Source organism: Apus apus, chromosome 24, assembly GCF_020740795.1.
Source record: "Apus apus isolate bApuApu2 chromosome 24, bApuApu2.pri.cur, whole genome shotgun sequence".
NCBI classification, from domain to species: domain Eukaryota; kingdom Metazoa; phylum Chordata; class Aves; order Apodiformes; family Apodidae; genus Apus; species Apus apus.
The window spans coordinates 4,145,645-4,271,058 of NC_067305.1; the positions used below are offsets into that span (position 1 = coordinate 4,145,645).

At 45.9% G+C, this 125,414-nt stretch overlaps 6 protein-coding genes and 1 long non-coding RNA gene across 12 annotated transcripts; 3 read left to right on the forward strand and 4 right to left on the reverse strand.

Moving 5' to 3' along the window:
• Positions 1-293: 293 nt before the first annotated feature.
• MED26 (mediator complex subunit 26) lies at positions 294-22,414 on the reverse strand. Of its 5 annotated transcripts, none has more exons than XM_051639671.1 (3): positions 22,086-22,414; positions 4,496-4,570; positions 294-3,199 (listed from the first exon to the last, which is right to left on the reverse strand). In XM_051639671.1, exons 1-3 carry the CDS (start codon positions 22,158-22,160, stop codon positions 1,505-1,507), a joined length of 1,845 nt encoding a protein of 614 aa, XP_051495631.1. In that variant the 5' UTR covers positions 22,161-22,414; the 3' UTR covers positions 294-1,504. The 5 variants fall into 5 exon arrangements, with proteins under 5 accessions (XP_051495631.1, XP_051495635.1, XP_051495632.1 ...); XM_051639675.1 differs by lacking the exon at positions 22,086-22,414 and adding an exon at positions 15,387-15,528; XM_051639672.1 differs by lacking the exon at positions 4,496-4,570.
• A 2,093-nt stretch (positions 22,415-24,507) lies between these two features.
• SMIM7 (small integral membrane protein 7) lies at positions 24,508-27,249 on the reverse strand. The gene is made up of 6 exons (XM_051640052.1): positions 27,097-27,249; positions 26,902-27,062; positions 26,774-26,815; positions 26,383-26,435; positions 25,777-25,867; positions 24,508-25,278 (listed from the first exon to the last, which is right to left on the reverse strand). Exons 2-6 carry the CDS (start codon positions 26,925-26,927, stop codon positions 25,263-25,265), a joined length of 228 nt encoding a protein of 75 aa, XP_051496012.1. The 5' UTR covers positions 26,928-27,062; positions 27,097-27,249; the 3' UTR covers positions 24,508-25,262.
• A 23-nt stretch (positions 27,250-27,272) lies between these two features.
• Positions 27,273-33,683, forward strand: TMEM38A (transmembrane protein 38A). Its single transcript, XM_051640051.1, has 6 exons — positions 27,273-27,455; positions 29,541-29,697; positions 30,218-30,402; positions 31,020-31,107; positions 31,221-31,338; positions 31,626-33,683. The coding sequence occupies exons 1-6, from the start codon at positions 27,332-27,334 to the stop codon at positions 31,845-31,847; spliced, it is 894 nt and encodes a 297-aa protein (XP_051496011.1). The 5' UTR covers positions 27,273-27,331; the 3' UTR covers positions 31,848-33,683.
• Positions 29,204-31,744, reverse strand: LOC127394208 (uncharacterized). The gene is made up of 2 exons (XR_007891607.1): positions 31,660-31,744; positions 29,204-30,541 (listed from the first exon to the last, which is right to left on the reverse strand). It is a non-coding gene; the product is annotated as an uncharacterized LOC127394208 (long non-coding RNA).
• Positions 33,684-42,986: 9,303 nt separating the features above from the next.
• SIN3B (SIN3 transcription regulator family member B) lies at positions 42,987-58,005 on the forward strand. 2 transcript variants are annotated; one of them, XM_051640049.1, is made up of 19 exons: positions 42,987-43,093; positions 43,701-43,807; positions 44,363-44,516; positions 45,754-46,017; positions 46,351-46,494; positions 46,733-46,855; positions 47,541-47,630; positions 48,067-48,185; positions 49,004-49,211; positions 49,929-50,045; positions 50,426-50,664; positions 50,915-51,098; positions 51,314-51,908; positions 52,620-52,789; positions 53,332-53,505; positions 53,777-53,869; positions 54,166-54,260; positions 54,692-54,896; positions 55,287-58,005. In XM_051640049.1, exons 1-19 carry the CDS (start codon positions 43,007-43,009, stop codon positions 55,515-55,517), a joined length of 3,399 nt encoding a protein of 1,132 aa, XP_051496009.1. In that variant the 5' UTR covers positions 42,987-43,006; the 3' UTR covers positions 55,518-58,005. The 2 variants fall into 2 exon arrangements, with proteins under 2 accessions (XP_051496009.1, XP_051496010.1); XM_051640050.1 differs by lacking the exon at positions 45,754-46,017.
• A 4,412-nt stretch (positions 58,006-62,417) lies between these two features.
• Positions 62,418-65,325, forward strand: F2RL3 (F2R like thrombin or trypsin receptor 3). The gene is made up of 2 exons (XM_051639834.1): positions 62,418-62,508; positions 63,114-65,325. Exons 1-2 carry the CDS (start codon positions 62,418-62,420, stop codon positions 64,187-64,189), a joined length of 1,167 nt encoding a protein of 388 aa, XP_051495794.1. The 3' UTR covers positions 64,190-65,325.
• Positions 65,326-66,141: 816 nt separating this feature from the next.
• CPAMD8 (C3 and PZP like alpha-2-macroglobulin domain containing 8) lies at positions 66,142-116,925 on the reverse strand. Its single transcript, XM_051639978.1, has 44 exons — positions 116,917-116,925; positions 116,524-116,831; positions 114,124-114,275; positions 112,847-112,869; positions 112,049-112,214; positions 111,855-111,907; positions 111,403-111,420; positions 110,375-110,429; positions 110,137-110,250; positions 109,438-109,522; positions 109,039-109,147; positions 108,342-108,569; positions 108,001-108,171; positions 107,502-107,630; positions 105,089-105,278; positions 103,624-103,796; positions 103,365-103,514; positions 102,836-102,997; positions 101,400-101,542; positions 100,774-100,839; positions 97,388-97,619; positions 96,195-96,348; positions 95,453-95,595; positions 94,469-94,520; positions 93,504-93,802; positions 92,815-93,040; positions 92,086-92,262; positions 90,785-90,866; positions 89,034-89,190; positions 88,513-88,587; positions 87,362-87,527; positions 86,751-86,837; positions 86,044-86,180; positions 84,724-84,879; positions 84,276-84,338; positions 83,406-83,644; positions 80,223-80,310; positions 75,818-75,892; positions 75,029-75,134; positions 74,828-74,938; positions 73,810-74,022; positions 73,338-73,412; positions 68,991-69,159; positions 66,142-68,569 (listed from the first exon to the last, which is right to left on the reverse strand). Coding segments are annotated over exons 1-44 (5,787 nt in total). The 3' UTR covers positions 66,142-68,568.
• Between the last annotated feature and the right edge of the window lie 8,489 nt (positions 116,926-125,414).

Below are 125,414 nucleotides of genomic sequence, written 5' to 3' on the forward strand. Positions count from 1 at the left end.
AAATGAACTGTGATCTTTTCAAACGTCGAGGTACGTTAACAGCAACTGGGTTCTCAGTTCTCCAGACCCTGGATGCAACCAGAGTTTTAAAAAAAAAAACAATCCAACCTGTCCAACTGAATCCCACCGAGGTGCTTGGAAGACATCTTGTGTATCCCTACCAGCTGCTTCCCACAGGGCTGGCTGGGATTCTGCTCCAAAGGGTTTCCCAGGGTCCACGAGCTGGGCTGGACTGAGCCAACTTGTTTCGAAAAAAACAAACAGGAGTTAAGTAGAAATCATTCACAAACTGGTTTGTGCAAATTTTTTTTATTTCCACATTTATATCACAATGTGTCCACTTAAAGGACCAAATAGCAAAGTTGCTCCCTTCTGCATCCCAGGAACACAGAAGTCTAGTCTGTACATTCACTAAGGCTCTTTGTTTTTGCAAATTGCGTTTATGATGGATATCCATAAGGCAAACAATATCTAAAGGAATGGTAACAAGTATATTTCCAGCATACAAACAGGCTTCCTTTTTCCCTCTCACAGTACAGTTACAAACTTGTAGCACCCTCATTACATTTAGATTCTAGAAAAGGTGGTTTTTTCATCATTTTTTTCATTATTTTTTATTATTTTTTTGTTTCCTAGAAGTTTGCAGGAAGGGAAAAGGAGGGAAAAAAAAATATTTGGCTGGTGGTGGTGGGATCAAAAATATTGTTAAACATCTAGGTTTTGTTTTTTTGTGTGTGTTTTTTGTTTTTGTTTTTGTTTTTTTTTTGCAGCATTTCTCAGAGACTGGATTTAAACTGAAACCAGACTAAAATATGTGGATGCCTATGGAATGTTGAGCTGAAGCTGGTGGCCCAGCCTGCAGTGCAACACCTGCTGTTTAAAACCCAATCTCAGTACCACATGACTTAAAAAAAAAACAAACAACCAACAAACCCCAAAAAACTTAAATCATGTTCAGAGATGTGATACAAAGAAAACTACAGGGTTGTTTTGTTTTTGTTTGTTGGTTTGGTTTTTTGTTTTCTTGCACCTCGTCTCTCGAATATCTCACTGCCAAATAAAAACCCAAATCAAGTCAAATAAATAGATGCATATTTTAAGGTAACTTCCACAATTTCTCTGTACCTGCCTGTCGTGAGATTCCGGCATTCAGAAAGTGCTGGAAATCCTCTTCACTTCTTGGGGACTAACACTTAGTTTTTATAGCTGGCTCGCTAGAGAGTTTTGAACTCCATTTTCTCAACCTTCGTGTGCCTTCCTTTGCAATTGTTAGTAAACTGGTAGCAGCATTTCACAAAAGGAGAACTGAAAGGGAAGAGCTGTTGGGAACCAGCTCCCTCAACCCCCTCTCTCTGCTCGTGTGCCCAGGACAGGAGCTCTCTCCCTCTGTAAGTGGCATAGAGTGTCTGCCCGTTTTGCTAACTGCAGATGGAAAAATAAAAACAACAAACCAACAACAGAAAAAAAAAAGAAAAAAAAAAAAGCATTTTTAGCAAAACTGTACTCAGTCTAGGCAGACGTAAGGCAGGATGTTCAATCTACCATCATCCCCGTGTGGATCTAGAGATATGCACTGTGTCCAATCATACCAGTTACCCTGTGTGTCATAACAACCGTTCACGCCCGGCCAGTTGTGTTCACATATCCTGTCCAGGTCATCACTTGTGACCTCTCTTGTGACCCCAGGCAAGTCTGTAGGTTTGCTGTTAGGAGCTAGAACATGAGTCTTTCTAGCCTCTTTTCTAGTGCTTTCCTCCTGCTTTAAATATTCAGACATGAAGTAGTGAGCTCCTGGAGTCTGTACTCCTGACGAGGACAGCAAGCTACTCTGTCTGTTTAAATAGGACTGAATGATTTCATTTCTGGACAACTCTTTCCAGTTCGTTTGTTCAAAAGGGCTTTGCAGGTTGGGTTTTTGCTCCTGCTTTTCTGTTTCTGTCCTGTGCTGTTCAGTCAGTGCAGGGATTTCTACCTGCAAAGGATCTTTCTGTGTTAAAGGTTTTATCTGTCCTGTCATGGGATCAAAAGTGAGTTTTCTCTCTTTTAACCTCACAGGTTTCACACCCCCTTCTGTCACGTGCCCATCCAAGTTGACTGTATAGTCTCTGGGTCGGTACCTTTTCTTCTTTTTACTATCTGAACCTGAAGCAGCATCATCACTGTCCATTTTTGAAGTGTCCTGTGAAAAGCCCACGTGTGGCATGAGAGATTCCCCAGGGTGGGAGCTGGTTTTGCAGCTGGGAGCCGTGTGCTGTTGCAGTGTCCCTGCTGTGTGCCTGTGCTGGCTTTCAGAAGGTACCTGCTGCTCCTGCCAGTGCTGAGACACCTCAGGGACTGGTTGCTGAGAGAACTCCAGTCTTTTTGCTGGCATGGGAGGTGTTGATGGTTGCATCAAGGATGGTGGTGGTGATGGCACCTGTGCAGTGTCTAAGAACTGAGACCTTTGAGATGGACTAGGCATGGAATCCTTTGGTGAGTACGTAGTATGCTGCCGAGCAAAAGTCTCATGCCTGACATTCCTGGGGCTAAAGGAGGAACAGCGAGGACTCTTGGGTTGGTGCTGCCCTGGGGTGTCTTCTGATTTATCATGCTGCTGAAGCACTGCAGTCTTTAGTAGCGAGGAAGTGCTTGAAGGTTTTACAAGTCCTGGAGAACTGGTGTGAGGTTTTACAGCATTTACTGGGATCTTACTGTGTTTATCATTTTCACTGAGTTCTGTCCTGCTGCTTTCAGGCCCCACATGTAGATTTATGTCTACAGGACTAGGAAAATTTTCAGGACTACCTCCAATTCCATTTGTTGGAGGGGGTGAAGAGTTTTGTAATACTTCATGACTAGCTTTGGAGATGTTTGGGGGAGGAGGACCCTGATGCCCATCCCTGTGTTCACTTTTCCTTTTCCGATTTCCCAATTTCTCTGGTTTTGGAGAATTTATTTTCTGGATGTCATTCCTGCTTTTCAATTCACTGATTGGCTTGGACCCAGCCACAGCAGGAAGCTGAGCTTCTGGTTTGCAGTTGTGAGCCCCTCCGTTGGCTGATCCGGGTGGATTGGGCAGCCCTCTTGGCACTGGTTCATTCTGGGTTACAGGTTCTATCAACTTTTGCCAATTCCGCAACAATTTCTTGGCACGTTTGGCAAGTTCCTCATTGGATGTTTTCTTCCTCACCTCATTGATGAGCCTCCCAAGTCTTGTCTCCTGTAAAGAAAGAAGAGTTGTTTTACAAACAGGTATCATTCTGAGCAGATTTCTTACACTTCTGCTTTGCAGGGCTTGCCCTGAGAAACACTAGTTAAAAAGCTCTAAGATTTAAGTGTTGAATCCATCTTTTTTGAAAGGATTAGTCCAGTTGGACCAGTGCTCTGCTGTGCAACATGAAACCCACTGTAGGTTTCGAGCCACCCTGTCTTCATTCCCTGGCTGAAGCACCAGAGCCACTGGCTGTGAAGAACCTCAGAAGGGAATTCTTTAATCAGCAGGAATCCTGAGAACAAAGGTGCAAGCTCAGATCAGAGGGGAGATGCAGCACTCAAGGCAGAAACTGTGTGTTCACCACAAAGAAAGTGTAAGATCAGCAGAGAAAAAATTCCAGAACCTTTGCCTGTTGCAGTGATGGGTTGATAATAAAAATCTCAGTGTCACAAAATTGACTAGCCAGGGTGCAACTTCTGTCCTACCTTCTCTTCCTCCATCTCTCCCTTCACTCCTCAATATCTTGAAAACGTGTGACAGATTTAAACAAGCATTCCTATGGTGTCCCAGAGTGATTCCATAACTGGAAGGAAGTGTCTGATTGTTCCCAAAGCACGTTTGAAAACCCAGAACTGTTCCAGAAGCCAGATTACTTAAGAAAAGCACTTCAAAGGAAAAGACAGACCAGACTGTGAGAGAAATATGGAGCAGGTTGTGATACAAACGTTGAAACACAGCTGGAGTGATGGTTAAGCAATAGTTATAAGTAACACAAATATTCTCAAGATGATATACAGACACATAAATATAAAAATAAAATTAGCCATAAAAACTTCTTTGGGCTCAATTTCCAAAGTGGCCAGTGAGACTGCAGCTGCTGCCCCATCCACCTCATTTCACCAGGCACTGAAACCTGCCTGACTGAATTTAAGATGGATTTTGTGGACACAGTAACTACATTCCTATTTCAGATTCCTTGGTGCTTGGTCACCGAACTTCCAAAAGGCAACGGGCACTTCAGCAAGCAGGGGGATGTTGCTGAAAGCACCAGAATTAATCAGTAGCAAGTGATGATTAATTTAGTGCCTGCACAGAGCTGTGCTGCACAGAATGCTGATCTGAACCCAGAGAGAATCACTGTGTGTGCGTCGGGAGCAGCACGAGAGGGGCAAAAGAACATCTTAATTGTGAATGCTTTGCAATCAACCTATTGTTTCAAGAAAAGCTCTTATGGAAATTAGACAGGGAGAGAAAGTCCTTTTACACACCTAAAAACTAAGTCATGTTCAGAGGGTGACATACCTCAAGTGCCTCTTTGGTAATGGGATATTTCTCCAAGCTGGAGATGACTTCCAGCACTGCCACCATGTTATGGATCTGCAACAAGGAAGACAAAGTCACTTCATATTTCATGTTCAGGTCTTAAGTTCTCAAATGTAATTTAAGACTTTCCACTTTATAATTGCTGGAAGCATTAATCACAAAATTGCTATCACACTGTCTGGCTTTAGGGAGCTGATTGTTCAAAGAACAGGGACAAGGACACTTTGCTGACCTAGTTGGGAACTGCAGAAGCTGTAACAAACACACTCTTATGTAAAACTAAAGGAAACATGAGCAATAAAACCAGTGTGACTTATTAGCAAAGTCCTGAGATCCCCAGCCAGGGGGCTGGTTAATCGTCCTACAGCCTCACTGGAAATACAAGTGCCAGGGGACCAAGAAAAGCCAGGAGCCAGCTCAGAAATCTCGACAAATTTATTCAAAACGCCGATGCTTCCTGTAGCCACATGCCAAGAGTCTAAGAGCCCAGGTCCCGACTCCTCTTGCTGCAGAGCAGCCGGGCCGGGCGCTGTGCCCGGTAGGTGTCCCCAAACCATCGCCAGCCCCAGCGGCCCAGCCCGGGAACAGCCCGGGAACAGCCCCGGCTCCATCGCTCGCCAATCGTGGCTCCCGGTGCGTGAGAAGGGAGAGGAGGAGCTGCGGAAAGACACGCTCTGTGCCCCACGGAAGCAGCTGCCACAATCCGCAGAGGTTAAGAACCAGCGTGGGGTTAATCATCTCCAGGAGAAACCCCAGACTACACAGACACCCGTGTTGCCACTACCTGATGTTAAGAGCATCAAAACCGGAATTTGTAATTCACCTTCGTAGTGAGATTTAAAGGCTGAGCAAAGGAAAACCGGAACCACAGTCTTTTATTGCTTCATTTCATTTGTGACTCAACTGGACCTGAACTGCAGCTGAGAAAAATCTCGCAGCAAAAACCTCTGCAGGGATCCCAGGTTATCCTAAGTTCTTACCAGGAGCTCAGTCAGGTGGCCCTGCCCTCCCAGCCCCACACTGCTGCAAGATTCCTCATTTTAAAGACTGTGACTTTGAGAATTAGCTTCTTTTCAAGTCAATTCTACCCTTCTATTAAGGTACAACAGCAGAAACAGGACCTGAAGTCTCTCCCTTTCAGAATATCTTGTGCACAGACAATATTTTTCCATCCTAGCAGAACTGCTTAATGTTGGAGATACCTGGATAAAGCTGTTATTAAATGCTTTGCCTGATTTTTAGATTTACCAGCTTATTGCTGAAGTCTCTATAGGCTTTGAATGATTCTAACTCTTACAGGTTGTGAAAGAAACTTTAGATGAATTAATTTGTCATTTGTCATCACTGAACTACAATTCCTCTGCAGATGTTTGAAGCCCAACCATCTGGTCAGGTCTGGTAAAACTCTGCTAGAGCTTTGAAGCAGCAATAACATGAGTCCTGACATATTTTACTTCTTACTATGTCACTGCAGTGACTTTCTCCCATGTTCTGATCCTTGCACCACCCTCAGCGCCTGGGAAGGATGATTTAGCACCACAGTTTAAGCAATAACTAACACCAGGGTTGGTTGTTGGGTTGTGTTTGGTTTTTTTTTTTTCAGTTTCTAGAACCAGAGCACTTAGATTAGCTAATGCTCCATTGTGGGAGTTTCCAGACAAGCATTTTTAGACCTGCAAAACCTAACACCCTCCTTCCCAACACATATTTTAGGCTATGAATTACCCAGGTGCAGAAAGACTCCACGTGTCACACACACCGGTAATTGGTACCATTATTTTTGCAGTTACTGGTAATCCCCAAATATTCATTATCTAAATGACACAGTGAAGGCAAAAAAGGATCATTAGTCTATCAGAAGGTCAAGATGGGGAAAGCGACACCCTCCCCTACACACACAGAACAAGTCAGGGAATTTCCTATGGATGCCCCCAAATGCTCAACCACCTCCTGGAGACCAGGTCTACATGGAGACTGAGAGACTGGTCCTTCCTTCCCTCCTTGGAGAGACCAGGGGTGCCAACAAAGAGGGAAAGCAGCCCTAGAGCTGAGCCTCTGCTGATGGCTCAGCTTCTGGTAAACACACAACACCCCGTTCAGATTCTTCACACATTTGTAACCAATTGAAAACAGAGTCACACCGAAGCAATCGCTGTGAGGGGCATGAAGCTCACGCTCCACATCAGCTGCAAGCAGCTCCTCTCATTTTCCCTTCTCCTAGACCTGCAGGGAAGCATGGTTCTTAAAAAAATCCCAAACCCAAAACAAAACCAAAAAAACTTCCAGGCAGGTTCAACAACTTCTCCACCCTTCCCCAGTAGTTTTGTGTAGTTTTCTTGGAATGCTTCACCTAAACTGCCACAAAGAGAAGCTTATAATAAAAAACATTCTCCTATTTCAAAATAACAGACTGTGAAATTTCTTGTGGTGTAGCCAAACACTATGATGAAAACAAGATGATCTTCCCAAGATGACTCAAATAGAATTTATTCCCTGTAAAGACACTGTTTTCAATAGCAGCAGCACATCAGTGCTGCACACCAGTGTCTCTACCTTAAACCAACTGTCACTGGCTTAATAAAATTAACATATCACATAACTGACATCAGACTGAACTTACAAAACCTGCCAGGACATCATCCACCAGAAATGATAGTTAATTAACACAAGCTGCTATTAAAAATGCTTATTGGCTCCACAGAAGATAGGCAAAGTAACATCAAGCTGAGAGGGACAAGGGAGCTTGGCAGCCTCGCTCTGCTCACTGGTTAAGGCTGCAATTGCATAATTCAGCATCTCAGGAACTTGCACATCAGTTTACTTTCTTTCTGCCTTTGTCTACTGACACTGCAACCCACTCCTACCACCCCAAAACAAGAACTGCTGTGAAGCAACCCCAGGACCTCGCGGAAAAGGGCTCAGAATAATTTACACACCCCTTCAAATCCTGGCATGTGATTCCCGTGCTGGGGAACCCGACTGGCACACGGGCTAATTCACTCCAAGTTTACTGAAGAACATCTGCTTCCAGTCATCTACAGTAATCCCTTCCAGTCAACCCTAATGACAGTCACAGAAAACAAATCTTATTTATTCCATGCAAGTCTCCTTAAGTCATTCAGCCACACTCTGGAGCTCACTACTGGCATCTGAGATCTTTCCCAAGTTAAGCACTCAATGTTTTTACTACAGCACAGACAAAAGCACAGGTTTCTGAGCTCCCCGGAAAAGATCAAGCAGCTTAATGTCCTTTCTTTAACTGCCATCTTAATCCTATTTTGGCTTTTACAAATCAAGAACTCAGTAACTAACTTCAGGGCAAGTGTTACAGAGCAGTTGAGAAGAATAAAAAGTGTGTTGGGGTTTGGGAAGCTGGATGTGCAGCTGCTCTTGCCACCCCGGATCTCACTGCCTCCTTCCCAGGCAGCTTTGAACACAGCAGCAACCTCAGCATCCCCAGGTGAGCTGGTACCACAGCTCCCACTGTTAGGCCTCGATTCTCTTTCTTCATCTACAGACCAGTCCAGATACAAAACACAAACTGAGCACCAGTGCAACACCTTTCCTCCCCTCAGGACTGCCTGGAGACACAGGACAACCTGCACCTTGCTCCACTGCTCTCCAGCACCTTCCAGAAACATCCCATTGCAATCACTTGAATTCAGCAATTTATTAAAAAAAATATAAATGTTTCACAGGGATGTTTCTGAAGATCTCTGCATGACTAGACCATGATAGATGACAAACCAGATCTGAGTTGGCAGGGATGGTGTTGCTGAGACAGCTACACAGGCCTGGAATAGGAGAAGGTGGAGCTCTTGGAAAGCCTGAGAGCTACACACACCACTACCAACACACGTGCAGTGAATACAGGCTCCTGTCCCACTGTATCCTGGCTAGAAAGGCTTTCTTAAAGTCATTTGCACAAACCTCACTTAATAGCACTAAAAGGCATCTTTTGATACAGTGTCATCATCCAGATGGGTCAAAGGAGCCTCTCAAAGTTTCTAAAAAGTGCTATAACTTGGCCTAGTAGGTCTAGAGTTCCTCATCACTGAGTCTTTTCTAAACACCAAGTATAACTTTATTATCCTCCTGAAACCACAGGTTATAGACACCAATAATCTGCCTCCATTGTAAGCATTTGGAAACAGACTATACAGATGTAGCGGAAGCCCTGGCTTTGAGGGAAGGTGTTTGTCCTCATACCTCAGCTCCCTCCCTCAAAATATGCTACAAATATTCAATATTTTGCTAGTTTCAAATAAAATAGTTTTGTAACATTTTCCCACCTGTAGTTAACAAAGCAGATTTACAAAAGCAGAGAAGTGGACCCACTGTGGAAGACTAAACAGATCTCTGTCTTTCCTACAGACACAAATCCAGATCTCTACTGCCAAGTTGGTGTTTTCCTGCTGGCAACTCAGGTCAGAAATGCTGTGCAGTCAATAGAGAAGCTCACAGGAGCACCTGTACCATTTTTATTGTCTTCCCCCTGCCCCTAAGGACAGCAGCATTTTATTGGGTAGCTATAAAACCTGTCATGTATCTCCAGGCCATGTATATCCATAGGTAGAGTAGGATAATGTTCAAGAAAATCCCAGGTTCAAGGTCAATACTGCTGAAATAAGCAGGAAGGCAGAACTGATCCTAAGAGTTCCAGCAACTGCAGCATGAGCAACGTCACCCACTCGTGTTTGTTCCCTCCAGAGCAGTGGAACCATCACCTGCATCTCAGCACCAGCTCCTACCCTGGGTTGGGGTCTGAGCAGGATCAGATCTTACCCCCAAGCACTGCATTTGTGTAAGAGCTACTTCACTGCATAATCACAGAATCATTAATTAGAATAAATAAAAGAATAATTAATAAAAACCAACAACCTGAAACATGGAATAAGAAGGAAGAAGAGAAAAGCTGCTATTCAGAGGAGCCTTTATTTAAATGTGGCAATGGAAATACAGCAGAATAGTGTTTATTTAGCACTTCATGTAGGACCCATTGGACACCAGACACTAACAACACATCATGAACAACAAACTAGAATGTCATTTTTTTTTTTCCAAAGGTACAAACCAAACACAAAGTTAGAATTCAGGTTACAACCTGCTGGTATTTAGTTCAGTTCCCTTGCAACCGATCTATTAACAGTTTCCCCCACCCCCAGTGTGACATGATGTTGTCTAAAGATAGGGTACAGGAGATACTATTCACAGGACTGACACACCAAAAAGATGACCATGCACTACTTTGTTCATAATGACTGAAAATGTCTGAAAGTCACATTTTTTTAAGTGGAGTTCAAACTATTCACACAGATGCTCCAGGTATTCTGAAAGGTAGAGGCAAAGTTTCTAATGGCATTTAGGAAAGCAGGTCTTGAAACATGAAGAAATCAAGGATTTGGGTTGGAAGTCATCCACTGGGAGCATCTTCTGTGGCAGAGACAGTCATTTGGAGCCCAGGCTGTGCAAACTGACCAGAAATTTGTGCTGCAAAACAACAGGTAGAAGAAATGCTTCTTGGCTACCAGGAACAGTCCAAGAAGTGACTGGGCACAGCAAGCACTTCTGGCCTCTGGATTTAAAATGTCCAGGTCTAATTTAAAAAGTCAAAGCAATCTGCATGTATTTTATTTGTACTTAGGCTTTATTTGATGGTAAAGTAACATCATCCTTATACCTTCCTATATATACTTTACAAAGCCAGGAGCACACAAGAGGTTGGATTCCAACAAAAGTCCACATTGTGAAGGAATGAGGAGACCTGAAACGTTTCACTGGAGTGAGACACCAGTTCAGCCCCTGCTGCCTCCTGGCAGGGTGCACACACAGCCTAAGGTGGAGAGAAACTACAACAGCCAAGAGATCAAGGGGAGTTTGCCAGCAGAAAACAGTTTGCCCTGGCAGTTACCAACAGCCTCAAGAGAGGTTTAGGAGGCAAGATGTAGGAGGTGGTAAAATCAGATGATGGAGACCTAGAACACAACCAGTTTGCAGGACAGTGGTGGCACATCCAGGGACGTTCTCCTGCTCTACAGGAAGAGGTCTTTGAGGCAAACAGTCACCAGTGTAACACTTTTCTCCATTCATATTTATTAGCCACTGATTGAAGGCATTACTACAGCGAGGAATAACTGTCTGTCAACTTCAACATCCCCTGAACTTTTAGTGTAATACTGTAGGAACTGCACCCACCACACCTATCCTGCAGCTTCATATGGAGCAGAGAAGACCCCCCCTGCAATACAACCCCCCCACACTCTTCTCTTTCCACCCCCACAAAAAAACCAAGCCATCACACCACAAAGTTGGGCAAAACCTTTTTGGGGAATAAATTTCAGAGCCCCATTTAAACAGTCCAGCAGCTGAAGTGTGGGACAGTTCTACAAAACTGGGACAGGGATCTACTTGAGAGTCCAACAAAGGGCTACGAGGATGATGCAGGGCCTGGAACACCTGCCTTAAGAGGAAAAGCTGAGAGTGCTGGGGCTTTTCAGTCTAGAGAGAAGAAGACTGAGGGGGGATCTAATTCATGTCTATAAATACATGAGGACATCAAGAAGGCAGGGACAAGCTCTTATCACATGTCCCCTGTGATAGGACAAGGGGCAATGGATTCAAACTCAAGCACAGGAAGTTCCACCTCAACATGAGGAAGAACCTCCTTCCTGTGAGGGTGACAGAGCCCTGGGACAGGCTGCCCAGAGAGGTTGTGGAGTCTCCTTCTCTAGAGACTTTCAAGACCTGTCTGGATGCCTTTCTGAGTGATCTGCCCTAGTTTTGGTCCTGCTCTGGCAGGGGGGTTGGACTCAGTCTCTGGAGGTCCCTTCCAACCCCTAATATTCTATGATTCTGTGAAATACCATGAAACAGGGAAGATGTGTGGCAGAAGTTCCAGAGAAGGGAGGGGAAGGCGTGGGCAGTGCAGAGCAGGAAGGCTGGCAGGCACTGCCACAGCAGGGCAGCACAGCCTCAATGGCAGCAAGCACTGCAAGCCAGAGCATTTTAGTCTTGTTTTCAGTCACTGCACACTGATAAGGAATGGTATAGGAATCAAATTCAGCTGGAATTACATGTTCATCTCAAGACACCACAGTTCAAGAAAAAAGGATACAAAGAGGAGCTCAGAGGAGAGCAGTGATAAGAGGTTTTGGAAACATGGTTAGTAAGAAAAAGTTTAAGTACCCAGTTTCCACAGTGGTGAAAATATAGGGAGGAGACACAGAAAGCCTGAAATAAGTCTTCCTATGCTCATAATAAAGAAAATGGTGATCAAATGTTTTCATGCTCACTGGCCTAATTTGCAACAGGACAAATACTGATTATGTATTAGGAATAACCAGAGAGCTGGCAATGGTGTCAAAGCAGCTCTCCAAGAGCTTCCATATCCACTACAGAGGTTTAAGAACAGCAAGGAGCAGAAACACACTGAAACTCTCATTTCTGTCTAGTCCCAACTAGACTCAAAACTCTGTTCCCTCAAAGAGAAGCACATAGGTAATTCTACAAAGCAATTTGTATGAGAAAGGACTTACAAAACTCACCACTTCAAGGCTGGCTGCTCCTCTGGCCCATGCTGCCCCAGCACCCAGGCTCTGATCCCAAGCACAGTGTCCTGAAGGATTGTGACCCCAGAAGAAACGCCTGTGGCTGCTGCTCATCACCCTTCCGGTGCAGTCACTCCATATCACCATTTCACAGAACCATTAAGGTTGGAAGAGACCTCTAAGCCATCAAGTCCAGCCATCAACCCAACACCACCATGCCTCCTAAACCATGTCCTGACATTTTTTGAACACCCCCAGAGATGGTGACTTCACCACCTCCCCGGGCAGCCTCAGCTTTATTTACCCCTCTGCATCAACCCGAGCACAGCTCTACAACAGCACAGTTCTGCCAAAACACAGCATAATTAAACAAGAATAACCATGGAAATTACTCAGCTTGAGCCAGCCCTAGACATCTGTTGCCTTCTGGTATAAATACCACAGATCTTAGGAGCAGCTACTGAGGTGCTGAACACCTAGTGGAACAACGTAGCATGTTTTATCAGAACAAGACTTGTCAAGTGTTGGGCTGCACAAAACAATGCAACGTGTCCCCCCCAGGTGCAGCAATTGCTACAGATTCTTTCAGCACAACAAATAACACCCCTAGAACACATCACTAACACACAAGCCCTAACAACCCAGTCACTGCACCGGACTAAGGACACCTAACCAGTTTGTTCTACACATGATGCCCATTTCTCCTCCTCTTCCACCTGTACAGAAATGTTAACCAGATGAATCCTGGCAGTTACTCTTCATTAGAAGCCATGAACCGAAGTCCAGAATTACTGCTTAAAAATTTAGAGAGCCATAAAAGGAGACTGCTGTGCAATCAGTCACAGGAACAACTGCTCCTACTTTAGCAAGAGAGAAAAGCAGAATTTATTGATTATTCAGGCAGAATAACAGAATATACAAAAAATTCAGCCTTAAAATAAACCCCTTTTGGTTTATGGAGATGTAGAGGATGGAAAGAGCCACTGGTTCAGCCAGGAGTCTGCACCTGGAGTGTGGGTATTCAGGGAAGTGAAAAGGCAATGTTCCCAGCAGGGCAGCTCCACCTCACCCCAACCCCCTGCCTCACACCAAGAGCAAAGGCAGACACAGAACTAACCATGAGAATGACCCTCAGAGGCAGCCCCTGGACACAATCATTCTGCAATCACCTTGCTTAATCTTAATGCACTGCACAGAACGAGTGGAGATTTAAAATTATGCAACATGCATTTAAGGACTTGATGAGAATGGCTTCAAAGGGTCAAGAGCTTTCTGGAGTTCTTAAATATTCTGTTACCCATCACATGGAACATCTCCCCAGAGCTGTTAACTCTGAGCAGCTCCTATCTGAGTGCAATACAGAGAAGCCCTACCAGAATGTCAACTTTTGGCTCTCTCCTTAGAAAATAAAACCATCTGTATTGCTGCACTGTGACATGAGGCAGGACAACTTGTTTCAAAATGCAAGGGAAGCTTCTCTGCTGATTCCCTAAATGATAAAGGAGGCTAAAGTAAGAGCCTGTTGAATTCATTGCACTGTGGAATATATGAATTCATTCCACAGAGGCACAACATGCTTGTAGGGCTGCTCATGAGAACCTGAGCAGGGTGTATTTGCTCACAACACCTGAGCAAAGCTAATTTGGAACACAAATTGGGAAGGTTTTAAATACTAAGTTTGGAGAGAAGTTGCTTTACTCTTTCAACAGCAATTACTAACAGAGAATTCCCATCAGCACACAAGGGAAGTTTTATGGATATACAAAAAAAACCCTGAAATCAATTTACCCATCTCCTAGAATTACTGCTCACCACATTCTAGATAAAAGCTGCTGCCAGTCACCAGTTTCCCAATACCTCCAACCTCTGAAGACTCTGCAGGTCCTCAGGAGACCTGATCTGATAATCAGTCAAGAATGCTGGGCCATTCCAGCCGGTGGCACAATCATTAGCAGCTACTTAGAAACAAAATGAGTTTTCTGCCTTTGACTGGACAAAAACCTCCTCCCCCAGAGGATGTGAGCACACTGCCTTTCATCTCGGAGCTTCCAAGTTGGAGGGCTGCTCTACTTGAAGAGCAGCTCCACTCTAGAGCCAACTGTCCGGTGAGATCATGACAGGACTAGAGAACCCAGGAACCCATCAGCATTTTATTTAGATTTAAACACAGAAGATGCAGGAAGCTGCAACCTGGCGCTCCTTATTTCTAACCTAGTAGCAAAAACCTTGATGCTTTCCACTGAAGAAAGCCTCGCTGGTGCTCAAGCCCCGTGGCAGCCTGTCTTAAAAATTCCAGTGAACAAAGTACTACAAAGTCAAAACCCAACAGCTCCTAGTTGAGAGACTGAAACTCTTACACACATGAGAGCAGAGACTGAGTTTTCACAACGCAGTCAGATTCTCACCTGGTGCTCACAAGCTGCAGACACCACCCCTGCAAATCCCTTCTCACTGTGCTCAACTCAAGAATCAACTGTAGTTTCTCCAAGGATAAGCTGTAATATTGAGGCACCCATTTTTCTGGAACTTTCAGGATGATAACTTGTACACAAACATAAAAGTCCACATTAATTCACACAGCACGAGGAGTGCTTCACACTGGCCAGGGTACCAAGATCAGGGAGCTCTGCTGAAGTGACAGAACCTCAGAGCTGCTGGCAGATGCACTGGAAGTTTGTTGAAGAAAAGTCATGAATGTACATCAACACCTTGGGAACAACCCAGGCTCCTCCACCTTCAGAGGTTCTACACTCCTTAAAAAAATCAATTTAGACCTGCAGTGCAATCATGATACTCAGCAAGCTGATTCTGCACAAAAACTGTGAGAAAGCAGCTCCAAAGTGCTGGCTGTCACTCTCAGACAAGACTTCCACCTCTGCACAACCATCTTCACAGCACAAAGCTTCCAAATACACCCAGTTGAGTGTGTTGCTGAACACTACAGGCAGACTTGGATGTAGGATTCCCCTCCTCCCCAAATGCTTTGTTAAAAAAACACCTTGTTCAGTAAAACAGAACTAATTGTGTTTTACTTCCAGTGATTCCTCAATGGAAATTCTTACCACCGACTGTTTGGACATGCTGAAAATTGTATACTTTGACATTAACAACCACTCTTCAGCATGCACTGCTGACCCAGGAAAGCCATGCCCCAGAGAACACTGCCATGCTGTGAAGTTTAGCAGGTTGCACCTCGAATTAAAGCAATTTGCTACCACTTAAATACTGTTCCTAACACTGAAAACATGAATTACCTGCAGAAAGAATAATTTAGCTGACAGAATACTGAACAAACAAACCTACATTTATTGTGATGGACTTACCTTTAACTTAAATATTTCTTTAAAGACCAAGTGTCTAAGAGGGGCCACAGCATTCCAGGTTACACAGACTGAAGAAAGTTTATTGGAAGTTATCACCAGGCACAAAATGTGTGAGAGGAGATAGCAGCCAAGCGTTATCAGCCAAAGCAGACATGTTTTTTATTTATAAAACCTACACTGGCATCAATTTTAACTCCAAATCCAACATATTGGAGTAACTATGCCTTGAAAGAAGAGCTTCTTGATGAACATCACATTTCCACAGTAGGCAGAATTGATTCCTTCTTTCCCTATCCTGAAAGTTTTTCTGGTTCCTGAAAAAAAACCCCAAACAATGCTCTACTTGCCAGCTGCAGCAGTTCCCTGAAGAAGCTGGAAAAGGCTCTTCCCTCACTGGATACTGGGAGAAAATGCTTCAGCTGCTCTGGAACTGCTTTGATCAGGAGCCAAAGGTGCCAGGATGACAGTGCTGTTGTGTCATCTGGCCTTACCAAAAACCCTGAGAGAGGCAACAATTCACACCTTACACACTCTTGCTCCAGGCTCACCCTCCTCTCCCAAACAAATGACAAACTTGAGTTTCTGTCCTAAGGTCCAGGGCTAAGCCAAAGGTCTTAATATTTTCTAAGACACGACTGGGTCTCTCCCCACTTCTCTTTCCCATGCTGGGGTTCATGGTGACTGTCACTATTCCTGATTCTATCTACAAAAAGTTGGTTCTTCCACTCAATGAACTGCTTTATGGTGACATCATGAAAAATGTGTCAGATTAGTTATTTCCCTCCTAATGCTCCTGCCTTCCAGCCTCCCAGCCCTCCGAGACTTCATTTCTCACCAAGGGTCTGTGCACAGGCAGCTCCTTCCTGCCAAGTTTTATCATTTGGGTTTGAAAAGCCTGATAACTTTAAATGACCCAACCTGAGGGGTCCTGGCCAGAGGAGCTGCCACCAACACCCAGCACCTCTCCTCACAGAGCCCCACCAAACCCACCACCTCATGGAGCCAGGAGGAACCAGGGCAGGGCCAGAGGCCCCCCAGGAGCCTCTTCCTAGGCAGGGTTTGGCCAGGTGAGCTCCTGAGCTGGGTGCAGGGCCAGCCAGTGCCAGGGAGGGAACAGGAATGTGCAGCTGGAGGTGGGAAGAGGATGAGGATCACAGCAGCCCTCCCAGCAGCTGCAGCTCCATCAGCAGTTTCAGCTGGTGCAAGCACAGGAGCTCATCCCAAGTCAATCTTTGACTATTTGGAGCATGACTCACAGAGTCCTCCCAGTTTACTCTTGAGCTGCAAAGTTCACTAACTCAGGAGCATCCTCTGGGATATCCATGAAGAAGTTTTCCATTATTTGCCCCAGGAACACGTGCTGAGCCCTTGTGTTTCTGCACTGCAAGGGACACAGGATGATTCCAGAATCCTCAACCACACACACACACAAGCTGCAGCGACTACAATGGAGCCTCTGCAGGTGAAACTTGACCAAGAGACACCCACTCACTGCAGAAAGCACAAGCAGGCCTGAGGAACTTTTCCAGCCAACACATCCCTCTTTCCTACCCGGTCCCAAGCCAGCCTGCTAAGGCAGCAGGGAAGCAAACAGCACTTTTCAGCTTCTGCAACTATTTAGACACTTCAACACTCAATTCTGCTGCCACACCTGCACCAGTACCACTTGTGATACACCAGAGGCTTGATCAGGTCATTGAGCTACATCAAAAACCACCTGGGAAAAAAATTAAAATATACTGTCTTTTCTTTTTTAAACCCTGATCAATTCCCCAGCTCAGTTCACCACGTGAACTGCAAAGAGCTGCCCCAGCACACACAGACTGGGTGTGTGTAGAAGGAATAAGAAGTGGGTGTTATTTAAATTGTCACTGCTGCTGAAACAAACACTCAAACTACAGCTTAAGAGCAAATGACTACTGCCACCAGCCCTGCAACCCGCGGAGTTCCAAGGAATTAACAATAGAAAGGCAATCTGGAATTCCTCTCGCTTTGACCCCTCAGCCCAAAGTCCCTGCTACTTCTGCTGGCTCAGATTTTGCCTTCGCAGCCTCAAACCTTATCAGGGTCCCACCTCTGCAAGGGCTTCTGTGCAAAGGAAAAGTTCTTAACCTCCCCAAAAAAGGCATCTCAAAAAGTAATCAGCTCTTTTAGCAACAGTAACAGATTGACCAGGACTACTCAAGCAACTAACCAGGCAAGTCCTGACCCAGACTAGTTAAACTCCCTGAATCTGTGTAAGCATCACAGGCACTGCTGGAATGTACCTCCAGCAGGCACAAGAAGCTATTTTGGAAAGAGCTGGATAGGAAAGTTGCAAAGCAAGGCCAAGAAACCAACTATACCAATCACCCTCTAACAGGTGGGTTCAAGTGAATCCAGCTGTTTGCAATACAGAGCACCAAACAAAGCAGTCACCCTCAGGTAAGGTTATTTAAAATGAGCGAGAACACAATGAGACCTACTACATCAGGCCCAAATCTGTACCTGGAAACCACAACTGCTAACTCCAGACCCCACATGTTGGGGAATGCCCCCAACAGCAGCACCTTTCACCACATACCTGAAACACAAGCCCTGCCTCCGTGTACAAAATGCAGGGCTGTTTGAAACATGATGAGCAACAAAGAGCAACAAAACCTGTGAGAGGTTCCACAAGTTCCAGCCTCCCTGCACACTGCAGCTTCCTCAAAACTGCAAAGCTTATTAAGGCCTGACAGAAAAGGATAAAGCAAAAGCCATTCCCAGGCTCCTCCACCCACACGTAACACTTCCCTGCATCCAAGGAAATCACCAAGACCTCCCCAAGTCAACCCCAATCTTCCTCCACTCTACATTTATATTATTACAGCAGCATCTAACACCTTCTCCCCCTGCTTTTTAAAGTCAATTCTAGAAGGCTTTTTTATCACTGGTGAGAGAGGGTTTTGTTTCTAGGGCTTGGGTGAAGCAATCAATAGAGACAAGAGCCACAGAAGCATCTTTAACCATGCAGCTCCTGTGTCAACTGGAAGATGACCCCAGGCCAAGGCACTGCTTAACATATTACAACACACAGACCAATTTATAGTTAATAATTCAGATCATGGACCTCTCCTGAAGGTCTGAGCAGCAAGGCCAACTGAGACACCACATGGATGGCAGCCTGATTTACAATCAACCACACAGCCAATGTGTGATACTCAAACCAAAGCTGCATCACAGGGAGGTATTAATGGCAAATGATTAAATTCCTGTCTAATATTTAAAATCAGGAAAGGCTTGCTACCTGTTCAGGATGAGGAACCATTTAATTGCAAGCACAATTCTAACAGGCAGCTGGAAACGACAGGCTTTCCCACAGAGCTAAAACTAAGAGATCTCATTATGCCTCACATCAGGTAATAAGTTCCCTGAGGAGGACAGAGCACCGTTTAAGAAGGCAAAGGTGTTCTGCTGGGTGGGAGAGGTGGTTTCTCCACACACTGAGCCTGAAGGGAAAAGCATTTCTTCTACCAGAACCTGGAACACCTCCCCTGTAAGACCTCAACCAACTGCTACAATGAGGTTTGGGATGCTCTTCTCCAGTTACTGTTTCTACAGTTTTCTTCCATGAAAAGGACTTTTCCTGCAAGCAAATCATCTCACATCCCATTGAGGGCAATACCAAACAACTCCTGCTTTCCTCCAACACGAGTCCTGGTGCATTCCCACTAAGGCACAAGCTTTAGAACGAAACGGATGTTATGTAGCAGGAGTAGTTTGTCCATATGTTGGTGGTTGTGTTTTTTTTTTCCAGGGGAAAAGGCTGCAGAAATGAAGACATAACACCAGACATCCCGGGTGGCTTCTAAGATGATGTAATTTTTTAAAAATAGCTTATTTCTTATAGCTCTCCTTTGAAATAAAGGTTACCCGTGTAAATTCTGAACAAAGTGTGTGAAACTAAGTTATAAATACATTCTGCAGCCATTACTAGAAGGGGTCTCAAGTGCTACATGCATCTGTACAACTAAAACACTGCTTCCCAGTCAGCACAGCTTCACGTGGCAGTTAAAAGATGAGCAGAGGGCACAGGAGGTGATTTCTCAAAGGAGGCAGGTTCTGAAAGCTTGGGTAAAGATTATTTTGACCAGTTCAGCTCAACACAGGTAGGGAAACTTGTCTCCTATTTTTTTTTAATTTAAGGCAGGATCTCAGAGCTAACCAGGCTCTGTATGTACCACAAAGACCTTCCCAGCCACACTGGAAGTAATGTCCACAGTGGAGGAACCACTTGTGTTAGAGAACGTGTTGGTGAAGGTTAAATGTCCAGTGCCCCACAGCAAAGCCCTATGAGGAACAATCCTCCTCCCCAGCCTCACAACCCTAGCCTGGTTTTTGCCCACCTGACAAGATCAGTGCAGTTTTCACCCTCTCCAGAAACACACACACACACATTGACAATCATACTGAGAAGTCTGAATGAAGCCCAGGCCTCCAAGCTTGACTTCTTGCTAAACAAGGAAATCAGTGACAATGATGAATACTCTAAGTTTGAACACAACCACTTCTTTTAGGAGAAGATTCTAAAAGCCAGAAGAAAGGCAGAGTTTTCTGTGAGTACCAGCAGGCGCTGCTGCTCACAGCTGCACATTCACTCCTTCCTGCAGGAAAACATTACAACACTTTTCTTACACTTTCACCCTGGTGCCCAAGTGCAAAGAAACTCAGAATCTGTTTTTAAGCACGTTCAAACGTTAAGCTTTTCTCCCCTTCATGAAAGTGTCATGACAGGCAGTTTCATGGGCTCTTCACCACCTATTCTACATGCCTGGGAGAATAAAAAAAAGTCTGAGCTCTCAGCCTGCACAACAAACCTCAGCTCCAGCACCTCTGCTCTCCTTCGAAGAAAAGGTTAACATGGAAGACAGCCCCCGGCCTACAAGCATTTCTAAACAATGGGCTGATTTTTCTGCCACCAATTATTGCCCTGGATAAGTATCAAGTATGTAGAATTACAATTTAACATACATCACTCCCAAGCTTAGGGAGCTACTGACCTGCTGGAAGCTCAGCAGAGCTGTTGGCTGATGCTCAAACTTCCCCTTCCCAGCTGCCTGCTCAGAGCTGGTCCCTCTCATCACAAGCAAAGCGCCAGCAGAATGTAACATTCGGGCACAGAGAAAGGGAAAAGTATCCACCTCAAAAATGTATTTCCTTGGCTGCTCCATTCTGCACGGCCACAGTGTTTTAGAAAGTAACACCAGGAGCAGGGTAACCATTGCTGCTGACAGTTCTGGAGTTACAAGAAACCCTGGATCTGTTAGAATTTCATTCACCCAGGCTGGCACTCGGTCTGACAGGAAGCGAGAGATGAGCAGCCACAAAGAGAGAACTGGGAGCAAACAAGATCCATGCAGTTACTGACACTTCAGCAAGATCCACGGTAAAGTACTGCAAACTCAAACAGCTTTTGACACTTAGATGTCCACAACTGCCATGACAATTCATTACTGTTACTGGAACATGTAATATTGCAGCCTGTGACCAACGCACCTCACAGGGGATTACTAAGAAAGCCACGAGGTCGGGGGTGGGGGGGGTTTTCTTCACCCCAGGCTTCTAAATGGCAACACCTTTACTTGAAGGCTTCAATACAGGCCTATTAACAAAGAAACTCATTCAGACAAAAGCAGGTATGAGTTTAGGGGAACCAAAACAGCACTGCACATACCCAGCCTCCTGGAATCACACAGGCATGCAGCCCCCACCAGCTGGCCAAGACAAACCCACCTTTGCATCCTGCTGTGCTGACTGTTGATCTACGAGTCAAAAATCTGGCAGATTGCAGGCTCTGCAGTCCTCTCACAGCAATAAACACCTATGCGGAGAGCTGCTTCAATGTGCCAAAAAACCCTTACTGTAAATGATACTTTAGATAACCATGACTGGAACCTGAAGGCCACTTATAGGTAAAATATACACCGACTTCTGTGCTTACAGTACATGCAGAAGGAGGAGATAAGCTCATTAGCACGCTGCAGGAAAGGATAACAGGGGAGACTGAGGCTGCTCGATGCTGGAGCAGCTCCAGAGCCCCGAAGCCTCCACCCCACCATTCCCGGGGTCCCCACAGTCCGGGACACCCCACGGCCAGGGCTGCGGGCGGCGGCAGGGGCCGAGGAACAGGTGGGCGCCCCGGAAGGTCCCTGCGAGCCGCGGCGGAGCCCGGCCCAGAGCCCCCTGCAGGCCGCGCCCGAGCCGCGGCCTGGCGTGGAGAAGCCGCCGGGCCGCACGCCGCATGGCCGGGCAGCGCCGGCCGGGCCCGGGGGGTGCCGAGAGGCGGCAGGAGGCCGCGCGGCGGGGGGCGGACACGGCCCCCTGCGGGGACGGGAGAGGCCTCCGGTGCCGCTGCCGGGGCGGCCCCGCGGTGCCGGCCGGGGGGAGCGGGCGGCGAGGCGCCGGTGGCAGCGGGACCCCCGGGAGGGCAGGACGCCGGGGAGCTGCCCGCTACCGCCCGCAGCGGGGGCTTCCGGTGCCCGGGGAGGAGGCCCCCGCAGCCGCCGGACCGGCGGGGAGGCGAGACGGGGGCGGACGCGCGGCCCCGGCGCCTCTCGGGCAGCGGCTGCCCCGGGCGGGCGGCGGCGGGGCCGGGGCGCGGGGCCGGGGCGCGGGGCCGGGGCGGCGGGCGGCGCTCCCCGGGCACGGGAGCCGCGGGGCCCGGCGGGCCGTACTCACGTTGCTCTGCGGGTCGATGGCCTGCAGCAGCCGGTCCCTGATCTGCTGCGGGGAGGGGGCCGGAGCCGCTGTCATTGCCTGGGCGAAGCGGGGCGGCTGCGGCCGGGGCGGGCGGGCGGCGGGGCCAGGCCGGGCCGGGGCGGCGGCTCCTCACTCGCCGGCGGCGGCCTCCTCGGGGAGCCGGAGTCGCATGTTCGCTCCCCGCGGAGGCGGGGGCGGCGGCGCTGGGAGCGGGACGCGGGGGGGAACCGCGGCGGCGCGACCGGGCCCGGGCCCGAGCCCGACTGTTCCGCTCGGGGCCCAACTCAACTGTGGCAGGAGCGGCCCCGCGCAGGGCACCCTGGGACACGCCCGCGGCCGGGGCTGGCGCGCCCCTGACGCCCCTGACGCCGCACGCACCGGCGGGCACGGACTGCGCAGGCGCGGGGGGGGCGGGGCGGGGGCGCCTGCGCGGGGGGCGGGAACGGCGCGCGCCTGCGGGGGGGGGGGGGGCGAGTGGGGAGGGGGGAACCCCGGGAATGGGGGGTTGGGGGGGACACTGGGAATGGGGGGCTCGGGGGGACCCCGGGAGTGAGGCTGGGGGGAAGCCCCGGGAATGGGGCTGGGGGGGACACTGGGAATGGGGGGCTGGGGGGGACCCCGGGAGTGAGGGGCTGGGGGGGACACTGGGAATGAGGGGCTGGGGGGGGGGGGGGGGGACCGGGAATGAGGGGCTGGGGGAAGGCACTGGGAATGGGGGGCTGGGGGGTACCCCGGGAATGAGGGGCTGGGGGATTGGGGAGCCCCGGGAATGAGGGGCTGGGGGGGAGCCCCGGGAGTGAGGGGCTGGGGGGAACCCCGGGAATGAGGGGCTGGGGGGGTCCCCGGGAGTGAGGGGCTCGGGGGGGGGGGGGTGGAACCGGGAATGAGGGGCTGGGGGAAGGCACTGGGAATGGGGGGGCTGGGGGGTACCCCGGGAATGAGGGGCTGGGGGGGAGCCCCGGGAGTGAGGGGCTGGGGGGGGACTGGGAGTGAGGGGCTGGGGGGGTCCCCGGGAGTGAGGGGCTCGGGGGGGGGGGGGGAACCGGGAATGAGGGGCTGGGGGGGGACACTGGGAATGAGGGGCCGGGGGAACCCCGGGAGTGAGGGGAGGATGGGGGGGCCTGGGGGGAACACCTGCCCTGGGGAGCTCGGCGGCCCCGCCAAGCGCTGGATCCTTCCCGGGCCTTACTCAACAGAATCGGGCCCAGACGCCTGATGGGACCATGAGGTGCTGGGAGAGGGTTTGTGTGAATAAATACTGGAAATAAACCGTCGTGTCTCGGGTGTTTCCCCATCCCTGGCAGTGTTGAAGGGCAGGTTGGATGGGGCTTGGAGCAGCCTGGGCTGGTGGGAGGTGTCCCTGCCCATGCAGGGGGGGTGGGACTGGATGGTCTTTGAGGTCCCTTCCAACCCAAACCAGTCTGGGATTCCATGTCACAGACCTAATGCCACTGGAGGTGCCCTGTTCCAGGCTCATAGGAAGGTAATAAGGTCCTTTTATTTGTGACAAGGCCAACATGTTCTGGAAAAATATGACTACAAGTTTTTCCCAAGCAGCAGAACTCTTATTTCCAGAAGGGGTGAGGCAGCAATTGCAAACTGCCAACCCTACAAAAGCTGAAGAGAGTTCTTCATAAAGCCGTATTTACCTTCTCATTTCTCTCCTTGATTTGGAAGAAATCACAACCAAAAAGCAAGCCAGGGTTTCAGCAGCTCATAATACAAAAACATGGTACCAGAGCAGCTGTACAACAACACAACACAGCAAGAGGCACCCTGCCCCGTGCTGGGTGAGCCACCAACCCAGCTCTGAGACCTGCCAGTGCATTTAAGAGCAGCTTAAAGTTGACTAAGGTTTCTAAAGAACCTGCTTAGGAGCCAAATGATAACTTCTGTTCTTTTGAACAACTGAAATCTTGAGGTGACAGCACCCTCTTTAGTCACCAAATCTATTTAGCAACAAAAGCATTCACGTTCCTTTACCAGCAGAGCTTGATCATCTTTGATTTCTTGAATTCACCTCATTCAAAGTGTTGCTCAGAAAGCAGGATGCCAGGGAAATTGCTTTAAGTGCCCAACAGTCTGAATCCAGAGAAAATTCCAGGTACTGGGTAAAACCTGAGCCTGGGAATCCCTGAAATGAGGCCTCTCTCTCCTCAACAGTCAGACAGCTGCAGAAACTCAAGCAGAGGAAGCTTTGCTAATCATGTACATTTGATTTAAACGATACCCAGCACTGCCTACTCGTAAATGATCTTGGTGATGCTGGGGAAAAGAGACAGAAGGTAACAGAAATAAAACCAACACAAGGCAGACACAGTTACAAGACCAGTTACCATTTCCCAAAACACACCAGTGCTGATCTCTCCTGCAACACAACGAACACAGCATCAAATACATATTTACCCTTAAATAGAACAACTTTATTCAATCAAATCCAAGACGATTCCAAAACCATTCCTTAGGACTGGCTTGTAGAATTGTTTTTGCTATTTTCCCCTACTCAAAATCCCTTTATGTTGGCTTAGGAGAAAAACAAAAAAAAGTCTGACATTTTATTTTAAAAAGCGTTTTGTTGGGAAAACAGTGAGAAGGTGAGAATAGCTTTTTTTTTTTTTTTTTAAACATCCTTTTCTACTTCCCCAACAAAACTCAACAGAAGGGTGAGAAGTTACACCAATACTTTGCTCTACTTTATAAAACTGGGAATCAAGTGTGACTTCCAAGTAACCTTGACAGCAAACATGCCACGAGCTGGGAGTGACTAAAAATACAGAGTTTTAAGACCAGTTGCCAGTCACACTCCAGTCCTACCCAGCACGCTGGGCACAGCACCCGAGGCCTCACAAAACAATTTACAGTTCTTTTTATTTCAGTAAAGGTGAAATATTTTACTCTGAAGATTTCTGGCTCAGGGGCCTAAGGGCTGAATCCCCCCCTGGCTGTGAGGGAACCAGCAGGAACCAGATTATGACAAAACTGGCTGAAAAGGATGGAAATGTCTTGTCCCCTGAGCACGTCAGGAGCTTGTACTGAAGAACAGGCCACAATCCCAGGGCTGTATTTTGGAAGTATGATCATCTTTTGCTTTTTAGAAAAGTTATGCTTCCAGCCAAAAGTCTCTTCTGAGTTAACAGACAAGTTTGTGGGCAACTTTCAAGATCCAAATAACCTAGTGGATGCAAGAGAAAAGAAGATGAGAGGCAGGTACAGCTGTGAACAGTCACACCAGGGCCCTTCCTCACCACCACCACACTCATCAGACCAGAGCTAGAGAAGGAAAAGGAAAGCAGCCCTCTGGCCTGATGCCACAGCTAAAACCTCTTGTTTCCACAGAGTATTCTAAAAGCTGATCACATTCTATTACTTGGTGGGGTTTCCCCCTCCACCTCTAAAATTAAAAACAGCCCAAAAGTTAAACTGACCCAAATGGTGATTTATCTGAGCAACACAGAACGAGGAGCGTTCTCTCTCAGGCTAAATGAGAACATTTTCATGCAGTACATGAGCAAAAATCTGTGAGGTCAACCAATGTCTTTGGAAGATTAAAATAAACAACTGAAAGGAACAGGAATTATGGAGCAACAGGAGAGAAAGGAGCCCAAAAAGATGCATGTGCAAGAAACCCCCCAACAGAAATGGCTACAAGATGCTGCCCAGGGTTACTTACACGATCATGCAGAACATCATGAAGACATTCCACAAGGCAATGAAGATTCGGAAATACCTCAGACTCAGCAAGAACTCTCTGATATTGTCACCTAAAAACCAAAAGATTAAACCCTCGAAGTAAAAAACTACCTAACAGACTGACGTTTTCAACACTGCCTGAAAAACTGAATCAACTCCGACACAGGAAAATAACCCGAAACAGTCAGAGAACAAAAACAGCTTCAAGTTGAAGCTTTAGGTCAATGATCCGTAAGTGCATCCCTACTAAGGGCACGTAGGAAAACAAACAAGAAGGGATAAAAAGGGGTCACACTATGAAAAAAAGAAAGGACAACCCTCTGCTGTAAATTCCTGCCACCTCCTTGTATTTTTTCTCATACGACCCATTTGGGTAAACGTGTGTAAACACGGAGGAAGATTTTAGGTTGCGATTTAGCAAATAAGTTATTCCAGGCAGGGAGTAATTCCCGTCCAAACCAAAGGGGGTTTCAACTCGTCCTCGAGCGCCCTGAAAACGCGTTGAGCAAGAATTTTCCCCTCAGAAAAGGCCGGTCCCTGTGGGTCTTCCCGGGGCGCGGGGCGGGCTCGCGGCTCCCGCCCTTACCGGTGCTGGGCTCCCTCGTCTCCTCGCCGAAGCCCTCCGTGCCCTTCCTCCTCCTGCGGGAAGCGAAGGGGGTGCGGGTCAGGGGGGTGCGGGGCAGGGGAGGGGTGCGGGGCAGGGGAGGGGTGCGGGGCAGGGGAGGGGTGCGGGGCCGGGGAGGGGTGCGGGGCCGGGGAGGGGTGCGGGGCAGGGGAGGGGTGCGGGGCAGGGGAGGGGTGCGGGGCAGGGGGGGGTGCGGGGCCAGGGAGGGGTGCGGGGCCGGGGGAGGGGTGCGGGGCCGGGGGGGGGTGCGGGGCCGGGGGGGGGGGTGCAGGTCGGGGGAGGGGTGCGGGGCAGGGCGGGTGAAGACCCCCCTAAACCCGCCGCCTCCCGCCCCCCCCGCCCGCCCGCTCACAGCCTGAAGTTGAGCACAGCACCGGCGTTCACCAGCAGCGTCCTGCGGGAGAGACAGAGAGAGCGGGTCAGGTCAGGCCCGGCCTGCCGGGACCCCCGGGAGCCCCCGAGACCCCCCGGCCCCGCTACCCGCAGAGCAGCAGGTCCCCGATCATGGCGGCGGCTCCGGCGGCGGAAGCGGAAAGGGCGGGAGCTGCGGGAGGAGCTGCGGGAGCTGCGGGAGGAGCTGCGGGAGCTGCGCGCACCGGGGCCGCGCCTGCGCTCCCGGGGGCGGCACCGGAGCGGGGGGCTCGGCGGCCGGATCCCGGCACCGGAGCGGGGGGTTCGGCGGCCCGATCCCGGCACCGGAGCGGAGGCCGGGAAAGAAACCGCCCCGCGGGTCTGGGCTGCGCCGGTCCCTCCTCCTACCGCCGCCGCAGCCCCGTTAGAGGCGAGGCCGCGGCCCGGGACGTCCCTCCGGAGGCGGGTCCGGGGGCGGGCGGCGGGGGGAGGGCAGGAGGGAGGGAGGAAGGAGGGAGGAAGGAAGGAGGGCGGGCGGCGCTGCCGCTGCCGCGGCGCCATGGAGCTGGCGGGGGCCCTGCAGCTTGGGGAGCTGGCGGCCGCCTTCGCCGCCCTGCCCGTCTTCCCGCTCTTCGACACGGCCTATTTCATCGTCTCCGTCCTCTACCTCAAGTACGAGCCGGGTGAGTCTGGCCCCGCGCCCTCGGCCGCCCGGCCCGAGGGGGCCGCGGTGGCTCCGTCCGGCAGGGCCGGGGCGGGAACCGCGCGCCGGGGGCGGTGAGTGACACGGGGCCCGGGGGGAAGAGCAGCAGCGCTGCTGTCATGTTTTCTCAGCTATAAACGTGACATTTTTGGCGCACGAAGAGGCCATCCTGCCCGCGGTGCTGCCCGGGCGGGGGATGCGGGGCCCGAGCCCCGCCGCGCTGCTGCGGCGGCTCCGACACGTGCCCAAAGGGAAAGCAGGAAAGACAAGAACTAGTCACTCTGCCATTGGAAACAAACCTTGCATTTTATTTAAGATTGGATTCCAATCACACTGAAGTATTTAAGTTCAGTCACTTCTTTGCTGCTATCCCAGGAGTTCGTGTTACTCACTTGGCTTTTCTATTCCCGCGGCAACACTCACCTCCTGTTTCTGTACCAAACGGCTGCGAGTCAAACCTTGCTTCTTCTCCACCTTCCAGACCATGCTGTAATCTGTTCTCAGGCACCCGAACTGACCTTGCTTTGTTGTCCTGGGCTTATCTTGCAAAGATCGATAGATCTGCATCTTAGCTTTCGCTTTCTGTGCTGTTGCAGGCTGACTGTGCCTTGGGCTCCTCTCAAAGCTGTCTTCACTGTGCATTTTTTATGCTGTCTGCACTTTTTTTGCTCTGTTTTGAACGGTTTTAGTGTAACGGCCTGATGACTGAGGAGAAAAAAAACCCCACACTTTGGTCTGGTTTTGAAATCCTCCAGGTGTGAGATCTCTGTGCTGTACAACCTACATACTGTTCTAATTAAACTCCCTATAAACAGAAGTGCTGACATTTCCAGGCCTGACCACTTACAGCTGTCTTCCAGCATTAAGACCTGAACAGAACAGTTAACAGGCAACCCTTATGAAAAGAGCTTTTTAAAAATATTTAAGCCCAGTCACCCACTTGGTCTGGGTGAGGCCGGGGTGTATGTTTCTCTAGATTCCTACATTGCTTCATCCCACAACTCCTAGCCTGAAGATCAGTGTCAGGACAGTAATGTCCTGTTTCCTCCTTGGAGACAGCATGGCTTCGTGGAGCCAAAGAAAAACAAGTGTTACTAAATTTAATCCTCAAGCTAAACTTCAGACTCCTATAGAACCAGCTCGGTATCACGGCTGTTGCAGCTGTCTTGCTTCCACTGTGTTTTCAGCTGGTTCAAATGTCTCTGAGGATAGAAGACTATGAGCAGTCGTGGTTTTAGCACATGCTGATTCACATCACACTTACTGCTGTTCAAGGTTGGCCACTCTTGGAAATGCTGACATTATATGTTAGCATTCTCTTTTTTGACTCCCCATTACTTGCTGACTGAACTGGGTTTGGCCTCTGAAACGCTGCACAAAAGACTCTGGAGCAGTTGAAGGTGATGGAACAATCTTACAGAATTGATGTTCTAGGGAGGGTTCCTTGAAGAAGTGCAGAGATGGATGAAAATTGCTAGAGGAATAAATAAAAGGCAATATGAGGCTGTGGGAGGAGACCATAATGTATGACCAAACGCTTTTCATATCTAGTTGTATTTTAAAAAGGCATTTCCAAACTAATACAGGAGCAGGGAAGAATCCTCAAATCCTCCTCTTTCAAATAAAGATTAAGCATTACTGTTCTATTTTTACAGGTTATCTTATGAATGAAAGAGCTGAACAGATTGTTCTTGAATTCTAGAGGGCACCTAGGTTGAAGCAATGGGATGAATGGTACTAGTATGCATTTTATTTTTAGACTGAAAAGACATTGATTTCAAGGGAAAAAAATGTTCTTTGTGGTTGCAGTAAGTAGCAGCAAATACAGGATATAAACTCTTAGCCAATTAATAAACTTCTAATGACTCAGTTAATCTGAAACCTTCCGGGGGGCACATACTGTTTCTTGGCAGTAGCTGGTACTTGTTCATGGTTTGTGTTTTGTTTTACAAGCACGTTTCTTTAACTTACTTTATTGAAGAACATGCACCACAAGCCCCTTTCTCTTAGGGGGTCTTGAAGTTTCTGCTTATTTCCCTTGTCTTATCTAGAATTTGCTTCACAGGAGCCGTGGAGATGTCTCGGAAGAGCCCTTTTGCCTCCTGGCTTTGTGCCATGCTCCACTGCTTTGGAAGTTACATACTTGCTGATCTGTTACTTGGAGAATCACCTATTGATTACTTCAGTAACAACTCCAGTGTCATCCTGGCCACAGCAGTCTGGTGAGTCTGGTCCTTCACCCCAGTTAGGAAGCAGAAGGGAGGTGTTGGTGTGACACACGCGTCTTGTCTTGCTTGGATTAACTGGGGGAGGAAGAGGTGGGGTGAGCGAGTCTTTGAGTCTTTTGTGTTCCCAATTCCCAGTTTCCTAGAGCAGTTTGTCTGGTGTTTTGATTATAAAGGTTGGGTCCAGTCCAATGGTTGGCATTTCTATTCATAGCTGCCACAGCTGGACTGTGGCCAACCCGCAGGAGCAGCTTGCCCTGCCCTGCCACCACACACAGCAGGGGAGGGGCTCACACCAGAGATTTGGGAGCATTTTATTCCTCATGTTGGTGAAATGTGCACAAATAAACCTCAGTTACTCCTAGTTTAATTTCCTCAGGTTGTAGGTGCTTTTGCATGACAGAACCAGCATCTCTGTCTCCCAGCTGTAGCTCGGGCTAACACCACCATACTCCTCAGTACATCCTGGATCAGGCCAAACAAATGGGTCCCTAAACTCTTCGTGGTTTTATTCCAGGTATTTGATATTCTTCTGTCCCATGAACCTCTTCTACAAGTGTGTTAGCTTTCTGCCCATGAAGCTCATCTTTGTGGCCATGAAGGAGGTGGTCAGAGTTCGCAAAATCGCCGCTGGGGTCCACCATGCTCACCACCACTACCACCACGGGTGGTTCATCATGATGGCTACTGGATGGGTCAAAGGTGAAGCAAGAGCTACTCTTCATGCAGGAGGGAGGCACCCAGCCCTGTGGGGAGGGATGGGAGAAGCTGGGAGTGCAGCTTGAGGTGACCACAGGCTGGTTGGTGGCTGTGGTCAGCTGGCTTCCATCTGTCAAGCTCCCTAGAACACAGGTATTTATCAGTCCTGGCAGAATGGCTGTCAGCTGAGTCATTATCTAACTTCAGTGGAGGCTTGAAGAACTGGAATCACTATCAAATATGGGGGCAGAACTGAGGAATTCTTTCTTTCTCATGTGTTCTACTGTCTCTGCCTTCACCTGTATCTTTTCAGTGGGTTCTAGCAGTGTTGAAACAGCCCAGTCGATTTCCCTTTAAGCTTTTGTTTGGAGCAAACATCTGAGCATCAGTAAATGGAACAGAGGCAAATGCCCTTTCCCTGCATCAGGAAACACTTTCTAGAAAGTCAGAAAAGCATTTGCCCTGCTCTGCTGTTTCAGGCTAACTTCTTTTAAATTTGAGAAGAATTGTTAGGAACTTTTTGTTTCCCCTCAGGTTATCCTTATTCCTTGGGAATCTAGAAAAGACAGCAGAGCTCTCTGGTGTGGCAGTTCTAGCTGACCAGTGTCACTGTTTCACAGGTTCTGGTGTTGCCTTGATGTCCAACTTTGAGCAGCTGCTGCGTGGGGTCTGGAAGCCAGAAAAGAACGAAATTCTTCATATGTCCTTGTAAGTAGGAAGCCTGTAAATTCTGTCAGACCAAAACTGGAATGTAAAGAACCATTCAGGACTGGATGCAAAGGGCACAAACCTCTTAGAAAACTTCTTTATTTCTCTTCTAGCCCTACAAAGGCCAGTTTGTATGGCACAATCCTCTTCACTCTGCAACAAACCCACTGGCTCCCTATCTCTGAAGCCAACCTCATTTTCTTTTTCACCATGTTCATGATAGTTTGCAAGGTAAGTTTACAGCAGGTTTGCTGCTAACCATTCTACTGAACCAGAGCAAGGGAACAGACCTAAACTGGGGGTGTTCACCTTCCTGAGCCACCAATGAAGGCACTGGCTGGACATACTAGGGAATTAAAGTCTAAATTCTCCATCCCACAGGCAGGATGGTAGGAGATCCATGAGTCATGTAGCAATAGAGACTTTTTACCTGGGATAAGAGGAATGCTCCTTACCAGTTAGTATTTCACAGCTGGTGGATGTGATCTCTAACTGTCAGTATTCACTTTGTGTGGCAGGTTTTCATGACAGCAACTCACTCTCATGCCTCACCTTTCACTCCACTGGAAAACCTCATCTGCCCAGTTTTCTTTGGCTCCGTTTCCAGTGGACACACAAGTCACCATCACGATCAGCACGGGGCCTCCCATGAGGTTTCCCATCCCCCGCCTCCTCCTGCCAAGTCAAAAGAGGAGCTGAATGAAGGCTCAAGGAAAAGGAAAGCAAAAAAAGCTGAATAAAAAAGCAACCACACAGCAAATAGGCCAAGAAAATTCTTCCAGAGCAGTCTCAAAGCCACCTGTGACCTCCTTGACCCTCCAGTCCTTCTCTCAGGCTCCAGAGGAGAAGCCAAGACGCTGCCAGGCGGGTCCCTGAATTTCACTTGTGCTCTCTGTGCTGCTGCTTGCTTTTTGGTCTCTGTCTCTTCTGATCATATTTTCAGGGATTTGTAGGTTTGTGCCAGGATGACAAGTGGGTGCCAGTTCCCAAGCTGTCAGCAATTACGAAGCAGCATTTTCAATTGGTGTAAAATCTTTCACTGTGTTTATGAATGGAGGTCATGGCTTGTGCTCCTGCAGCTCCTAAGCTCCTTTGAGTTTTCATTGCCCTTTTTGACGTCTGCCTAAACAGCAAACTGTTTAGACACAATCAATGTGGAAATTGGATTCCAGACTCAAGGAATTAAATGGTCTCATATGAGCCTGATCTAATTTCCCCTAGCTCTCACATCTGCCATATCTCCAATTATTGTGACATTTTATATGCAATCAGGACATAGACTCTGTTGTCCTGGCCAAACTCCATTCTTCTCACCTGACTTCCCTCTGATTCTTAATGGATAGGACATTGTCACTTAATTAAGCTTGTGTTTGCAAGAGCTTTGAAGCTGTGAAGTGCTCTGAGTGCAATGTACTGGTACTGTTTTTATTTTGAACTGTTATGTTGCACGTTGTTTAATAATGTGTCCCACCTCAAACCTGATCCTGTTTAACTAGGAAAGAAGCATGGTTCTGGTTTGTGGGGTACAAGAAGGGTGTGTGAGTGTAAATAAGTATTTATTACTATTTATTTATAATTGCCAGGGCACCTAATTAATGGACCTGAAACTGGCTTTTTAAAAACTCTGCATCTTTGTGGAGAGAAATGGATGCTGCTAAGTCTAGTCCTAAGCCCACAGCTCCATGCTGGCTGGTGCTGGGAGCAGTGGTTTTGGAGTGCTGAAGGACAGCCTGAACACTCCCTGGATGCAGGAAGGAAGTTTCCTTAATCCAGATCTAAAGGCTGAAGAAGCAGGTTTCACACCAGCTGATTAAAGCTACTTCAAAGGACTGACAAAAGCACCCCAGCTGAAGAGGTGGTTCTCCCTTGTAGGTCCCTTTCAGCCCAACTACTGTTCTGTGAAAGCAGCTTGTGCCAACAAGTCAAGAATATGAAATACCTTGCATGGCTCAGGGAGGAGTATCAGCTCCTTCATGTTCTGCTTGGTGAATACTGCCTTTTAGACTACTTTGAAGCTGTTCTTATAACTGATTTTGTTCTATAAAATGTCACCTGAAAGGCCAGAACTCATTCTGAGGGTTTTTTTAATCACCAAGGGCTGGGGTCACTGTGGTGAAAAGGGCACATGTGGCACTGGGCTTCCAGTCAGGCACCACGTTGCCCTCCCCAGCAGTGAGTTTGCTGCTGTCATCTTGCGACTCCTGTAGAAATAGGAAGACTGAAAAAAAAGCATTTTTATTTTTTTGTGTGTCCCTGTTCAGAATTGAAACTGATGGTTAATTAAAAAAATAAATCTTGTCTACAAGCAGGTGAAAGCCATTACAAAAGGTCAAATGATTTGTGGTTTTGACAGTGCCTTAATTTTGTGAGTTTCCCTTCCCCTTCAGTAGAAAACAGGAATTCTACCTGACAATTTCACTGGCTGGTTTTGCAGATCCTGGTCTACTGAAACCTGATGTATCACTAGCATGCACAAGACTAAATGTTTTCTGAGGTGTCTAATTCAAGAGTAATTTTGTTTTATAAAAACCATCGACAAATAAAAATGGTGAAGTGACTCTGATTGTCCACTGGCACCTGAGGAAACACCTGTGTTTCTTTTATTCTCAGCAGTCTCTGAAGCCACGCACACCCTGAGCTACTTAAAGTCATCTTGCCCTTATGACAAAATGATTCTAACTGAAGAGAGATCAAACTCTGACATGTCCTGCAGGGATCCCAGAGCATGTTATAAATGGAAATAACATGGTAAAAGATCCTTTGCTTTGGTTGTATTTATAATGTTGTTACCCAAACAGACTTTTGAGATTTCAGGGAAGTAAATCTGTAAACCAACTTCCTTTGGTGTTTATACCAGTTGACTCTGTCTTTCCTTTTGTCACTATAAGAGAAAGGAAGAGATTCACCTGGGACAGGTAAATACACACATCACCACACACACAGTTCTAGCATATTTATAAGAAGTTTCAGTATTTCTATTTAAAACTGAAAAAACCTAAAAAGCTTTGCAGGAGTGTGACTATTTACTTAGCAGGGTACCATGAGCTGCTGCTTTCTGAGGGCCAGAGCCCTTGCTCTTTGGGATTCAGTCAAATCACAGCTGCTGAGCAGAGAGCAGAAGTTTGGTTCTACAGGGCTGCTTCTACACTTCTGGGAAGTCTAATTCACCCATACATATATATATAAAAATGTATATACTTCTTCCTTAACACTCTGCTCCAACCAGAATGAAAACATCTGCTGGGCCTTTCCTAGAGGAATGGAGCAACTTGATTCCATGGCACAGAGATGGGAGTGATGTGGAAAATGTGACACAGTCCATCTACCTGGCTCACAAAATGAAGACCTGCAAAGGGCTGTTTATTTTCCATGGGTTTCAATTGTCTCTTTCCAGACCTAACTCTTTCAAAATGTTTATTAGTGCTCCTTAATTTATCAGAGCAATCAAGAATACAAGTTGCACTGGAGTGCAAGAAACAAGAACAATATACAAGAGCAGGCTGATGAAAGGAGGTATTTCAAGTGCTTTGACAAACTCCCTGATGCCTCAGGAGTCCCAGGCTGTGCAGAATGTTCCCAGCTCCAAACCCTGCTGCAGCCCAGGGCAGGGGAGGAACATGCCAGGGCTTAGACTTCCATGGGACAGACGTCATTGCCTCCAAAGATGTTCTGATCTGATAACTCCTGATACTAACTCCAGTGAGATGTACCTAAATTTAGCCATAGGTTTAATCCTCAAAGAGGCCCTTGTTGCCTGATGGAAAAAGCAAAGTGCTTCAGTTGCTGCTCTCAGCATTTCTTGCTGATTGACAGGTTTCCCTTCTCTGTTACACAGAGCCAGCCAAACCCACTGTCTGCAGCTTTCCCATCATTGCAGATCAGCTTCACAGATAGGGAAAGCTCTACAGCCCTTACTGAGTAGTAAAAAAACCACCCCGATCCATAGGATAATTTTACATAAAACAGTAAAAAATCTTCACAGCAAATTAACTGAAGTAAAAAAAATGAGAGGCCAAAGGAAAAGAATTTCTATACTGAAGAGCTCATGTGAGAAAGGGCAAAGCCAGTACAATAAAGTGCCAAGACAGAGCAACCAGTGTTCTTGTTTTCCCCTTTTCCTTTTATTATTAATGACAGTTTGTACATTTTTCCACATTTTGTCCAAAGAGCAACCCAATTATATCGTCCAGCTAAGCAGAAAGACCCAGAAGATAAAGGTGGTTGTTACCTTGGCCATCTCCAGAGCAATACAGAAGTTGTCCCTTTTAACTCTTGCCAGGTGATCAGCTGCCAAATACCTGCTTCTTCCTGCAGCCTGTTTCATGGCTGGTGCTTCAAAGATGTGAAGCACTAGATCAGTGCTGACAGTGTCAGTCATGTCTCCTTTCAAGATATTTTAGTTCTTTGCCAAGATAATGAAAAATCAGAACATACATCTGCAAAAGATTTTCTAGAAAGCTCACAAAGATAGTTTGGGTTTTGCAGGAGCTTCTTCCAGCTCTACTAGGAAGGCAGGACACTGAGAAGGCAAATTAGTAGCAATGGAGAAAATCCACTGTTGATACCAAAGCTGAGACAGTCTGCACAGAGGGCTGGTATTTGCCTCTTTAGGATGCTCCTGCTGCTCTTGCTGTTGGCCTCAAGGAGATCTGGTTTGTCCTGAGTGCTCATCTACAGTAAGGAAACGCCAATTAAAGGGGCTTGGATTTCATCAGACACCAACAGTGTGGTTCCTGCGTGATAAACACCCACAAAATTCCCTCCCAGCTAAGAATTTAATCCTGCACTCATGTGGTGTGTGAAGGCAGCAGTCTGTGAGCAAGCTGTGGGGGCTGATGGCTCATGGAACAGGCTCCCTGTCACACCACAGCCCACGTTGCTGCCACTCTGACTCACAGTTGCTACTCACTTCACCTCTGTGATCACATTCCTGACAAAAAGTTGTTGATAGTGCTAAGATCAACGTTCACTAGTATCTTCTGAGTCTGGTCCTTCTTGTGCATTTCCATCTTTCACAGACCATCCCTAGAAAAAGCACCATTTATAATACTTCTCTCATGACCCTTATATGTTTCCTTTACATTCCAAAAGAGAATTTGGGAAGGAATGGCATTTTTTTAAGAAGATCAGTGTGAGACAGTGATTCCATCTTAGCTTTAGGGCACAGGCAGGCTATAGACCTGGAATGTAGGGAAACAGGTCTGATATGTTTAGAGGCTTGAACGTTTTTATAGCCTGAAGAAATCCAGAATGGCCCTGGAAAAGATTTGGTTGGTTGATTTGGTTTGGTTTTTGATCTGCAAATTACAGAAAGCTCACCAGAAACCCTAACACATATGCTGCATTCCCACAGGAAGCAAGCTGCTGCTTTCCCAGCCCCAGCCCCTGATGCCTCTCAATTCAGCTGGCAGATCCTGACTTTCCAAAAAAAGATCTGCTAGGTGGGGACTTCTGGTCCCACTGCAACCAACAGCTTGAATCAGCAAGTGAGCCCATTTTTTTTGATTTGTTAGTGACAAGAATCAGTGTAATCAGTAATAATTCCAGGCAGAGGCAGGGTGAGATGCATACAGCACATCACAGACTGCAGAGCCTTGAGGAACAGCCTAAAAGTCCATGACTTGGGAGTCCTAATGTTGTCTCACATTAGATTTTGACAAATGTAGGTTAAACCCTAATGTTTGCTCTCTGTGATGTTTATCTCTGAAGTTAAGACACTTAATTTCTCTGCCTTTTTGATTTATTATTAGGATGTCAGTTAATCTCTTTTTATTCGGTATCCTGGTTTGAGCCAGGATAGAACCAATTTTCTTGCTCAAACTGTGACATTTGGCTGGATGACTGTGAAGATTAATCAAGTATTATCTGCAATAAATACAGATTACTATTTTTTTTTTAATTATTCCTCTGTATGTCAGAGAGGAAAAGAGGGAGTACAGACAAGGATAGACACCAGCCTATTCAATCTCAATGTTACGAGATAAACAGAACAACAGCAGCCGCTGCTCTGGTAGATACTGGTTTTCTCTGTCAAGCTTAGTTCAGTTTCCTGGAAAAGGCAAAAAGCCAGAGAAATAACAGATTATGGTCTTCTGTGAGAAAGTGGGGAAGCAGAAAGTGGTCCTGAGTGAGTGAATCTGCTGGTAGAGCACCATCTATTTCCACAGAGCATGGGGAAAGCAGCATTTCTTTTGGGAAAAGCTACAGAACAAACAGAACTGCATACCAAATTGAACTGAAATAGCAACGTGCTGTGAATCACAGACTGGTTTGGGTTGGAAGGACCTTCAAGATCATCTAGATCCAACCCCACTGCAGGGGCAGGGACACCTCCCACTAGACGCTGGCACAGGCTGCCCAGGGAAGCTTGTGGCTGCCCCATCCCTGGCAGTGTTGAAGGGCAGGTTGGATGGGGCTTGGAGCAGCCTGGGCTGGTGGGAGGTGTCCCTGCCCATGCAGGGGGGTTGGAACTAGATGATCTGTAAAGCCCCTTCCAACCCAAACCATTCCATGATGATTCTACGAGTGCAGCACAGGGCCCATCTGCACACAGGACAGCAAAGCTCACAGGCTTTCTCAAAGCCCTGAGCATCATCTAGCTGATTCCCATCAACCACTCTAACAAAGCAAGAAATATTTGTGAAGTACTTCTTTTCTTGGACAATATCCAAGTTATTTCCCACTTCCTCTGCCTACTGGGACACAGTTGCCAGACTGAGCTCCTGAAGCAGGAGCTGGCAGCGTGCAGCAATGACTCAGATTTTCAGGAATTACAAAACTCAGTTTCTCCTTCCGAAAAACCATTCACTCTCTCTCCATTTTAAAACAAGAACACCCAGGCTTAGAAAGGCTCTCAATTTCACAAAAAGCATCTTCTAAAGAAAGAAAGTACTGCAGCATCTCCTCCAGCAGGATGTAATATGCTGCTCAGGCAGTGAGATGTTCCCAGCCTTAGGAGACAGATCAGCATTTACAGAAACAGAGCTGCAGTTTCTGGAAGAAACGTATGAGAACTGCAGAATATCTGGAATTAGTGAGCAAATAAGGACACTGCTGGTGTTAAGATTTTTACCTACAACGCCTGTCCAAGTCGTGGTAGGCCTCACAGAATGGTTTGAGTTGGAAGGGACATTAAAGATCACCCAGTCCCAACCCCCCTGCATGGGCAGGGACACCTCCCACCAGCCCAGGCTGCTCCAAGCCCCATCCAACCTGCCCTTCAACACTGCCAGGGATGGAAGTGTTTAATGTATTTTCAGGAACAGTCTTGGGACAAAGGATGTGACACGTGATTGGATTCTCATCAAAAGGCAGGGCTGTAAGTTAAACCTGCCCAAAGTTTGGAATTGACAAGGGCTGGAGTGTAAAGCAGTACAAGGATTTTCCACAACTACCATGACCTTGGTGAGAGCAAATGAGTTTTATCAGGGATGTTACAGTGAGAGTGCTTGCTCCCTGTTGGACAGCAGTGCAGACATGATAATTCCTAACCCAAAGGAACTCTTTCCTCATCTGAAACTGGCACAGACTTCATTAGGGATCACTTTTCACTTAGAACAGTCCCAAGGAAAGCTGCAGATACAGCCATTCCCCATCCTAATTTTAGCAGTCACTCTTGCACTGCCTTAGCACATGATTGTGTAGTGCCATGAATTAAAGTAGCAAATAGGAGGCAGATGGGGAGACACATAAGGCAAGAAGCTCTTGGTCTGAGCTTGCTTCCTGCCCAATACCTCAATATTGAGAAAGTTTTCTCAATAACTAAGGAATAAATACAATTTCCCCATGCAAAGAGCCAGAAATGAAAATGCCATAGCAACCACCAGGGTGTCTCCCTGCAAGCTGATACCTGTTCCATGCTTCTGCCCTGCTCAAGGGTTGGACTAGATGATCTTCAGAGGTCTCATCCAACCCTGACCAGTCTGACTGTGACTATGAATGTCTCTGATCACTCCTTCTAACCACTGTAGGTCCCCCACAGTAGCAGCCCATCTCAGCTTCCTTGAAGCACTTGGGTGACAGCCCCAAAGAGAAAGCCACACCCAGAACTTTAAGCCTTGCAGAAGGGGAGAGGAGGCTGAGACACCTGCAGAACTGCCAGGTTGTTTCCTCAGGCTGTTTTCATTTTAGAAAGGGAGAAGAAAAGTTTTGCTAAACAAAGAGAATAAATATGCAGTCCTCAGGGGGCATAATTGAAGCCCCAAGTAAATAAATAAGCAATTAAATATTTGTGCAAGTTGTACCTGATTTCCTCTGAGCCACTTCCACCAGAGGCCAGCAATGGAGAGGCAGAGACCATGAGATCAGCTCCCTGCAGCTCACAGCTCTGTTGGCAGCACTGTACCCTGTGTGCTGGTGGCACTGTTGGGGACTCAGGCAGTGTCTGCCTCAGACTGTCTCCCATGTGTCCCTAGAAACCTCAGGAGAGCCAGCCACAATTTTGACTACTCTCCTCTCTCCCTTACACACCAAAAGGGCACTGTTCCAGATTTACACTGTGGGCTTGTGCTCTGAGCTCAGTTTGGCTGTTTCCAGACTGCATGGGCACTGGATGCTGCCCCCTTCCAGGTTCTACCTCTTCCTTCAGTCCTAATCAGACTGAGCCCCAGGCTCAGCCCTGTTCCCTTCGTTCTTCACCACCCCAAAGCCAATCCTGGGGCCTTTTTGTCTCCTTAGGTGCGAGTATAACAGAAATGTTGGCCAGGATTCTGTTATTTGTGCCTTCTTGCCCAGAGGTGACTGGCAAGCTGTGCCAGCAGTGCCCAAGCTGCTGCAGTGTCTGTCCCTCCCCTCTTCTCATTCCGCTCTCTGGATTTCTCTAGCCAGTTGGTGGGCAGCCCCACACAATCCTCACTGGATTCCTCAAAGGTAGGATTAGTTCTGGGGACAGACACATTCCAAAATACAGCTAATCATCCATCTGTTATCAACGAGATCCATGAAACATGATAGCGAGAAAGAGAACAGGATAAAGGTCCATTTGCCTTCGTTCTCAGTCATGCACCAGCCCCTTTGCAACTGCTTCAACAAATGAGGATAAAGTGGGTCATTTTGTTGTCAGGACAACAAAAGCACACACTGACCTAGATATGTCTGAGGGAACCTAATCTTGCTTTTGACACTCTGTGGGGTTCAGACAATACAGGGGGGGTCCAGTTGGGGAAACACAGCCTCAAAACGTCTCTCTCAGGGGGCTGTCTGGATGCCCAGCAACCTGTCTGGGGGTTGGATTTGCAGTTCTGAAGATTTTCCTAACACTGACACACTTCTCAAAAGAAAATTACAATTGACCCTTCTCTTCATTGCTTCAAGCCTTTCTGTTCTCCTTTTCTACACTGAATGGAGAACACTTGATCAACCCAGAGGGCCAGCCTCAAGCTAGCCTGCACCTGAAGCCTGACATACAATTTCATTTCTGCAATGTTTTAAATTTGAACTCCTAAAAGCTGCCTCGTTACCCATCTGTAAGCAGGAGCCAGATGGAACACACATCTGAAGCACCAGCTCTTGCCAAAGAAAGAGGTAAACAGCCAGCACAGCCCAGGATGTGCAGGAGTGTTTACAGATATTCCAGAGCAGAGGAAGCAAGGGGAAGGAATGGCTCCAAGTGCTTCAAACTGTTGTTTCAGAGTAAGAAGGCAATGTTTTGCCTTCCAGTATCCTTTGACCTTACGCATGTTCCTGCACGAGTTAGTTAAGGTGTGTTGTTTTACCTCTTAAATAGGACTCAGGAAAAGGAAGCTCAGGTACTATCTTCTCCCCTCCCCAGCTGTTTCCAGGTCTGGAGTTTATCAGAGCAGGGGTTGCTGACTGACACACTGGATGACATGGGAGCACCAGCAGCACTCTTAGTCCTGCACCACTGCACTTTGGTTTCTGCTTCCCCCAGAGCTCAGTACCTGAGGGTGTGTGCCCAAGTGTTTCCTCTGGAAGGTCACAGAAGCCAGATCTGCTTGGAAAGCAGCCATGGAGAGCAGGGAGTACTCAGTGGATCTGCAGATTCCCTGCAGTGCCTCTGGGACTTGGAGTGCTGTCAGCAGGAGCACGAGCTGTGCTATTATGAGGTGCTACAGGGCTGAGAGAGTCCATAGTCGATTGCTGCCCTGAGCTGTTAGGCAAGATCTCACTGACAGGATTCCCAGCTCTCCAAGAGTGATCAAAAGATGATCACTACTTGTACACTGGATCAGTCCATGACAGTCTGGGGTGTTGCAAGTGGTGAGTAACTGTGAAATGCCAACAACTGTGAGAAAAAGTCTGCACTCCTTCCTCTATTAAATACCCTTGTAGCATCCTTCATGTTGTAAGAAAGGAAACCATGCAGAAACAGTTTGTGCAACTGCCAGAGCAAAGGCTAGAATACCAAGTCCAGAGGAGTGTATCAATACTGTGACTAGAAACTGCAATTTAAAGGCAATAGCTGAAGTAGTCCAGCACATAGCAGAGAAAAATATTCTGGCTTCAAAAGAGAATATTCAAAGAGCAGCAGTGAGCTTAAGGGCAAAGCAAGAAAGGTTTCTGTACGTTTCTATTAAGCAAATCACCTATCATGCTCTAAGGAGAAACAAGCAGCATGGTTTCTTCCCCCCCCACTCCTCCTTGCTCTTCACCTGACCCAGTTCTACTGAGTTCAAACTGTCTGGTAACAAGGGACCATTGGAGGGAAGTGGGATATTTTAAATCAAATCCTGCTACACACTAAGTGCTTTATTCTGAGCTTGGTTCCCACAGGTGCCTTGCTGGTTGTGCAGTGTGTGTACACAACTGCTACCAGAACTGTGCCAACTGCAGACAGGTTTGTTGCAATAACAAGAGTTGGTTATACAGCTCGTGACAAGTTTCTCTGTCCTAAGTCCACCCCTCTTCAGTATAACCTACTCCAAAACATCCTGGCAGTGTGTGTGGTAAAATCCAGAAAGAAAAACGGGGACAACTCAAGCAAGCAACAGTACAACCAAGGAAACTCTTCTGGAAGCCTGATTCATACCAGCAAGTGCTCTCAGATCTGCTCAGTGGTGTAAGAAGCAAAGAGGAATGGGATAAACCAACACAGACACCGAGGGTGGAGCTCGCAGGTTTCTCTTTCTCTCCTTTGCTTCAGTGTCTCAGAATTACAACATTAAACATTACTGAAAACTCCCTCCCTCCCTCGCCAGTTATTTGGAGGCTGTTGATACCTCGGCACAGCACCCCTGCTGTCATGTACCAAAGTCATAACCACCCAAGAGAGCTTAATGAGAATCACAGAATCGCCCAGGTTGGAAAAGACCTTGAAGAGCATCAGGCCCACCCACCCTCCAACCCCTAAACCAGCTTCACAAACACCACGTCCACCCTTTTTTTTTTTTTTTTTTTTTAACAGGGACGTTGCCTCCGGGAAAGAAGACCACGAAAAAAAACCAAAACACCTCTAAGCCCACATTCTATCCAACCACACCAGAAGAGGCGCCAGAGCCGGGCGGGACTCGGAGCTCAGAGGCCGCTGCTCTGCCCTCGGCCCCGCGGCCTGCCCGCCCCTCTGCCCGCGGCCTGCCCGCCCTGCCCCGGCCCCGCGGCCTGCCCGCCCCTCTGCCCGCGGCCTGCCCGCCCTGCCCCGGCCCCGCGCCCGCGCTCCCTCCCCCTGCGGGACGCCGGCCCCGCCGCCCCCCACCCCTCACCTGCGGGGCCGGGGCTGCGCTGCTCCCCAGGGCCCTGCTCCCCTCAGGAGCCCCGGGGGTCCCTCTCCCGCCGCCTCGGCCGCGCCTCCCGCCGCGGGGCTCGAACGGCCGGAAGCGGCGCGCGGGGCCGCGCGGCTGGATCCGCGGGGCCGCGCGGCGCTTCCGGCGGGGCGCGCTGACGCAGGCGGCCCGGGCGCGCGCTCGGCGGCGCGGGGGGCGCGCGCTGCCGCCCGACTCCCAACATGGCGGCGGGGGGCGGCGGCCGGGGGGGCAGCGCCCCGCGCTGGGGCAGCGCCCGGGCCGCGCCGCAGGAGAAGCTGCCGGTGCATGTGAGTGCGGAGACCGCCCCGGCGGACACCGGGGCCCCGGGGCGCGGCCGCCGATTCCCCCCGCGCCCCTTCCCCCCCCGCCGAGGGCCGCTCCCTCCCGCCCGCCCCGCCGGGACCTCCTCCCGGCGCTTGTCCTCCCCGCTGGTAGCGCGGAGTGCCCTGCGGGACCCCCGCCCCTCTTCCCCGGTGCCGTGAGGTCCCCTGGGACCCGCGCCCTCCCCCTCCGGTACCGGGAGCCCCACCCCCGGCCCCTTTCCCTCCTCCCCGGTACCGTGCCCGGCCCCCCCAGCCCCCATCTTCTCCGGTCATCCTCCCCGGGGGCCTCGCGGTACCGCGCTCGGCCCCGTGCCCTGCCGTCCTCCCTGACGCCCCCTGCCCCGCTCGGTGCTGCCCACCGGGGCCTGCCCTCCTCAGGGCCTCCCCCTCCGCTGCCCTTTCCCCCTCCCCGGGCTGCTCCCCCTTCCCCGGAGCTGTGGGGCTCCTCCCAGGGCCTGTGCCCGCCTCCCTCGGGGCCGTGAGGTGCCCCAGCTCCCCTTCCAGGGCCGTGGGGTGACCCGGAGCCTTTTCCCCCCTTTCCTGGGCCTCACCCCACGTTCTCACCCCACAGGTGGAGGATGCGCTTTCCTACCTGGACCAGGTGAAGATCCGCTTTGGCAGCGACCCTGCCACCTACAACGGCTTCCTGGAGATCATGAAAGAGTTCAAGAGCCAGAGGTAAAGCCCAGGCCCTGCACCCCAGGGCTGTTCTGGGCAGCTCCTCCGCCTTTCAGGGGGTCTCTTGGTCTTGGCAGGGTCCCCCAGCCTTCACTCCACAGCCACACGGGCCACCCTGCTGGCCTGTTCCCCCCTAGTGCAGCCACTGGGCACTGGAGGTTCTCTGCCCAGCCCATCATACTCCAGAGATGAAATTCACAGGAAATGGCAAATCTATTTTTTACTTTCTGCTCTGGAAAGCAGATCTGGAAAATATGTGAAGAAGCTGGAGTGCAGAGCCTCTCTGTGACCTCTCAGCCCCAGGGGTGACTCTCTTGCCCATTTTGGGTAACCCCCACCCTCATATCTCCTCTCTGAGGACACCACTCCCAGTGGGAAGCTGCAGTGGATGCTGGTCATTAACTTGGGCTAATTTCCAGGTCTGAGGTTCCCAAACTTCTGTGTTGAAAAACTTGAGTCTCTGGGAAGCCAGATGCTTCACATACCTCAGTAATTTGCTGGGCTTGACTTGTATTTCTGATCTGCACACAAGTAACAAACTCTTCTCAATTTCAGCATTGACACACCTGGCGTAATCCGACGTGTTTCACAGCTTTTCCATGAGCATCCTGACCTCATTGTGGGATTCAATGCTTTCCTCCCTCTGGGCTACAGGATAGAAATTCCAAAGAATGGGAAGTTAAGTATACAGTCACCTTTGAACAGTCAGGTAGGTTCTAGAGCTCATATTCTCAAATTATGTTCCATGTGTCACTATCAACATCTCTTGCACAGTTCAGGCTACGTAGATGTACATTTATTGCATATTGCTCAAGTTTCTACATGGTTTTCAAAGTCTGTGGTAATGGGTGTAATATAAATTGAAATATTTATCCTCAAAGCAGTGGTTGGTTTAGCTTACACTAGAATTACATTCCTGCATGAAGTGCCACTGCAAATGTTTCAGTCAGAGTTGAAAGCAGAAGTTGTAATTGGCTCAAACAGTGTGTACTTAGTTTCTCAGGGTGTGATGGTGACAAATTTCAGGAAGAGATCCTGGAAGAATCCCATTTCCAGTCTTCCACTGAAAAACTAGGAAATGTGTTGGGGCAAAACCTGCAGGCTGGGTGTTGCCCTGTGATTGCTGACATCCTGCAAGGACAGGCATCTGTCATGCAGATGGATTCATATTACTCATTTGTTGTTGCTGTGTGGTTGTGGGGGCTGAAGCAGAGCTATTCCCTGAATCCCACTGATAAACCTGTGGTTTAACTCTAATTAGTAGCAGTAAATACCTTTTAGATCTTGGCTCCATTAGATCTCTCTGCTGCTTAGAAAAACAAAATAGGGAAATTAATTGGCTAATAAAATATTTTAATTTTTCTTTCATCTTCACAGGGTAGGCTTTTTTTAACTAATGAAGCTGAATTTGCTCCTTACATACAATTTTTCACAATCCTGGAGTATCTTCTAATATAAAAAGTATCTTTGTCCTTAAATTCAGTTACATGAAACCAGCACCTCATCATTTATAACTTGTGCCCAGCCTTGTAGCTGCTGGTGTCACTAGTCAAGTGTGGGGCCTGAGGAAAGGTGGGGAGGGACTTTTTATAAGGGCATGTAGTGATAGGATGGGAGGTGGCAGTTTCAGACTGGAAGAGGGGAGATTTAGATGAGATATGAGGAAGCAATTCATACCTGTGAGGGTGGTGAGACCCTGGAACAGGTTGCCCAGGGAAGCTGTGGCTGCCCCATCCCTGGCAGTGTTGAAGGGCAGGTTGGATGGGGCTTGGAGCAGCCTGGGCTGGTGGGAGGTGTCCCTGCCCATGCAGGATGTTGGATCTAGATGATCTTTAAGGTCCCTTCCAACCCAAGCCAGTCTGTGATCTTGAAAGCCCTGGTGCTGGGTTGTTGTTGATCCTGCCCTGATGTTTCTGTCCCAGTCACTCTGTGTCTCGTGCCACCAGGTGCCCTCGGAGCCTGTCCCCAGTGCTCTCCCTGGCAGCGGGCTGTTGTTGCATTATTCCCAGGAGAATTCCCACAATCACAGTGACTGCTCTGAGGAGTTTAGGCAGCAACTTCCATACAAAGAAGACAAATCCCAGATTCCTTTGGAGTCTGATTCTGTGGAGTTCAATAATGCCATCAGTTACGTGAATAAGATCAAGACGCGTTTCCTTGACCACCCAGAAATTTACAGATCCTTTTTAGAAATCCTTCATACTTACCAGGTAAATAGTGTTGCCTGTAAACAGTTGTGGGTTTGCACTGGAGCTGTTTTGAGTAGTTGTTGTCAAAGGAAATGTCTGTCTATGGAACAAACGTAGACAGTTCCCAAGCACCAGTCTTTGTCCAACAATTGCCTCAGAGATATTCACATGAAATGACAAAAATGTGAACATTGTAGAACTTCCCAAGGTCTGAGGCACAAAGGGGTCATATCCAGATCTGACTTTGCCAACCTTTGGTTGATTCAGTGATACTCGGTGTGAAAAGGATGTGATTGATGGGTTTTCTTGCTAGTGAGGTCTGGTTTTGACTCTCTAACATCTGTATCTTTTCAGAAAGAGCAGCTGAACACTAAAGGCCGACCCTTCCGAGGCATGTCAGAGGAAGAAGTGTTTACTGAAGTAGCAAATCTCTTCAGGGGACAGGAGGATCTGCTCTCTGAGTTTGGACAATTCCTCCCAGAGGCTAAAAGGTCTTTGGTACGTGTATGCTTAGAACAAGGCAGAACATGGAATACTCTCTGTTTTTACATAGAATACATAAAGAAGCTTTAGGAATGCAAAGTATTATGGAAAAACATAAAGCCAGTAGATGAACTTTGGAATTTTGCCAAACAGGTGACTCCACGAGGTGCCCTCTGTCCTGTTCTGATCTGTAGGATTCTTTATTTGCCCTGTTTGAGAGAAGAACACTGAGGTAATTGTTTATTTACTCCAGTTCACAGGAAATGGACCATGTGAAGTGAACAGCGTCCAGAAAACTGAGCATGAGAAGAATCTGGAGCACAGCAAAAAGCGATCCCGACCGCTGCTGCTGCGCCCTGTTTCTGGCCCAGCAAAGGTACCTCTCAGCAAAGAAGAACTTCAGAATAACTTGATATTACTTGTTGTGTTCAGATCAGTGCTTAGATAAAGTTGTAATCACAGAATGGTTTGGGTTGGAGGGACCTTAAAGATCATCCAGATCCAACTGCCACAGGCAGGGACACCTCCCAGCAGCCCAGGTTGCTCCAAGCCCCATCCAACCTGCCCTTCAACACTGCCAGGGATGGGGCAGCCACAGCTTCCCTGGGCAACCTGGGCCAGGGTCTCACCACATGAGTTGCATCTTCGAGGTAGGTCAGTGTTAGGTACAAGAAACAAAATTTAGGAGTTATTTTTTAAATAATAATGACTGTAGAAAAAGTGAATTCTAAAAGTGTGTTTAAACGTGTCTGGTAACATGTTGAATTCTCAACATTGAGACATCCTGTTCTGAGCATTGACCCTGGGAAGGGACAGTTCACTCCTTCTACAAAGAAATCTCTCTTTGGAATCCTTTCTGAACTGATCATTTCTGTTGTTTGTTCTTTTTAGCTGGGAGTTATTTGCTAGAGGCTGCTGTGGAGGCTTGACCCAGCAATGCTAGATCCTTTGTTGGGAAATAGGGAATTTCAGCCTTTGCAGGGAGCAGTTACCTGGCAGCAAAGTGGGATTTTATAATATTGGAGTCACAACATCTGAAGTATTTGTTGTTCTTTTCACAGAAGAAAATGAAACTGCGAGGTACCAAAGATCTGTCAGTAGCAACAGTGGGGAAATATGGGACATTGCAAGAGTTTTCCTTCTTTGACAAGGTCAGTGTTTGGCCTCTTCTCAAATTCTGTGTTCTTATCTTCAGCCATTCACATCATCATGAATTAGTTTTCTGTACAATCTGTGTGTCAGCACTGAGCAATTGCCTGACTTTTCAAGTGATAGAGAAAAACCAGAGAAAAGAGAAAACAGGAGGGTTAGAAGATGAATGGCAACTGGTCACTGACCTTTTCCTTAATGCCTGGCTCTTACAGACACATCTTTTTCTCTATTTTTCAGTGATGTTTCCCCATGGGACCATCTGTAGTTACTAGATCATTGTTTGAAACTGGGCATTTTTGTGCACATTCTCTTTTCTACGTTGCAGTGTAGACAGAAGTTTGACACTGTCCCCATGATTCTGACTACTCAGAATATGAACTAAATCAAAGTGATGTTCAAGTGACCTGATCATTTCTCTCCCAAACTGGGCTTTAGGTTCGAAGGGTCCTGAAGAGTCAGGAGGTCTATGAAAATTTTCTCCGTTGCATTGCTCTCTTCAACCAGGAGTTGGTCTCTGGCTCTGAGTTGCTCCAGCTGGTTACACCATTTCTGGGGTAAGTTCCTGTCTCTGTCTTGTATGTTTTAGGTCTTACTCTTAGATTTTGGTAGATATTGTGAACTTTGTTACTGAAATTTTGGATTTAACTTCAGAAATGCTTCCTCAGTAGCACTCAAGAAATTGAAAGTTAAGCCAAAAACAGGACTAATCAAATCTGAATCTTTTAACATATCTACACAGCACCTGAAGAGCATTTTGGGGAGGATATTTCCCTCTGTCTGTGCCTCCAGTTGAAAGCCTCACATGCAGCAGAGTGCCTGATGTTACACTCAAATCACTGGGGCAGAGAATCTCATGAGTTCTGGAAGGTGACCTCTGCTCACACTCCCTGTTCTAATCTCTCAGAAGATAATGCAGATATAAGCATGAAATCTCAGAACTATGAAAAAGAGAAATCTTCTAGCTCTGATGTGAACCTCTTGTGCTGTTTGGCTTCCACCAGAAGAGGGAGAGTCTCATGGGAAGGATCAGTAGTTGCTCAGTCAGTTAAGAGGAGTATTTGTGAAGTTGTGAAGGGAAGTTCTTTTCCTGCCTTAAATAAAAACCCCTGAAGTAATTCAGAGAGAATGATAACAGAAGTAAAATTAAAACTGGGAGAGGGGAGATTTAGGTTGGACATTAGGAAGAAATTCTTCACAGTCCCTGGATGGGACTGGTGGGACTGGATGATCTTTAAGGTCCCTTCCAACCCAAACCATTCCACGATTCTATGAACTGTTGGGGAAAGATTTCTCACTGTTCAGCTTTTCTCCCTCACACACCTTAGAACTGTCAAGAGCGAAGTAACAAAATCACTTCCTTGTGTTTTTGAAGGAAATTCCCAGAACTCTTTGCACAGTTCAAGTCCTTCCTTGGTGTGAAAGAGCTTTCATTTGCTTCTCCCCTGAGCGACCGGTCTGGGGACGGGATGAGCCGGGAGATCGATTACGCTTCCTGCAAACGGATCGGATCCAGTTACCGGGCTCTCCCCAAAACCTACCAGCAGCCAAAGTGCAGTGGAAGAACAGCCATTTGCAAGGAGGTACTTTGGGATCAGCCTCTTCATTCCCTGAACACACACTGTGTGTATTTGAAGTGGGGTAGTCCCTCTTTAATGATGATTAGCCAGCTTTAGTTGGACATCAGTTATCCATACAGTGTAGGGCATCCTGCTCTAGCAGGGGGTTGGACTGGGTGATCTCCAGAGGTCCCTTCCAAACCCCACCACTCTGTGATTCTGTGATTTTACTAATTTTATCTAAACCCATCTCAAATTGCATCTGCCACTTTAATGTATTTTGAGTCTGTTCACATACACAAATTTATTCTTAAAGACAGAAAAGAATATGAAATACCTGAATGTAATTTGCTAGCGGTGAACCAGTATGGCCTTCAGAAACAGTTTTTCTCCTGAAAGGGATAAGAGACTGTGAGCCAGTGTCTTAGGCACTGTTCTGAGAACACATCTGCAGCAGAGGTGCTCCCACCTCTTCTTGTTGCTGGCAGCTCTGCCTCCTTGGCTGACTGCTGATTGCTGCAGTGAGATGGCAACAAAGGTGCTTTGGAGCTTTCTGAGCAGGGCCCTGGCACAGCTCCACCCAGACCTCTTCTCTGAGGAGCAGTCAGGACAGTGACTTGTGAGCGTGCTCTGAAACTTCCTAGAAACTCAGGGAAGAATTGTGCAAAAATAGAACTATCAGAGAGAAGAGCTCAGGGCTCATAAGGCTCTGATCAGTGTTGTGTCTTTTTGCTGTTGCAGGTGTTAAATGATACCTGGGTTTCATTTCCATCCTGGTCTGAAGACTCCACTTTTGTCAGCTCCAAGAAGACTCCTTATGAGGAGCAGCTGCACCGCTGTGAAGATGAGCGGTTTGAGGTAACTCTGCTGCTGAGCTTCCTCTGCCTGTCCAGAAACACAGGATCCCTCTCAGGATTCTGAGGGAATTAATTGATGGCAAATTAGCAAAAAACTTCTATTAATGTGTGTTGGTTTGAGCTAGAGCTTAGTGTTTTCCACTTCCTTGGAGTCTAATAGTTCTTTTTAGGCATGAGTCCAGTTCTAAAAAGCATGTTAAGCTTTGGGAGAACTGGTGGAGGGGTATTTTCCAGTAGGATATTTTCCAGTAAGAAGCCTTGATGATGTTCTTAGCTCCACCCAGTGGGGCTGGAATGTCTGCCACAGACCTGAGGCCTGCGGTCCCCATTTTCCTGCCGTTGCCTGTTCTTACCCTGTGTCTTTTGGGAACTCTTTAACAGTTGGATGTTGTCTTGGAGACCAACTTAGCCACAATACGTGTGCTGGAGAGTGTGCAAAAGAAACTGTCTCGACTGACTCAAGAGGATCAGGAGAAGTTCCGACTGGATGACTGCTTGGGAGGGACATCAGAGGTGATCCAGCGCCGGGCCATCTATCGCATCTACGGTGATAAAGCACCAGAGATCATTGAAAGTCTTAAGAAAAACCCAGTTACTGCAGTTCCTGTTGTTCTTAAGAGGTAATTCCCATTCTCCTGTGTTCACCCTGAGAAACTGACAGGGAATTTTTAAAGCATTTTTAAACTCTTTTCTGTAAATGTTGTTTCAAATGGTAACTCACCTTCGGCGGCGGCGCTTTTGAAGATCTGTTTATTGCTTCCAGCAATACTGAAAAGTTGTTGGTGCCTCACAGTTGGCTACAGGGAAAATGCTCTGCTTGCATTTCTGGGGTTGTCCTTTAGAACTGAAGCAGATGGTACATTTATGCAGGTTGAAAGCCAAAGAGGAGGAATGGCGGGAGGCCCAGCAAGGCTTCAACAAGATTTGGCGGGAGCAGTACGAGAAGGCCTACCTGAAGTCACTCGACCACCAGGCTGTCAACTTCAAGCAAAATGACACCAAAGCTTTGCGCTCCAAGAGCTTGCTGAATGAAATTGAGAGTGTCTATGATGAGGTGTGTATGCCAGTAGAGGACCCATCCTCTGTGTCCTTCCTTTACCTAGATGTTTACGTAGCACCTGGGACCCTGGTGAAGTGGTGCTCTGAGGAGTTCTCAGTCAGAAATGAGTGTCCTAAGCATAGAGTTAACACTGACTTATTTCTTCTGGCAGGAATGGCTCTTGAGCATGGATTTGGAAGGATCTTTATCTATTTGTCTCTTGATTACAGCATCAGGAGCAGCATTCAGAGGGGAGAAGTTCATCCACAAACGAGCCTCATCTTATCTTTATCTATGAAGATAAGCAGATTTTGGAAGATGCAGCATCTCTTATCAGCTATTATGTAAAAAGGCAGCCCACTATCCAGAAGGAGGATCAAGCAACCATCCGGCAGATTGTGCATCACTTCATCCCTGAGCTGTTCTTCTCTCAGCCCCCCGAGCACAATATTTCTGAAGAATCAACAGATGAGGACAGGGAAAACCATCAGGGGCAGAACCTGGATACTCCTGAGCTACGGAAAAGACACATGCCTGGGCCTCCAAGCAGCCCTTTGGAGGCAAAAGCCACCTTCTGTGATGTGACAGCTGCTGAGCCCCACAACACTCTGGATGATGTTTACAGCCTGTTCTTTGTCAATAACAACTGGTATTTCTTCCTCCGCCTCCACCAGACTCTGTGCTCTAGGCTCCTGAAGATTTATCGACAAGCTCAGAAGCAGCTTCTGGAATATCGGACTGAAAAAGAGAGAGAGAAACTCCTTTGTGAGGGGAGAAAAGAAAAAACCAATGATCCAGCCATGGAACTAAGACTGAAGCAACCAAGTAAGAATAATCCAGGACACAGTCCAGTCTTAACACTCTGGTTGCTGGTGCCAGTTGTATATATCTGAGTTACTGAGTCCAGCAGGCAAGTCTGTGAGGAATGGAGAGGTGCAGACCCCTCTGTATTTGTGGTTTGTGGATACAGCTGATTTAACAGGTTAGCTAGGTTGTCACTTATCTTCTGAGGGCCATAGTTCTTAGAGACTTCACACAGGTCCACTGTTGTCAGGTGTTCTCAGGTATCTCATTGTAGTAGATTTATTTAAGATACTAGGAGGAGGTTAGTTCCTATGAGGGTGGTAAGACACTGGCACAGGTAGCCCAGGGAAGCTGTGGCTGCCCCTTCCCTGGCAGTGTTGAAGGGCAGGTTGGATGGGGCTTGGAGCAACCTGGGCTGGTGGGGGTTTTCCTTGCCCATGCAGGGGGGTTGGATCTAGATGATCTTTAAGGTCCCTCCCAACCCAAACTATTCCATGATTCTATTATTAATGTGTTACTTTGGTTTAAGATATAAATGACTCTACCACAAAATAGTTAATTACACAAGGCAGTCATGGGAGAGCATGAGATCTTAGAGAGGACTGACTGACTGTCAGAATGTTCTCAGTACCTAAGGTCATGGTTGCAGAGCAGTGCTGTCCCTTGTATCTCTTGACATCCATCTGCCTCTTACAAGCATTAACTGACTGCACTTTTGCCATCCCTCCCCAGGTGAGGTGGAACTGGAGGAGTACTACCCTGCCTTCCTGGACATGGTGAGGAGCCTGCTGGATGGGAACATTGACCCAACGCAGTACGAGGACACTCTGAGGGAGATGTTCACCATCCATGCCTATATTGGCTTCACGATGGACAAACTGGTGCAGAACATTGTCCGCCAGGTAATTCACTTGATGGTTGGTGCTGTCCAGGGGGCCACACATCTCCCTGCTATGGACAAAGAGGTTTCTCACACTACCCTCTCCTGCTGGGACTCACTAAACTTACAGCAAATTCATAGAAGAGTTCTGTAGGAGAAAGACTAATGGAAGCTCAGTGAGATAGTTGAGCTTCAAAGCAGGGACCACATTAGAGGATTGACTCTTCCTGGCCTTTTCCAACATTTTTTTATATTCCAGTCTTTAAATTCTGCCATTCCCAAAATACATCTAAGGCAAAAAAAAAAGGTCCAGTCCTTTTTACTCACATCTGTTTTCTGGTTGTAATTTTGTTCCAGTTGAGGCACATCAGCCCCTCACTCTTCTCTGCTCCTCTTACTGCAAAGTAGTGAAAAAGAGAATCAAATGTGTGAAGTCTCTGGAGTTGAAGCTTTGGTACTTGGAGGGGTGATGCTGTGCTGAGTGGTGTCCTCCTTTCACAACACACTCAAGTTACCCCTTGGTCTGGACTTTCTGACTGAATTCCCTCTTTTTTTTACTGGAAGCTTCACCACCTAGTGAGTGATGACATCTGCCTGAAGGTAGTTGAGCTGTACCTGAATGAGAGGAAGCGCGGTGCTGCCGGAGGGAACCTGTCCTCCAGGTGTGTCCGGGCAGCAAAGGAGACCAGCTATCAGTGGAAGGCTGAGCGCTGCATGGCAGATGAGAACTGTTTCAAGGTAAGAACTGGCTGCCAAGCATCTTCAGAAAGTGCCTGTGACATTTTACCAGGGAGAAATGGTTTGAAGCTCCAAGGCCACAAGGATGAGAGAGAGCAATATGGAGAGAAGGTCCCCGAGCACATAGTGAAGTGGCATTACTGGCTCACTGAAAAGCTCTGCTGTGTGCTCCTCTCCTACCTCATATTTGTTGTCCAAATGACTTGTGAATATACAGCAATTTATTGTGAACCCATGTGGCCAACACCCTGTGCCTCTGACTGTATTACAGGTCATGTTTCTTCAGAGAAAAGGACAGGTGATCATGACCATTGAGCTTCTGGATACAGAAGAAACCCAGACAGAAGATCCTGTGGAGGTCCAGGTAATGCCACAGTGACCATGGAGTCTGCTGCACCACAGACAAAGCAGATGTCTAAGACTGCTTTCCTGCTTTTGTGTTCCAAACTGTGAGACTCTGCCAGGAGTAGAAGTTTACCTGGGAGGTGGGAGGATTGAAGGTGGAGCTGTAGTCATGGACAGAGTGGGTTTGTCAGCAAGAGAATTTCAACATAAATCAGCTTCAGAAAAAGGAGCTTGGAAATTAACAAGGGTTTTTTTGCAGTGGTGTTTGACTTGATGAGAGTGAAATCTGACTTGAAACTGGTCTCTCTTGTGTAGCACCTGGCCAACTACATGGAGCAGTACGTTGGGGTGGAAGGAGCTCCCAACAACCAGAACGATGGCTTCCTCCTGAAACCAGTCTTTCTGCAGAGGTGAGGGTGCTCCCTCTCCTGAGTCACACCTGCAGCAGCTGGGCTGCTTCCTCCCTGCAGATGTGGCAGTGATTTTAGGTGATTTAGCAGGGAAATGGACTCATCTCTGAGGTCCAAAGGGGCTGCTCTAGTCCAGTGCACTGCATAAGAATGCTGGAGAAAAAGTTATGGCCACTGCTTTGAGGTTTGTTCATGGAATGGTTTAGAATGGTGTGGAACAGTCCTAGCAGCCCCTTCTGGGAGGAATTTGAGGTCTAATTTGTTCCCATGTCACCATTTATTTATCAGCGTATGGGGGAAGATCCTGGGGAAAGTCTGAAAGCTGAATGTGGAAATACCAAATTCCACAGCTGTGGTGTCAGCTCTGCGAGCTGAAGAGAATGGATGATGGAGCATCATGACACAGGCTCCTGACCCTTGTTGTGTTGCAGAAACCTGAAGAGGTTCCGCAGGTGGCAGTGCAAGCAGGTCAGGGCCCTGCGCAGCGAGGTGAAGAGCTCCTGGAAGAGGCTGATTGGGGTGGAAAGTGCCTGCAACGTGGACTGCAGGTTCAAGCTCAACACCCACAAGATGATGTTCATCATGAACTCGGAGGATTACATGTACAGGAGAGGAGCTCTCTGCAGAGCCAAGCAGGTGGTTGGCTATTTCCATGTCCTTCTACTCTCTCTGTGGCTCAGGCAGTAGCAGAGGTTGAGGATGCTGAGCCAAAAGACAGGTACTGATAAGAAGTCTTGTGGCTGAATTCCTGCAAACTACACCCAGAATTTTCTGCTCCGTGTTGGATGAAACACAGAGGAGAGCTGGTGAAATGTACTTTGGTTCAGTTTGTCAGCCTTTTCTCTGCCAAATGTTAAGGGGCAGTGGCAAAGGTTAAGAATTAGAGATCTTTCAATGCAGGTATGCAGTTCCTTGTTTTACTCTTTGTGTTGGGTTGTAAAGCAGGCACATCTGACACACAGAGCAGTGGGGGTTTTGGCTTCTCCCCCAGAAACCTCTCAGTGATCTTTACCCTCCTGCTTTCAGGTACAGCCAATGGTGCTGCTGAAGCATCACCAGCAGTTTGAAGAGTGGCACAATCGGTGGCTAGAAGAGAACGTGAGCATGGAGGCAGTTGATGTGGTTCAAGACTGGCTCATGGGAGATGAAGACGAGGAGATGGTGCCCTGTAAAACCACGTGTGAGACAGTGAATGTCCACGGGGTCCCAGTGAACAGATACAGAGTTCAGTACAGTCGCCGTCCAGCTTCACCCTGAGCAGAGACTTGTTCCTGGGACCAAGAGGAGTAGGAGCGTTGCTGGTGAAACACATTTACTCTGAGAATAGTGGTGGGAATGCAATGTATGTATTCATGATATTTATCCAAACAGCATTTTACTTTGGATTATGTATTTTCCATGGCATAGACTTGTCTCCTTGCAGTGTAATCCTTCAGCCATCGTGAAGAGACTTCTAAAAGCTTTATGGGCAGAGGGCTCTGGACATTGCCACACACTTTTTACTTGTTTCCAAGCTTTAGGCCACTGCTGACCAGCCAGCACTGGAAGGCTGAGTGAGGGAGCCACGCTCTGGGTGAACTACCACTGGTGGCTTTATTGAAGAGATGGAGCTGGGCTGGTGTTTGAGCAGAAATGCTGGCAGCTGCTTCCACTTTGAAGGGTTTAATGTTGCCTGTCTTCCTGGATTTCTGCCGTCTTGGAGTTGCAGAACTCTTCAGTGTAACCATCAAGTGCCAGTGGGGCTGAGAGCACCTAGCATGGATCACCAGCCCCCCGAGGGCTGCTTCATTAGCCACGAGTGCTAATAAGGCAATGAATGAGTATTTGTTACTGGTGCTTTGGTGAGAAAAATGCCAAAACTGAGAGAAGGGTGAACTGTGTGCTAAACGCTCTGGCTCTCACTTATCAACTAAGTATTTTGGAGCATGAATGAAGGGGAAGAAGCTCTCTGAGCTGCCGTGCCCCTCTGCAGGTGTGCACCAGATCCCACAGGGTGGCTTTGTGACCTCCTGCAGCCTCTGCCTTTCCAGACCTGGAACTGACCTCCTGCAGCCTCTGCCTTCCCAGACCTGGAGCTGCTCGGAGCGTGTGCGTGGGGAGGAATATCCCTCTCGAGGCCTGGCCTGTTTTGTTTGTATTGTGCATGTTGATTTGGCAGCCTCTGGAGACTTGGCTTTCCTGGTGCATGCCCGGACTCGGTGGTTCTGCTGGGTTGTACCACCTCAGTCGCATCAGCAGATGGAGCTCACGCAGCACAGGGTTTGCGCTGGATCTGAGGCTTATCCCAAATCCTTGGCTGTTTCTGCTGAGTGAGCACAGACGCTGGGATTGCAGTGACACATGGAAATCTGTAACGGGCAGTGTTAGAATCCAGCCACAACCATTGTAGACAAGCTATTCCACTGAATCATCTGTGCTTCTATCTAAGCTTTTTTGAAATGAACCCTAGCAAAAAACCCACCCTGAACCATGCAGAAGACAACGTGAATTGTCTGACTCAATCTGTTGAAAAAATCAAGACCATTTAGTTGTGTCTGTCCTGCAGCCCCACAGTGACTTTGCTCTTGTTTTTCAGGGGCCAGGGGCAAGCACACTGTCTGTCCATGGAGTATATTAAAGCATAATGTCTTGAGGCAGGTCCAGCCTCCTTTCAGCTCTGCTTCCATCTTCTTTCCCTGGCTTTTGGGGGAATAACCCCTCCACCCTGATATTTTTCTGTGGCTTTGGTTTTTAGGTTATAATTTCTGTCAGACCTAAGTAGCAGCCTGTAGGATTTGTCCTGGGTTATTTCCACTGTACAACATTTGGTTTTGCAATTGTCTCACTTGACAGTAGAAAAATTGGCCTTTGGGGTATGTTTAATAGAAAACTGTGCTGACTTCTTTGTGTTTTTTTGCAAAATTATCTCTAGGAGGGATGGAGGGAGGCCAGTCTCTGGCATTCCTGGCCACTTGCACAACCACTGCCAGCAGAGGACTTTTCATCAAGAACTCATGTTCTTGTTGTCTGGGTCTTTGTTAAATTTTGGTTACTGAAACCATCTGAACGTTCTTCCCCTGTGCTAAAAGTGATTAAAGACACTGACCTCGTGGCTATGGGAGGGCTGGGTGGGGGAGTGGGGGGACAAGCCCAGTGCAAAGCACAGAAAAACCCCCTTTTGCTTCCAGACAGCTCAACAAAATGCACCTCGGTCCTGTCCACCTCTCTGCTGTCTTCCAGTGGAGATGACAACTGTGCCAAATTTTATGGTTTTATGATACAGAAACATGTTTCCTAGAAAATAGGTTGCAACTTGTGGCTTAAAATGCATTTGACTCCAAGTGTACCACGGTGTCACGCGCCCGCGCGCCGTCCTGCTCCATCTCCCCCTTTTTAAGTGTACTTCAGGTATTTTTAAGCATCCTTATTTTGTAAACCTTAATTTATAATCTGGACAGATTAAGACATTCACTCTTTGTAGTGCTATTGTCTCAGAAAGGGTAGTAGCACACGATGTGAATGGCACGAGCAGGCAGTGCAGGTTGCAGAGGGGCTTGCTGATGTCTGAGAGTTCCAGCTGTGTGATCTGCTAGATTCAAGAGTTTGTTCTTCCATTTTTTTGAAGGATCTTTGCTTTTTTGGGCTTGTAAGTGCTTTGCCAGCTCTTTGAATGTAGTTTTGTTGGTTGTTTTTTCTGTGTGTTTTTTTTTTTTTAATATATTTATTTGCACATTCAAGTAAAATAAAATATTGATTTTAAAAATCAGCAGCTCTCGGTGTTTTAAATTAATTTAGGCTTTCTGACAGTCCCCAGAGTTGGTTGTCTTGCACCTGAAGCTGGATTTTAAATGGGAGAAAAATGCAATTGAAAAGTTGGATGGAATGGGCTGCCCAGGGAAGTGGTGGAGTCCCCATCCCTGGAGGTGTTGAAGGCAAGGCTGGATGTGGTACTTAGTGCCATGGTCTGGCTGATGTGGTGGTGTCAGGTCATAGGTTGGACCTGATGATCTCAGGAGTCTTTTCCACCCTCAATAATTCTGTGATTCTTCCCTTCAAGCAGTTGCAAGACAGAATGGAATGATTCAGAGCCAAGGCCCAGGGCTGGAGAGGAGCACGGCAGGCCAGGGGGTGGCACAGTTGCTCCACACTGAGAGAGGTTTCCAAGGAAAAGGGGGCAGTGCCAGCAAAGTGGATCTCTTTGCAGATTGGTTTATTTCTCACAGCCCCTTTGCCACCAGAGGTGGTTTGCAAAACCATGGCCCAGGCCTGGCCCCCAAGGACTCACACACTAAATACAACAGTTTTCCAGAAAAGTGACTGATTCCAGTTCTGAAACCTACAAGCACATCTGCTCCAGGTTAAGACAACGCAACTGCAACCATGAAACTCACCCTCCACCCGCCTCTCCCTCAACCCCTCCAGATTCCTGGGGAATAAGAAGTTGAACTTCCTTCCCTGTGAGCTCTGCTTTTTGCAAACGAAGCTGCAGTGATGTGACCCAGATCTGATAGGAGTTTCCTTTACATCACCCTCAACACTTCTGTTGCCATAACAAAAGGAGACTCTGCTTTCTGTGCGGTGTCCTCCTCGCTCACAGGGAAACAAACTGTTGTTCTCCTCGTAACAATCCTCAGAGGCACCAGTTGCATGGGATAATTTGATTAAAATGATGGTGGTCCATCTCAGAGGACACAGTCTTGGACTTCTCAGAAGAGGATGTTCCCTGTGCTGCAGGGGATCTCCCAAGAGCAGCTGGAGATCTCAGCAAGTGGACAGCTTTGGCAACCACACAGCTCTAAAATATCTTTCAGGTTTGCAGGATGGAACAAGAATTAATGCTTTTCTAAATTAATTTAAGAACTTAAATTGTACCTGAATTCAGTATTTAATATTTCAGGACCTTTTTTTCCCCCCACATGTTTCTGTATCACAATGATGAGAGAAAGATGGGGCTGGGAACCCACGAGAGGTCATCTAGAAATATGTGTGTAACCAGGACTTGGGTTTTTCTTCATGCTTCATCCATTCTTCTGGGTGAGAGCCAAATAACACAACCTAATGAAACCACATTCTACCTCCCACTCATCAAAGTAAGGACTAAATTGAAGCCCAGCAATTCTAAGCCATGCCTGTACCAAAGGATGAATCCAAAAAGAATCATCTGAGCCCCAGTGCTGAAAAGGGATGATGTCTGGATCAGGCAAGGTAGCCCCTAGCCACTGTCTTGGTGAGAAAGGACCAAAAGAAGCTGTTCCAGAAAATCTGCTGAGTTGTAGTGATGCTAATAAACTTCAGGTATTCCTAAAAAAGGCATACTCCTAAAAGGTATACCTTAAAAAAGGCTTCATGTGGGCTCCCTACACCCTGAAGTGAAAACTGCAAGAAACCAGAAGAGTGGTTCTTGAAAAAAAACCTGCCTCCCCAGAAGTCTTACACCAGCATGAGGCTTCCAAGTGAGCAGAAAAGGTGTGATATGGCCAAGGGAAAAGCTGGGATGGGATCCCAGTAGAACAGGAGAACTGTGGAACAAGCAGAAGAGAAGAGAGGCAGGGAGATTCCTGGAAGCTGGGTAGTGATGATGAAGCGAGAAGGGTAACTGGTGTGATGGCAAAGTCAGGCAGAGTGTTCAAGGCATGAAAGTCATTGTGTAGGTGCCAGAGCCAGCAAAGACAAGTCTGGGGTGGGGGAATCCTGTTTGAAGAACCCTTTTCTCTATTGCAGTAGTGGTTGGAAGTTTTCTGTGATTCTGAGAAGGCTCAGATGCCCACACAGCCAGTGCTGGGAGAGGCAGGGCCAGGTTTGCCTGCACGGAACACGTGAGGTTGTGCTGACATGGAGGGAAGGGCTTCATGCTGCTGGTGCTGGGGCAGAGCTGGAGCCTCCACGGCCAGCTGCCTCCTGTGTGGCAACTGCCAGCTCAGCCTGGGGCAGCTGGGAGCTGCACTCAGAGTTTGGTCTTCACACCTGCTGCCTTGCAGCTGAAGAACTCTCTGGAGTTGCCAGAACAGAGCAAAACTAACTTCATTATTTGCCTACCAAAGTCTGCTCTTTCAAGCCTTAAAGATGTAGGGGATGGGCCAGGTGGTCTTTGTACCCTCCCTCTGAGCTTTCCAATCCCTTGCTTGTTTTCCAGCATTACATCTTCTGGGTTCAGAGCCATGGAAGAAGAGAGTTCCTCCTCCCAGGAGATGATCTATTGCACAATGAATTACTTTAAAACCAAATTGTTACCCCACAGGGCAGGGATCACATGACTTAAAGAGATGTTAACAAGCCCTGACAAACCTCTGGCATTGGAATTTTCAAGCAAGCTGTTCTGCATCTAAAGCAGTCACTAAAGATCACCCAGCATCTGAAAAATGAGGGATACACCAACAAGTAACCTCACTCTGCTCCACTCCAGAGACCTGGCCATAGGAAGCAGGGCTGCGATTTGCACACTATCTGAACCTGATTATGTCTAATTTTTTGCATACAGAGCATGGAAAGGATCCTGGCTGAGGCATGGAAAATATGTGGCCACATGAGTCATTCTGTAATGGTTCATAAATCCTGAGAGAATCACAAAAGCAAAACATCTAACATTGCATCTTCCCTCTCCTTGCCAGTGGAACTCCACCTCTCGACACGCTCGGCACAAGGATGTGGGAATATGGTGAAAGCAAAGGAAATAGGATCATTTTCTCCTTGGAATAGAAGAATCTCATCAAACAGCAGCCAGGCTCAGATTTGCAACCTTCACAGAAGAGGCCATTCATAAGCTGAGGAGAAAGAAATGAACTGCTCCTCACAGTGCCAAGCCAAATTTACAGTTCCTACCGCCCGGACTCCAGCTTCTGTCCTTACTCCCTTGCAGAGCCAGGCAGGGGACTGGGGAGCAAAAGTCTTAAAAGCAGCAGCCTCTCCAGCTGTGACCTCCTGCCCCACTGGATGACCACTGGGAAGTGATCTCGTGCTGGGGCTCTTGCACAGGGGATGGGAGAGAATTTGGGCATTCCCTGGTAAAGCATGGAAGGGACTTAGGCTCTCAAGGAGCTCAGAAGTGAGGACCAAGCAGCAAAGGCCCCTAAAGGTTCAGATAACATCTGCCAGTCCCTCTTACAGCATTACATGAGTTGTCTTGTTCATACAACCAGCAGGTCCACAGCAGCAGCACACTGCTGCTCCCAGCTAAGACAGAGTGCTGAGCCCCCCTGGGAGTTGACTGGGTGGAGGCTGCACATGTCAGGAAAAACACAGCTCTTCTTGGGCAAGAGTGACTGAAATTCACCATTATCTGCCCAGCAGCAGTTTTCCTGTGCACCCTCCTCAGGCTCCTTTCCTGCTGGATGGATCTGCTCTCCCCTTTCCTGGTAGTTTATCAGCAGAAGCACAACTGTGAGAACTTCCCAGTGATCCTGTACTGTCATGGCACTCAGGGCTGGTCCTTTCAAATGCAAATAGCTCCAACCCACAGGACTTTTAATCAACTTCTGCAGTGAGACCAAGAGCAGGGAGCAGGCACAGAAATCAACAACCAACTCTGAAGCCTGGCCTGGGAGCTGAAAAGCAGACACTAAAAGCCCTTAACTGCCTCAACAAGAGGCTGCAAGAGCTCTGTGCAGTCCCTGGGAGCTGGGGAGGTTTCTCTGGATCTGCAGCTCTCCTGGACTTTATTTATGTTTTTGTGAGGGGATGGTATCTTCTCAACTTGCACTATCAGGAAACATTTTGAATCAGGGTATGAGGAAAGACCTCAGATCTCACACAGAGCCACTTGTGTCTCTGTGGAGTGAAGGATGCTTGACACAGGAGGTCAGTTCAGTTTAAACTAAACCAAATTCAAACTGCATCAAATGTGACCACATTTGTTATTTCCAGGAACATTCTGGGACAGGAAAGGAGGCCCAGATGAGTCACTGCAGCCATCGTCTAGCTCTGATGATGAAGCACAGCCCCAATTTGCTGAGGAGCAGAACACATATGCCCCTCCCAGCCCTGAAACTGCCACAGGAGCTGAGGTTCTGCTTGGGCAACGTGCAGGTCGTGACGGCCCCACACGCCGGGCCCCTCATGGGATGAGCCTGGTGCTTCCGGGAGTTAAGGAGCAGGAGAAGGAAATGCGTGAGCAGGGACACTCATCAGGCCTTTCCCACACAGCCCTGAGCTCAGCAGTGTGACCCTGGGTCCTGCTCCAGGATGGGAACGCTCGGGAACAGGCGGCTGCCCCACGGGCTGGTGCTGTGCTGTGCCTTCTGGGGTCTCTGCCTGGCCTCTTCAGACTACGATGGTGAGTGTGCATCTATGGGTGAAAAACTGCTGTTTTTTTACAGAACTGGATGCTTGGTACCTTGATAAGCTCCCTGCAAACTCATTTATAAAGCTGTGTCATGGGAGCAGACTCTACACGAGCTCCGTGCCGTGAGGAGGGAGGTGATGGAAGGTGATACAGAGGGACACAAACCAGGGTGGAAGAAACTAGAATGGAAAATTAGAGGAGAAAGAACACAGAGAGCACTTGAAACCAAAATCTTTAGCTAAACGTTAGACTCCTCCAGCCATGTTTTCACCCTGGCGTGGCACCAGATCTCAGGGCTTTTTAGGAAGCCAGGCAGAGGAACTGCTCTCTGGTCCCCCAGGCCTGCTGGGGTCTGTACAGCACAGCAGCCCTCTGTGGGGGAGCTGTGGGGAGCCATGGGACAGAGGAACGGGGTACCTCTTCAGCAAGGGTGCTAGTGGTTGCTCCTGCACCCCGAATGCTGTGAGCCACCTTGTTCTGCCCATTTTACAGAACCCTCCTGCTTCCAGAGACCCAGCCTGTAAAACGGGGTAAGTGCTGCGTGTGCAGCCTGCTCTGCAGGGTACCGGGGTAAACAGCCTGTGTTTATTGGACAGATTACTCCCAGGACAGCACCAACGAGCCAGTCACGACGCCAGAGATCACCCCGTCTCCCCGCGCCATCCCCGGGGAGAAGGTGACAGTGAAGAACGTCACGTACCTGCTGCTCCACGAGGCCACCCGCTCCCAGCTGGACAGCGCGGTCGCCGTGCGGCTCATCCCCTGCCTCTACACCCTGGTCTTCCTGGTGGGGCTGCCCGCCAACGGGCTGGCCCTGTGGGTGCTGGCCAGCAGGGCTGAGAAGCTGACCTCCACCGTCTTCCTGATGAACCTGGCTGCAGCAGACCTGCTGCTCGTCCTGGTGCTGCCCTTCAAGATTTTCTACTATTTCCTGGGGAACCACTGGCCCTTCGGGGAAGGGCTGTGCCGGCTCAGCACCGCCCTCTTCTACGGGAACATGTACTGCTCCGTGCTGCTGCTCACCTGCATCAGCGTGGACCGGTACCTGGCCGTGGTGCATCCTTTCTTTTCCCGTTCTTTCCGCACTCCTGCCTTTGCTGCCTGCACCTGCACGGCCAGCTGGCTCTGTGCTGCCGTCCTCACCCTGCCCCTCACCCTGCAGCAGCAGTCCTACCCCCTCTACGGAACAGACCTCACCGTCTGCCACGATGTTCTCCCCAGGCAGGAGAACGACGGCTACTACTTCTACTACTTCGTCTGCCTGATCGCCTGTGCTTTCCTGGCTCCCCTGCTGGTGATGCTCTTCAGCTACTGCTCCGTCCTGCGAGCCCTCCTGGGCAGCGGGAAGCGCTACTCCTACTCTATGAAGCTCACAGCTCTCGTGCTCTTCACCCTGGTGGCCTTCTACACACCCAGCAACGTTCTCCTCCTTGTCCACTACTCCAGCTACAGCTCCAAGCTGTACGGCAGCCTGTACATCAGCTACATGTTGAGCTTGGCCATCAGCACCTTCAACAGCTGCGCCGATCCCTTTGTCTACTACTACGTTTCTGAAGACTTCAGGGACAAGGTGAGGAGGAAGTTCTTCAGTCACAGGAAACAAAACACCACTTCCCTAAAAACCTCCAAGGAAACGCTCCCTCAAAAAAGTTCCAGAGACTTACTGGTGTGAGCCTCCATGCCAGCTCCCTGCTCCCAAGGCACTGATGACATACACTGGGGATGAGATGGAGAGAACACTGGGATCCCATCAGTTTTATCCAGTATTTCCCAGGAGACAAGTCCTCTCTCCTGCCTGCATAGCTAAAACTGCATAAACCTGGATCACAGGATTCCTTGAGAGGTGTGGAGACCAGACAAGTTGTGGAGGGCTAAACACATACAGATCTGTACCTGGGACACTGCATGCAACTTCACATCTGGTCCCATCTTGCCAGGGCTGCTCTTGCCAATGTACCTAGAGCTGGTTTTCCTACTGCAGCTTGCAGACTGAGTTTCTGTTTCTTTCTCTGCTACAGACTTGCTTGCTGTCCTTGAATGCATTTTCCCTTCACCTAAAACTGAAAAAGAACAGGCAGTTGCTAAACCAAATCTCTAAACATTTCCAAAGGACCAGGATGTACCTGTGTGAAAGGCACTTTCCTGCACTAAAATATTCTGTCAACAGAAACTAAAGCACTGGCTTTTCTAGCAAATATGTTCTTGGCTTGATCAGTAAGCAGCACCACAGTAGTGCCAGCCCAGTGTTGGTAACAATCCTACTTAATCCCTATTTTTGCCAATGAATCCTGGCATTCATCATTTCTTAGCAGCAAAGATTGTATTCATGTTATTTTAAAAAAATATTATGTCTCTTGAAAGGAAATATTAAAGAAGGAATTGAAAAAACCCTCACTCTAGAACTCCCCACTTCTGTGTAATGTCACACACAACCAAGAGCTGTCTTTTATGAAACCAGTGGCCAAGCTTGTTGCTTACTGGGACCTGTTGCAAACAACCTGGGCATGTCCCAGTGAGCAGAAAATGAGCAATAAACCTCTCCTCAGAGTTCCTGAATTCTTCAAGTTTTCTGGTACAGACATGGCTTCTGTCCTCACCATAACCTGTGATCAAACTTACAGCCTATGATATAAATAAGAAGAGGCAGGCAAAGATCATCTTAAAATCAGTTTTTAATAAAATATTTATCAGGATCTAAACCAAACCCTTTTCTGGACTCAGACTTGCTAAGATTTGTGTGAACAAACCAAAGATGGTCACAGAACTGTTTGTGTGTACATGTATGAGTGGGGGCAAAATGCAAGTGAAAAACTAGAGCCTGTCTCCTCTGGGTGCAGCACTCCCTGAGACCTGGGGTGAGCCAGGGCCACTCAGCCAGGAGGAGCCAGTACTAAGAAGGAAAAAAACAAACCCAAACTGAGCTGAAGTTTTCTAACTAGATGATCTACTCACAATAATGAGAACCAGGTTATTGTGCATTAAATGTCAATAGTTAATGTCAGCAAAGCAAGTGCTGTTGTTTCCATGCTGTTCCTCAAGCAAGCTGAACATTCTTCTGGTATTTGTTTTCTACTGAGGCTGATTAAGGAGGAGGAAAAGAGGCAAGACCAAGACACTTGGGCAAGAAAGAACAAGGGAACTATTGCTTTAAAATAAATAGCATGGTAATGATTACTCTGCATAATGTACAGTTACAGATATATAAATATTAATCTCATGGAAAGGATTGCAAGCAGAAATCACTGATAACTAGCACTGTTGCAGCTCATCAGTAACACAACCTGATGTAAGGAGGAATCTGTCTCTGACAAACCCACTGGCACTTCTCTTTTGCCACGAGGGACCAGCAGGAGAAGGAATTCTCTCTGCCAGAGGGAGGAACACATCTCTAAGCCAGGATCCATTCAAAACCCAAAGCAGCAGCACATCTGCTGTCCTTGCTGGCTTGCCACCTGAAATCAATGACTTCCTTAAATAAAATGACTTTTTTCTTTCTTTTAAAAACTACAGAAAGGAGCTAGTTTGGTGTGGTAGACTAGGGAGGTGGGGGCTTGGAGGCTGCCAAGAGCAGATGGATCAGAGATTTCCCTGAAAGTGCCAAAGCTGTGAAGAAACACTCACGGTGAAGGGAGGCTCTAGATCCAGAAACCCTGGCACAGAAATCTCATGCACTCTGTCCTGGTCTGTCTAAGGCTGCTCTGTCTTTGCCTTCTGAGTGGTCCAGGTCTCTCTGGCTTTTCTTCTAGTTGTAGAATAGAAGCAAGATTCCTCTGCCTCAACCAGGTGAGTGCCCTGGCACATACAGAGCCCAAAGGACAAGGCCATGATTGTTGGGCTGGCACCACCAGAGGAATTATTTAGCTGGCAGCAATGTCTGCATCTGGAGTTAGCACATTGCATGTACCAGAGCCTGAGGAAAATGAAGAAAGTCAGGTTTAATATTGGGCTGAAACTCCCTACCTTCATCTCTTTGTCCCCAGTGGTGATGCTGTCTGACTGCCCAAGGATCTGAGAGGACCAAGGAATAGAAAATGACTTCAAATATCTCTCCAGAATTACACCACAGATCAGACAAGGGAACTAAAGCCAGAAAGGGGCAGAGGACAGGAGACTGGAGAATCCAGAACACAGGTCCCATCTTCTGTGAGAAGCTACTCCCACAGATATGATCAGGGTGACTAAATGTCTCATTCTCCCAGACTCAAAGCACTAAACAGCTGAGGCTGGGACCAGTAAACAGCAGGGTTTGCATTATGCAGCTTTGATATTTAGAAAAGGAAAAAAAACAAACACCCCAAAACTCTTGTTGCAGCTCAAACTAGGTCTGTTATTTACCCAAGGGATAAATATTGACTCAGTCCTGTGTGTGTACACAATAGCCAGTGTCTGCCAGGCCAGTTGCTTACAGGAGATGGAATTTAGTTTAAAGGCATTTATTTACCTGCCAGACAGGAATGCAGCCCCAGAGAGGACAGGGGCTGTTCCTGAACACTGGAGAGACATGGCAAAACCCTCTGCTGGGCAGCAGTGGGTACATATGGGCAGCAGCCACGTTGAGCTCAGGGCAGCCACGAAGGAAGGCTTGGAAACTGGCCAGCAAAGCAGTTCTGAAATTCCTGGGAATTTCAGGACTCAGACCTTCATCATGTCAACTACATTCTGCAAATAACTGGCCTCAGACAAAAAAACATTGGAAACTTCATATGCCCAGCTTCTGGGATATCTCCTGTTTTGTCTCCATGTGGACATTTTTCTGGAATAAAATTGCCTTTATTCTGGAATGGAATGTCTATACTGGGATGTATTCTTGTCATGGTTCCTGTGTAAACAAGCCCTAAAAATGAATGGAGCTGGGCTTTTTCCTGTTTCCATTCACCAATAAACACCCTCAAAAGGAGTTTCCACCCCACTCTGGGTCCTGGTAACAATAGAAGTGGGAAGATAAAATATTAACACTATTTTGCAACAGGCAATGGCATCTAACTCCTCTAAAGAGAACAATGCTGCTCCAGGCAGGAAGGGAAACCAAAAAATCTTGGCTCCTGAACTTTTGGAAACACAAAGCTTTTGTTTTTAGTTTTACCACATTGCTTGGGGCAGGTCAGTGTAAGGGAGTCCAGGGATTTGTACTGGCCAGCAGAGCCAGGGTCTATATAACCATCATATCCAGAACAACCATTGCATAGGGATCCTAGTGGGAAAGGCAGGAAAGTGTTTGGTGAAGTCAGGGAAGGATTTAAAAGGCCTGGGCCCTTGGGTCAGCTTTTTTTTCATGCCAGGGTTGCAAGGAGGAGAGGGACTGAGAAGGCTGCAAGCAGCCCTTACTAGCACAAAGTGCAGCATGAAGAGGGTTCACCCACTTAATCCTTGTCCCAGCTGCTCCTGGCAAACTCCCCACCTGAATCCACAGCCAAGTCTTTCAGCCCTGACACTGGACTTCAGTGTTCTCTTGTAAAATTGTATCTCCCCACAACTTCCCTGACCACAGAGCCACTAGGGAAGTTCTTCTTTTGTGGGACAATGTTGTGGGTGTAGTAGACTTACAGGCTGGGGAAGACGATCAGCCTCTTGCTATGTCATAATTAGCAAAACACACTGATTTTTATTATTATAATTGAAGAGAAAAAAACTTCTCAGCCATCTTTCCTCAAACAGCAGTTCAGCTAAGCACAAGGCCTGGACTTAGCTCCTAAATGTAGCTAGGAAATGGCATTTGCAATATCCTGGTAGTAGAGAAAACACTTGGAAATGATCTATAGGTTTGAATTCCAGCCCCTATTTTTCTCACCTAGAGGGCACAGCATATTGGTCACCCATCCTTGGAAGTACTCCAAAGAAGATGCACAAAAGGCAGGAAAATTGACAGAAAAATAATGCTGAGTGTCCCCCTTAGTGCTCCAGATCCCCCCCCATGGGGCAGCAAAGCCTACAGTTCTGAGTGCTTCAGGAAGTAGTCATCATTCAGTTTCTGTTCTGCAGCAGGTCTTCTGTAGGAACAAACTCATACAGGAGTTGATTCTGAGCCTCTTCTCTTTATTTAAATTATATATTTCTGTTGAAAAGAGAACAAAGAAAATAAGTCACTTTCTCAGCACACATCTTTGTGAAACAGCACTGGGGCTGGGCAGAGAAACGCTTAAAAGGTCACTTTTTATTCTTCTAGGGATGAAGACCAGGGAAGCTGTGGCTGCCCCATCCCTGGCAGTGTTGAAGGGCAGGTTGGATGGGGCTTGGAGCAACCTGGGCTGGTGGGAGGTGTCCCTGTCCATGCAGGGGGGTTAGATCTAGATGATATTTAAGGTCCCTTCCAACCCAAACCATTCCATGACTTATCTCCCACCTTAGCAAGATCTTGTTCTTGGTGATTCCTTGCTAACAAGATTCCTTTTGAGGAACTGATACATTTGACCCAACACACAAGTTAGTAGATGTTGACTCTCAAACCAGATTTATGTTCCCCTCCTCCAGCTCACCATTCTACTGTGGTCACTACTTCCTGAATCTTGTCCACTTCTTTCAACGTGCTTGTTGTTGTCAGTTCTGCCACAACCTCAAAAACATCAGCTTCTGACACGTAGGGGTCTGGGTCATACTCATAGGAGTAGTAGGACAGATCTGTCTGTAGTGGAGGCCCTTCCTCTGCTGGAAAGAAAACCACAGACAGGTTTTGCCAAAGAAGCTGCTTTTCAACCACCTTACCGTGCATCACAGAGAAGGGGAAGGACATAAAAGGAATGTTCATCAGGGGCCAAATGAGCACCCTCTGGGAGGCTACACACGTCAGTGGACCTGCATGTACATGCTTTAATTCCCTGCAAGGAGAAAAGCTGCTGTAAATCAGTATTTTAAGTTTCCCAGACCTGGGAACAAAGGGTAAGGAATCATAGGAAAGGAAAAAACAGAGAAGACCATGTAATGTAATTTGGAAAAATCTGAAAGTCTCATTTTAAAGTATCCAATTAACTGAGGTGCTTAAGTTAGGAACCAGCTCCCCCTGAAACCACTGTGTAGTAAGGTAAAGTAAGAGGTCTCTTTGGGAACACCAGATGTCACAGGTGAGTTACTGTGCACCCTGAAAACCCATCTCTCTCTTCTGACTAGGTCCAAGCCAAGTACCTCAGTTAGGGAGAGGCCATTCCATGTGAAGATGTGTAATGTTTGTGCTCTTTTAGGCACCATTTCATAAAAGCCAGTTACAAGCTAAAGGGCAGACTGTGTCAGAGCAGTTTACTTGCTGATGGCATGAAAGAGATCAGTGTAAGCAGCTACATTTCTTTGCAGCCCAACCAGAACGAGGATTTTGGCACACCAGGCCAGGAGCCTACATCAAAGCCACCCCCTTCTCTCTCAGCCTGAACCAACAGTCACTGAGATACATCTGCTCCAGCAGAGCCCCACACCATGGAGAAGCTTCCATCATTTGAAAGAGGAGCAGACACATCACAGGTAGAATAGACCTTTGTCCCCCTTGCACTCACTCCAGTCTATACCAGGACACTGGCAGGTCACTCACACAGTCCCTGTCCCACACAGAGCAGGCTGTGCCTCTCTGAGCTGGGTGACTCTGCTCACTGTCCAGAGGGTGAGACTGCAAGATAAAACTTCTAGGAATATCAGTAGGTCCCTATTTTCTAAACTGTTCCTCCAGCCAGCTCTGCTGCCCATCTTTCCTCTTTGCTTTCTGTATTCACTGCTCTAATCCAAACCAAAGAAATCACAGTTGTTGTAAGTCCCCCTCTCCCCCCCCACCCTGCAAAGTTGGCTTTATTTAAGGAGAACACTTGTGAAGGCCTTTGAAAATGTTTGTTCTCTAGAAATAAAATATCTGAAGGCTCTTCCATGATGCCTCCCACATCCTTCCAGCAACAGGCTCAGCCCTCAGCAAGGGAACACTTGCCTGACAGCAGAGTCAGTCTCTGTGCTCACTTCTTCTTGGCCTTCTCCTTGTGAGAACCTGCCAGATCATGAGCTCTATGAATGGATGATTTCTGTCCACCAGGGACTGAATTAACATCACAGACCTCACTCTTCCCAGGAATGCAGCATTGGAGTCAAAGTAAAGAGGAAAGGCCGACGTTTCCTGTTGGATACAAACCACTCCCCCCATCTCCAAATGTTTGTGCCTAAGCCAATGTTTGCTGAGCAGCCACGGGGTGAGGGAAAAACGGCCCCTTGCCAGTTCAATCAGTCCTCAAAGAGCAGCAGGGCTCTGAATAATGCTCCTGCCAAGGAGCCTCTGAGATGACTCCACCTGGAAGCAGAGTTCACTCTCATGTTCCTGTGAGGAGCTAGTGATGGCACTTCTTTTTTTAAAAAACACCACCACCACCACCAAATAAAAAGTATCATAATTCCACCTAGAATATTCTTCCAGCTACTGGCCTGTCCACTGCTAGAGCAGAACTGTGCAAGTACCACAGCTCCAGACATGAGCTGTTTCAGTTGAGTCCTGTCAACCTGTGCACTTCCCTCTCAATCAAGAGAACACTTCTAAAGATGAGAAGATCTACCCACCTGTACAAAAAAAAAAAAGTGACAGTTTTGAGATAAAATCTCAGCCATTCTGTCTCACCCACTGCAACATCTGAAAGGCAATTTAAAGTGCTTTGACCATTGGTAGGTGCTGCAAGGAATGCTGCATCCTGATTTCTCAGGACCACCTATGCACAATTGCTCACCTTGACCAGCACAACTCAAAAGCTGTTGTTTTATTCTAACAAATTGGTGTGTATGGAACTCAACTGCAAGCCTGTGTCTGCCAGAGTGAGCCTGAACACATTATGGAGGTCCCCACCCTCTGCTGGAAGAAGCTGCCTCTCATTGCTTCCATTGCTGGGGTAACACAGACAAGAGCTAACAAGGAAAGCATCAGTTCAACCACCCTCAGCCTGCACAAGTCAGATGGCAACACAGAAGGATTTCAGACAATATAAACACCACGCGGTTCTCCAGGAAAATGGTATTTCCTGAAGATTAACACTCCCAGGCAGTTTCACCAACCTGCCCTAAGCTTGATTTGGCCCCTGGAGCTTTGCATCCTTTTAGGAAATGACAGATTTAGACATGGCTCATCAGAACTTTCACTAGAAACCCAGAGCACCTGACTTAAACCAATCACATGCTCCAGTGCTGCCAGCCCAGCGGAGCCAAACGAGCCCCGTGTGCAGGGAAGGATTCGTTCAGTTCTTACACTTTGATTCATGTACCGTGTGGTTGACCTGAGAGGAGCCCAGAGGATTAATGAAAATCACATGCTGGGCCCTTTTCCTGATGCAGGATTTAGTCTGTTTTACTTTTGAATGCTCACTCTGCCATGGCTGCTCAGACAGCTCAGAAGAGTATCTGCCTTCCAGGAGACTTGGCTTCAACACTCACAGATCCTACAACAAAGCCACTCTAAATGCTCCTGCTTTCACCAACATGTCCTTATGGCACACAGCTCATCTCATATCTCTACAAAACTGCCACACACACACAAAATAATCAGAATTTCCACTTTTGCTCTTATTGACAGCCTATTGAGCCACCATTGCTTTTGTCTGTTTAGAACAGAAACCAAGATGGTTTTTTTTCTTAGATACTTCAATGCAGATTATTTCAGAAACACTGCACTTTTTTGGATTGTGGACAACTGCCAAGTTCCACATTTTTTTTTCCCCAGGTATCCACATTTTTAGTATCAATTAGTATCAGTTACTCCAACAGACAGCAGTCTGATATATACATACATACATATGTATATTCACACTAAGTCCAGAAACAACGGGAGGGAAAATAGAGGAGACATTAAACACCAGGACTGACCAGTATAAATAAATGGAATATTCACTGTGCTTTTACACCTTAATGAGAAAACTGTCCATCAGCTTCTGAAGAGCAGAGGAAGGGGCAGAGATGGTGCCTCTCATGTGGACACATGTTAGTCTGAACTCTGGTGCACAAGGACACAAGAAGGCACAGAGTCTTCTCTTGAAGAATTGACTTGTTTTACTGATTTGTTAGGAGAGTTAGAGGCCAGGGGAAAATTAATGAGTGGAAAGCAGCCAGGAAAAATCTAGTCCAGTTTATTTACTAGAAACAGCATGAAACAAACTATTCTATTGACCCTCCAACTGCTTCTTGGTGAGATTTATTGTGAGCCATGAGCAAGTTCGACGTGAGTCTTGGAAAGAAGTGCATGAATATAAGCACCAAAAAAAGTGAGCAGCCAAATTCCTGGCTATTCCATCTACTGACCTTCATATTTTTGCTCACTAAGGCCCTTTATTCTAAACAGCAGCTCTGAGAGAATCAAGACTGCCAGCTCAATTTTTGCACAGAACTACTAGAGACAAAGTTAATCCACCTGAGTCCAAGACCTTGCAATGATTTGGTCTGTTGTCATGTCCTGTTGTTGAAGCATGTTACATCAGCCTGGTTTTAAATGTGATCTGTACAGCTTAATACCAAAGGCAAGATCACAAAGTGTTTGTTGTTCAAACACAGCAAGGCTGAGAAAATAAGAGGGTCATTTGCCCACTCCTTTGAACAATGACTTAAATCCTGCATGTGCACTGAACAGAGCAGGTACCACACAAGGTCTCCTGAAAGGAAGAGGACTAGAAGAGCTAGTCTGTGGTTGAATAGTTATCACCCTAATTTTCCTTGACCTCTTCATTTTTTCTGATTTCTGAATGTTCTGTCTTTTCTAAAAGATGAAGAAATTAAGCATGTTTAAGGAAAGATGCTGAAGAGCCATATATATTTTTACGTAGTGATAGGATAAGCTTTAAGCTTGCTGAAGTAAAAGGCCTTGGATAAATGCAAAGGCAGGATATTACCTGCTGGAGTTTGTTGAACACTGGGTTGCTCAGCTGGGTGGGAATGTGTCTCCCTTTCTTCTGGCAAATTCTTGGCTGTAAACAAAAAGATTCAATGCATTGGTCATACAGATTGTTAATGAATCTCTAAAAAACATTTGCATTTCCAGAGGTTGCAAACTCAGCTCAGTGAGCCACTGCACTGCCCTCTCTAAAGCCCATGCAGGATCTCCAAGAAATGTTACTTTTCATGGATGTAATTCCCCCCCCACAGGATCATTCATCTCAAACAGTATCATTAATTTTCTCTGGAGTTCATACTGACTGGTCAAACATGTATAGATGAGAAGAGAAAAGCAGTTATTCTGAGCTGAGCAGGAAGGCTCTGATAATTTAATTCCCTGTACTGTGAGCAGCAAAGTAACACACAGCTGAGGATTCAGAGTGTTCTGCAACTAGATGGTAACAGGAAAGGGAACTGAAGGAAACCTACAGGCAGAACATTGAGACATGGGCATCTGTTCTATCCTTGTGTTGTTCCTGCACGATGCTACTTCCATCTGGCAATGGTTGGGGTAAATGTGTCCATCTGATCCACAAACAGGCTCCCCATCATAGCCACAGTCTCTTGAGCACATGCACTGCTCAAAATACTCATCCTCCAAGCAGCCAAAGATGTTATTGCATGGTCCAGAGTGAACAAAGCCTGAAAAGTGAACACAAACACCCAAAGCAATATTTTTGCAAGGCATGGGGAAGGGGAAGATGGGGTGGCAATTTTTCTCTGTTTCTCCAATACAAGTTTTCATGTTCAATTCCCTAAGACTTCTTGTAGGAATTTACAAACTTGCTGGAATAAAAAGTTCTGGGAATAAAGCTCTTTTTTAGGAAAGAACCATGTTGGGTCCCAGCTACTGGATGATGCAATTCTTTTGTATGACAAAGAACAGAAAGGAATGTACAGTTTCAGGGGCAATTTATTCCTTTCACTGATGCATGGAATTGTTCCATCTCCCTGCAGTTCATTGTGGAAATCTCCTGCAAGATATTTTAAAGAATCCTAGAATGGTGAAGGCTGGAAGGGACCTTCAAGATCCTCAGGTTCCAACCTCCCTGCTCTGAGCAGGGACACCTCCCACTAGACCAGGCTGTACAATCCTCATCCAACCCAATCATGAAATATTTCATAATTCACAAAATAAAATCAACCTGTATTTTTAAGTGGTTTTACCTTATGTTTATTAACACACTGTATGCAGGTTCATCCAGAATTATAGATTATATCTTGCCTCTGAAGTGAATAACACACTTTGGTGACTGAGAAGCAGACTGCTTTAAACTGTTTGGACCTCCTAAGTTGAATATTGTTGTCCCACAAACCTGTGCAAAACTTCCAGTAACACAGAGTGTGAAATAGAGCATTTTTCTAAAAAATTGTGTTCTGAACTCTTGGAAAGTGTGTCTGTGGGCTGTGTTTTCCAAAAAATCTGCTTGGCTTTGGTGCAACTTACCAACCCACTGGCTGGCTGAGCTTTCCACCTCGTTGCACGTTGGCCCATCACAGAGCTCCCGAGCCAAGGGGCTGTTCTCACTCACATTGTAGAAACGAGTTGCTTCAAAAGCTGCAGGTCAGCAAGAGTAAAGAAATCACCAGAAAGGCCCATGCCTGGAGCTCTAAGGGTGGCAGAAATCCAAGGGAAGCAGACACATACCTGGCTCATAGTAATCATACACTTTGATAGGAACTGGAGCTGTCTTCCCAACAATATGCTCTCGGAAAGCTTGAAACTTGACACAGGTCATGCACTGGCTGGGAATCTGGAGGAGATGATGTAAATAAAAGACTCATTGTAACAGAACCTGCACTTGAAGTCAAGAGAAACACAAATAAACACAGAGCATGTGCCCCTAGTGTAACACCGTGGGAGAATGAAGACACAACCAATACTAGGCAGAGACAAAGATAATGAAGACAAGCCCAAGAGGGTGAATTAAAACATGATACTTTGCCACCCTTTAAGGCACTTGCCCTACAACAATGGCAAACCTGAAAATGAAGCTGTTTCACCACCTAACACCACTCCTGTCATCAGCTGCTAATGCAACCAGCTAACAATGGACTGTTGATGACCAAGCCAGGAGAGATGTCTTCTTCCACTCTCAGATACACATGGTGAGATCTAAATCAGGCTGTGTTTTTACTCCGTCCTTTTAGCAACACCAGTTGTACCTGAAGGTGACATTATTTTGAGGCAAGACCTAAGTGATATTTGTCCCAAAATACTATATGGGCTGAAGCTAATTACTCTACTATACTTTGATTTCCAATCAAAACCACAACACCTGCCTGCCTCAAAAGAGGCTCGGGCAACCAACCAGTTGAAGCTGCACAATAATCCTCACCTGGGAGGGACCTTCAACAGCAACACATTTTGCCTGATCCCCTGGTCATTTGCCTTTTGTTGAAAAGCAACATAATTATAAAGAAACAAAGTCATTACCTCATCAAAATAAAACAGGACTTTTCTTCCATCCACTTCATATCTTTTTAATCCAATTTGCTTGTTCATCAATAACTAGGAACAAACAACAGGTTTAGTTTAATCTCATGATATAGGAAACAGGTTGTAATTAAAGAAGAATTAAAAAAACTGATCAGGCACTAAAACTCAGGGGTTGCTTGTGCTGGAAAAGGATGTTTGAGTAAGAGAGGGGAAATGCAAAGGGGATCAGAGTTGCTATCATAGGACTAAGGAAAAGCCATCTGGTTTCTTTTCCATGACCTGACGAGGGACCCTTGCAAGGTGCACAATGCAGAGTGTTCTTCCTGGTCCAAAGTGCATTGATCTCCCTCAGACTGTGCCTGACCTATCACCCATAGAATCATGGAATGGTGAAGGTTGGAAAGGACCTTCAAGATCATCAGGTTCCAACATGCCTGCTATGAGCAGGGACACCTCCCACCAGAGCAGGCTGCACAAGCCTCATCCAACCTGCCCTTCACCACCTCCAGGGAGGGGGCAGCCACAACCTCCTTGGACAACCTGTTCCAGTGCCTTGCTACCTAATGGTGAAGACTTTCTTCCTGAATCCATAATCTAATTGAATAGCTCCCAGATTATTTTCAGTACCAAAGCTGAAGCAAGACCTCTGAGACCCCCAAACATATTCACACTCCTTCAGACTGCCAGGGAATTACGCTGCTGGGTTGCACTGGGTACTAAAGGTCCCCTTCTCCCACCAGCTGAAAAATCCAAAACATTCTTCTGCCAGGAAAATTAATCCTTACATTTGAAAAGAGCAGCCATTTGAAAGAGCCCTAGGCATCCCCCCTTTTGATGAACAGGGTCAGGCCAGGCCTCTGCTGCTCATCTCCTCTCCCTCTGAGGCCCAGGGATTTGCAATTTGCACTGGACCAGCCAGGCCCACAGAACCCCTCTTCCTGGGCTTTTTATTTATTGGGATATTCTGCAAACTAAGGAGTATAAAAACACAATCTAAGAGCATGGCCCACACCTGGGGTGCTACTGCCCCTAATTTTCCCCAAGACATTTGTGAAAATGCTTTAGGCCATCTCCTCCTGCTGCCTGCAGGTCTGTAGGCACATGATGATCATGGGAAGTGCAAGAGCCCTCGTTGGCAGAATTACTGCCCCACCCCAAAGAACCCAGTAACTGCCTCCCTGGTACAGGATGTTAATGAATCACCACCAAAAGATAAGTGCTATCATCTGATATAATTCTACAAAGTTTTATTTTAAAGTTTCCAAAAGAGTGGCTCATTATTGTCCATGTTTGGAATACTGACATTTCAGTGTTACAATGGCTGTCATGCTCTGTGTATTCAATGCTTTGATAAACTGCATTCAGAACCCACCTATCACAAGAAAAACATCTAATCCAGAACCTGTGGAGGATGATGCTCTGTGGAAAAGGACTCTGTGTTTTAATCCCAGTCTGGGGACAAGAGTAGGGGCCAGAGCAGATACATTAAGTCTAGTCTCCAAACTGTCCTATTCCTTTAGCCTCTTTGTCAGACAACCCTGTGACATGGGGATAATATATTTTTTTTAAATGTTCCTAAGTTATTTTGAAATCTTAGAACGAACATTCAGTGGCAAGGAGAACAAAGCATTATTATAATTATTATGCATGAGGAAGAATGACATGAAGCAAAAAGCATTTCTACTGAAATTTGCCCAAACCTGCTACCAGCACAGCTTGAACTGTGAATTTCTCCAGCCTAGTGCTTCTAGTTGTAAAACCTGCACCCTGCTTCCTGCTATTACTGTAACAAGCAAAGGAACATGTGTTTAAGTCCCACACAATATGGAAAGGGCCAATTTAATTTGTCCTTATAATTTTAGGGGCCTGATGGTGGCTGTTATTACTCAGCAGTAGATGGCTGCAGACAGTCCTTTTATGAGGGCTCGGAGGGGCTGGCGCCACCGGGAAATGCTCAGCTCAGCTAAAGTTGCATTTTTCTGGTGAAGCTTGATATATACCAGCCCGTGGTGACCTCCTGACCTTGTCGACACCCAGCATTATTAGAAGGATTTGTGGCTGCACAGCCAGGGGGGCTGCCCTCAACGTGCAACAGAGCATTCATTAACCATCGGTGCCCCGGAGCTGCACGTGGGCCGGCCCTGGACACACTGCTCCCTTGTGAGGGCCAACAAGAACCCAGGGAACCTGATTTACAGCCCTGCTCCAACCCACCAGGAGCAGAGGGAAAGGGCTGGGGGAACCAGAAAGTGCAGCAGAAGCAGTGACCAGACTTGCCTCTGCTGAAGGGGGTGTCCAAAGCTACAGAAAACTACTAGTGCTGGGTCTTCAGTGGGAGGATTTCGTTTTTGTCAGCTTGATCTGGATATACATTTGATAGCCATGAATTAATCATTGGGGTTGTATCTGCACCTTCACTCCCTACCTATATATATATATATGTACTTGAGCTTTGTCCCTACATTTCATTTGTACAGATGCAAAGGGTTTCTGCAATAAGAAAGATGGAATTCAGCTCTTCAAGGAGAACACTCCCCCTTTGAAGATGCAAGATCCTTCCCAGCTCAGCAAAATCTCCTGCCCAAAGGAAGTACCTCTGCTCTGCTTATAGAAACAGACTGCCCAGTACTGATTGCCAAGGGCAGAACCCTGTCTCCAATTGAGGCACCAACTACAGTGTCTTTTGCCCAAAGAACCTTCAAAACAGTGGGTTTTGAACCAACTTTTTTGCATCTTACAAGCACTGAAGAAGTATGCACTGCATGAAGAGCCTGACATCCCCCTGAGACTGGCCAGGCCTTAACTTGGCTCAGCTCTGTACTGCAGGAGCTCAGCCTCATCAGCTCAGAAAGAAAATCAGCTCCTTTTCCCATTAAGACAGAGGGAGAAAGGAAAACCAACCACCTGCTGTTCTATGGCCAAAGAACCAACCAGATGGTGTACGTGGGGCTCTGGGGCTTCTCTACCCATAGAGGCAGGAAGAGGAGATTCAATCACAAGATGCCACAAGAGAAAGCAGGACCAACTGCTGGAGAGCTCATCCAGCTTTGAGAAAATAACCCCTGTGCACTAGGAGGGCAGCTTCCTTCTACCCTCTGCTTCCATCCAGGCCAAGCTCAGGCATGAGACAGAGGAAAAGAAGGGTATGAAGCTGACATGTGATGTTTCTCAGACATTGACTCATCTACCTGACACACAAGCACAAGGAAATCTCCCTCTTTCTCTGCTCCAGGTTCAACGTGCCCCGTGTTTGGTTCTGATTTAGCAGCACCTGCTCAAGGCACCAGCAGCACTGAGGCATCAAAAGAGGGCACTGAATGTGGCAGGAGGAGTCTGGAATAATTTCAGAGCTGATCAACACACCCCTCTGTACAAATGTATTCCAGCACAGCTCCCTAAATCTGAAAGGATGAAGTTCTCCTCTCAGGGACTAATCACAAGTTTCTCCGGCTTCAGTGACAGCCCAGGAGACTGACAGCAGCTTTTGACATGGATTGTGAGCCCCTGGAAAAGAACATACTAATCTCACTATCTCCAAGAAAATGCAGTGGTGTTTTAATTATAAATCAGCCAAATCAAGTGGAGTCCTGGAGAACAAAAAGCAATGTCCACTTTGCCTTGAATTAGGATGTCAAATTCAGTTGTCTAGCCTTCACCACAATTCTACTTTAAAACTCTTTCCCCAAATTCCCCTTCCCACCCCCCAGTACAATGAAGATAAAATTCTTAATGGAAGAGATCTTTGGACTCAAAACACTTTTTAACTCTTGACCAGTTCTCAAGGATTTTACACCTCTCCAGTTACCTAGTCCTTAAAAACTCTGTTTGCAGCACAAAACCCACCAGTGAACACACTGTAATGCTTCCACAAAATATAAGGCAAAGCTACAGATTATACAGTTCCTCTCTCCTAGAGGGCTGGCTGGGCAAGAGGCACATTCTGTCCACCTCAGTTTGGCTTGCAATAAACATGATGTTCTCCCAGAAGGGGGGGGGGGAGGAAAAAGAGGCAAAAAATTCCAAGACACAGAGCCTCCAAAGAAATGGAATCCAGATGTTGGAGATAACACAGCCCACTAAGAAGCCATAAACAGCTCCTGTTAGAGCACATTTTCACTTCAGCATTTCCAAATGGGTCTCATTTAATTACTGTGCACCGTGCTAAGGAAGAAACCTTCACTTGGCCATTTGTTCATCTTGCCCAGAACATTTGTTCACTCATTTCAGAGAAATGTTTGTTGACAAGTGAGATCTCCTAACCCCCTGCCCCAGTTTTAATTACATCTTTGGGGACAGTGCTCTAACATTCAATGGCATTTGCTTCCTATTGCTCCCCACAGAGAATCCTGATGAGAACCAGGTCCCCAGGGTCAAGCTTTGCACCCCCATGACAGCACCTTACCTGCTCTAGGCTCTCAATATCTGCACGAAAGCCTGAGAACAGTGGGACTTCCAAGACAGCCATGTTAGAAGATCCAGAGTGCAGCCATCTTCCCATGAGAACAAAAAAAAAGAGAGAAAGAATGAAAACAAACTCAGTTTGCCCAATAACTAATGGTACATGGACAACTCAGGATGGAGAACAACTGAAATGAGGGCTTGTTGAAAGGCACAGTCTACTTAGCTTTACAAAATCCTCTTTTCTGCTTTTATTCAACAAAAATTAAGCACAACTCACAGAGGGCAGAGATACAGAAGATGGCCAGGCAAATGGAGGCAGAAGAGCAGAAGGACACAGTCTCCTGTGGGGCTGCTTGCCTTATTTTTCAATTAATCCCTGAGAAAATCCACTTGGTAAAAGGAAATAACCCCTTGGAGTAGAAGAAACTTCTGTTCTTTCCTAAGTGGAGGGCTGCAAATGGATTGTGGTGTAAGAGGAATGTTACTTCCCAATACCAGAGCCATTCAGCACTGAGGTTTTGTAAACAGTCATTTCCCTCCAGCATCCAGTTGACACTGAGAAAAGTATCTTTGCTAAGGAGCCAGCAAACTCACTCTCTAGCTACTAATGTTAAAGAATTCACTGCCCATTTTGTCCCCCATAATATCAGTGAAGACCCTAAAACACCAGTGAAATGCAGACTGGTTAATGCTGGTGTACATGAGAAAAAACAAACCAACAACACAGGGAGGGATGGAGAGAAAGTTTATTTGGGCCACTGCAAAAGATTGCCATTTGCAGCATGGCAGAAGAGTTGACATCTAAACTGGATGCTTCTGCTAAGTCTAGAACAATGGTCCTTTTCTCTGCATTCACCAATACTCAGCTCTGAACTACCCCTCCTTGGCAGCTTAACCTTCTTGCTGTTCAGCTGCACCCCAAAGACAAGGAGTTTGGACCCAGGAGGGTTTATCAGCCCATGCCCAGTGCTGAGCAAACACAGTACAGAGCTTCCAGGGCCACACTTGCCAGGTCTGAACTGGCTCCTTGTGAGGCTACTTGGAGGCCTCTCTATGGAGACCCTCAGAGCGGGGCTGGGGTGGGTGGGTTTGCAGCAGCTCTGCCCAGGGCCAGCCTGGAGGTCCCGAGCCAAACTCACACAGCCACAGCACCACAGGTCCCAGGACAGACCCCACTGGCTCTGTAAGACAGCTGAGGGCTGACAGTCTCCCAGAAACATTAAGCCTTGTTAATCCTGAACTCCATGCACCATACTCCCTAAAAAATCCTGCAGTATTCCCTCCACCTGCATTTTCCCCCACTCTCTGTTACATCAGTCCTCTATTTCCCATACTGTTTTCTCCCTAAATCCTCAAAAGTGCCCCAAGGACTGCAGTGAGCATGACAACACTGACAATTACATTGTGAAGAACACCCCTAGCTCAAAATATTTCCATTTGCATCCTTAGAGGCACTCCTCTGTTCACACTGCCTGAATAAGATGATGAAGGAGTTAAAAGAGCATCATTACAAGGAAGAAGGGGAGGAAAGGGAAGATTTCATTTGCTTTTGTTTTCTTTCCAAGCAATCAATCTCTTTAGACTGGGCTTCCTCTCAAATTTCTGTCTTTGCTCCAGCAATTCCCAGGGCAGGAGTTTCAGAAATAACCTCAGAAAGGTTGTGTTGATGCAGGGCAGGCTCCTTAGTGACCAGCATCTGCAAGGGCCTGACAGGACTTTATAAGCCTACCCCCCCAGGACAAGCTGCACTACTTGGGCAGGGGGAGAAGAGGCTGGGAAAGTGACAGTGTGTTTGACACAGCCAGGTCAACCCCAGGAAGCTTTTGAGTTGCTCCTCACTGGAGCACTTCTCTCCTGTTGTTACTGGGAGGAAGAAGAATTCAGCTAGGTCAAAAAACGCCTGGCACAGGATCTCCCAGGCTTGTGGCAAGCAGAGGCAACGTGCCTGCCAGCAACGTGGCCAGGGAGCATCGGCAGGAGTGCTGAGAGAGATAAATAGGTCTCATCTTGGCCTGGAGTCACTGCAAGTGCTCTCAGGACTGCAGCCACTGTGGGGCACTGCCTCTGCAGCAAGGAAGGAAACAAACTGATGGGGAGGGAAAGTTTTCCATTGCCATGAGCTACACCTGAGCTGTGCCCTTCCCTGCTGCTGGTTGAGTTCAGTGCAGCTGTAGCCCCCTCACCTGCCATGCTCCTGGTCACAATTATGCAGGTTAGTTATGAATTTCTTGGGAAGGGTTCCTTCTGCTACACAGCAGGATGCTACAAGCCCAGTTACTTTGGTTGTGGCTTTTCCCTCTCTTGGGCCAACTTTGCAACAACCTCTTTAAAAATCACAACATTTTGTAAAGAGATCAGCAACTCCTGACAACTGCAGCAGTACTAAGGTGTTTAAAGCAAAACGTGTGAGTGAATTAAGACAGGTCAGGAATTATTATTACTGTTGTTTGTGGATAGAGGAGCTGTTTTCTCTTAGTATATTGAGTTTTCCAATCTATAAAATGAGACAGAACTGCTAATGTCTTTGCAAAGTGCTTTGAGAACTAGAAGTGAAGCTTCTGGAGCTTTAGTATCATGCCACCTTAAAAAATTATTTTCAATTTCTTTATATAGCACAAGGAGATAAGCAATGAGCTTTACAGAGCTTATTAACAAGTATCTATCTATATATTGTGCCTTTACCCTAGATTCCAAATTCATAACATGGCAACAAGCGTCTTCTGTTTGGTTTTTGGTATCCAAAACTGAGGAGTAAGCAACTCAAACATTAAGATCAAGTCAGTAATATTTATAAAACTACAAACACCTTTAAGACACCAGTTAACCAGTTGAATTTACCTAGCTCTTTTTGGCTTTTAAGGAAAGTCTGTTAGTAAAGACCTAGAAAATGATCCAGAACTTTCTCTTTTCCTCCTGATAGGAGCAAATGACATTCAATTTATCATCTTTAGGGTCTGGAGAGGCAATAATGAAACTTAACAATAATAACATGAGGTGTTGCTCACTTTGTAAATTATTCTTCTTGTTTCTCTACCTTTGACATCAACTTAGCACTATAATTATCAATGCTCCTGGATGTCCAGGCAATAACTCTCTCCTACAACCCACAATTATGGTTGAAATTCTGCATTCAGCAAATGAGATGGTCTCTGAGAAACAGGCAGGACGTGATGGCATTTCCTACCTAGTGCAGGTCTCCAGGATGACTTTGTATTCCCGATGGTCCTGATCTGAAGCTGGGTCATCATCATCCCCCAGTGCCCTCTCCCTGTGCAGGGCTTCCGAGCGGTTCTCGTCCGGAGACACAGACCGTGGCAGATGTGGAGCTGGAAGATGCTGCTCTGACTTGGGCTCCTTCAGGTTAACCAGGAGCTGGAAAGCTGGTTTGGCAATAGGATCAGGTACATTGTAAGTGACATCGATCTGCAACAGAAAGGGGGGAAACCAAAACAAATCAAAGCAGATTATTAGACCCCAATGGTTCAGAGCATCTATAAATCTTCCCTAAAGCCCAACAAAATCAGAGAATCCCAGACTGGTTTGGGTTGGAAGGGACCTTAAAGATCATCTAGATCCAACCCCCTGCATGGGCAGGGACACCTCCCACCAGCCCAGGTTGCTCCAAGCCCCATCCAACCTGCCCTTCAACACTGCCAGGGATGGGGCAGCCACAGCTTCCCTGGGCAGCCTGGGCCAGGGTCTCACCACCCTCACACTCCAGAATTCCCTCCTCATGTCTCACCTCAATCTCCCCTCTTCCAGTTTTAATTAATAAACACCAGATCTCTTCACAGAGGTAGTGGTTAACACAGATGCAATAGAGGCTTTACAGCACAGGTACATATAGAAGGAGCTGCAGCAGAGCAGATTCACCCCAGTGCAATCATATTTACTTCTATGAATTAAAGCAACACCATCTTCTATAAATACTTCCAGAGAAGTTTGAAGTGTAACTCTTTCCTCATAGCAAATTGGGATTAAAAAAGTAGCAAAGAGACTGAGAGTTGAGAGATCACCTGCTCAGATACTTTCTCCAGCCCCATGGCAACTTTACCTGCATCAGACAGCAGCCTTCACCTTTGGCACTCACAAACAGCCCCGTCGGAATACTGGGAATCTGGGGAGAATCCACAGTTAAGACACAGGCAAGACATGGCATTCAGAATGGAAAGGAACATCAATTTTAGCTTTATTCTGTACAAAATATCTTGCCAGTCATAAAGGACACTGCAGATAGGAAGCAAGCATGGCTTATTCCTTCCAGCCACCTGCATTTAACAATGGTGCAAACAAGCAGCAGCACAAAATAAGCATCAGGCATTAGTTATGGTGAAAAATGCCTTTAATTTTGAGTGTTAACATCAGAACTCTGCCATGAAACTCCAGAAAGTCCCCAAATCTCAGTGCTTTTACCATTACTGAACTTCTCTGAGTTGTCATTCAGAACCAAGCTCCCATGGATCGATCAAAAAATTGGGCCACAGGAACACAAAACCACCTACCACTGCAGTCTGGAGGACTTTTTTATTCATCTTGTTAAGCTCAAATGTCTCCTGGTAATCCAGATTAGTAGAAGCCAAGGAAATGGTAAGGTTGACTCCTCCAACATAAGACAAGATAGCATACTCAGCCAGAGCCTGCAGGGCTACACAGGTATCCTAAGGATCAGAAGAGTTAGAGGTCAGAATAGTGAAGAACCCAGGAGCACCAGAACCTTACAAACTGTGCTGTGCAGTCACCAGCTGCTGGCAGCAGAGTCTTCCTTCTTAACTCAGAAATCAAAAGACTTTATTTGCTTTTGCTGCCAAAGGCATCTGTAAGGACAAAGAGCAGGTTCCTTTCAAATTATCAGTCCAAGAAGAATCATAGGAAGGGACCTCTGGAGATAATCTGGTCACACCCCATGCCAGGTCACACAGGTACACATCCGGGTGGGTTTTGAAAGTCCCCAGAGAAGGAGACTCCCCAGCCTCTCTGGGCAGCCTGTCCCAGGGCTCTGTCACCCTCACAGGAAAGAAGTTTCTCCACATGTTGAGGTGGAACTTCCCATGTTCTAGTTTATACCCATAGTTCCTTGTCCTATCACTGGGCACCAACAAAAAGAGACTGGCCCCTTCCTCTTGACACCCACCACTCAGATATTTATAGACATTAGTAAGATCCCCTCTCAGCCTTCTCAAGACTGAACAGCCCCAGGTCTCTCAGCCTTTCTTCATAGGAAGGATGTTCAAGTCCCTTAATGATCCTTGTAGCCTCCATTGGACTCTCTCCAGTAGATCTCTGTCTCTCTTGAACTGGGGAGCCCAGACCTGGACACAGTTTTCCAGTGCCAGTCTCACCAGGGCAGAGTAGAGGAGCAGGAGAACCTCCCAAGACTTGTTGGGCACACTGTTCTTAATGTACCCCAAGATACCATTGGCCCTCTTGGCCACAAGGGCACATTGCTGTCCCAGGGATAACTTAATGTCCACTAGGACTCCAAGGTCTTCCTCCACGGAGCTGCTTTCCAGCAGGATGACCCCTAATCTCCACTGGAGCCTGGTGCTATTCCTCCCCAGGTGCAGGACTCTACACTTGTCCTTACTGAACTTCATGAGGTTCACTTTCACCCAGCTCTCCAGCTTGTCTAGATCTCCTTGGATGGCAGCAGAGCCCTCTGGTGTGTCAGCCACCCAGTTCAAGCAGTAAAGTGCCCTGGAAAGTTTTTCTCCTTACCAGGACAGTTTGTCTAGACTCCAGACAGAAACTTCTGCATTGACCAATCCTGATTTCTACAATTCATTATGCATGCACTGAAGGTACCTATTTCAGAGGCAGCCCACCTGAGTAGATGAGAAGCCTCCAAGTGCATTTCTCTGCTGTGAAAGCCATTTTACTACTGGGAGAGCAGAGGCCACGTCTCCTAGGAGTGTGTATGTCAAAAGGGCATAAGATGTCATCTCCACTTCTGCAGAAACAACTGAAAGGGAGGGTGGGGAGAGAGAATAAAAAAAATTATATCAAAATACCATCTCGAATTGAGAATCTGGGCATGGCTAGAGGTAATGCCATTAATATTCATTAACTGAAAAAAGTTTAGAGTCTGTAGAAATAAATACAGGAAGAGAAAAATGGAGGTGTCTGCAGCCAAGATGCATCACCTTCCAAAGATATCTCTGCTTCCAACATAAGCTCTTTCCTTCACAGGATAGATAACCTTTCTTCTTCGTTGTATGCCCTAAGTAACTTCTTTCCCATTCCAAGTTCTACTTTGCAACTGCCCATACTGTATATTCCTGTCCTTGATTTTCATCCAATATCCTGTTAGATCCCTCTTGAACACTGGTGCTGTTTCTCATTTGCTCTTAACCAGCTCTTTCAGCACAATCTTACCTGCCTTTTATGAGCTCGCATTTCATCTGGACCCCATGGTGACCAACTGCCATTTTCAGAACACCTTGTATTACTTAAGCAATTCACTAGAATACATGCAGGCAGCAGCCTGTTGTTGCAGCACTTTCCCTTATCTCTGTCTTTGCAGCACAAGTACCTGATTGAGAGAGACCATCATTAAATCCCATGAAGGTGTCTTCATCAGTGACAAGAGTTCCTGTCAGGCTCCAGTGTGTGAAGCCATCTGGAAAAGCAGGACCACAGAACACGTGTTAATTACATCTAAACCTCCGTACCTGGGAAGAATCAAATTCTGCTCTTGCACTGACTCAGACAACAGATTCATGCCCTGAACTGCACTGCCCCTCCAGTTAGCCAAGCTCCCTCTGGGCAGGAGGCTCCCTTTGCAATTACAAAGGTGGCTCAATGTGACAAATCAGGTGATTCCTGGATTTTGGATTCCATGCACCACCAGGGAACGTGATGTGTTACAAGGCAAACTGTCATATTGACAGCACAGGCACTGCAGAGCCTCTGATGCACTTGTCTTCCTTCAGCACCAGGAACTAAGGTGCTCAGCCCTCTCTGCAGGGACCCAGGAAACCTCTGGCCTTACAGAGCCGCTTTGTGCCGTGAGACAGACCTCACCCCACAGGTTCCTCTCCAGTAAGTCAAATACGTCCTTGGGGTTGCCAGGGCTATTTACTCATCCCCACAAGAGGATGGGCAGCTCAGGGAGCTGCCAGGCTGGCCCCAGGAGCACAGTACCTTGTGTGATAGCCATGCTGTTCACCCTGCGCAGCGCCCCGGCGGCCGAGGGGCTGTGCAGCAGCGTCAGGGCGTAGGCAGTCAGGGCAGTGGTGTAGGGGTCTTCTGCTGAGTACAAGTTGGACTCTAAGAAGTGCTTGGCTTTCTCAACAGCTGATCTTTCCTCCTATATTGAGGGGAAAGAGCCCAGCCATGTTACCAGCTGCTGTATCCCAGAACTTAGAATCACTTTATTTCCCATTAAAGAGCCAACCCACCACCTAGGGAAGGTGCACTTTGCTCCCTGCAGAACGACACCAACATTTTCCTTTCCCCAAGAAAAGCCACATATCCCAAACTCAAACAAGAGGAGCAAACAGCCAGAAAGAGCTAAACTAACACTGAGACACATTGATTCCCCTTGAAAGCTGAAGAGATGTTGTGTCCCTGCAAGGAGCAGATGAACAGAGCAGAAGCAAACCCTGCTGCATGTTTGATTGTGTTCCTGACACTCTGGAGCGTCTAGCAGACGCCAGAGGATAATAAAGGCCAAGGTTCCCAGGGGTCCCTGCAGCCAACAAACATGTTTTATTAACTCCCTCAATGACCTCACCCTGTAGGAACGTGGCTCTGATAATTTATAGAAACAATTTAATTGGACTTGATGTAATTTGGTTTCCTTTGATTTCCCTGTGGCACTAACCTTCCCCTTCCTCATTTCCTAGCTAAGATCATTAGTAACACTTGCAAATCTCCTCTAGGAAAACCATTAGATCCACACAAACTGCACTCCCAGCAAATAAAAATGTCTTGACACAGCAGCCCAGAGAGAGCATCACATCACTTCTCAGGGTGGGAGGACACTGCTGACAGGGAGGCAGGAAGTTACTCTGAGAGCACTGGAGGATTTCCTAATTATTTTATTTATTTTTAATGAGGTTGAGAGCCTCCCATTCCAACAAGAACCGAGGGCTAGGGTGTATCTTCCTGCAATGGCAGCAGTCTCACCCTTCAAGCTCTACAGTGATGCCATCAGAAGTGCTAAGATTGTCACTAAGATTGTTTCTGAATAGATCCTGCAGTTTGCACTGGCTGCTTCAAAGCCTCCATAAACCCAGAGAATTATTAGAATATGAAGAACGGGGCAACTATTTTAACTAAGTCTTTGTTACCTCAGAAGTGACACCTGTTTCCAGAAGAGATGCAACCACATAAGCTGTCAGGGAGATCTTACCATGGATTCCACCCTGGAGGGCAACAAACAAACCACTGGATGAAAACTAGAGAAAAGGACACTGGATAAAAAGACTCTTGAAGCAAGACAGAGAATATAAGAGAAGTCATGGCATCACAGAACTTCTTTTCCTTTGGACATAAGGAACACAAAACCCAACCCAACATTAGTAGCTTCCTTCCAGAGCAATAGCCTGAGAACACAATGCATAGAACTTTACATTCTGAGACATGATTCTGAAGGGTTTTGCATGACTTGCTTTCCATTCCCATGGGACAGCACACAGAAAAGTTCTGATAGCCTTTTTAACTGAAATTCTTCTGATTCTTCCTATACTTTTCCAGCCTTTCAAGTGCAATATTTATATTAGGCATAAGGAAACAGCATCACTTCATGCTTTGAGAATAACTTTAAATATGCACCTACTGCATGATTGAGAGTCAGTATAGTATTTTTTACCTGAATGTCCTTGTTTAGTATCCTGCCCATAGCAGGAAAAGAACCATCTTCTTTCTGATGCTGGATGATCCAGTCTTTGGCAGCTGTGAGTTCTTTCGGGTCAATGAAAATAAACCCACGAGACTGTGCAAAGGACTTGAGGACAAAAGCTGTTAGCCTGTAAATAGGAATTGATCATCTTTACTGAGAAAACCATTTCAGATTCACGTATCAGTAAAGGGAAAACAATATTCTTAGAAAGCACAAATTGTTGGGGAAAACACTAAATACTGTTAAAAAAATGTGATGGTACTTAAAAGCACCTGAACACTGTCCAGTCTTCCAGGTGAGAGCAGGATCAAGGGTCAACAAATTAAATTGAAAGGTATAACTGGAGGATATATTTCTCTTAGTTGTGACAGACTCTGAAACTCAATTCCCTTTTACATGTGCTCATCTGCTAACCCATATTATTGAAGCTTTTAAATTAAGAATCACTATCCTTACAAATACAGAATATTTGTAAAGAAAAAGGAGGAGTAAACTTTCTGATTTTCTTGCTGTCTTAACTAAAAAGAAATCCAGACCCATCGCTAAAATCTGAGGCTGTGTTAGACTTTATACACAATTAAGACTTAAGAAAGCAACAGAAGTGTTTTTGGAATTCTAAATCTCTAACATGCAACAAGTGTGAACTCTGGCCAGCTTTGGGAGATTGAATCATTCACTTTACAAGCCTCTGAGGAATGGGAGGGTAGAAAGCATGCTGCCTGGCAGGGCATTTTTCAAGTGTTAAGTAATTCTGTGTCACTGTATTTTACATCTAGGGACTGGGAGATGCCAGATCTGAGATACAAGTTTGCTATCTTAGAAACAGTGAGGCAGCAGCATCAGGGAAGTGGTACTTCCCCTCGGGAGAGTTCATGGAGCAAAATCAGTTTCAAGCAAAATACAGAGCAGATAGGGAAGCCAAGTGACAGCACAAGCAAATGAATGAAGACAAGAATCTGCTACATCTGAGGCACTGTAGTCAACTGACACACCAATGTGATGTAATGCACATGGTTTCTTGAGGGGAACATGAGTGTGATGAGCTGATTTCTCAGGTTCAGAATTTCTGGTTCTCATATTGTTGGATGTGAGAGGTTCTGCACTGGTAGTCACAGAATCAGAATGAATTGGGCTGGAAGAGACCTTAAAGATCATCTAGTTCCAATCCCCAGTTCTCAGGGCATAAATCCATACCATTCTGTTTATATTCCCTGGAGAGGATATAAAATAATGCACCTGGGAGAAAAACTTCTTGGGGGTTTTTCTGGGCTGGTTTTGGTGTTTGTTTTTTTCCTACCTTGGTCAAAGCCCCTGTCACTTCTAGAGATAGCAAGTTTCTCTGTACCTGCTTCAGGTGAAGCTCCATTCCCTGGTGGAATTAGGTGCTTAAATACCCCCTGATATCTTGCTACACCAATTCCAGTAGATCAAATATGATCTTTAACTGTATTTTTTAAGACTAAAGCCTGGACATATTAGTAAATGTGATTATCTCAACTGCTCCTGAGTCTTCAAACAACTATAATACACTCCTAGTGTAGTATGAACACCCAGCAGCATTGAAACAGTCAGTCTACAGTCACTGAGGAGCATTCCTGTTCTCCACTGGGTGAGATACCATGATGGAAGCTGGAAAATTCCTCTTCTTCCCTTGCCAATTGTACATCTTTCCCATTTAGCAAACACTGAATTTTCTAACTGAGGTGTAAACAGCAGCTCACCACATGCTCCCCGAGGAGTCCCGCTCACCAAACGCGCTGTAGGACCCGTCCTGCCTCTTGTAGGTCAGCTGGCGCTGGTAGCCTGCAAGTCATAGGTAGGGGAGTCAAAAATCCTCACAGAGAGAAAAACAAGGATGGAAAGTGAGAGAAGACTCAGACCATCTGGCACTAGTGGAAGGGGATTCTGCTGCCTGAGGCAACCTCTGATTTTGTTGAGTGATAGGGCCGGCTACATGCACACTGTAGCTTATTCAGAAATCCAGTCAGGCTCACCACCACCTCCCCAGGCTCACCACCACCTCCCCAGGCTCACCACCTCCTGCACCTTGGCCAGCAGCAGTATCAACAATTTAACCCCCCTTTGTAAAGATACAGCACTAAAAGAAAGACTTTTTTTACTTAAGCACATAGTTAATTCTCCTTCCATCCTACTGAAAAGCACCAGGAGGATGAAATTTCTTCTATAATAATACAACTGGATTCAGACTTTTCTCCAAAGCTGTTGCTTGGGACAACTTGATGGAACATGACAACACAGGCAGTGATCTTAAACACTTCCTAGCTGCTAGGGCTGGCTTACAAGGCTTGGTTTAGACAACAATTATTAAGTTGAATGCTGAAGATATGAACTCTCTACTGGGAAGTCTGTTGAGACTGAAAATAAGATTTTCCTATTAGGAAATTAATTTGCTTCATAAACCTGTTTGTCTTATAACAGTGAACCTCTCCTCCTAGTAAAGTCCTCTAGGCCTCTAGACTGAGGGATGTAAACTCTTAAGTGAGGTCTTAGATTCATCTGGGATCAAATCCTTCAGAATGGGTATTTATGAAACAGAAATTGAATCATAGAATCACAGAATCATAGAATTTGGGACTAAAAATGTTACTAGGAAAATACTGCAGAAAGAGAAAGTTCATAGAAAAGCCATGCAGTGACTAAAGGATTGGAAAGCAAATTTATGAATAAGGCAAAAAACCTGGATATGCAGATTGTTACTAAATTAAATTTTCCTTGACTTCTTGAAATGCTGAAGCACAGAAAAAAGCTGCCTAAGGAAAAAAGATTAAAAATATAAATCAAGAAGCATGTAACTAGGGGTTACTGAAGGGAAACACAGGCTGCATATCAATGGAAAACATCTTGCCATCAAAGTCTGTTAACCAGTGAGATCATCCTCCAAGAAATGAGGAATCCTCATCCCTTGGGATGCTCTTGATTAACAAAGACAACGTGATACTATAAAACTCTTCCAACCTACAAGCTTTTTCTCCTTCTATCAATTGTAAGTGTAATGAGTTACCTTGAACAAGGTAATCAGTAGCTTCACTCTCCACCTCATGACTGAGTTGTTTGGTTTTCTGCAGATATTTCAGGACAAAAACATTGGGAGCAAAATGGATCATGTTCTGCTCCCCACATCCAAAGGGTAATCTCAAAAGCTTGTCCAGATTATTCAACGTGGGACCCATCACATCTCCTGTTTGAAAAAGGGGTGATATGTTCAGTACCAAGGAAATGAGCTTCACTTCCTTTTGATGTCCTGTGCTCAAAGCCCACCTGACTACACTAATTTCTGGAAGCTACACGTGGTTCAGCTTAAATAAACTGTAGCAGAAGATGGAAGTCCTTCTAATGTTAAGCCTTAGCCCTTCAAGTTCTTGCTGGAATAAAGACGTTTCACATTTCAGAGTTGGATTATCTCTGACTCTCCAGTTCAGACTACTAGTTTAGTACACAGCACAGCTAGTGATGATGATAATTAAATTAATACTATGAATCCTAAGAGACAGTGCCTCTGCAAAGCCCTCAGAGGGTATGAACTTTAACTCACTGTCAACTCAAACAGGGTTCAAACAAGTGACAAAAAAGAATACTGCCCCAGAATTAAGCCACATGTACCTTTGCAACTGCCTGTGACTATCTTAGCTGGTCTGTAATACTCAAATACTGGTCAGAACCGAGTAACAGCTGGAGTTATCTCTTCATATTTGATAACTGGTACCTAGTGATACCTCCTCATAATTGATACCTATTATTGAAGCCGTAGCTCTTTCTGATCCTGGAATTATGTTGTGGGGAACTCCAAGAGTAAATGCTTCATTGTGATTTTCATCAGTCTCTTCTTTTCTCCAAATTTTAAACTCTCCCATTGACCCCCAGCCTGTGGAAAAGCCAATGTACTTCACCTCAAGGTGTTTGGGGACTGTCCACTCCACAATAATAGACTCATTTAGCACCCGAGTACCATGGCCAACCTGAAATGAACAAAAAGCCATGCAGTTCCAAGAAGCCACACAGAGGAAGTCAGTCCAAGACGCGTCCTTGGACCCAGTAACTTCTGTATGCATCAGAGAACACTGTAGATAGACCAATACCTTTCTCTTTCCCACCCACAAAATAATCCAAGGAAGCTTAATGAGAATTCCACAGGCTTGACTCCCAAGGCTTTCAGTGCACTTAGCACTAAAAGCTTTGAAGACTGAGGTCCTGAGAACACGTGGCAATCAGGTATCTGCTGATTAAAACAGCCTGACCAAGGCTTCATATAGAAAAAGCACCAGGAATGAAGCTTTTGCCTCCTACAACAAGTCTAATGACAATCTCCTGCACGTGTGCTCAAGCTCTGTTTAAGAAAACAAGAGACTTTTACACTCCTTTAAGCAATTCCAGACTTAATGCTTCCACATTCCAAGCCCATTACATAGAGAAATGCACTACCTGGATAATTCCGTTTTTCCAGCTGATCCAGAAGCTGCGGAATTCATCCCAGGAGAGGATACCAGCTGTGTCCCTGCTGACCACTGGCTCACCCATTTTGCTTGTGGAAATCCATGTTTTAGTATTTTGGTGTCCACCAATAACAATCTCAGTCATCTCTGCCATGTCGTGAGGGCCAGAGGACAAGGCCAGGTGAGCATCATTGTGAGCTTTGACAGCAACATCAAAGTGTGTCATCTGGGCAGGTTTCTGCATGTACTGGTACTCATACTTGTTAGGTGTAGAAATGTGTATTTTCTCTAGTCAGAAAAAGAATGGGATGTTGTCAGAATTAGAGCTTAGCTCACACACTTCAAAACTAACCCATAGCTAACAAAATTTAAACAGACTTTTCCTAAGTATTTCATCTTTTTTCCAGCCTCTTTTAACTATATATGGATGTTTCTTCCCATCTTCTATTTGTACTCCCTTCCGATACAGAATATCCTTCAATTCAAACTGCTCAGCTGGATTTCTTATGAAGCCTGTAAAGTGATTTTTCAGTTCTAATCTAGTGGTCAAAAGCATCTCTGTTTAGCTACTGGAGCCAACTCTGAGCTCTCCAAATCTCAGGCAGGAAGGACACACTGATTCCAGAACTGAATTTTAAAACATCAGCTGAAAATATAGTACAGTCACAGTTACTGTCCACAGTGCTGAATACTTAAACTGTTCCATAAAGGAATTTAATTGCCATTTCCAGAAATCACTTGGACAGTTAGAGCAAATTCATAATTAGCCAGCACAGTAAGAAAGACTCTTTATTCAAAAGTTCCTCCTACACACCAAAACTCATTAATCATAGACTGACAGAAACAAAGATTATTTTTATTTTTTTTTTACCTTTTTTTATGAGATGAATCCACATGTTTCTATTTATAACTAAATAAAATAAACTTAATATCTTATTCAAATCATGAACTTACCATTTGGGCAGAAGAACACGCTATAGGTGTATTCTCTGGACAGTCCCTCTGGCTGTATGAAGACAGAAATCCATAGATAAAAAGCTTGCATTAGCAGTAAAACTATTCAGTTCTACTTATAAAATACAGAAATAATATTCTGCTGCTGTACAGTGGTTTACACCCATTCTAGAAAAGTTATTACACTGTATTTTGGTAGCTATAGATGTGCTAACCACTGCCAGCTGATCTCCAGCACAGTTTAACAGGCCAAGCACAACATTTCTGTCTCTTTTTCTTCTGAGGAGGATTAAAGATTCACCAGCATGACCTCAGAACCAAGTGGGCCCCTTTTGGACACTCCACCACTAAAACTGATTTCAATGTACCATAAATCAACTTGAAGATTCTTATAAACCTATTCACCTTTGATTACTAATTCTGGAGCCCCCAACATAAGGACATGGAGCTCATGGAGAGAGTCCAGAGGAGGCCATGGAGATGATCCAAGGGCTGGAGCAGCTCTGCTCTGGAGACAGGTTGGGAGAGTTGGGGTGTTCAGCCTGGAGAAGAGAAGGCTCCAGGGAGACCTTAGAGCACCTGCCAGTGCCTGAGGGGGCTCCAGGAAAGCTGGGGAGGGGCTTGGGACAAGGGCAGGGAGGGAGAGGACAAGGAAGGATGGATTAAAACTGGAAGAGGGAGATTGAGGTGAGACATGAGGAGGGAATTCTGGAGTGTGAGGGTGGGGAGACCCTGGCCCAGGTTGCTCAGGGAAGCTGTGGCTGCCCCATCCCTGGCAGTATTGAAGGGCAGGTTGGATGGGGCTTGGAGCAACCTGGGCTGGTGGGAGGTGTCCCTGCCCATGCAGGGGCGTTGGATCTAGATGATCTTTAAAGTTCCTTCTGACTCAAACCATTCTATAACTACCTAAAAACTATCATGATTTGCCCAAGCCTGTATATTTTTTCCCCCTGAATCATTACAAATAAATTCTTATCTTCTTACCTCAATAATAACACTACTGCGAACATAATCCACTCCCACTGGGGTCCTTTTGTCCAGGTAATTGTCCTCTAAGTGCTTGCCATTCTTTAAGGTCTGCATCCCATCCTGACAGCAGCTAGTTCCACCATAAGCAAAAGCTTTTGCTAAGAAATAGAAGGGAAAAGAAACAGAGATTGTGTGGTAGGAAGATCTTCAGGAGTTCAAGGGAACATCTAAACTAATTAGATTGAGGTGATTAGCAATACATCCAGTGTTTTGTAAAAACAACTCTCCTGTTACATTTATTCTTTAACTATTTGAACAGTCACATCTAAAATTGGACAATATTTGGACAGTCACAGGGCAACAGAGAAACTCTTTCCTAGTTTCCCATGTTGCACAGTTTTTACTGTAACATTTTAAAGATGTACAGAATTTGTTGTTATTCTCTTATTTAAAAATTTCCACTGATCTCTTCAGGGAGAGGTAACAGATGCAAACCTTTCATGACCACATATCTGACAGCAGGAAAACTCCTGACTAGGGAACCCCCTGAAGTTTGTTCTTACAGACTCTCCATCTTATTATGGATATAGAATCTGCTCCTCAAAACAAATGAGGCTGAAAAGCTAAGATGGCAGCAAGTGACATGAGTGATTCCACTTTGGGGTGCCAGGGAAATAAGAATTGTCTTCTGAAAGAGGAAGAAAAAGAAACACTTGTAAAACTCCAAGCAGGTAAGTTGTTTTTATTTCTGTACTACCAGTGATGTTGCTCAGTCCCAGCTCATTGAAGGACAAAACGATAGAGGTGGGTTTAGCTTCCCCGGGGGCAACGCACTTCTTCCTTGTCAGGTGGTGTTTCCCAGGATGCCCAACAAACTTTATGCCTTTTGGAACAGAGATCTTCACATGGACCTGTGAACATTTTTGAAAGCCATTTACTGGAAACCTCAGCTGCAAAGCCAACATGAAAAATCTGAAAACCATAATATGCTTAATAAAATCAGAGTGTGCATGGATGATGCCTCCTTCAACCTCCCAGCAGCATGTTTGGGGCCAGGGAGATAATGAGCTTGAGAGGAGAATGAGGAAATGGTGTCAAGTTGCACCAGGGGAGATTTAGACATTAGGAAGAACTTTTTCCCTGAAAGGGTTGTCAGACATTGGAACAGGCTGCCAAGGAGGTAGTTAAGTCACCATCCCTGGATGTGTTTAAAAGTTGTCTAGATGGGGTGCTTGGGGATCTGACTCAGTGCTGGGCTTGGGAGAGGAGATCCTCTCAAAGGTCTTTTCCAACCTAAAGTGATTCTATGATTCTATGATCTAGAGAGAGGACCTCTTGAAAAAAAAACAACATAAAACATAATTTCAGAATCAACTTTCAGCAGCTTTCTGATCATGAAGGAAATTCTTCTCTGTGGTTCAGCATTTTTCAGTATTTGTATTTCTCAAGGGTTGAAAGGCACTTCAGACTGCTACAGCTGTTTGTTGGTCTCTTCTCCTAAGTAACTAGTGATAGGATGAGAGGAAATGGGATTAAGTTGTGCCAGGGGAGGTTTAGGTTGGATATTAGGAAAACTTTCTTTTCTGGAAGAGTGGTAAGGCCCTGGAATGGGCTGCCCAGGGAGGGGGTGGGGTCTCCATCCCTGGAGGTGTTGAAGAATTGTTTAGATGGGGCACTTCAGGACAGAGTTTAGTGGTTGTGGTAGTTGGATTATGGTTGGATCCAATGATTTTGAAGGTCTCTTCCAACCTTAATGATTCTATGACTTCATGAAAAGTAAACAAAGCAATGACATCTATTCCTATTGGAAAACAATATTTTTATCTGGGTCAAAACATTTGTACTGAGCTTATCACTATTTTATCTCCTGGAACTTTTAGATCACTTAGGAAATGTTGATGATAAGACAGAATTTAGTGACTTAGCAAGGGGAATAAAGAGGGTGGTTACCTCTACACAGACAGCCAAGTAGTTGTAGACAGTCAGTGGGATTTTGGTCTGTTCTCCCCGGATGACGTGGTAGGGCAGGGTGAAGTCAATGAAGAAAGGTTTAAATGTCTTCAGTTCTGTTTGCCTGGCAATGCCCAGACCCTTCTCTTCAGACAGAGCCACAGCTTCAGTTATCCACGTGGTGATGGAGTCTGGCACTTCCACTTGCAGCTGCGCTTCTCCTGAGATACTGCTACAAAAAAGAGCAGGGAATCATTTGGGTTGGTCAGGTTCATGAAATGCTTTGGACTGAAGTTAAACTACAGGTCCCAACCCTCCAGATGCAAACTTACACCATCAGTATCTGCTTTGATCAGCAGCTGATCAAAGGCTCAGTGTTTCTATCAGGTTTTTTTGAGACCTACGCACATTTACAAGACGCAAGTAGCTGCTTCTGCAAAAAACACTCTTAACATACAAATTCTTACTGGATTAAAAGCTTTGCTGGCATTTGCAGCCCCATTATAGAGTCACTTTTATTACAGGCAAACATCTGCACTAAGTCAAAAAAAAAAAAAGAAAGAAAAAAAGAAAGAAATCCTAGGCTGAGGTCCTGGATAAAAAGAGTTCAGCAATAATTTACTGAACAGTTAGTGAAATCCAAGTATTTTTTGTTGGAGCCCAGTGGCCTTGCATACATTGACACATTGCAGACTCTGCTTGAAAATAAGGGCAAATGAGAAATTTTCCAAAAAACCAAGTTCAGGAACTGCTTGTCCAGGGGAGGGTATTTTAATTCAGAAACTGGTTGGTTGGCTGTTTTTTTGGAATGCCTGACTCAGAACATTTCCAAGCTCATCATTTTCTTCCAATGAGGATTGAAACTAATTATTAAAAAATCAGTTTTCTACTCCAAGTATTTAGCTTTCCTGTGCATACCAAAACAGGGTATCAGAAACCTGGTATCCTCTTCCATGCTTTATAATATCAGAAATTCAATTTTGTTCTGCAGACTTTGCTATTTCCCTCCTGCAAAGCTTTGGCCTTGCCTGGAACAGAAAACATTTCCTCTAAAGCAAGAACAAAAGCTATTTCATGGCTCAACTGGCAGGATGATTGGTGCAGTTATGACTACACCCTAAGGTTGTTTTCTCTCAAGTTCTTATTTATTCCCCAGAGCCTGATACACATGCTGCTGGCTCTGTAATCTTTTGAGAGCAACATGCATCTGAGCTGGCATGGAAAAGGAGAGTGCAAGATCTTCAGAGTAAGCTCTGTGAGTCCAGAGCAGAACACACTGTCTGTCCATGTTGCACTGCCTCCTGATTCCAGAAGAAACCCAAGACTTGGGATTTCACTGCTTTTCAGCTGAAGGCTTTTCATGCTTTAGGCACCAGTGAAGTACCTTTACTCTCATCATCTACATCAGCTGTCTGCAGTTGTCACTGAGCTGAAGCTACTGTAACTGTCACCAACTCAGCAGCACATCCTGCTCTGCTCTCTGTGTTTCTATCACAGTAAGAAAAGGATTAATACAGTTTGATAAAAAACTTGAGCTCATGGCCCTGCATGCCAGGTTCAGTCTCCAGGCACTCTGGGCAATGAAGGAGGCTCCCTAGCTCAAAGCACAGAGCTTGGAAAATGAACTTGGTTTGACAGCACCAAGTTATTTTAATGGATTTTAAATCCTCTAGTTTCTTAATATTTAGGCCTTCATCTTAACTGGAGTTAGGTAGCTGGTACCTGCAATAAACTTCAGCCCTGAAGAGCAAGTAGAAGGATGTCCTAGCTCCAGAACTGGCAGTATTCCAGTCTGTTTAACTGGACAATTTGTTGCAGCTGATGTTCTTTCCACTGGGATTTCAGCCCATAAGCAGCATTAACATTATTTTCACACATGAGGGCACTTACTCTTCTGGGCAGGGTCCCAAAGTACACACACATTTCCAGCCATTAGACCCTCCAGCCAGGCTCTAGGAATTTTTAGAATTGGTTTGGGAAGTTGACATTAAGCCTTTGTTTCTTTTCTTTGTTTCTTTTTTTTTTTGAGGATTGTATATTATAATAATAAATCGCAGAAGAAAAAAAAAATAATAAATTCTCCTTGTTCAAGAGAGTGGAAATCAAGGAATGCTCAACTCAGTTGTTTCTAATGAAATGAAGTGGATAAAATGCAATCTGCAGCTTTTTATTACACGCTCTCCCACTTATAATTAACTGCCCCAGCTTGCTGAGGCCCAAATGGGCACTTCTGGAATTCTTTGTGTGTTTCTACAAAGCATATTTCATGCTCAATTGAACAGATTTGAATACACTTGCTGCAAGTTCCTGTCAAATTTAATTTATAATCATTTACTGAGAACGAAGTTTATTTGCAAACCTGGAGAAGCCTTTTAATAATTGCTTCAAATTATGCTAGACGTGCTGTTTCTGGGCTAAATTACTTATTTGTTTATTAATTTTTGTAGTTTCAGCTGTACCAGGTGGAAACCATGATTTATTTTAAGGTCTGGGGGAGATGCTCCTGTGTCAGATGAAAGGGAAAGAAGGGCTCTGGGCAATTTAAAGAGAGATCAAAACAGAATCCTCACCCATGCATGACTGGGCTATACCAGCATTTACAGAAGCAGCCATTCTGCCTCCATATCCTCACACAGATTAGTCTGGGATCATTTGCTCACTAAAGCAAACACAACAATTGATGCTAGGATGAGAGTGGAAAAGAAGAAAAACACCAGCACTCACTGGAGGTGACATGTCTGGATCTACCCTGGCGTCTAAACACTAACCTGGACCCAAGTCATCCTCTACTGCCAAGGGAAACTGGCTCTTCTGAGGGGCTGGTCTTGTCTCCTGTGAACTGCAGCAGGATTTCCCACTACCTTTGGCTCTCTAAAGTGGCACCCAGAATTCTGGGTCATAGGAAGATTTTAGCAGAGAGCTAGAAGGGCATCAACACTGCAAGAGCAGTCTGACTTGCATTTACTGTGAGGTAAGCTTAGGTGACAGGTAGTTCCTCACAGCAGGTACTCACTGCAAACATCTGTCCTCACTTGCTCTTCAGTATCTTGTTTTAATTCACCCTTTTCATAAGTGAGTACAACCTAGAAATGTGTTGAAGCAAACAATTGCTTTTCTTCCCTGAAGATGCTCCTTTGCTTGTGACCCCATGGTGAATTACACATGGGTTGCAACATGGTCACAACTGACAGGTTGGGCCTGAAGGAAGTGAACACACTCAAGACCAGATGAAAAGTTACAAAGAAAGAGTTTTGATTAAAGCTGTGATGAAGAAAAGCAATAACAACAAATCCAGTATAAATCCAGTTCGTTTAAAGAGCTTTGCTTTCTGCAATTGAAGAGGACACACTCCTCTGGATATAATTAAGGGAATTCCCTGTCCATACCTGACATTGAGGCAGTGCCAAATCCATGTTTCAGGAAAGAAGGTTCTTTTCCTCTTCTCTGCTCTGCTAGAAGAAGAAATAAGTCCCTGGCAATGAATTATTTTAATAAGACAGTTTTAACAGCAACTGAGAAATCAGTGTTATCACCTGAATGCAGCTCTCATGAGCAACCCAAACCCAAGCTAGCACAGATTCATAAATGTGACACAAACTACAGAGTCTTTCCAAATGATCCCACGGTGCACACACACCCAGCAGTCTGGAGACATAAATAATACTAAAAAAAAAAAAGTATAAATAAGATAATCTTAAAACCTAACATTAATAAGATCATATAAATAAAGAGAAAGGTTTTATGATCCAAATGCTTTCACTGAGGGAGCTCAAAGAGAGCATACAGAGCATGTCACTTCCCATGACATGATGATAGGGCCTCACCAACAGCAGTTCCTACAATCACTACTGAGTTACAATTAAGTTATACCTTTTGTTAGGTCTATCAAGAGGATGGAAGAGAGTTTCCCTACCACCCCCTTGTCTAAACCAAGCATGAAAACAGCTGAGAACATAAAAAATCCAGTAGCTCAGAGTACCACAGACAATATGCATCACAACACAAATGTTACCTTGGTGCTATTTTAGAATGCAGTGTAGCCACCAACGTCCCCGTGTGTGGCTGGAAAGCTGGGACAGCCTCATCTGTGTACATGCCTCCATTCTGCCTGTGGTTCAAGCTGACTAGATCAGTCATCACAACCAAGCCAGTTTCCTAGACAATAAAAATCAAGACCACAAAACAAAAACCAGCAGGGGAAAAAAAAAAAGAATTAAACATGTACCAATATATTTGTTTCCTGAATTGGACCCCCCAACCCTCTATCAACTTTTAAGGGGTAAATTTCAATTGACACTTGAGGGTTTTTTTTAAAAACTTTACATAAAAATGAGTGTTAATCTGAAAATATGGAGGCATTACAGAGCAGAGCTTTTATGAGAAAGTTTGTTTACTTGGAAAATGCATTGGAACAAATATCTAACATTACTGGGTATGTGAAACTGACAGGCAGCTACAGCTGAAAAATTATGACACACATTTTTTTCCCCTAGAATACTACATTACAGCTTTTTACCCTTCCTAAAAGTTTCCAGTGTGTTCTGCTGCAGTTAGTGGGCAGCTCTCACATCAGGCATCACCCATCCTGCACTGCCAGGAATGCCAAGCAAAATGGAAACTGTCCACAGAGTCTCACAGGAAAAATACAGAATTCCTAGGAAAGCTGTCTGCCAGCTCTGTCCCCTAACTGCACTTATTCATAAGAGACAGCAGTTCCCAGACAGCAAAGGGAGTATGAGCTTTGTTCTCTTTACATACATAGCCAGTGATTACAAATCAGGTGTACAGCAATGCATTCATACCAGCTCTTAACATAAGAATCTTTTCCTGAGATTTTATGCCTCTCAGTAAGACAAAAAAGCATCAGAACAAAAGCTCCAAGAAGGCACAGGGAGAGGAGCAGCAGCGACTCCTGCAGCAGTGGAGAGTAACCAGGAGTTAGAGTTTATGATTCAGAGACTGAGGCATTGGGGGGATACGTTGAAGCCCACAGGTTTTAAGCCAACACAACAGAACCATTTAGCTAAAATTGCAGAAAGGACAAAGAATGAAGAGACAGAGGATCGAGGCTGCCAAGAAAATATTCTTCATCTTTCATACAGAACCTGGCTGAAGTGCTCCACCTTCCTTCCCTGTCAAAGTAACTGCAGAAGAGATCTGCTTGCCTGGAGGAACCTTCTGGTTCCCTGTCTGATTCTCCAGAGAATCAGCATTAACTCCTTCACCCAACACTGGCCCTCTCATAAAGACTGGCCAAAATCAAAGCATGTTTCTCCAACATCTTTGTTGGAACAGTGAATTCTCTGTTCTCGGAAAATACTTTTCAGCCTAACCCCGGAGAAACAGCTGGGATGTCAAAAAAGCAATGGCCAGTGGAGCTGCAAATTAGCCTGCAAACATAGAAGTAGAAAAGACACTCCACAGAGAAGTGAGGCTGATTCTTCCTACTGTAAACGCGAAGCGAGCATCCTTGGTGATGTCCCAGTGCCAGGGAAAGACAGAAGATCTACGGCGTCTACGTGAGGACATGCCTGGCCACCAGAAGTGCCCTTCCTCCTTTGGAGCTCCAAAAGCATCAGACACATCATACTCTGCAAGCTCTTGAAAAACCTGCAAGGAAAAGGAAGAGTCCTTAGTATTTTAAAACCATCCTTTATACTTAAACATGGAGGAAGGGAGATTGAGGCGAGACATGAGGAGGAAATTATTGAGTGTGAGGGTGGTGAGAGCCTGGCCCAGGTTGCCCAGGGAAGCTGTGGCTGCCCCATCCCTGGCAGTGTTGAAGGGCAGGTTGGATGGGGCTTGGAGCAGCCTGGTCTGGTGGGAGGTGTCCCTGCCCATGAGGGAAGGTTGGATCTAGATGATCTTTAAGGTCCCTTCCAACCCAAACCATTCCATGATTCCATGATAAAGACTAACTTATAAAGTGCAGAGAGCAGTATTAAGAAAGACCTCAGCACCTTAAGCTTTCTTTTACCTGACTGGCTGTCAGCTGGAAACCTGTCTTCAGCAGATAGACACTCTTATCCACAGTGGCAATGCAGACACAGCTTGATTTTGCAGCTCTGACCTTTACGTTCACAACATCACCAGGTCTGGTCTCATTTGCCGAGAGAGTCACAGCAACCTAGGAATTCAACATTAAATCCCATTATCTTGACTCATAATCAGCTGACAAAACTACAAAGAGTAACAGGAGGCCACCCCCTCCCCTGCACTGGCTGCATTGCCAATACCTGATTTTCAAAGGAGGACTCCACAGTGAACTGCAGGCTGTCTGTGACCCCTTCTCCGTTCTCCCTGACGTAGTAGACCAGGAGGCGGCCCAGGGGCGCCATGTTGTGAGCTACTGGGAACCGGAGGAACGTCACGCAGACTTCAACCTCTGCTGCAGGGACACTGGGAGGTGCTAAACAATACATTGTAAAAAGAAAAAGCAGTGTTCTTTATCAAAATCACCCTTCCTGCCCCAACCAAATGCTGCGAGGCACAGAGCTCTCCAACCATGACTTGCATCCTCCCCTTGCTCCTCTCATGCACGTTTTTCTTTGACTCAGAATCTTCTCCCTGCCTTTTCCTTTTGTAAGGTGACAGGCAATTAGCACCCCTAGTGTAACGAGCAGGATGGAGAAGGTGTCTAGAGACTGACTACCTAGTGCTTTTCCTGATATAAAATCAAGGAAATATACAGTAATCTAATAATTTAAAATCAACAAAAGAGGGTATCTCTTGCTGCAGAATGCTGCTAAGAGAAAGAGTATAAATGGGTCTGAAAATAGATTATGCAGCTCAGAGAGCATGGTTTCATTAGCAGCAGGTAAACAGAATCACAGCCTGGTTTGGGTTGGAAAAGACCTTAAGGATCACCCAGTCCCCCTCCCTGCCATGGGCAGGGACACCTCTCACCAGCCCAGGTTGCTCCAAGCCCCATCCAACCTGCCCTTCAACACTTTCAGTGACAGAGCAGCCACAGCTTCTCTGGGCAACCTGTAAATACAACAGCTCAGAACCAACCTTCAGTGCAGAAAGGGATCACAAATTCTGAGACCACTGAACACCAGAAGCTGGGTGGGAACAGCTAGGGAAGTTTATTTTACATATTCCCTAACTATCTGCAACTGGCTGCTATTGCAAACATGTTACTGGGATAGACAGACTTTCCCTTTGGCAGCTGTTGCACACACCTTCCCAAGCACCCCATTACTTACCCCTGTTCCCTGGATTCACCAGGGTTGTATCTTTCTGTTATTCTTTGTACAAATGAGGAGTCCACAAAGTTCACTTCCACTCCCCAAGCTAACTGCATGATCTTCTCCTTTAGCCTGACCCATGCTATCAGTCCAATTCATGTCCTCTTCCTAGTTTAAGCTCAACCAGCTCTGTGCATTCCCCAGTCCCTTCATACACTCCCCCCAACCACTCAGCTGATCCCAAGCCCACCATATTAAGACTAGAGTCTTCTTAACAGAGGAAGACTACAGAAAGACTACAGAAAACTCCCCAAGAGTTTCTCCCTCCTGGAGAAATGCATCTTTCTTTCTAGATGATTCTGTGTGCAATGAATCCAAATATTTTTCTTGCACAAAATTATTCTGTGCCCTTTAAGGAGCATCAGATTCCAAATAGGAGGATACTTATGCTTGCAGAAAGGTAGTTTTCCTATGAAAATAGGGGCAAGTTTGCATTTCTGATGCTAGCTACCTGTTTCTGGGAAATGTGTGATATCAATGTTCTTCTCAAAGGGAAAGGTAGCTCTTTTGCTCCTCTGCTGGGTGATGTTACTGGGCTGCAGTCCTGAAAGGACAATGTTGCCTCTCGATGCCACTTCATAATGCAGAGTGAAGTTGCAAGGACATGTGGACTTCACTGCAATCCAAGCCTCCTCTCCCACCTGCACCCAGAGAGGGAAAAGCAAAAGATGTGGTCTGTTACCATGCATGCTTTTTATTTGTAAAGCACAGAAATCTCTTGAGGTTTCAGTCTGCAAGAGATGTGACCCCTCTCCTAGGAAATGTATGCATTCAAAACTATGTTACATTAGCCCTGCTCTCATGGATTTTCTTCACAATAAAAAGGGGCCTGTGTTCAGCCCTTCACTCCCTGCAAGTCTAACAGGAGAATGGGCTGGGGGTTGTATGCATTAATGAAAACAATAAAGGAATCTCTGGAATCCTGGAAGTTAAGCCTTTTTGCACAGAGCAGCTGTCAGAATTGGTTGAATTTTAGACACCCCTTCAGTAGTCCAGCCCAAAAAAGAAAGGAGATGGGTTGGGGGTGGGAAGAGATGTGCTTTTGATAGTCTTTGCAACTATAATTGAGATTATACATGGTGATTACTTTCATATGGCAAATACTAGCTCAAACATAACCAATGCGGCATGAAATCACTGGGAATAGATTTGAGGGAAAATGCTTTCAAATTACACATGTCTTGATATTAATTTGCAAGTCTGGCACTCAAGGAGTTGTCAAACACACAAATAAATGAGAAGAGAGCTGCTTTTTTGCTGGGTCAACTCATCTGATGCTCTGATGTGAGCAGCACCACTGACTTCCTGCATTTTGTGTGCACTGAAGTCCTATTCCCAGAGGTACTCACTAAGTACTGACTACCCTGGAGACATTATCCCCCATATCTCACCAATCCCAACAGAACAGACATGGCTGCTCAGTCATGGGATTAGGACTGGGTCACGTCTGGCTGAGTAATAAACCTTCTGTGGAGCAGCCAGCTTTCCTAGGAACTAACTTCTTGCTTCTAACACTTGTGTTAAGCAGGATTCCTTCAGCACCTTCTATTCCTGATCCTCCTGTCATTTAAAGCATAGCAATGCCCAACCTAAGATTGTCAAGGCTGAACAGCAATGCTAAATCCCAGTGAAATATTTTTTAAAACCTCTTTCTTCAGTACTAACAGTGTTATCTTTCCAGAATGTCTATATAGTACAAACCAAAATGGCAAGGACTTGAATACAAGGAACTGCCAATGGTTAAATACAGCAAGAATGCCACAGAGTCCAAGAAGTGCCTCGTGACATTAAATATTTGAAGTATTAAGAATTCCCCAGTGCAAATGATGAAACAATTCATTAAAAATGAATGTAGCTAATTGGAACACCCAGTAAGAGCTGGCAAAGCAGGGAAACAGTTCCCACATCAGCTGGTCATCCAGCTCCTAGCTTTCCCACAGAAGAATTAGTTCTAATCAGGTTATAATAAGAACAATGTGTTCAGATTAGCAGTGTATAATCCCCTTTCCATACCTCAGGAAACTTGTAAAAGATTAATTAGCCATTAAACTACCATGAAATGCAATGATAAAAAAATGCTCTTATTTGGATACAAAGAGTCTGAAACCAACCTGACAGATCCATTGATAACAGAAATCTAAATGTGAATATTGCCAAAACCCACGTTTTTTTCCACAAAGCAATATGCAGAGCTCAGAGCACCTTCCTGGGTAGAGAACAAACCCTAAACAACTCTCAGTAAAACATTATGCAACAAGAATCATAGCTGAATCAAATCTTTCCTTTAGCAAAAACATCACAACTTTTATATGTAAGGATTACATTTTTGAGAGGCTCCTACAAAAACTACAGAAGATACTGCTCATAGTTTGATAACTGGAAGATTGAACAGACCCAGCTGAGATTTAACCTGGAAGGTTGAGTGGGATTACATAGCCCTAACTTAGATCTTAATTACTCAAGATACTCCCACTAACTTGACTTCCAATCTTTCAGCATTTGATGACCTGCACTAAAGCAGGTAATTTTTACCAAACAATTCACATGTGAATGTTGCCCAAGGTGCACAGAATATATGTTGAAATATGAAAAATGCTGCTAGTTCCTATACCAACTGCCTTTCCCATCCCTACAATACAAAGGAGAATGAGATACTGCACAAAGGATCAAAGGCCCTTTGCTTTGAACCATGCCCACATCCAATAGTTACTTGGTGGCTGAGGTGCAGCTACATCAGCCTATGCAGTGGAAACAAACAGTCCAGGATCCCAGAAACAGAAACAGCTAGAAATATTTAATTAGAACAAAGTACTTTGAGTCAAGAAATGCAGTTGTTGCCATGAAGGAATATGAAGCCAACATACCTGGAAAGGCTTATCTGGTGCCTGGAGCTGGATGTGACACTTGCTGGGCGAGTACCAGCTACTGATGGACAAGTAGTTTGGCAGATACTGATCCCCAGAAGGTTTCCCATCGATCGCTGTCACTTTGGTCTTAACAAAAGTTACACCTGAATGTTATGCATGCATAGAAAGCCCAATTTGTTCTCTCTTCTTACCCTCTATCCCCACCTCCCAGTTTATATTTTCTAGCTGTTCATCTCTTGCCATCTTTACAGATCAGCAGTACTCTCCAAATATTGGCCCCTCACTATGTTAAATTGGATTTGGGGAAGCAGCTTTCCCTGATGGCTACAAACATCAGCTCTGCTGGCAGCAAGAAGCAAGTGATTGCTGCATGGAAATCCAGAAGTTGAAGCTAAAAGACACTGATTTCCTGTTTGTGACACTGATTTATAAAGTGCAGGTTTGACAAGATTAGTTACATTAAAGCCTGCTAATCCTATAAAGAGCTTTCACCCACCTCCAGCCAGACGTATTGGGCAGCTGTGGGGATGGAGGGGATTTCAAACTCCACCAGGCCATTCCTTGATACCAGTTCACTCGTATAAACGTTGTCCTTTGGGGTCAGTTCAGCTTTAATTCGGATAGTGACTCTGTCAGCTGGACTTCCATCAGGGTAAGTGACTTCTACCTACACAGTGTTGCATTTAGAGAACAATGGGGTTTCCATTATAGGCAATTCCAGTCAGTGACAGAAACAACAGGTGGGAAAAACACACCAGAACAGGGTGTAACATCCTTAGATAAGACCAATACAATCTTATACCAGCCATGTGTCAGCCTCTCTACTTCAAATCTTACCTTTCCTTTGTAAGGCAGTCCAGGTTTGAACTGTTTTCTGGTATCTTTGGAGTACTTGATATCAATCAGCTGTTTCTGAACAGGAGTGGAGTCATCAAATGTAACCTGCTTGCTCCCATCAGAGCTGATCACTGTGGCCCAGATATTGACTGTGCCTCGAAAATGCTCTGGAACATCAGCTGGCATCATGTCTTTCACACACACATCGAAAACAGCAGAGCCATCAATCTGCAAAGGGGGTTCAGGAGTGGAAACAAATTTACATTCACATTCAAGAAGGGTCTAGAAGCCACATCTAAAGCACAGGCACTTGATAGGAGTTTGGAGCAGTATTTTTAAAGGATGTGGAGTGGAAGGAATTCATTGGGGAGTAGATGGAGGAAGGAGGAAAGAAAGCAAGTTTCATTTCCCTCCCTTATCCATAGTCTGGACTAGCTCTGCCACAGACCCTCACATTCTCCCTCAGCCCCATATGCTCTAAAAACACATTAATACTATGCCAACAAATTCTCATCCCCCCAAACCATAAACATACCACACAAAAATATACAATATTTGTATTATGCTGCACCCAATTATCCCATTTATTAGTTTATTTTCTGATCTCCCACCAGTAACATAAAATAGAGCTTTGCTACTAATTTCAGAGAGTACAAACCAGGCATTTTAGCACAGCTGACCCAGTGGTCTCCCTCACCTGGGTGGTCTTGAGGACAGGGTGTCCCACTTCGTGCCTGTAGTACCCTACACCATTTATAGTCATATTGACAATTAACTTTCCTGTCACTGGTTTTCCAAATGTGTACCTGAAAGGGGAAGAAGACAATTAATTAACTTCCAGCTGTTTTCTACTTTCCAGGTTATATCAAGGTTGGCAGCATGTGACCAGCACATCTAGAAAACAACAAAAAAACAACACAGAAGGTTTTCCAGCCTGTTATTGTTAACATGTTTTATGAAGGCTCTTACATAGGAAACATCTCATGATGACCAGAAATCATCTGAAAAGTCTGGCACAGCTGAGATCCAAGCTCCAGTGACTGCTGTTGCTGTACTACAATCTATAGTAATGACTTTATTTGGGACATGCTCCTACCTGGCATGGACAGTTCCTTTCTCACACAGTGCAAGGTCCCGAATGTAGCGAGGGGGGTCAATTAGCAGCTCAAACTTTGGCAACACTGCAAGGGAAAGAAGCACAAGCATCTTTCCAAGGAGCTGGGGAGGGGCTTTTCATCAGAGAAGACAGTGATAGGAGAGGGGGTGACAGTTTTAAACTGAGAGAGGGGAGATTTAGGTTAGATGTTAGGAAGAAATTCACTCTGAGGGTGGTGAGGGACTGGAACGGGTTGCCCAGGGAGGTTGTTGATGCCCCATCCCTGGAGGTTTTTAAAGCCAGGTTGGACGAGGTTTTGTGCAACCTGGTCTAGTGGTTCCCTGCTCATGGAAAGGGGGTTGGAACTTGATGATCTTCAAGGTCCCTTCCAACCTTAATGATTCTATGATTCTATTGTTCAAATATGGCAAAAGCACAGAGAAGATCACTGCCTATGGTGGGATGAGGACAGTGGAGTTAACATTACAGCACCCAGCAGAGAATGAATCAACAACAGTAGGAAACGAAGATGACCTTGGCAAGTGTCTGTGTCCCTAGAGTACAAGTCTATAAAGAATTTTTCCTCACTTTAAATGCTTTATTTCTCAGGTGCTTCACCTGAAGTAAAAACATTTCATGACATTGTGCTCTTCCAAAAGCACTGGGGTTACAGTCCAAGCTGATTTGGACACAACTCACCATATTTCTGCACTTCAAAGGATTTGTTGTACGTGTGCCCTTGCATCTCAGCAAAGATGAGCCATTCACCAAACACTGGCTGGTCAGACAAAGGAAAAGTCATATTGACAATACCTGAAAAAGGAAACAGCAATTAGTGAACTCCGTGTCACTCATCAGCCCTTGCCAAGGCCTACTGAGCATGGCTCAAGCAGTAAGCAAACAACAATACATAGAGAAAACATAACCCCAAACTTACCACAACAAAATGGCTTCAAATTGCTCCACTCGATCATCCGAGAGCCCCGAGGATCCTACAAAGTGGGTTAGGAATGAGAAACATCATAGTGAAAATGGAAGTCACTCATACATGGAACACAGTTTGCAACAAAGAACTTCATATTGTAACACACACACACACCTCACTAACAGCTCAAATGCAACTAACATCAGTTGAAATTTTCTGAAGATACTTTACCAGGGGGTATTTCCTTTCTAAAAATCAGTATTTATTGAAGGACACTGTTTCTCCAGCCAATGCACACAAGACAGCACTGCTAAGCAGCAGATCTTCTACCTGTCTTAAGACACCTAGTTTGGATGGGATGAACTGGCCCCTGAAGACTCTCTCTTTCTGTCCACAGAGGGAGCTGTACAACTAGCAAGGCAGTTTTTAGGTGACAAAGTCAGATGAAATTAGTCCTGCTGGTTTTGTCAGCAGGAAATCTGTGACCGAATGCAAACATGAGGGAGAATTCTTCTGCTTGCTGAAAGCTACAGAAAATGCATGGTATAAAAAAATAAATAGACTAGACACAGAAGGAACCTCTCATTCACCTCATAAGGAAGAAGACAGGAGTACCCTTTCCTTGCCATGAATTTCTATTGTCCACTATCATAATGTTTGGGTGCAGAGATGAGATTGGCCCTGCTATACCAGCCCAGCCAGATGAAGGATAGGAGAGTGTCTGCATTGAAAAGAAGGGAGAAATTGAGTGGGACTGTCACAGTTATAAACCCCAGTGAAACTAACCAGTTCTTCTCAGGCTGAAGAATGGGAATGGATTTCTGAAACTGAAGTAGAAAACAAGTATATTTGTGGGTGATAAGAAAAAAGCAAGACACAAAGATCAATTAAAGACACAGAGGTAGAGATAATGGCATGGGTTAGATTTGGGAATGGCCATAATGGACTTGAGAAGGTACAGATGTGTGACTTGTTCCTCTTAAAGCTACAAGAACCTTGTGCCTCTACAGGAGACGTGTTGATGATCAGCAGATACTCACCACCACATAAGCCTCAATCTGAAAGGAAAAGAAAAAAAATAATTAAAGGCATTATGAAACAAAGCTACTTTTCAGCTTCTTCTGATGAACTCCTGAGTTGACATAAGCAAGGAACAACACAAATTTTAAACATCTCTTCTTTGGTAAGAGTAGCCTGAGAAACATACACTCATTCACTATTTGTGCATTATCTAAACAGAGTGCAAGGCTCTGAAAAATGCTTCTAACTGCTTTGTATTTGCTAGCTCTACAAAAGGGTGCATTCTCCTGCAATAGTAATGTGACCAAATGAAAACAACCAAATTGCAAATAACAACAAGCAATCCCAAGATATGCCCAAATAGACTAAGAAATCCCATTATATTTCTGCATAAATGTACGTTGGAATAAAATGCAGGTTGCCAAATAATTGCCTCATATTTTAAAATATGAAAGATAAAAGTTTTCTTTACCCTGTCATTGACTGGTCTCAGGTCAGAAGTCACCATAAAGAGGTTTATCAACACTAAAAAAAGGGAAAGAGGAGGTATATTAGTCATCACAGCTGACACTGAACAGAGTATCTCATCCTAGAATCTGTCCTTTAAAAATAAGTGTTGCTTGAAAGTAGCCCTTGCTTCTGGCAAGTTCTCCAAGGCCACTTTACCTTTCTGTTTGGGTTTGTAGACAGGTTTGTCAGTCTGGATGAACACTGAAGATCCTTTGCTATCAATGGTCACTGTGGTATAGTTGTGAAAAATGTAGCCTTCCTCTGCTAGATGCCTGTTGCCCCAGACTTTTAGATGGGCTTGTCCACGAAGCCCTGAAGGGACCTAGAAAACAGTCCATGGGGTGAGGAAGACAGAGAAAAGCCTTTGAGCTTTTTGGGGAGTAAAACTGATACTGAAGTGAGCAAAGAGCAGCCACCTGCTGCATTTCAGTGTAACTATAAGCAATAAAAAGCAAATGAAGAACATACTAGATCTTTTACAATGTATAAACTTCAAAGGAGGGAAAGTCATGCTAAAAACATGACAGGAAATTCTCTTCTACCATTTCTTTATCACTCAAGCAAAGTGATATTTGATCTACATGTGCAGCTTTCACTGAAGAAGGTGAAATCAGCCATGCTGTGGAAGGCACCACTATCAATAGAGGGGGAAGAATCCCCCCAGAAACCACAAAAGCAAAAGCAAAACATTCCACATTTTCAACCAGTTCTTCAGAGGATTGAAATATTTTTTTTTAATGGCGTTAGATTAAAAATTACAAAGTAAAAAAGTTGAGAATACAGAAAGATGATGATAATACGTTTGAGAGTAGAAAAGGTAAAGAAATAAAACCAAATTCAGCAATTGCACTGCAGATTTTACTCAACAGTGAGTTAGTCTTTGAATAAAGCACGTGGTTGAAGGCAAGTGCTTCATGTTTTCTTCAAAATCATCTTAAAATAATTGACACTCACCTTCAGTTTAATTGTTCCTTTATCTAAAATGAGAGAAAGAGAGAGTTATTCCCCTCAAGCTGAAGTACTAATGTTTTAAGACATTTGCAGTTGAGTGAAAGGAGACCCCACATACAGAGCAGCTAACTGCAACACTCCTTCAGTAAGATTTCTCCTGAAGGACTTTTCCTGCATTGAGTAAAACAATCCACAGGGTGAGCAAGTAGGACCTGGCAGAGCTCTGCAAAATAAACTTGGTCCATATTTATTTACAATTTTTGCCTAAGAGAACCTGCAAAATACTCTGTGGCTAGAGATTACCACCAAGAATGAGGTTCCATTACAGGGCATCCTATACTTACAGAGTTACTTTGCTGTGCAAAGGACCTGGCCTCTTTTGGGGCTTGAATAATTATCCAAACAAACACTCAAAGGATCTATTTGGATTGATACAGCCACACCTAAGAATTCTCTTTAGCATATGTTGTGCACACATGTAAGTATCACCCCCTTTGAATTACTTAGCAATTGTCAGCCAATTTGAAAGACAACAAGAGGAGGATAAAATCAGAGATAATCTGCTTCAAGAAAAGAAATGGCTTTTATATAACTCACAGTTTTTACACACAGAAGGGTTAAAAGATGATAGTTAAAGAGCCTGATTGCCTGAGCCTTGTCTATATGACAGCTTACACCATTACTAGCAGTGGTACAACAGAGCTATTTGATTTCATTTTCACTAATGTAAATTTGCTCAGTATTAAGTTGGACATAATCAACACACATTCTGTCTTCTGTACACTCAGGACAGAGAAGTGTCTGTCTCGGATCTCAAAGACTTATCCAACTGCACAAATATTAGCACCTCTCTCAGCAACACAGCCACAAAGACAGGGAGATCACATTCCCAGCACTCATTTTCAAGTAAGAGTAGGAAATTATGATGGTGATGTGGATTTTACACTTTTCTTTAAAGCCAACTTACCTTACTCTTATTCAGCTAGCCAGTGTCCAACACTGAGGTTTCAAATGAAAGATATTCACTATAAAACCCTTGAATGTCAATTATCTAGGGTCTCTGTGCTCCAAAATTATCAGCCTGGGGTGTCTGAGGTCACATTCATCAAAACCACATTGGCACAATCAGTGGAGAAAGTTTAGCAACAGTCAGTGAACTCAATATGAATTTGGTTCCAGTTCTGTTACCACCTGCAGCAACTCTCTAACAGGTATCCCTGTGCTCCCACAGCACCTCAACCTCCAAACTAGTTCTCAAGCTCAGAATGACAGGAACTTACCCAGAACTGTTCCGTGGCCTCGTGACACAGTTTCTCCTTTGACTACTAACTGGATCTGGACTGTTGTCTCCTTGACAGAGTTAAAGATGGTTACACTTACGGCTTCCTCAACACCCGATCGGAAAACAGAAGGTGCTGCAATCAAATAGCCCCTGAGGAGCAAGATTGGAAGTGGGCAGTCAAGAACAGCAACAAGAGTGGGATCTGTATTTGTAAGCCACTTTGTGTATAACAAAAGGAAATCTGTAACACAGGTTTCCAGAATTTGCCCCTCTAGGCTCACATGTGTGACCACCAGCAGTCTAGACCTATACCTAATATGCATAAAATGAACACAGAATACACATGGAAATGAACAGACCCTAATTGGCTTACAAATCCTTAGGATTTGAAGACAGTAATATTGATATTTACTGCCTATATATTACAATATTTATATATTACATATAAAACCCCTAAATATACAACTAGATAAAAAGCCTGAAGCTCACGAAAGAGTAAGGAGGTACCTGAACCTCCAGTAGAGTTTTGTAGATAATACTTTATTTTGTAAAAATTGGGATACTTCTGGTATTTTTGCCTCACTTATCTTTCACAGTTCAACCTTATGTGTAAAATAGATGTGATTATCACTGCTGATACCTCCAGTTTTTATAGAAGCTGGCCAGAAACTGCAGTTACAAGATTAGGCTTAAACTCTCAGTTCTACTGCCACTTTTTTTGTTCCAAGGATTATATCCTGCAAGTTTAAAAACCCCTCAAAAAAAAAAAAAAAAAAGGCATGATTTTAGCAGGCACAGACACATTTTTAAAGCCACCCTAGACGACCTCCCATATCTATACTACAATCCTTGTGTTTCTGAATGGAATCTGTGCCACTCCTCTGTGCTGACTGGCACCATGCCATGAACTTGTCAACTAAAAGCATTACAGGCTCTGAGCTCTTTGATGCCTTGGGCTGTGAGCAACACTTTTAGATTCTCTTCATGACACACCTTTCTGGGGTTTTTTCTACCCAAATGGATTTTTTTTATTTTTTTGTTTTGTTAAATGAGGCAATTCCTCAGATGACTCTTTAAGCCAAATTTCCCAGCTCACGCCTTTCTACAGTTCCATGAGCCAGGCTGCTTTGGTTCGTGATTAATTATCACTTTGGGATGGGGATGATGGTGTTTTACAACCCCCAAGTCATCTTTTATCAAATTCCAACCCCACGTTTCTCTCTCAGCAGGCCTCATTGCCATGGAGATCCCATTACCCCCAAAGGAAGTTCAGATCTCCGTGGCATTTGAGCTAAATTGCATGGGATCCTTGCAGATTCAAAACCTTATAGTTGCCAGGTTTAAAAATTAATCAGAACAACACTAAATAACAATAAAAAGTTACTATGCAGCCTGCAAATTCTTGGTAAGAAAGACATAGCTGATCTAGTTGCAGAAGGAGAAAGTACCATCTGCATCCAGCATGAAATGATTAGATTCAAACTGTCACATAAGCACAGCACTTCAGTGCCAGATGTGAAGCACATGTATTCACATTGTTCTAAACTGCTGCAACACTTTCTGAAGTATCAGCCCATTGATACAGCTACTTAAATCACTTAATAAATGGTGTCTGAATATGAAATATTTATCTTGGCAATTAAACAGTTAACTTGACAGCGACTGGACAGATCCTTTAAGCACATTTGACTAACAGCTCTGTCAGGTTACACCAAAACTTGGCAGGACCTGAAATATTTTCTAGTAAGCAAGTGAAAATAAGTTCTCCATGGCACTCATTTAATGCAGCTATTCACGATGTTGACGGGCTATAATAATCTAGGGATAAAGAACAAAGCAAACCTTAATCAAAGTTAACCTAAACACACTGAAACGAGCTGTGGATTCAATTTCTAAAAGCCAGAGAACTTTCCCCGCAGTGAAATGTTTCTCCCCGGAGGATTTTCCCCACAAGAATGTTTCACATGCTCCTCGGGACCAACCAACATTACCTTCAACCATCCCAAGCACAACAGCAGCCCCTGCGCAACACCCCGGATTCCTTAAATAATTGTTTGCAGATAAAAGCTTTGCAGCCGCTGGCTGGAGGAGCTAGAGGCAGGTATTTCTAAGGAGGCTTTCTTCTTTTTTTTTTTTTTTTCCTTTTTCCCCCTTCTGTGCTATGCACTTTTGCACCGGCGAGTACAAACGTGCCGCTGGCTCGGGAACCGCCGCAGCTCGCCTGCCCGACCCCAGCCCCTCCGGGGGGCTGTTCGCAGCCTTTGTGCGGGCACCCCCAGCCCCTCGCAGAGCAGAGGGTTTCATCCCCGTCCCAACCTCCCTCCCCCCGCCCCAGCACCCTTCCCGGGAAGGTTGCCCGCGGGTCGCCGAGGCTCCCCGACCTGCTCCCGGTACTTACTGCCTGTCTCGGGGCTGGGCTGCGCTCAGGCTGCAGAGGGTCAGCAGGGCCCCCCAGAAGCAGCCGGGCTCCCTGCGGGACATGGTGCTCCGGAGCCCCAGGCCACGGCCGCTCTCGGCGGGCAGCAGGAGCCTTTTGTTCCCGGCCAGCGCAGCCCCAGCTCCCCCGCCGCCCCGCTCCCGGGCTCGGCTCCCCGGTGCCTCTGGCCGCCGCCCCCGCCGCGTCCCCGCCCCCGGGCCGCCCCCTCCTGGCCCCGGTGCCCGCTCGGCTCCGGCCCCGGCTCTTTGTCTGCGGCTCCCCGCCCGCTCCTGACAGCGTGCACCGGGGGAGGGGGCCGGGCCCCCCGGAGCCCGCTCCCAGGTGCGCTGCCGGGCTCCAGCCAGCGCTCCTCACCTCCGCCATCCTCTGCGCTGCCCTGACAGCCCAGCCGGGCCGGTCTCCTTCCCCGAGGGCTCCTCTCGGCCGAGCCCAGCCCGCCCCGGGACACCACCTGCCTGAGCTCCGCGGGTCCCCGAGGGTGCAGCCCCCGGAGCTGCTCCAGGCCCCTACAGGTCCCATCAGCCCGGACCAGGGCACAGCCTCCCGCTCGCTGAGCCTTTGTACGGCCAAAGAACTGCTTTCCACCCTAAAAGCCAGTGCCAGGACTGTTGCTGCTCTATCCTCCTCCATCCTTAGGCCCTAATCTCTCCATCTCCATCCCGCTGTCCCAGCCTCTGGAATCAGGGGCTTGAGACAGGAGGGGGAGCTCTCACTACAGCAACTCTGAAGGAGAGGGTGCAGGAAGAACTCCCAGCTTACACCAACCAGGGAAAGGAATACCAGGGATTCCAGGCAACAGAATCAATGCCATGTCTCACAGGGACGGATTAAATGCTGCATATGGATACCAAGGGCTGATTTCTCCAACCCTTGCTGGGGACAGCCCAGGATCCCAGGTGGGTTTTGGAGCTCAGTTCTCCCAGGAATTAATGAAAACCCAGTAATGAAAATACAGGTCATTTGAATAATGTTTTCCCCCCAACACCACATACCTGGCTTAAAGTAAACCACTAGGAAAACAGAACATATAATACTATTCTTTTCTAGATTAGCTCCATTATTTGAACCTCAGTGCCTTCTAGAAATCACTGATGGGGAGCCCAGGACTTCATTTAGCAGAAATACAGATTTGTACCCAAAAGTCAATGCCATAGTTTATCAAAGGCCCTTTTGCTTCTGACAAGAAAAACCGCAAATCAAGTTGCTAAAGCTGATAAACTTCTAAAATTAGTTCTCTCCCTCTTAAAATAATTTCAATCACCATGTATTTTAGCACTTTAGCAGTATCATCACTAGCTAACACCTTTTCTGCAAGTCAGCCCATCCCCTAAAAACACAAAGTCATCAAAAAGAGGGCGGTTTTCTTGACTGTTTCAGCAACAGGAGGCTGATCAGTCCAAAATGGTGCCTACATTTCTATCTGGTTTGAAACTTACACTATTTTAGTATGACTTCCCTTAAAAAAAATAATTAACTCAGTACCTTTTTGGTAAATTCAAATTACTTGTAGCAATGGTTAACACTGCTAGATATGGCTACATTTTCCTACTTCCATTTCTCTTGAAACAGATAAAGTATCTTATTTGTGGAGAGGCACAGCAAGTCCAGAAGAGGAGGGAACAAATTTCATCAAATTGAAAAAGAAAAGCTAGGCTAGGGCTTTAAAAAGTGCATCTCCCCTGAGAACTCTTCATGCCACAACTTAAACAGTCTCAAGTCAAAAGAACTCTGCATTTTGCAAGGCTCTGCCATTTTTAAGACTGGACACACAACCATTAAAACCACAGCCAAGCAAGTTTGGAAAGTTTTAAATAAATTGCCTATTTAACCCACTTGAATTTCATCAACAATCTCTGACTAATATTTGTCTACAGATCCTGTTTTAAGACTTGCCCTGGTTGTCATTTTACTCAATACATTAAGAACAACAGAACCACGATCTCACTACTAAGCAAGAAGTTTTAAAGATTGTTCACCACCTTGGGAAAGGTTATTTTTATTTATTTTTACTGGGATTTTTCTAGCTCTAGCTCATCTGTGGGAGGAGTTGCAGAATGTCCTGGAGCAGCTTTCAGCTTTTAACATGATGTAAGCTGGATCCACTTTGCTTGCTGCCATGCTATTTGAGCACAAGTGCTCCTCTACTGCTCACTTCATTGCTCATGGATCTTCACATGACAAAACAAGGCTTTAAGAGCTACCAGGGGACTCTTTTGTTTGCCCAAAATTGAAGACACATGCAAGAAAGCATGAAGTCAAGAAGGGCCCCTCCTAATACATCTTTTTCCTCCATCTTTAAAGTATATAGGTTTGGTTTTTTTCCTCTGATCTCCCATTCCTCAGAAATGCATAACTGTACTCAAATGGTACTATTCTGCTAGTACTAGGAGCTGAACTAGCTATGGTGGTCAAGGATGTGAGCCAGTATCTGTAAGAAAAGGCAATGTACATAGAATTAAATACAACACCCACCATTCCACTTTTATATGAGCTCTATTTTTCAACAGACATTCCACTGGAGGATTAGTTTTCTCTTTCTCCACACTAAATGCAACCATGGCACAACTGAGATCAACATTAACCTACACCAGCTCTGCAAACCTAGCCTTTACTTCCAACAGTTTACAATATTCTTAATAAAACAGCTCTGCTTTATAACACAGCTTGGCCTCTGCAGCTTCACTAGAAACAGAAATAGCCGGGTTGTCTAAATTCAGGAGTGGATTCTCCCTTACTGCTGCATTCTCCTTCAGCTTATTCAAACTCATTCAAACTCTAGAACCAGAGACTGTTTCCCAAGCAAACCAGCTGGACTTTATGGCAAACAACTTATTAAAAAGTAAAGTGGAATTTATTTATTTATTCGAGACAAAAGGAAACGTGCAAAAATAAAGCAGAACCTGCTAATTCCAAATTCTTTTTCAACAATCATTTTCTCAACTACATCAGCTGCCTCAGTATTTCCCTGTCTGCAATCCTAATGTTGGTATCCCTCTCAAGGGTAACACTTCACAGCACGTTGGAATTAAAGGCACCAAGGAGGAAAAATGAAAGTTAAGCACCTCTGCTCTTCTCATGGTGTAGCAGCCTGTAACTGATGTACAACTCCTCACCAATCGAAAAAGGAGATTTTAATAATAGCCCTGCAGAGATCAGGTATGTTTTGGGTGAAATAACAATGTTTTCCAAAAAATAATTATCTCTACACTTAATGACCTATACCTCTTAATAGAGCAGACACACAAATGTTTCCTTATTGACTCATGTCCGAGATCTACATGATACATACAAAAATCCCCACAAAGTGCCACTAAATATCCATCCATCCACATTTTGTCCCGGAAAAAGCTCTGCATATGGACTTCAAAGCAGCCACATGATTCAGCAGTGAATTGGTGAAAGCAGCAGAGTAGGCTCCAGAAATGAAGCTCCACCATCTTCAGCATAATGCTGCATTTTTTAACATCAACCAGTGTATTCCTGCACTTCAGAAATCATAGCTAGAAATTATCATTCTGTGGAATACAGACTTTTAAAATCAGTGTTAAATATTTCTAAAGGAGAAATTTCTTTCAAACTGAATATCTTATTTGGTATTTACTGACTACAAGAAATATCAGGCAGTTACAGTCTCTGAAGACTGCAAACCATCTTCTAATTATGAAAGTATGTGCAAGCCTGTAAATAAGGCTAGAATCAGCTTGGTCTGAAAAAAAAAAACAACAAACAAAAAAGAGGCTTTAGATATAATTTCAAACTATTTAGTTACTGAAATGGAATTTTCTGTGCCTGCCAAAATGAATCCTATTCAGTGTGATGCAACAGGTGTTGGAATTCCAGCAGCTGCCTGCACTCCACATCTGGAAACAGTTAGGAGTTTAAAGGAAGTTCTGTAAGAACTGCTTATGTATAAAAACTATTCATCAGTCACATCTCTGGGCTACATCCACCCACCCATTCACACTGTGCATAGTTCAGATTTTTATTTTGTTCCCAGAAAACGTAATTCTGCTCTTCATGAAACGTCAGGAGTCCCAGGCACTTGTCCAGGTTGAAGTGTGCAGGGGATTGGTGTGGCTATACTGGTGTGTCAGAAAGGTGAGGGAGGGACTGCAGCTTATAGAAGGTGGGAACACATCTATTTTGGTTCTGATTTAATCTCATTTACACCCTAACTGCTTGTACTTTCCCTTAATCTGCAGCAGAAGGAATTCGCCCTCTCAACTCCCATCTACCCAGTAAATAATGTGCAAAGTTGAAACTATCAGTCAGGTATTTGTAAAACAAAAAACAAAGCCTAAGCTTTAAAAAATACTAATTCTCAGGTACTGCTACTCTCAGCTGTGCCCCTTTTGCTTTCTTCCCCTCTCAATTGCAAAATTCAAATCAGCAAGACTACTCACAAGAATCAAGTGGCAGGATCATCCCATTAATAATTAGCCCTTATTAGCTGCCTCAGCTTGAACACTATCATTAACTTGTCACATAGATGAGCAGACCTAAAGGCAAAGGAGGTAATACTTACTTAAAGATTTTGAGAATACATGCATAACTAGTGCATATAAGACACTACAAGGCCATTAATCATTTAAGTTTGCATTAAATCCTTTACACATTAGATTTTAGGTGGATTTCACTTGTCAGGTTATCAGCTTTAGAGAAGCTAGAATCATTTGTCCCCCATTCCCAACGGAAAAACATTCCTGTCAATCATTAGACTGCCAGACAAGAATAAGGCTTTAATTTTTACAGCATTATATTAATGGTAAAAAACCCCACACCCATTTCTTTAACTCCCAGTTTTGTTCTCCCTTCCTGTTCCTGTGACAGCCTCTTTTCTGTTAGCCAAACACATATCTCAAGTACAAACTGATAACTGCAAACCCAGTGGCCATGGGCTTTGCCAGGCTACTGCAAGCTTACCAGCACTGAGAAGGTATTTGTACATAAAATACATCAGTCCAGATACAGAGTGAGTAGAAACAAAATTGATCCTGTAATCCTGGGAAAACAAGCAACTCTAGAACAAAATTACAAGGAAAGGATAATTAAAGAGCACATTCAAAATAAGAATGTAATCAGAGTGGCATAAAACAGGGTAATGGTATTGAGAATACAATTGTTAAATAGTTCTATCAAAAATGCTTATTAATAATCTGCAGGAGAGGCTGATCTTTCACAGGAATAGAAGATTTTAATTCCTGACAAAACTGGGAAATCGTTCATATGGGCAGATGCTGATTTAGAACAGGAATAGAGCACTGCACTTAATCAGAAGTGTCTGTCATTAAGACATTTCTGTACAAAACCACTTCCCAGTTTTCTTCTCAGCCTCTACATGACTGATAGAGCAGAAGTTTGTGCTTAGTCTCTGGTTCAAGTTTTATGCATAAATGAGGGATCAGAGAAGTTGTGAGGTCTTCACATTTAAGAGTTATTAAAACTTCATCTGGACACAGTTATAATTTAGGAATGGCTAGAGGTGTCCTTTTATCATACAAATCATACTAGAGAAATTTGATTTTGTTCAGTTAGGTGAAAACAAATTTCTCAAGAAAAAGGCAGCAAGAAAGGGTTAAGGGATCTGACATCTCTGGGTGCTGCCTTAGACAGATACTCCACTTACCCTGTTCCCAAGGTGCTGAAGTTGCCCAAGTGTGTAACACTGCTCTGTAGTCAGGCTGCATCCTGGTTCAGCTAGGGATCAGTTCTGCCCTCCTACAGTCACTTGCTTACCATCTCCCTTACTGAAATATTGCCTAAAAAAGTTCTGAAGAAACACACAACAAAGTGGGACTGCTGAAAGGACTAAGTGCCACAGACGGAACATCTTTTTGGTTAGTGGTCCTGAAAACTGCTGTTCCATCAGGGGTTTAGCTTCCCACCCCCCCATATGCAGTAGACACTAAAACAAGGAATTAGGTTTTGATCTCCAACAGGCCAGCTCCAAAGATACAGTCTCTAGAACACAAAAAAATTAGCTGTGTCTTAAGAGGCAAATTGTATTTGCCTCCCTAAGATATGAAATTTAAGATTGTGAAGTAGCAGGAAACGCCATACCTCTTGCACATACATACCCCAAAAATATTTTAAAAGCAACTGATCAGAGGCATTTGAGACCACCCTGCAGAACTCGTCCTCAATCCCTGTGCTTGCTTTACAGACCACACACCAACGCAGCGGAAGAAACAACCTAAAATAATTTCTGTGAGTTGAACAGGAATGCTCACATAATCACTGGAAATGCTCTTAATTGGAGTGGCTCAGTGGTGCATTTCAGAGCTGTTAGATCCTCTGCTGCTGTGGAACTCTTTTCATGTCCTGGCAAACCCAGCCCAGCCAGCAGTTTGTTTATCATATTCAGTATGAGTTTCCGGATCTCCAACAAAGTGGTATTTACTCCCAGGCAGGGAAGACTGCAGTAATCCAATAAGTTCTCATTAGCCTAAAATGCAGAAACATCTGCTGGGGTCATGAGCTGCTTACTTGCTGCTGATGAGCAAAGAATCAGCTCCATTCGCAGTGTGAACAAAGAATTGCAGGGTTGGGGGGGTGGTGGTGAAGGACAAATGGTTCTCTGGTGATCTCCTGGGCTGCAGCCCTGCTGTAGTGGCCACAGGCAAGAGGGATGCTCCCTTAGGCTGACCCCTGGTGACCCGATGGCAGAGAGCATAGGAATTACAGCAAAAAATGCTTTGACTCAGCCCTCCTGAGCTGGTGGTGGTCAAAAGAGTCAGGCAACGCTGATGTAACTGAAGAGGATGTGGTCAGAGCTCCCTCAAAAATGCCAGAGTGCAGGCAGGGTAATCAGTGCAGGGCAAACCTAACTTCAAATCATCTTTTGCAATTGCTTTTCAGACAATTCAAGAGAATTTTGCAGGGGAAGAGTACTTAGCATTTCTGTGCTCCTCCCTCCCCACCCAGGCTCTCTAACTTAGCTGCCCCCTTTCACAATGGCTTTCAGTGTTTGGAAGAGAAAAAAGCTTTCCCTTCCACCCTCAAAAAACAAACAAAAAAAAGGCAAAAAAAGCACCTTAGTATACATTAACATTGGCAGTTGGTCAATGAGAACTGCTGGCCTAAAAGATGAATACCTAGGTAACAAGTACTGCACAAGTTTAGGCAAAACAAAAATCTACATTGATACAAGTTACAGAAAGGAGAACATGATTAATTCTATATATAAAAAAACAACAACAAACAAGAACAAAACAAACCAACAAGATATCAATAACCTGAATAAAAAGAGCCCTTCAGTTGTTTAGAACTCCAGCCAGATTCAGAGCACGTGACATTGTCAGAAAATAAGTGGAAAATACAAAATCAGTGGTGTCACATCTGCTTAGCTCCTGCTCCACTGATTCTGCAGTCCTTTTGTTGTTGTTGTTTGTACAGTGTTAAATATGGCAGCATCTAATGTCTGTGGCTATTTCAAGGTGGAGAAGCCTAAAAAGCTTCTGCAAAGAGCCAAACCAGAACCACTTAGAAAGAATATTCAGGAAAATCAAGATGGAAAAGTCAAAACAATTTAAAACCCTTTCAAGGAGAGGCTGAGCTGCTTTATCTCCCACTTGTTCTACCATTCGTACAAAGAATTACACAAGTGCTCAATTTAAGGACAAGAATGGCCAGAATGCTCAGATCAATGCCCATGATTTTTCTGAAACAATGAGTGCACATCCCCTGGCACTTTATTGTTCGGTCCAGCCTTTAGCTCCAGGACTCCCACTGTGCCCTCGGCCTGTTGTGCAGGCAGCGACCGCCGCCTACAGCAGCCAGGATGAACTGCTGCCCCAACAGACCAGGAGCCTTTCACTGCCATCGCAGCTTTCCCCACCACGCTTCTGCAGGAAAGGAACCAAGAGCTTTCCACTTAATACTGAAAATCTGTACTGCTGTCTGCTGCTTAGGTAACACTAGGGGCGTGTGTGTATACACACACAATAGTATCTCAACAGTAGAAAGCTACTTGTCTGAAGAGAATGGGTTTAAAGTATTTCCTATCAATATTTTTTTATACCAGCAACAAGGCTTACCATCAAGAAATCCTAGGAAACACTCTGACTTGTGTCTGCGCAGAGATAAAATTACCGAGACACAATAAACTCGATTTTCATTTCATCTCATCTCCTCCCTCATATTTAAAAAGAACCCTCTCAACTTTGAGTCTCAGCATGACACATTGATGACAAGCAGGTTAAAGGCCTGAGGGATCATCCAAACCTAGGAAAAACATTTGTTTGACCAGCACATTCATCTTACAGGAACCTTTCTATCGAGACCACCATCCACCAAAACCAACTTGCAGCTGACCCAAGACTTGGCTGCTTAGCAAAGTTCCCCATCCAGTGGCCAACTTGGTGGGTGCAGCTGATGTTCCTGCCGTGGGCAGCACCTACAACTCAGGGCTAGAATGGCAGCACACACAGGTGCAGATCTTAGCAGGTTTGAGGAAGAAACAACACATTGATATCTTAAAACAAAACCTTGTCCTCCTACTGCCTCATGGATAAGTTGCTGTGATATTATATACAAGGAGGGTCATAATAGCTTGTTACATACTGACCTCTCAACCACGGCACATCTTACTGATCCAGTTTACCACAGATCAATGTACTCCTAATTTTTAATAAAAGGAGAAATACCCTTAGTAATACCAGATAGAAAGCCTGAATAGCACTTTAAAGAGTGCAAGGAGAATGCTCCAAGTCTTCTTCGAACAAGTCAAAAAGCTTTATAGGCACATCTTAAGCCAGAAACCACCATTCAGATGTCAGAAACCAAACATTTTTAAAAACCAGCACAGAAGGAGTATCCACAGGTGAAAAAATAAAGGATACAGAATGTCTTTC

Excerpts from the sequence above, each read along its gene's own strand:
- TMEM38A (XM_051640051.1), top strand. The coding sequence starts at position 27,332 with ATGGAGCTGGCGGGGGCCCTGCAGCTTGGGGAGCTGGCGGCCGCCTTC. Across the intron at positions 27,456-29,540 it reads CTACCTCAAGTACGAGCCGG|GAGCCGTGGAGATGTCTCGG; the intron begins GTGAGTCTGGCC and ends TTTGCTTCACAG. Across the intron at positions 31,339-31,625 it reads TGTTCATGATAGTTTGCAAG|GTTTTCATGACAGCAACTCA; the intron begins GTAAGTTTACAG and ends TTTGTGTGGCAG.
- F2RL3 (XM_051639834.1), top strand. The coding sequence starts at position 62,418 with ATGGGAACGCTCGGGAACAGGCGGCTGCCCCACGGGCTGGTGCTGTGC. Across the intron at positions 62,509-63,113 it reads GGCCTCTTCAGACTACGATG|ATTACTCCCAGGACAGCACC; the intron begins GTGAGTGTGCAT and ends TTTATTGGACAG.
- SMIM7 (XM_051640052.1), bottom strand. The coding sequence starts at position 26,927 with ATGATCGGGGACCTGCTGCTCTGCGG. Across the intron at positions 26,436-26,773 it reads GCTGTGCTCAACTTCAGGCT|GAGGAGGAAGGGCACGGAGG; the intron begins GTGAGCGGGCGG and ends CGCTTCCCGCAG. Across the intron at positions 25,868-26,382 it reads GACGAGGGAGCCCAGCACCG|GTGACAATATCAGAGAGTTC; the intron begins GTAAGGGCGGGA and ends TTTGGTTTTTAG.
- MED26 (XM_051639671.1), bottom strand. The coding sequence starts at position 22,160 with ATGACAGCGGCTCCGGCCCCCTCCCCGCAGCAGATCAGGGACCGGCTG. Across the intron at positions 4,571-22,085 it reads CCATCGACCCGCAGAGCAAC|ATCCATAACATGGTGGCAGT; the intron begins GTGAGTACGGCC and ends TCCTTGTTGCAG. Across the intron at positions 3,200-4,495 it reads TTACCAAAGAGGCACTTGAG|GAGACAAGACTTGGGAGGCT; the intron begins GTATGTCACCCT and ends CTTTCTTTACAG.
- CPAMD8 (XM_051639978.1), bottom strand. Across the intron at positions 103,797-105,088 it reads CACACATTTCCCAGAAACAG|CACCTCCCAGTGTCCCTGCA; the intron begins GTAGCTAGCATC and ends TGTATTGTTTAG. Across the intron at positions 86,181-86,750 it reads TGATGGTCTCTCTCAATCAG|TTGTTTCTGCAGAAGTGGAG; the intron begins GTACTTGTGCTG and ends CCTCCCTTTCAG.
- SIN3B (XM_051640049.1), top strand. The coding sequence starts at position 43,007 with ATGGCGGCGGGGGGCGGCGGCCGGGGGGGCAGCGCCCCGCGCTGGGGC. Across the intron at positions 51,909-52,619 it reads ACTAAGACTGAAGCAACCAA|GTGAGGTGGAACTGGAGGAG; the intron begins GTAAGAATAATC and ends ATCCCTCCCCAG. Across the intron at positions 53,870-54,165 it reads AAGATCCTGTGGAGGTCCAG|CACCTGGCCAACTACATGGA; the intron begins GTAATGCCACAG and ends TCTCTTGTGTAG.